At 42.4% G+C, this 137,451-nt stretch overlaps 2 protein-coding genes across 10 annotated transcripts; one reads left to right on the top strand and one right to left on the bottom strand.

Moving 5' to 3' along the window:
* Positions 1-21,386: 21,386 nt before the first annotated feature.
* Positions 21,387-73,390, bottom strand: ALKBH8 (alkB homolog 8, tRNA methyltransferase). 5 transcript variants are annotated; one of them, XM_087759028.1, is made up of 12 exons: positions 73,355-73,390; positions 67,601-67,741; positions 63,566-63,806; positions 62,369-62,500; positions 61,397-61,492; positions 59,889-59,993; positions 56,693-56,763; positions 38,048-38,154; positions 33,739-33,893; positions 32,640-32,905; positions 23,074-23,223; positions 21,387-22,086 (listed from the first exon to the last, which is right to left on the bottom strand). In XM_087759028.1, exons 2-12 carry the CDS (start codon positions 67,730-67,732, stop codon positions 21,517-21,519), a joined length of 2,025 nt encoding a protein of 674 aa, XP_087615154.1. In that variant the 5' UTR covers positions 67,733-67,741; positions 73,355-73,390; the 3' UTR covers positions 21,387-21,516. The 5 variants fall into 5 exon arrangements, with proteins under 5 accessions (XP_087615154.1, XP_087615152.1, XP_087615153.1 ...); XM_087759026.1 differs by lacking the exon at positions 73,355-73,390 and adding an exon at positions 72,601-72,711; XM_087759027.1 differs by lacking the exon at positions 73,355-73,390 and adding an exon at positions 71,424-71,567.
* An 8,744-nt stretch (positions 73,391-82,134) lies between these two features.
* Positions 82,135-134,439, top strand: ELMOD1 (ELMO domain containing 1). Of its 5 annotated transcripts, none has more exons than XM_087758821.1 (12): positions 82,135-82,159; positions 100,880-100,974; positions 112,654-112,799; positions 112,952-112,980; positions 114,214-114,311; positions 118,591-118,720; positions 121,847-121,980; positions 123,190-123,258; positions 123,547-123,570; positions 125,757-125,807; positions 127,331-127,464; positions 133,047-134,439. In XM_087758821.1, the coding sequence occupies exons 2-12, from the start codon at positions 100,958-100,960 to the stop codon at positions 133,217-133,219; spliced, it is 1,005 nt and encodes a 334-aa protein (XP_087614947.1). In that variant the 5' UTR covers positions 82,135-82,159; positions 100,880-100,957; the 3' UTR covers positions 133,220-134,439. The 5 variants fall into 5 exon arrangements, with proteins under 5 accessions (XP_087614947.1, XP_087614949.1, XP_087614948.1 ...); XM_087758823.1 differs by lacking the exon at positions 82,135-82,159 and adding an exon at positions 84,378-84,519 and having other exon boundaries at positions 112,637-112,799; XM_087758822.1 differs by lacking the exon at positions 82,135-82,159 and adding an exon at positions 84,381-84,519.
* Positions 134,440-137,451: the final 3,012 nt, after the last annotated feature.

The raw sequence follows: 137,451 nt of genomic DNA, 5'->3' as shown, positions 1-137,451 counted from the left end.
TGCCTTATTATAATGCCTTTATGCCTTATAAAGCCAAGCACATATTAGACAGGGTAGCTGGGTGAGAAGTGATTTCTGCCCCTGTATCTTCCCCTGCCTGTTCCCCGAGGAGCCTGCCTGGCATGCCAGCCTGGCCAAGTGATTGACTCAACTGAGAGGATTATCTGGGAAGAGCAGACGTGAGGCAAGAGCCCTGGCCATCCTAACACCACTCCTACGAGGGATCCTGGTGTGATAAATGTACCTGTGGCCTGCAAGCTGGCTCCATGTCTCAGGTTTTGTAACATAAAATGAGAGAGAACAGGAATAGTGCCACAGATTGCCAGACTTTCTGTTTATTTAATCTGTGAGACATCAACAGAAAGAGGCAGACTAATCACAGTAATTCCTCTAACTCAAAGCATATAGATATGCCAAATCTTCATGATCAGCATTGCTTCATTAAAAGGAACCTGTACAAATGTGTTTCACTGCAGATCACCTTCTCATTTACATCCTTGCCACATACAGCCTGACACCCAAGAAATGTGCATGATAAACAAACATGCTTTTTTTACTACCTTCTTAATAGCACTGCCTCAGAAAGAAAGGTTAGAGATCTTTTACAGTAAAAACAAGAAACAAAACTCAAGCCCCTATTCAAAAATGTGCCTCCTATACGCTGACACAGGAACCATTCATGCGAGGAAAGGTTCAGCTTTAATGAATGGCGTGGTAAATCGCTGCTTTCACTGAGCATGTTTGCAATGCAGAATGAGGTGGTATGGGCTAGAGGTATCTTAGTATGCATTTCAGTCTCTTCTCATTTAATTTGAATTGAATACAGGCAATGTGATGCTCTGACTCCCTTAGAAACTTCGTTTCTTTGTCTGAGGCTTAAGTTAATCTAGATGAGAAGACCTTGTTGCTTTGTGAGGAAGCAGAGGGGACAGTACTGTAAGAGAAGTTTTCCTCTGGTCTTCGTAACCATGAAACCCAGTCGAGCCCAGGGACAGGACTCCTGCATCCCTCTCCAATCTTAGGTACCACCAGAAGTGCTGGCTGCACTTAGCCAGAAGCAGTAGCCATTTGCTTTCTGACAGGAGCCTCACACGGTGACCAGGCTTCCTCTGGCCTCCACTGTGGAGCCTTGAAATAGGCACTGCCTTTAGGCCCACATGCAGTGTTAAAAGTTGCAGGTGACAGCCCTGTCTTGCCAGTGCCATAGAAGGTCTTAAACCAAATCACCTACCAGAACCAGACGCCTTTTAATGCCCCATCGGAGGTGCTCTCTGCAAATCCCAGTTCACACAGGCCAGAGTAGAGAGCTCTGATGCTAAAGGAGAGTGAAATTCATTTCTTTTTAATTTAAAAATATACTAGACTGGTTGGAGGACTCAAAAATATTTCTTATGCTCTGAATATGGATGCGAGTTTCCAGTGTCTTTGAGTAATTTAACTTCAAGGCAATTTGAGAGGAAGCAATCTGAAGGAAGATGGGGAACCAAACAATTGGGCCAGATGAAATATATTCTCTCAGTCTGGTGGCCTGGTGAGAGGCAGTGATGAACTCTAAATAAAACATCTTCTGATCCTTCCTCAGAATATGGGATGCAGCGTGAGGGGAGTGAGATGTGAAGTGAGTACACGCAGCAGAAATCATTAGAGTAGCAGTAAAAAAATGAGGTAGGAAGCATTCCTCAAAGAAACCATGCTCTCTTGAAGGGCATAACCCTTCAAGAAAAGGGTCATGCTAGAAACTGGTTCTTATTGTAAATTAAAAACAGCATCAGGCTAGTTACCAGACAGGCTATTTACTAAAGGGCTTTATGTCCAAGTTTCCCAGCCTCAGATCCCTAAAAAGAATCTATTTTTCAGGAACCAAAAATTGCTCTCTGAAAATTCATGTAGACCTAAAGCTTAATCGTTAAATTCTACGAGTAATTCCTTTAAGCTCTGTGGAAGTCAGGTCTTTGGTCATGCTCGCTCCTCTGTGGATACCTAAGACAGAGAGAGAGTTCACAGACTCATGCAAAAAGTGAGCAGCATTTGGCCAGTGTTGAGGCTTGTGAGTAATCCACGCTCCGGAGGAGTGCAGACCTGATGATGAGGTGGCCTCTTCTTTGGGGCTGGAAGGTTCACATCCCTCAGAATTCCTTCACATGCAGCCCTCCCCAGGATGGCCAATATCCATTTCAAAGCCAGCAGTTGTTTAAAAAAGAGCCATAAAAGGAGGTGGTTAGAAGTACAAAAATGCAGATATGCGAAAGATTGCATAATGTCCTGCAGTGAGGAGCAAGTAGACTGAGAACAGTATTTGAATGGGAAATATAAAGTATCAGGATTTTCAAGGGACTCGGTCATGGCATTACTTGTGAGTCAAGGGATTATTTCACTATTGGTGTATTAGGAAATCTGATGTGGGTGAGAGTTTGGAGGCTGTAAGGCCAGAGAGAGGAAATGTATACATTAATGAACATGAAAAGATGGACAGCACACACAAACAAGGCCTCAGAAAGGGAGGTTGTGCACAGAAGATTGATTTGGAAAGGAAGAAAAAGGGAAAGAAAACCAGCAGATTTGTGTTGCTAGATTTAGAGAGAACAAAAGAATGCATTGAGACTATATACTGTGCAAATCACTTTTGGAAACTAAGCAAGAGGCAAGGAGAAAAAAAGAACAATCAATCTCTTCTCTGTTTCTCATCCTTGCCGTCTTTAACTAGAAGAATAAGGCAGTCTGAAAAGCTGGGGAGCTTTGAAAATGGAAAACTGAAAGCAGGATTTGCCTTCCAATAGGAGGAGTGCAGGATTCACTGTAATTGTTCTAACAGAGCTTTAGATATTGTCAGATTGCAACTGGAATGATTGCTGAGGAGAGCTGCAGGATACTGTAAAGGACTCTGCCGCCCTGAGATGAATGCTTTAGCAGTTCCTTGGTTGCAAGTTTATACTTTGAACTCATCCAAGGGTATGAGAAGTCTGACATTAAGGACTGATGTGTGTTTGAGCAGTGGAATGTGATGAGAAATGTGCTTCTCCATCTTCTGCTCTGCACAAGGCATCAAAGATGGACAAGCTGAGGAGACGCGATGGCTCAGCAACAGAATATGAGCTTTTTTAAATGTTAATAATTTCTAAACTCTGTCTAGGCCTTGGAATCACTATTTCAGTTTTGATCTAGATTCTGAACAAGGCGTCACATGAAGAAGCACAAATTCATTTATATATTTCATATATATAAATATGTTATTAAAATATGTATTTCGCAGTAATTTATTCTACGGTCTTATGCTTTGGCTCAGTAGTTTTCCTTTTAATTTAAATTTCAGTAGGATTATAAGACAAAGACATAGCTAAGAATAAATACATCGATATCATTGATTGTTGTGATAGAAGATTGATTTTCTTTTTATTTTTTTAGATAAAGGGCATTAGTTTTACAACAAAGGTAGGCTTGCCATCATGTTAGAATGACAATACGGAGCATTTCTGCACTGGAAGGAGAAATCTAATTACTAATATTGCAACAACACATCTCTCTACCTTATTTGCTTGTGAACTGGAAATTTCTTGCCTTTGCTTTTGTAAAATCAAAGGAAAAACTACTGCTGTCATTGGGGTTGCTGTTTTGTAATGGTAAAGCATAGACATAGCCTGCTTAAGGGGGAGAGAAAGTTTCGTGTCAGAGAGCTGTCTCTGCGTCCCCGATCCAGTCAGTGCCCCAACGTATCTCCATGAAGCTGCCGATATGGAGGGGCTGCCTGCAGGGAGGTCCTGATGCCCTCAGGCCTAGGAGAACTCCACTCCTCTCCCATGCTACATCAGACCTGGCGCCTCCAGCCCTGCTGGCTAAGCCACCTTCCCCAGAGCCTGATCCAGGCTCGCACAAGTCAAGGCAACTCTCCATCAATTCCCAGGAGGCTTTAGATAAAGCCCTAAAATAAAATGGTTAGACCACCTTATTTACTGGAAGTAAAGGGAAGAAGTAACAGACAGGACAAGAAATCCCACTGGATTGTCTCTAGCTTCCTCCTTGTGTTATCCTTGGCTCTTCAAAGCCACAGCTATTGTTGACAAGAAAAATGTCTAGTTTTGAGAGTCAACTCACACAATACCAGGTATTTGATATTATGACAAAGTCACAGGTTAGACTAATTTAAACAAGGCTACCTGTAAAATAGCTTAAAATCATTGCAAAGTTTCTAATAATTTTACAGTATTTACACTCCAGTAACGGCTTGCTGCAAGTGCAGAAGTACAACAGGGATACTGCAACCTTAAACCCCCTCTTCCTTTGGACAAATAAAAAACAAATGATGTTTTGTGAAAGGTCTTAGTCTTCCTTGCAGCTCATGATTTTACTTATGACTCTTATCCCTGGTTACATTAGCTCAGGTATGTACTAACCACAGCAACCCACCTGCGTGCAAAAACTTCCCATTAAAATAAAAGCAAACAACAAATCCAGGGTTTCAGTGACCAAATGCATTGACACGAATGACTACAATCTGTGCAACTCGCTGGAGTAAGAGAACTGGGGTTTAGATGACCCATACAGAAATTATATTGATATTTCACTGTAGCTCAGACATCATCTAACCTAGTTAGGCCCACACATTCATACTACTCACATACAGGTTGGGTAGTCTGGTGAATCAAGATGACCACAGGGCAAGTTGCTTATTTCACAGTTAAAAACTAGGCTTTTCTTTCCCCCCAATTTCAACCCAGAAAGGAGTAACACTGATGCAAGGGTGGCTCTTACCTTGGGAACAGTGGGCTCTATCTCCACCAGAACTTCACAGCCATCAGTAAAACCTTTCGGAGTCTTATTTACCTCTTGTACCAAGCGCAGATAGTGCACACGTGAGCGCCAGGCCGAGCAGCACAGCACCCTGAACTGATGCCTGCTGCCCCCACACAGGAGCCCTTAGCGGCGGGAGGTCCCTGCCAGCTCTAAAGCACGAGAGCTGCTTCTGCACGACTGGGTGCATCAGAGCTCTGAAAGTTAAGAGTAGAGTGCTCTCCCCCTTTACTGGGAAAGCAAGTGAGATAGGGGCATCTTCTCAGTGTAAGAGCAGCTCCTGAGAAGGTGTGAAGGAAGAAGCTCAAGGAGAGTGGTACTGAAGGGTTCCCTCAGTGCCCAAAAAAGGACGAGGACATAAGAAGTGGTCTGAAGTACAGCAGCGATCAGATGAGCCTGGAGGAGCCTGTCACTCTCATCTATGGTCCTGCACCCACAGACACCCACCCACACCCACACACTGGGCAAGAACAGGAGTCCCCCTGGAAGCCTTAGACACAGAAAGCTGGTATTGCTGGCCGTTGCATCACATACACTATTTTTCATTTCCAGGACTTCTTATGACCTCCTTTATCTTTCACTTAACGTTGGTTCACGATCCATCCCAAAGACCTTGAAAACAATGGAAAACAGGATGTGACAGAGAGAGGGTCGGTAGCGGAGCGTAAAGCGAGTGGCAAGGCAGTCAAAGTGGGAAGCTGGGAAGAGAACCTCTGCAGTAGCACAGTGGAGAGAGGTATCTAACTAGATATAAATGTGGTAAGATTACATTGCTGAGGCCAAAGGAAAATAAACGTTGCAGCAAGCAAGCCATAAAAACCTACAGCTAGAGAAAGGCTAACAAACATCGTTTTAGCCACAGTGAGTTGTGTCTGCCAGGTAGCCACGGGAAAGAACCATGATTTTAATCTTTCATAAGGAAACACGGCTGAAATGGAGACTTTGACTTGCAGCTTGTCTACATACAAATGATAACTAATTTTGTATTTGTGGATGAGACTACCTCAAGATAAGGAGAAGAGAGGAACAAGGGCAGAGCCTTATGGATTCTACCGGGAGGAAGGGTGGGAGGAAGGAAGGAAGGCAGGAGGGCAGGAAGGAAAACTCAAGGACCTACACAAAGTTATTAGAAATGGAGGAAACTCAGGAGGGAAAAGCATCACAGGAGCAAGGGGAGGACAAGATTTCAAAAGAAGAACAGCTGGCATTCTCAAAGGTAAAATGAAAGTCAGTGAAGACGAGGCTTCAAAATCTTGGCTAAGAAAAAGTCTTAATTTTGTAACCATCTGGCAGGAGACGTATTGAATATTTTGTACAAAATGAAGTCAGTCAGATAAATAACACAATAAAGTCCCTATTTGTCTCTGATAACTATTCAGAGAGTTTTGCTCTTGACCTGAGACGTAGGCATCAACATCGATGTCTTTTAAAGTTAGGTGAGGTGGCTCAGCCTAGAAACCCGTATCTAGCTTGTGGGCGAGAGCACCATCAGGCACAGGAACAAGCTGCCTGCATTCAACAGGCATCCCTGTGGCAAATACCTGATGAGGAGGCAAGCAAGAGAAGGAAAAGGACTCGTTTGTGTCAAGTAGGGGCTTTCAGAGCAGTTTGGACAAAGCCATGCAATTCTGATTCTGCCCCAGGAGGACACATATTAGTTAATGCAGGGCAAGTTATTTGCATAATAAATGAGGGGCCAAACGCGGCTGTTGTCAGTGTAATGACTTCATATAAAACGCATTAACGCACATAAAAGAGATTTGCCATGATGAATGAAATGTCTTTCCCTCTTTTCTCCCCAATACATTATAGAAAACCATAGTGACACACAGAAAGTGATAATGACAAGAAATTCTTAATTGTAGCAGCAGGAAGAATACACAAAACAAAGTACACTAGAGACAGTAACTATTAATCTTCTTTAGTATTTCTAGACAAATCTTTACCATTTTCCCTTTGCAAATGGAAACTGTTTCTGTGATATTTACAGGTATAACATATCTGAACTGGAATTCTGAGACTAAAACTCATCCAGACTCTGGTAAATCTGAAAATATTGTAATGTATGGAAAATGTTATCACTCTAAATCGCTCATAATGTAAGTGTTCGGGATAGCTCCCCATCCGCTCAGTACTTCCCGTACTGTCCGGGGGACACTTTGTCCAATTCAGAACATTTGCTGTATGCAGTGACAGCTGCATGACATTCATTTCTGGCACAGGGTTCTCCAAACGTGCTCATTGCCGTTCCCTTCCTACGGAGCATGTCTGAGCTCTGCTTGGGAGAGACTTACCTACACAGCTGACTTTATCATTTTCAGAAGTTCTCTTCATCCTGTATGCACGCCAGCAGCTTGCTATCACTCAGACTGATTGCTGTTTTTCTAGCCTGTGTTTAATATCTCTGATAGACGTTTACTTTAATTGTTCCCACTAAGATCATGCCATTTAACTGATCACTATTAGTCTCCACTGTCTGCTGTCATGCTCTATTGATATTAAGTTGTAGTTTCTATTCACCAAGCTCTGCCCTGTAACCTGTTCTTATAATCTCTCTGCTTTTCCATCTCTTAGTGCGTTAAAGCAACTTCCTGACTTCCTACACTGCCTTATACTTCTTAAAGACTGAAATGTCAGTTAGTTACCTTATATCCAGTATCAACATGGATGTGATGGAAATCAACTCTCTCGGTCAAAAGCCAGTAGCAAGATGAGCACTTTAATCTTATTTGTACATATGAAGCATATCTATATTTGTATTTATATGGACTAGAAGGTTCAGCACATGTAAAAGTTTCATATTCATAATGGTTCTGTCACTGGAAGGAGATGCCTAGTCCTGGCATAAGAACAGGACATTGCCATTTCCCAAGGGGGTCGGCCTCTTCTCCCTAGTAACAAGCAATAGGACGAGAGGAAATGGCCTCAAGCTGCACCAGGGGAAGTTTAGGTTGGATATTAGGAAAAACTTCTTCACCAAAAGGGTAGTCAGGCACTGGAACAGGCTGCCCAGGAAAGTGGTTGAGTCTCCATCCCTGGAGGTATTTAAAAGAAGGGTAGACGTGGTGCTCAAGGACATGGTATAGCGGTGGACTTGGTAGTACTAGGTTAACGGTTGGATTCAATGATCTTAAGGGTCTTTTCCAACCTTAATGATTCTATGGTTCTATGATTTTATTCTATGAAAGACAGAGGAACAAATATTAAAAGTCAGGGAAATCAAAAGGTAAAAGTCCAGTGAGTAAAGGGAGGGAGATTACTTCAATGAAGACCAAAGCAAGTCCCAAATAAGATTTGGGGCATAGAAGTTAGCACTGTTCTTCATGGTTCTTTCCTCAAAAGGAAAACTCAGAACTCAAGTGGTCCATGGCCGCATGGGTGAGGTAAACACTTCTAAGAGAAGAGGACAGAAATCTTTCAGGTTTGAATTTGGGAAAGTACATCAAATATGGTTTCTTCCTTCTGGCATTAACACCTTCGTTGTTTAGATTTTATAAATAAACACTTAACATTTGTTTTTCCCTTAATGCTGTTTGAGTTAAGGGTGACTTCAATGTAGATAGCTAACACCAAGTTATTACACTCCATTCAAGTCTTCAGACAAGGGAGCAGGAACATTTTCACAACACCCATCACTAGCCACCCTTTAGGATATAGAGCAACGTAACAGAATGTGCATCCTCTGAGCTGCATGGATTACTTCAGGAACTGGTAATACAAAGGCCTCCATGGAAGAAGTTTTTTACTGATAGTCAGCACTAGCAAAAAGACCTCCTTGGCCTGCATCAAGGTTAGTGGAGAAATACCCACAGAAGTTATGGTATCACAACTTTTGAAAAAAATCTTTGAAAAAAAAAAAAAAGTAAGTTATTTGGACAAAGCCCTGAGCATCTTGCTCTAACTTTGAATTTAAGCATGGTTTGAGCAGTAGGTTGGACTACATGGTTCTGGAGGTCCCTTCCAGCCTGATTCTTTCTATGCTCCTATGCCGGACCCTCAGGCACTTTGTAACCCCCCCATCAGCCATTTGAATTGTTTTGCTATTTCTACTTTCCCAGCTACACAAGTTGCATTCCTGGCTCTGACTCAGAGTTTTCATCTCCACCTCCTTTTCGACCCCTACCTCCCCCTCTTTGTTACACCATCTTGGGCAAGAAGAGCCTGGTAACCTATGTTCAGCGTTGCTCTTCATGCCCTGACCACCTGCTTTCTCCTTTCTAATCTCTAATGTGCAGTTTTTCGAGCACAAAGTGCCCACCATGCTTAGGATCACATTTTGAATCTTTCCACCTCGGTGGCTCCATTGCTCATCAATTTTTGAGGGAGCCTCTGCAGCTACCTTCTTTAAACACACTTGCCTACTCGTAACCTTCTTCTTGTCATCATTCCTCCTACCCTGGCCTATTTTTCTCTTTCATATTCTCCCAGCACAGGAAGCTCACTACTACCAGCATATGAAACAATTTCTCCCCTAGTTTCTCTTCCAAATTATTTTTTTCCATGGAGTCTATCAACCAGTGCCCCGCTTCCCCACCTTCCTTTGCTTCCTCTAGGGTCCCCCATAGACAGCTGATCAAGCAACACCCAATCTTTAGAAGTTTACCGTATTGTATAGGAAACAGCCTGAACTGGGCATGCCTTCCAACATACCAGGGATCTCAGGGGAGGGTCAGCTGCGAGGGATATTGCTACATCATCTACTATTGTCAAGCTGCTGAAAAGAAATCTCTTTTTTGACCAGAAGAACCATGATTTCTCTACACCCAGCTGTCCAGGCAGGTGGGAGAGGTGCCGGTGGTGGACACACTCTTAGCCTATGCTCTGGACAGCATCAGGACACATCACTGGTGGAAAGACATAGGCTTTTCGGTGTCAAGTGGCAGAGATCTCTGACTCCCACTGAATCTGTATTGAAGCGTTCGGTATTGAGAGATCCCAAAACCTGACTGCATAAATAGTCCAGAGTTTAAGCAGAAGAGGAAAATCCTTGGCTATCCTATCGGTTTCCGTAGGGCAGGGATGTGGGAGAGTTCAGAGGGGCAGGCTGCACATTTGCATTACCAAAACTCCTGCTCACCAGCCCAGTTCAGCACTGACTCCCCCCCGCTGGGGCTGTGCAGGCAGAACAGGCCGGCCACAGGATCGTGCAGACCAGTTTGCAGGCACAAAACCCCATGGTCGCTGCAGTCCAAGCTGGACAGGGAGGAAAAGCAAAGTACAGTATTGCCTGCAACAAATCACTTAGTCATTTTTCCAGCCCATAAGACAGTGACATTTGGAGATCGTGGCTTTGTAGCAACCGTGTAGTTATGTGATTAAAATAGCCCTTTAAGAACAAAGAAAGGGGGGTGGGAAGGGCAGAAGAGTAATATGGCATAAAACTGTGTTCTCTTTCCTCTTTCACCCTCAATTTGCGGCAACACAATCCTCTACTGCATTTCAGAAACTAAAACTAAGTCAAAACTAGCAGAATCTTTCCCCATTCCTTATTCTCCCAGTCTCTATTCAAAGACATCTTTAAAAAATAAAACATCCTCCCAGTGAGGATTAGTCCAAGAAAGTGAGCAGCAGCAGCCTGAAGAATTTTAAAAAAGGGTCTACAACCACATGCCTAAGTCAAAACCTGAACATGTAGTTGAGCTGTTTCATTTGGTTTGTGAATCCCCCTGAAACTGCACTGAGACCCGGGGCACCGCTGAAGCATGCAGCCACAATGCAAAGTGCTAAATCTAGTTCGGTTGACAGCATCCAGATGTAGCGGTAACTTTCGACGTAGCATCTTGCAAACGCATCTGGTAAGAGTTGCCAGGGACGTTTTCTCTAACCACTTAAGAAAAAGATGCACACAAACACCCACTGAAACTTTGTTTTTACCTTAGTCTGCAAAACCACAGTCCGTATTAGACGAGGTAAACGCCGAGTTCTTTGCTGTCTTCTCATTTTTTCTGGTCACAGCAGGAAGGGTCTGGGGAACACGACACCATACAGATTCTAAACTCTTTTTATAAACTGTATCTCCAACCATTGTCCTGGTGGCTTTACTCTTTAGGCAAAGCAGCACCACTGTGTCTGTTTAAAGGAGGCAGTAAGTGATGGCCATCAGCTGGCTCACGGACCAGACCCGGACAAATGGGATGAAACGAAGGGAAAGCCATTTTGTGCCAGCTTTCCTGCAGTGGGACAGGAACACTACACTTACCTCAGGAGCAAAGCAAGGAATCAAGTCATAATGGGAGAATCTGTAATCATAGAAAGGCTGGGGTTGGAAGGGACCTTCAAAGATCATCTGGTCCAACCCCCTGCCATGGGCAGGGACATCTTTCCCAGAATCAGGTGGCTCAAAGCCCCTTCCGACCTGGCCTTGAACACAATTCCATCTCAGATCAGGAACAGGGAATGAGGGGAATGTGTTTGTCCAGCACAGCAGGCTGGGTTTGTCTGCACAGTAACGTACGTGTTTCTGTAGAGCAGAAAACCACGCAAACTTTTCCTGCCGGATGACGGTTTGGAGGACTTTGCCCTAAATTCTGAAAACATGCTATAGCAGTGAAAGGATCTGTTGCCAAGAAAAAGGATTCTATTTTTCCTTCTACTTCTCAGATAATTCAATGAAATATGGGTGTCAAGAAACCCTTGCAAAGTCTGTGGCTCCATTATCTGAACTACCACATGTCCCTGCAGAAATACAAACTGTGAAGACCAGGTCCTCAACCAGCCAGCCCCAGAGATGCAGCACAACCCTGGTGGCCCATGGCAAATGGCCACGCTTCCTAAAGAGACATCAGACGGCTAAAGTCAGCTGGTGTCTTGACCCTGCGCTTGGGAGACACAGACATCTAACTTAATGCCATACGGGACATCTCTCTCCCTGTGGGATTTTCAGCCATTTTCCCTCTCCTAGGGTTAAATCAGGCAGAAGGGGCAGAAGGTGGTGCCAGGCTGGGTCTCAAACCTACCTGCCTGATTTTCCCCAAGGATTATAGTGTGGCAGCTGCCTGGCTGGGGAAGATCCTGCGCTTTCCCGGGAAGCTGGGCCACCTGGTGTACGTGCTGGCTGCGCTAACACAGGGCTGCTTCATGGCTTGGTGATTTTAAGGCCAGCGGAAGGCTTGCTCACAGCCCCACCACAAATCAACCTCCTCAGCCTAGGAGGAACGCGGAGGCACACAGGTCCAGCCCGGTGGCATCCAAGCCGACCCTAAGCACTTAGACAAAGTACTGGGTGAAATTCCCCGCACCAAGGGCTATCATGGGTATTTACACCCATAGGAAATTAGAAAGAGCCAGGTAAAACCAGAGGTTGCTGGCTTTATCCTTGTGAATTGATGTCAGAGAAAGATGCATTTAGCAATATTAGAAGCGGCCATTTCTTTCTACAGTTTTTAAGTCTGGATATCTTCACATGAGAGAAGTGCAAAGATGAGGGGCAGGATGAAACTGCAGTAAGCTGCACTGCTTCGCACAGTATGTGCCACCCGTGCCGGCCTGTTCCAGAGGCTTGGGATGTGACAGCAGGTGACAATAAGGGGAGAGAAGCAGACAGAGGAGGTGTCACCTCTTCCCTCCCACTACTCCATGATATTTCTCTTCCTTGACTTCAGAACAATCCCCTTCAAACCCTGGCCCTGGGCCAGCCTGCCAGCACCTGTCCCCTGCAGCAGGGAAGGACCTTTGCAGGGAATCAGACCACGAGCAGCACGGGAAGCTCTTGGCCCCATTCTGCTGCTCCCTGCGCTGTCCCCTCCCTGCTGCAGCAAACAGCCATGCCGGCAGCACGGACACTGGAAGAACATCAGCCTGAAGCACGGGAAATAGAGACACAGAGGGAGCAGTGAGGGAACCACACGGGTGAGCAATTTGCTGACAAGGGTCAGAGAAAAAATGACAAGAAAAAATTGGAGGTTAGGTGTGGTCAGAGAGTCACAGAACAATTTGGGTTGGAAGGGGCCTCAGGAGCTCATGCAGTCCTAGTACACTCAAAGTGGAACAAATTTCAAAGTCCAACCAAGTGGCTCAGGCCTTTGCCCAGCTGAATTTTCAAAATCTCTAAGGACAGAGATTGCACAAGCTCTCTGGACCGCGGCCCAGGGCTGACACGGGTGCAGCTTGTTGCCAACCAGGAACCCAGCTTCTTTTCTGCAGAAATGCCACCTAGCCAGTCAGTCCCTTGCCTGTGCCGATGCATGGGGTTATTCTGCCCCATGGAACTGGAGTTTGCTAAACTTGACCAGTTCCTGTTGAGCACATCTGTTCATGACCCCTTAACACCAGGGAACAAAGTAACTCAAGTACTGAAGTCAGGCGACCTAGCAGTAGCAAGGGTTGTCTTTCCAAATTCCACTACTCTCAAAGTAATTTTCCTTCCACACCTGAAGGTAAGTCCTCCCCTTCCCAAATGTGAAAAGGATTCCCACTGATAGCATCACACCACTTCCCCAACCATCTCTCTTGGACAGCTAGGCTGCCAGCTCAGCCTTTAAAATAGGAAAATCAAAGATGCAATCCTGCAGGAAGTCCTTCTGCCTCAGAGCCGCTCTCTTTCAGACCACTGAGCTAACAGACCCTGCTGGGAGCCCCTCTCTACAAGCTGCTTCATTTTCAGGCAGTCCTGCCCTTTCTGTCCTATTGCATCCCTGCACAGCTAGAAAGCGAGCAAACGTCCCTCTCAACCACCTGACTTCGAGCAGAGACAGAAGCATCGCAAGAGTAACGACGGTGTTTCTGTATCTCCGTCTGCGCACACACCGGCACCGTGACCTTCCCCACGGCACCCCTGCTCAAAAGAGCGCAGCTCTCCATGCGCGTTCCTGCAGGTCCACCCCTCGTCGGTGCTTAAACAGAAAACATCAAAGCAACTCCACAGAGCCCTCATACATGTCCTTTCCTTCTGTCAGTTTTGAAATATGATGTACTCTTTCTTCTAAAGCCTTTATTCCACAGCCACTCCAGAGCCCAAATGTGCTTCCTGGAGCCTTTTTTCTTGACCACCTCTGACTGACACAAAACGCAAGCTGGTCCCAGGACACCTGAACCCGAAAGGAACGAGCTGTCCTGTCAGCAAGCACCTGTTGCACCTTCATTCCTAGCAACATGGAGATAGGGAAGATGGAGACAGATCCAAGATAATGCACATCTAAAATTGCAATGAGAAAATTTCCCATACAATAGCTTTGTAGGCCTGAGCATTTGCACGAGGTACTTGCAGTTCTGGTCTGTGCATTCCCATCACTAAGCAGCTCTTCACCTACCTCCTATGTTTCAAAGCTGTGCCCGAGCCGCAGGAGGTGGCCCTTTCTCAAGGCATCCTCATCACAGCTCCACGGGACTAAGCCCCTCCTGCCAAGCATGGTCCACTTCTCTCTTCACCATGTGAGATGCTGTAGAAATACATGCTAGGAGACAGGAGACCAAGCTCCTATGCCAAGAACTTCTCAGAGCTCTTGACCCCACTCACTCATCTTCATCTAGAAGTACACTGCCTGTTTACTGCCCCTTGTGTTGAAACCATGCCTCTGAGTCGGAGGGAGCACAGAAGGATATGTGGGACTGAAAATTCTGCTCTTGAGCTCAGCGACCTACAAGTTTGGCACAGAAGAGTTTTACTTCACATGATTCTCCTGAGCCACAGAGAGCTGAGGCCATGGCTGTCCCCATAAGAACTCATAACCCGACAGCAAAGCAGGTGTCCTCAGCCTCCTTGAAGCTCAGAGATACCTTGAGCTTTTCTGGGTCAAATCATGAATCGGTCATAGCATGAACAGACGCGAGAGACCTGGCCCTCTTCAGGCTGGAGAGATGCACCCATCAGCGGCCAGGCCTGATTTGGACCCATCACGCAGGTGCAGTATAAATAGCGTCATCCTGCCCAGGAGATCCTTTATTTTCAACATGAACTACCGCTGCCTTCTCTCTGCATTGGCATCGGACTACCGTGCTGTTTGTCAAACCCTCACTAAAATACTGCCCCTTTGAACAAGTCTGCGATGTGTCTGAGACAAGATGAATTATCCTCAGTTCCAGACATTTTGTTCCTGTACCTCTCGAACCACTCTGCGTACATAAATTGTGAGAAAAGACCTTGACCTAGTATCTGCATCCCTTGTACAGATTAATTGCTTTGTCTGCTGAGAGCAGACTGACGGTCTGCAGGATTAAAGGCTGAATACCTGGCAGATTCGCCTGAAGTGCACATCTTCCTAAGCCCTCACCCTGCTTCATCATTTCCTATCATGCAATAGCTTTTCCAGAAGACTGGAATGCTGTTTGCTAACACAACAATGTGTGGATTTTGTATCGTGTTGGTTTGTAATTCAGCTGTCCCTTTTTGAATAAGCTTATTATAAACATCCCAATATACTTCTAAAAAAAAAAAAAAGAGAGATAGGCAAAGCAAAAACTTGGGAGCGGGTGAAATACTATCTCCTGCCATCTGGACCCTCAGTACAGATCTGCATGGGTCCACAGAAGAACCTTGAGCGGGGGCAATCTCATCTGTCTCAGGCCTCTTTCCTCCTACAAATCATGTACCTCATGTGGTTCTTCTCTGTGCAGCCATCTCAAACAGAGTTTTCAGCATAGCTGAGGGATGGGGTCTGCAGCTGAAGAGAGGACACGTCTCCGTCTGCCTTTGCTGGTGAGGAATGTGCCTGTGGAACCAAACCCTATGTGAAATACAGCTGCAGAGAAGGAGCCAGCTGCACTCACACTACACAAACACAAAGAGCACATGCCTCAGAGAATGTACAAAATAAGGCAGAAGGAAACAGGGATACAGACAACGGGAGCACGGAGTCACCCGGCTGTGGGACAGGCAGTAGCTATTGATAGCGCACTGCTCCAGTATTTTCTAGGCATCACTGCAAAGGAGAGAAATAAGGAGGCAAGATAGTACATACTATTAACTACACAGAAGGCAAGGCAGAAAAGCTAACCAAACCCCAATTTTGGAATGTGCAGAAATATGGACCCCAGTAACAAGGGAAATTTGGGGGCTGCACATTGAGACCCCTCTCAGATTCACATAAAATGGGAAAAGAGACTAACCAGCCAGTCCAATGGCTGAAGCGTGGCTTGCCACAGGCGGGAGTACTTGGGATTCTTCTGTATCGGCTTTTTATTTTCATGTTTGATAAACAAGGAATTTACTTAAAATCAAAGGGTTTTGTATTGTTTCTTGCATGTGGAAATGGCATTTTTTTCGCACACGCAGAACTTCTCTAAACACATCTACAAATGTTTCATCGCAGATTTCAATAAAATCATGTTGGAAATTGTTGTGCAAACAAAAATAAAGATCTTGACAAACTCCACTAAAAATAGAGAAGCAGTTCTGAAAAAACAAACAAACACCAAGCAGAAAAAAAAACATGCAAGTAGCAAACTTGAGACTTCTATTGCTCAGTAACAACCTAAATATTCTCTTAGAACAATCATTTGGAAGCTTCACCAGAAATAGGTTCTCAAGTAGATTTTGATGCTTTGATCAAGGACTGACATATAAATCTATCAAGAATTCTTCCATCACATTGAAATTGTTGGAGAAGTTCCAAAACAGGGAAATTTGCCTTTCCCACTGCATTCTCCTCTATGCCGAGTTCACATAGCCTTGAGAAGCAGTGTAAGAGCTCATCTTCTGCTCACTCTGCCGAGGCCAGTCCTTCAAGCTCTCTGAAGAGAAACTGTGGTCCCCATGCAGCTTTTCAGGGCTCTCAGTCAGCAAAGCAACACAGTCAGCATGTTGTCCCTTGCCATCTGCTGTCCTAAGCTTCTTTGCACTAAGGTTAAGTTGAGCACTTCCAGGGAAATCCAGCCTCTCTGAGGTCTGGGGGAGTTTTGCCACTGGCATCGCTGCACCAGGATATCAGTCTGAAGGACCTCTATGAAGTTAAGAGAAGTCCTCAGTGCTTTCCAGGTTTCATTTTTTTGTCTGTCCCGGGAAAACAAATCACACGATTTGTGTACGTAGCTTTAAGCATGCAAATGCTCTGAAGCACTTGTTTTGTCAGGGCAGGACAGTGCAACACATCAGCGGACAGGTCTGTCTGATGTAGGGTCAGGTGGGGTGGCCTGGGGGTGCCTGGAACAGGAGGCTGGGAACAAGGGGGACAGTGACCCCCAAAACAAACAGCCCCCTCTGGTCACACCACCAGACATTTGCCTGCAGACGCCCAGGGCTAAACTAACAGTTGGATTTGGGCCAGAGCAGGAATTGCCACCTCCCTACTCCTGGGTGCACTGAGGCAGTTTGAGGATGACTGGGACACGGGGGAGGGCTGCTGCAGGACAGGCATCGGCATTCACAGCACAGGTCATACCCACATGGAGCTCTGCTTTCCCTTTATCTTCTAGACTGCAAATGAATAACCATTTAAGCACATTTGTTATTTAAATAAGGCCCAAAAAGGAACATAATTATTATGAAAACCACTGCACTGTGAAACCTGTAACATTTAAATCGAACTGTTGACCTTAAAGAGTTTCAGCTCATCACACTTCCAGGAGGTAAAATGGGGCAAGCGAGTACTGCAGAGGGCAGCTGTGGTGGCACGTAATTCTGTGTTGTAATGAGCTCCTCCAGAAACCTCTGCAATACATTCTGTTAACATCTACCTGCCGTCCTGCCTTGTCATTTTCTCCTTCACCCCTTGATTCCTCTCCGAGCATCTGAAGAGACTGCCTGACTTTGATCAAAGAAATATTTCATAACGTTTCCAGGTCTCGGAGGATGTCAGAGTTCTTTCAGCTCTTCTAATGTCTTTCAAGAGCTGACGTGCTCCTGGGACCAAGCCTCCAGCTCACAGCCCTTGAGAATGCCGGGAAAACCCCCGTTGGTAACGAGTTATGTAGTGCACATTCAACCCACACATCAGCATTGCCCAAGCCAGTGTTCTCCACGCCAGAAGCCCCTTCCAGAACAAGGACCAGCTGAGACCCATCACCGCCAGCCTGCCTGGGACAGGGAGAGCAACTTTCTACTCTGGGGCAGGGTGAAACGGATGGGAAATGCTGCTGTGACTTAGCTAAAAGCAGTTGGCTGAAAGGAGTACCTCGCAGCAGGAATACCGATGGTCTTCAAAGGCTGATAGCAAAGTCTGACCCTTCCTCAGATATCCCAGGTGCTTCACCGTAGAACTGGTGAACTGGAATCTGACTTCTTCATTTATGCAGCAGTCAAGAAATGATGTTAATCAGCCTTGGCAGTCAAGAAATGCTTAGTGCCACACCAGACACTGCCTAATGCTGCCTCTGCCGGGGAAGCGGAGGGAAGCAGCAGAGCTCTGGGGGAGCCACAGGGCCTGAGAAAAAATAGATCACTTTGTTACATGAAGCCCACATTCGACTGTTCAGGGTTTATGTCTACTTGGTGCATTCGCACCCTAGGTTAGAACAGCACTTAACCCCATGCCCAGCTCAGAGCCAGCGGTTAATGCAGAGGCAGCACCTCTGTGCTCTCCCCGGTCAGAACAAGAGTGCGTTGAGTAATCGAGCACTACCACAGACCCGATTCCTAATTTGTCACGCAAGGTCAAGACAGGCCAGCACTTTGGACTGTTTCAAGCAGTGCTTGCGTTTCTTGCCAGCACACTGTATATCCTTACGGAAAATGCACCAACAGGCAAATGGAACAGCGGCTGCTGTCTGCTCAGCAGGAATCCAGGCACTGACAAACACATGGCCATGCAGATAAAGAGCTTAAGAAGTGTGGTCCTCCTACTTTCTTCTACGTGAATGCAATCCATAGTAATCAGAAATAACAGGCAGCCCCATATAGTGAGTTAGTCACTGCACAGACACCCAACAGAGGCTGTCCCTGCCCCGTGTCACCAGTGACACACTGACGCCGTGTGGCACTGCGCCAGGGAGCCGTCCCGGCTAGCTCCGGTCCCACAGCCCACCTGGGAACTGGGGGCACGGCCTCCCAGTACTGAAGCCAGCTCAGAGGCCTCAATGCAAAACTGCATCATGCAGGGCCTTTCTGAAAACCAGCCTCCAGTGGGAAATGCAACTTTCTGGGAAGTATCCCAGAGGGAAGAGAGCATGCTGGGACACCCCTGCACAACACGATGCAGTCCTAGTAACCGGTAGGCAGGTTTCTCAGCAGTATGTAATGCCAAGTAAAAGTAAACTAACAACCCAGGTCTCACAGCTGATTTTCCACATTTCCTTAAGTCTTCTTAGCTTGAATATATATTACTCAGTGTTGCCATTTACTCATGGTAACTATCAGCATAGCACCCTCCTGCATGTCTTCCCAGGGCCACCCTCTGCCCACAGCACGTCAGCTGGGAGCAGAAGCAAGGACAAGCGAGTTCCCCTCTAGGTCAAAGGAAGAGGAGGTAAATAGGAAACAGCAGAACCAAGGATTAGTAAGAGGCAAACAAGGGGCAAAGGAGGAGCAAAAAGCCAAGCCAGAGAATAGGTACCAGCCCTATTGAATATCAAACACATGCGATCACTGCCCACGAGGTGTATGAGAACTTCAGTGTGTGAGAACCTCCATGCTGACTGCAAGAGCCATGATTAGCGCCTCTCACTCCGACAGTGTGGGGAAGCCCCGCTGCACGCAAGGGTGGGGAGCAGGCAGTTGTCTGGAGTTGGGAAATGAACAGTTTGCTATGCTGTAAACGTGTTAAGATTAGAGGGGTAGCCTGGTCCTGCAATGCAGTCAGGGAATGAATCACATTTCTATCTCTGCCAGAGAGATGGCATCAACCAGTTTATTTCACTCGTTGGACTCGGTTTCTACTTCCCGTCTTGGACTTTCTTGCTTAAATCAAGGCTTGGAGTAACACCTGCCTTCTCCTGCACACCTGCACACCCAGAGCACTGTTCAAACAGTGAGTTGCTCCCATGATAGAAACTGCACGATCGATAGTTAGTTCCCAGCACTACGACAGCAGGGCCTGCTCACATCACAAGGTCTTGATGAGCGATGCCCAACAGCCCGACCACAGATATTATCAAGGAGAAAGGAAGGCTCCTCCTGCATAAACTCACCAGCTGTGCCGCATACCAGAAGAGCACACATATGGGAGGTCCAACATTTCCCAGCTATGTGGCGTTTATTGAATGTGTGCAAACCAACTCCTGAATATGCCCAAGGCGGCTCATCTGCCATGGACATGCCCCTCTGCCTCCCTGTGGCCCAAAGAAACCAGCTAGGACAGGGCTGCTGCTACATGGACAACACATGCAGCTGAGGAAGGAGATCTCCTTCCCCAAGGGCAGATAGCGAGCAACGCACAGGCCAGATGAACTGTGGTGACAGCAAGCTCCTCTCTTACCACTGCCAGATTTTCTCCATTATATGATGGGGGGAAAATGGCAGAGCCTAGGAGAAATGGTAACTGGGAGCAAGCTGCCAGCACAGCAACCCCTTTAACCTCCAAGTCTGAGGCAGGCAGGAGTAAGCCAAGGGCACATAGCTGTCCTCCAAGTCCCCATGATTCAGGATGGGCACCTCAGTTTAGATGCCATTACAGCAGCAATGACCTGCCTATACCATGGGTCTCGCTACAACTACAGGTGATGAATCAATAAAAAGGGCAATGAGAGCATAGCTGAGCAGTACTGGTTTTCAGAGGCACCAATAGCCATTCATCGTGCAAAAGCCAGTCCATTACATTTTAATTCTGGAAATGCATTGCAGGTGGCATGCTCCTTTGATAGCACAAGAGCTGTATTAAATAAGTTGTGCTAGTCGTTGCAGGCAACAGCAGCAGTGGCTGTCAGCCAGCCCAGCATCCATTCCCCTCTACTCCAGTTCTTTGTTCTTCTGAAGTACAATAAATAACAATTGTTCCACTGCCAACATTTAGGGGTTGAAACTACCCTGAAGAAAATTTGCACCAATATTGCTCTCACTTTAATCTTTTTCCTGCTTTTTTCCAGGGGTGTCTGAGCTGGCACCGCTCCAGGAGCCCTGGTGCCGCAGGCACAGAGCCCTGCGCTCACAGGAAGGCAGGCGATGAGCAGAGCTGGCCAGGATATTCCAGCTGGGCGACCTCACACCTCAGAGGAGCTTTCAAACAACACTAGACCAATCTGGGGAGCGACAGCATGAGTTGTGGGTGCTTGAGGGTCAAGGAAGAGAGAAAGGGCTGTGGTATCCCACTAGCTTTCCAGTTCCCCTTGAGGAAATCATTAGTGCCATGACCAAGAAAAGAGAGTAAATTCCAAGCTGAAAAAGAGCCGTGACCCCTGACAGACACCAAAACAGGCAGGACCCTCTACTGAACTTTAGGCAATGTTTCGACTCTTCAGCTGACCTGCTTCACATGCCACTCATTCCCTCCTCTCTGAGCCACAGTTTCATGCAGCAAACAGCTTTACCTGTCCTGCCCAGAGCTCCATTCCAATTAGCTGTGGGCTGTAGGGAGGCCACTACAGCTACACCAGCATAAACTGGTGTAAGAAAAGGGAGAACCAGGCCCTTTGTCTTTAAAAACTCAACACTGCCCTTACTGATTTCCATGGCCAATATTTTCCCACTTAATCCTCTTCGCTGTAATTCACAAAAGTAAAATAAATGCTCTGCAGAGGTAGTATCTGAGTTTGGCCATTATTTTGTCAACATATGCACACAGTGCTAGTTATTGTTATTAACTCAATAAACAATCTTTATTCTGCTACTTTAAAAGAGGTAATAGCTGCAACCTGCATTAAAAATACCTTTCACACTGTAAAAAACAAACAAAAAACCCACCAGAGGTAGTGGAGGAAACACCACAACTACAACTTTTCCAGAACCACACACCAGTTTCCCTGATCATAGTAACTCTTTTGAACCCTCACACAATCCAGGGATCTGCATGCTGCTTCCAGTTCCCCTTCACGGAACACATGGTAGTAACGGTGGAAAACAGGGCTGAGTTCTCGCAATTCCTTAGAGCCAGCTGGAAGCGACGCTGTATCAACACTTTCTCCTTTCTTTTTAGGGTCACCTTTCAGGTGCCAGGGAACCAGCAAATCTTGAGCGTGAAAGGAGGTTCGGTTAGTGTGGACAGGCAGCCTGGAGTCTGCGACTGGCTTTGCATCACAGCCTTCGTCCTTCGAGTCATTAAGGAGTCGGCCAGAACATGCTGAGTCTTGGCTGCTGCTACCAGGCATTTGATCACTAAGCGGTCTCTGGGCCGTGCCAGTATTGATTTCCTCCTTCTTGTCTTTACCACCGTTCTTTTCCTTAAGGTATTTAGACTTCTGTTTTTTGTATTCTTGTTCCATTGCCCAGACATAAATGAGTGCCGTTCCACCAGGTCTCAGAAGCCGAACTAGTTCACGGATAGTAGCCAGTCTCCTCTCCTATAAAGGAAAAATGAAAGTGTGAAGCTAGTACATAAACAGAAAGACAGGAGAGTGGAATGGCAGCAATTCCTCCTTACTGTCCCCCCCCCCCAGATACAATAAAAAACAGAGGAATTTTTTCCACTATTCGTTTTCATTGATAATATAGCCCATCACTATAAGCAAGCCAAGACATTTTCCTGAACACAATTCTCTTTTCATTTGAAAACAGCCCTGGGCTGAGTGGGATTTCTTGGACATATCAGCCCAACTGGAAATGACACACACCTCTTCAAAAAGGTTATTCACTATCTAAAATCCCAGATTCAGCTCTACTGTACCTGATGATACACATCCTAAGTTTGCAGCTAAAGGAGTCAGATTTATGGCTTAAACACAGGTCTTCTGACCAACCAACCAAAGACACGTCAGCCTTCTTCAAAACAGACTTCTTCCTACTTTTTACATTGCATTTGGAAACATTCCCTTAGGCCCCACCTCAGAGTATGGCTTCATGGTCTAAAAGCTTGTTACAATCGTACAGTTCCTGCCAGAAGAAGCTTACACAGCCTGGAGATACAGCGGACTAATGAGTAGTGTCCCTGTCGTTCTTTGCAGATGGACAATGAAGGCACAGAGGAAAAAAACATGAGATCTGCTTATGATCTGAGCCGGGAAATAACATATCTCTTGAGTCCCGAAGCAGAGCCCCCTTCTCCAGTGTCATTAATTGTAAGCAGACAAAAATGAAACACAAAAACCTAGATCAAAGTGCCAGGAGGAGCCAGGGCATCTGACAAGCAGAGGGAGAACGTGAAGAGAAAGTTTAAGCAGCAGCAGCCCAACAGCTTAACTCTGCTCTGAGAACTGCTTACACCAAGGCCAAACCTTCCATTTCCCCCCATTTTGTTCTTCCCTTTTGCTTCCATGAGCCCAAACTAGCAGATTTGTGAATATTAGCAGCTCTGCAGAGCAGTACAGTGGAGCCAGGGAGGGGTGGCTTACCGCTGTTGAGAAGTGGTGGATTACAGCAATAGAGATGCAGGCGTCGCAAGAACCGCTGCGGATTGGCACTGACAGGGCATCACAGACAAAAGCCTGGAGATTTTTTTCTCCACAAATATCCACCAGGTTTTTGCTGCGATCACAGCCAACCTGTAACAGAAAGTGTTTCATTAATCATAAGAGGATAACTACAAGACTGGAAAATGATTTTCACTTGATGCTTACGGTAATAAGAGTCATCACAGTCTCCTACTGAGGTAACACAGTTTAGTTTAAAATAAAAACGAGAGCGAGTGTGAGAAAATAGCCTTAAGTAAGAGGAATATATGGTTCCCAGGTATAGACAAAAAGAAAAAAAAACCTGATGCTTACTTAAAACAAAGATGGCAGACTGGATATCAGACAGCTCATTATAGCACCCTGATTTTGAACCAGCTTAAGACAGAACAAGTTTCAACCTAACTTTTCCTCAAAACTGGCTCTTAAGGTATCTTGAAACCAGCAAAACAAGAGGTGACCTAACCTCAGTATTTTCTTTTCCTTTCAATTGCCATTTGTAACCTGACAACATTTGAAGCAGCCAAATACTGAACTTGCAAAAGCTGAATCTGTGAGTGTGAACAACGATCTGGTGACCTTGGTGGCACCACTGAAGTATGTCGCCCAGCTTCACTGATCACCCAGGTTTCGCCATTTCAGTGGAAGTGCGGATGTGCTCAGGTACAGTCCTCTTCACCCTCAGTATCGCAATCCACAAAAATTTAAGCACAACATAATTTTCCAAGGTTCTGTGCAGTCCAAATGAAGTAAACCCTAAGAACCATTTCAGGACACCTCATAAAATGTTTCTTTTTTTCCCCCCTTTGAAGTTTGCCCAGTGTCCAGGTCAGAGATGGTAAGAAAAAGCACCTAGAAGAGGTTTTTTACGTGCTTCCATAAAACCAATAAATCCAAACTGATCAAGACCCTTCTGAAAGAACAAATAGAGCGAGGCAGGCACCACCCTCATTTTCATGTCTGCCACGCACACTGAATGCTCAAACCAAAGCCTTGCCACCAAGTCGTATATCAAACTCAGCTTGCATGAGAATATTATTTTTGTTTTCAATGATCAGCAACAAGTAGACAGCAGAGAAGAGATTCAGAATCCTTAATAATTATTGCTGACAGCATTTATTGCATTTGACACAGAAAGAACACTAAACCATCCTTGCTGCAAGAAGAATAGCAAACAACTTGCTCTGGTTAATCAACCCAGCAGAGACAACAGTACTGCTAAAATTAAAAATCTCTTTTGCAACGATTAATGAAAATATATTTATTTTCCATCACAACTTTTCATTTTATCGGTTCAAATCATTTTAGCTTTCAGTCTACCACCACAGTTCTGAAGAAATCCAGGATTCTGTTCCCGTCACATGTCCTGAAAGCTTCCAGGTGAGCTGCTTTCTAGTCAGGTCCCCGACTTTTGGTCCAAAGTAAATGAAATGGTTGTGAAAATGCCACCCTGATAACCCAAGATAATCCTCCACAAAAACAGTACTATGAACATGTACGTATTGTCCTGCCAGTTAGCTCTAAACAGATCTGAAAAGATCAGTCCTAGCGTTGCTTTCTTCCCATTTATTCCTTGGCCTCATCTCTGCGTTTACTGAAGCACGGAGTGGATAGTGTTATCTATGAATAAAAAAAGGAAACTCCTGTTTACTTGGAAGTAAACATAAATCCCCATCATTTCACACTGGAAGCCAACTGAAGTGTCTTTAAATTACTCTCATCATGGAATGGATTTAGCTGACAACCTGCATGTTAGGGATTCCACGCCTCATTACCGGTGCCTTCAACTACTTTTGCAATTAAGACATTAGCATGCAGTATTTAATAAAACTCAAAGGACCGAATTCGCTGCTGGCAGAAGGAGGGGGAAGAACACTTGCAACTTCCACTGACAACAAGCTTTCCCAGAAAGAATTGCTTTGGCCCTGTGCATCTATAGTAAAAACGGGCTGGATGATGGAACTCAATCCTCCCTCCCAAAATGACCTTGAAAAGGACTACGCTGTATGTTGATGAAATCCAATGAACTGAGAATGAGAACAAAGGCATGACTGCCAGAATGTGAAGTCCTCATTTGCATCTAAATTATATCAAATAATTACAAAGTCAGGCTTACTCGTATTGTCATAGTTATTAAAGTGAATCTACATCCAAAGCAAAAAGATTCTGGTTCGCAATGAAAATGGAGACCTTGAAATGGATCACTCTGAATGCACAGCTGCTCTAAACCAGGTATATTAGGCTAAAACTTTAAGTTGTCTTAAATGTAAACATTGTAATAGGTGCTACCTATACATGCATAAATGCTGAACACAGGGAGTCACCACAGATATGCCTGGTGCCGGAGCTTAGCAAATTTAGCATCCTTACTAGAATTATCTCTGCATGATATTTTAAAAGAATTACAATCACCACATTACTGCATTTGCTAGCTTATAAGAAACATGCATTCATTAAAAACCAAAATACATTGGTTTCGGTCTCTTAGAAAACAGTAAGCTAGCAAAAAGCAGCTAACTTCAGTGGTGCAATGCCAGCTGACAGCTGGAAAATGAGCCTATCTTATGATTTTTATGAGTACAGAAAACATTTACAGCAAGGGGCAGAGACCCCAAACTCAACTTTTCCCAATTCTGTTACTGATTTCTACATCCTGAAGCACGTGGGAGCTTTGATGTGATGAAGCTTCATTTACAGAAAACAGTTCAAAGGAATGTTTTAATTTAGAACAGGTTTATTTTTCTCTCTCTAATTAAACATGTAATCAAAATATTTTTTTAAAATTCTCAAAATTTAACTGGAATGCTTTAATTTTTGCCAGTTCATGTCTCTAATTTTGATGCTCAGCACATGATACTGTCCTTGCTGACATCTCTTTTAGAAGAGTGGAGAACAGTAGATCAATTACCATTAGTTCAGTGTCCAAAACCAACAGAATCTAGTACATCTCTTGGTGAGCCAAGTTGTATGCATTTTTTAAGGTTCTCCATTTCTTATTACTGTGAGTCTTCTCAATCATTTATCTGTTTTCCCAGTTTTCCAAATCAAATTCCTTGCTCAACCCCCCCAATTTCTCATATATATCTCAAATAGCATACCTGACTATTGAGCTGAATCCACCTCTCAGCAAGTTGCTCTACACCTTTCAGTATTTCCCCAAAGGAGACTGGCTTCTCAGGTGTTACTCCAGACAGCCATTCCCACCTCCCTGCCTTTTGGGTAGGTACCCCCACCTCTCTCTTCACTGCTTTTTGTGATGTGGACAACGGCTCACAGGAGCTCCAGGGCGGCCACTGACACCTATGTACTGGGGCTCAGAATCCACTTACATTTTTAGCAGGGATTTCCAGCACTGATTTTCATTGTATCTGGATAAACACTAACTGCATCCAACTCTTCCTTTAAGCCAAAAATTCTGTATTAGTATGGAGGCCTGTAACTCTGCAACTAGAACCCCAGCAAGCACAAAACTTAGGAAAGAGGCAAAAGCGTGTCGTCATTCTGGCATACAGCACCTTCTCTTTAGGGCACACTGGGTAACGCAAACCTTTAGACTAATGGAAACATCAAAAAAGACTAAGATAAAAGAGGATAAGGGAAGGGAGAAACTAATGTAACACCTGTGATTTGTCTGAGTTTGCAGCAGCTCTGTACTGGCTTCCTGGGAACGGGATAACACAGGCAGATATCCCATCCCGCTCCTTTGCATTCCCAGTCACCTTCACCTCCACTGTTTCAGCCAGGAGTCGCTAAACTAAGTTTTATAAAATCTACTTAATGCAGTGGTTTAGAATAGATCATTAGGGGGCAAAAGACACTAAATAAATAGCTTGCTTCATAATGGTGCTGAAATCTGCAAGAAATAAATCCTCTTGCAAGCTTAAATAAAGACAGGGAAAGACAGGCCGATGTTGCCCACCATTATATATTTTCTTTCTATGTTATCTCATTATAACTAATTCTATCTGGTCGAATTAGTTCATTTAGGTATCTGGAAACCTGATTGATTCAGCACATTAGAAAGTGATGAAGAAAACGACATCTAATTCTGAAATCCAGCCGCCAAATGGAATTATGTCGCTCCCCGGAGAAACACCTCAGCTATAACTGATAGCATGAGAGCCTCAAGGAAGCAAATTACATTCCAGCAAACACACATATACGTAGGAAAAGAGACACCAGCACAGCCACAGCAAGACAGACAAATTTCCTTGCTCCAGTTGGTCTGAGTCAGGCCTTTAGCATTCCTCTCATGTAGTGTTTTGGTTTTCCATTGCGTACAGTCAGGGTGTCTGTGGAAACAAAGCACTATGTCTAAAACATTGTCCTGGCTTCGGCTGGGAAAGAGTTAATTTTCTTTCTAGTAGCTGGTAGAGAGCTGTGTTTTGGATTTAGCATGAGAATAATGTTGTAAACACACTGATGGTTTAGTTGTTGCTAAGTAGTGCTTACACCAGTCAAGGACTTTTCAGCTTCCCATGCTCTGCCAGGTGCACAAGAAGCTGGGAGGGGGCACAGCCAGACTGGCCAAAGGGCTGTTCCATACCCTACAACGCCATGCTCAGTATATAAACTGGGGAGAGTTGGCCTGGGGGCAGCAATCACTGCTCGGGGACAGGCTGAGCATCGGTCAGCGGGTGGTGAGCCGTTGCATCACTTGTTTTTCCTGGGTTTCGTTTCTCTCTGTCTCTCTGTTTTCATTTTCATTATAATTTATTATTTTTATTTTGGTTCAATTATTAAACTGTTCTTATCTCAACCCAGGAGTTTTCGTACTTTTGCTCTTCAGATTCTCTCCCCCATCCCACCGGGACCAGGGCTAAACCACGACCAGCGTGAAGTTCATTTCTCAATGACAAAGCATCAGAACCAAGTTAAGCAGTTCAGCGCTCATTCTGGTTTTGTGCCACTGTTGCCCAGTTCCTTCTGAGCTCTCTTCATCTCAGATCTCCCATCATTTTTAATGATTCCTACTCATTGAGAGAAAGGGGCAGGAAAGGTTCCTCTGCCTCGCCCTCCAATCACAAAAATACAATGAACTGGCTCCAAATATACTATTGCAAGTTAGTTTTGTCCTTCCTGCTTTTACCCACTCTTAAGTCCTTCAGATAGGAATCTGTTCTCAATCAACATGGACCCAGTGTAACTAAAACCCACCCACCACTATGCAACCACACCACAGCAAATCTTCACCCTCTCTCTTCGCCACACCCTGGCAAAATCCAACTTTTACGCAGTTCCAGCAGATCCCAGTTTGGGACGGTAATGCAGAAAACAGAGATGCACATCTTGCAGCAAAAGGGTGTCTTACAAGGTCATGTGAAATACAAGCAACATTACTGATTACCTCTGAATGACAGGCACTACAGAAATAGGAATGTCTATATTAGAGCAAAGCGTTTGGGCTCCTACATTGCCATGATTTTTCTTCCTAGCACCAGTATTCTGGAAAGGAGAGTAATTTCTTTATATATAAAGAAAAAAATACCTACCCAATGGCATTTTCAGTTGTTTGTTACTGTATTTCCCACCATTTTATCAGTTCAATTAAAACTGTAAACCACAAAATTGAAAGGCTTCAATGTCTTTCACTCACACCCTAGCCCTGTGAGGATGCTGAACAGTCCTGTGGGGAACTGGGAGACAGAGCTAAAGCTCATAAAAATTGATGAGATACATTGCAATGATGTCCGCTGTCTCTGGAATGAAACCCTCGTGGTGATGGGGGGATGGGTAAGGCTGAAACGTAGCATTCTGTAAAAATAAAAGCCCAGCTTACAGATATGAGTATTAAGCTTGAAAGCACTTAAATATAAACTGGTGGGGAGGGGATTGTGAAAAGAAAAAAAAAAAAACCAACACAAAACCACAAAACCCACAAACTTAAAGCCATTTCTCTCTTTTGCATCCATTCAAACAATAAAAAAGCTGGGTGAGAAAAAGAAAAAGTAATCAGAAACTTTATTAAATTCAATCTTTCTCCAGTCTTTGTCCTAACTACATCAGACTTGGATTCCATCTCTTGCTCAAACATTCTTAATCTGAATTTGTTTGTCATGAAATTGCTGCTCTTTCACTGTGTCAGAATAATGCAGCCATTACAGCACTGTCATTTTCGTTGCGCGTAGCTGGACTCATGCATTTCACTGTCACACAACCATACTCGAGTAGATAAGACTGTATGTAATCATCCAAAAGAAACGGAGGCAAATACAATAGCACAGGCCACAGTGGAGATATTTTCAGACAGCGCCTGAAGATTAAAACCATCAAGAGGGCTACCTTAGCTTTGATCTACCATTAGCACTGCTACTTTAGATAGAAGTATCCTGTCTAAAAACGTACAGTAACCTTTATAGCACATCGCTTGCTCTCAGAAAGTGCTTGCCTCAGGTTTTCAGTATTTCTGAGTCAAAACACACCAAGCTACATGGCTGTACTGACAGTGCTCTACTCAACCCCTAAATATCTCCTAATTTCACAGCACTGCTTTATTGCTTCTTTCCCAACAGGACCTAGGCTAAGAGCTCCAGTGCAGTCTGTGTAAAAACCTTACCAAGAGCCACAGCAATTGCTGTGAAGGAAAGGCTGCAGCAATTTATTAAGTTTCTGCCTGGATTTTATGCCCCCAAGTCAAGAGGAGTAAATGAGGGAGGAAACTGATGCGCTGCATCTAGAGAGCACTCTCCCTATCCTGACAATGCACCTGATACACAAAGAGTATTATTTAACACCTCACCCTTGGATCCATGCGGTAAATGGAAGTAACGCAACATGAGAACAGCCCTGTACAATCAGACCTTTCTGTTGAGCCCAAATAACAACCCAGGAGGACAACAAAAAGTGGAAAAGACAGCTCTTGTCTCCCTCAGATAAAAAGAACAGTTGAACAGGCTAACTCATCCAACCCAGGCACCATACCAAGGAGATGGGCTACCAGTAATAATACTGATACGTCACTAACACTTGTTCTGCAGTACTTCCTATAGAACAGTACAGCTAGGGAATAGAGGTAAAAATCCCATTCAGGAATATATGAGTACTGATTTCCCACAGATCAGAGTCCACAAAATAAAGAACTGACAGCAGTCACTTCCACAGTCACAGAAATAGCAAAATATTTAAAGTAGTACCTTGCTTCAAATAACAGCCATTACCAGTTGCTTTAGAGGAAGATGAATAAAAAAATCATGACGACAGTTCACTCTCTAAAAAGCTGACCATAAGAAAAGTGTCTTGCTAAGTCCTGTCTACTGGCACTTTCCATCAAGTCAAAGAACAAGGGTTTGTATTACCTGTGAACAACATGATCTTATGTCTCTTGGAAGAATTTGACCCAATCCCTATGGCTGCTGCTCAGTGCTTGGCTTTCTGGCATTTTGTGACGGTGAGTTGCATCCAATAAATGGCACCAAATGTGCCCAAAGTATTTTTTCTTCTCAGCAGAAAATGGATTGCTGCAGGTTAACCTGCTCCCAAACCATCAGGTCCCCTTGGATCACCTCACTGTCCTCACTAGCAGCAACTACTCATATCCATGGGAGGCGATCTAAGTGGCACCCACTGATAACCCTTCATCAGTACAGAATGCCATCCAACAGACCTACCTTCCTTTGTCTCCAAACCAGTGTAACACCACACCGTTCCTTTCACCTACGATAATTTAGTTCTCAGTCTTTTTGAGGTACCTTGTCAAAAGGTTAAAAAAAATCTGTAAACATGATATACACCAGTTTTTCTTTAACCACACTTTGGCTGATGTATAAAAATAAATATAGTAGAAAGAAACAGTCACATCCATCCTCCTGAGACTCTGTGCTAGCTTGCAGATGAAAATAAACAAATGCAAAGTCTAGAGTCTAGCTCCAACCAAGGAGAACTAGTTGTCACCAGTAGAAATTAAAACGTGAAGGTAGGCCAACTGAATGAAGTAATTCCCAGATTCTGTTTTTCAGCTGTCTCAACTGCTTCTTTAAAAATTTCCTCCCTTTCACTGTTACTTTTCATGTTTTGGATTTCTCCTGCAGGCACATATGAAATGAGGCAACTCCTAAAGTAACAGAGGAGAGGGGCTGGCTTTCATTTGACTGCCAGTAGGTATGTGATCTCTCTTTCCCTTAGCTGCTTAACTGTGAGCTGCAGAAAGCAGACTGGTGCTGGCAATTTCTCAACATAGCATCTTGCAGAGATTTCACCTTAAAAGCCTTCCACAAACCTAGACAACAGCAATTTACCAAATTCATTCTAGGACCAGGTGACCTTCACGGTACCCTGACAAACTTTTCTCCTTTCTAGTTAGGTTTGCTGATTGTTCTCACAGGAGTCAGGAGTGGAAGACTGAAATGTACTGAACATGAGTAATTATTTTCAGGCTACAGCAGTCAGGCATAAACATGGCTACTTACAAACCAGTTGATTTTGTTCTAGCTTATAAGAACAGTAATGCAAATAAATCCATTACAAATACAGACAAGGCTGTAAATATCAACTTATGTTTTACAGCTGAATATAAATAGCAGGACAGAAACTCCTGAAACAGACAAACAAGTGTGACTTTTATTATTAATAATGAATGTTTTGCCTTACATAGAAGTTTTCAAGCCTGATGGATTTAGGAGTGTTTCACAGTACAAGCACATGAAAGAATCAAACAATTCTGGAAGAGGGGAGAGCAGATAGCATAATGTACACCTCAGAAAGATTTCTTTTGGGTAAAAACAACAGGAAGTTTGACCCTTGCAAGAAAGTCTTTGAAATGTTTGCAATAAAAACTACCTCTTGGTTCACATTTCTATGTGCTTCCTGTCTCCCTGATAGGAAGGGAGAGAAGTAAAACCAGGCTACATACAGACTGTGAGATGGGGAAGGTGATGAGAACATCAGGAAGAATGTCAGAACTGTCTAAAAGTGAAGAGAAAGGAGCGAGAGAGAGGCCAGAAATCTGTGCTGAAGTTGAGACTCCCCCATGAATTTTATGCTGGCGTATTTACTGGGCCTATGCACAGAGTCAGAGGTGGGACAGCCAAACATGACATCATTCACAAATGAGCCATGCCACCAGGCCAAAGGGAAGTGAAACGGATATACGAAAAGTAGCACTGCCCGTGAAAATTTCAGGGACATGTACATTGCATTCCCCACCCATCAGCCAAGTGAAAAACTTGTTGGAAGCATTCAAATTGCCCAACCGTTTTCCCTTTTATTAAGCTTATTCAACAACAAAAGAGGCTAGAGCATCCGTTACAATTTTTCAATCTGCTGCACCCATTACTATTTTTTTGATTAACATATTTTGACTTGCAAAGCAAAAGTGGCTTTGAAGAAAGAAAAGGGTAATGCACATAGTGAATGGATGTGGAAACCTAACACAACTGGTAATTGATCTTGGATCAGGAAACAGCCTTCTGTTCTTGGCACTCTTCCCACAACTGAAGCTCCAACATGCTACAGCTGCATGACGGAATAAACACTTGCACCAATGAAAACAAATGACAGTAGCTACTACTTACCATGTACAAATCCTCGTTGATGCCTAGATATTTCCCATTACCACAACCAACGTCAGCCACTATTGACCCTTGTGGTAGAGACCTGAGAAACTCTACAATTCGGGGCCACGGGCTATGCCTGGTACTGCTGAAGTGTGTGGCAATCTCTTCGTACACCTTGTGTACATATTCTTGCTCCAGCTTTGAGGCCTCCATCTCATTGTGGGGAAATGAAGGTTGTACCTGCCTTTGCTGTCCTTTCTGGCTGTCACAGACAGATGGGTAAACTAGATACAGCAGCAGATAAACAAAAAATAAACTTTTAAAAAGTCATTCCTTGTTGGTTAAACTTATTTAGCAAAATAAAATTAAAAGTGAAATATTAAAATGCAAAAAATGCTTTGTTCCTCCTTTACCTTTTAAAAACTGAAATGCAGGTCAAACTGCAGAAGTGTTTGATGACCTTAAAACAAGCAACCTGCCCACATGTACCAGAGGCTGTCTGCAGTGATCGTTCATCCTGCTATATTAACGAGGTTTATGTTTTCAAAACTGAGACAGTGCCCCTAATATCAAAGATCATGACATCACTGTAATTCAGCCTCTGAAATTCTGTTCTGAGGCCACAAATGGACTTCAATTCCATGTAATTGTTGAGCCACCTATCTATTATTATCTGTACTGCTCTAAGGCACTGACATGGCTCTATCACTGCAGATTTGACTGCTTCTCCTTCTCTCATGTACTTATTTTCAGAAAATTACAGTCCCCTTCAAATTAAAAACAACAAAAACTGATGGGAACCTGAAGAATAGTAGCTACTTCTATTGTGGTACATTATTCCAGCACTTGAGGTCCCAATGAAATGCAAGATTCCAGATTACCTGCCTGGCTCTAGAGCAAGCCAAATGCCTTCCTGTACAGAGAAATTACAAATGGATGCAACCAATTGAAGCCATATAGTATGTCTAACCCTGAGCCATTCAGGAATGGCTACCAGGACTGCCAAAACTATCCAAAGGGATAAACTAGTTTGCTCAAAAAAAAGAAAAAAAAAAAAAAAAAAAGCTTACATATTGGTGATAAATAACAGTTTTGACTTGAAGATCACCTCACTTACTGCAATTGCAAGGGCTTCTCCTCACTTTCCTGAATGTAAATGATGTCCTTGTTTCCCTTCGATTTAGTGTTAAATCTCCAACATCAGCAGTGATTGTTCCAACTTTCTGCCCAAGCTCAGATGCTTGAATGACATCATATTTTCGGGGTGTAATCCTAAAACAAAGCAACACAAAATAAAAGAATAATTTGCATCAGAAAAAAACCAATCCATCATTATAAGAATGCACTCCTTAAATACTGTGACAAGTGTGATTACAACCTGCTATTTAATGTACCGCTGCTGCTCAGTTTTCGACTTACTCAATTTCAGAGAAAAAAAAAGGTGCTGACACATAAACTAATGACATTAATTAAAGCGTTATTTAATTGCAAGTAATTACATTTCCCTTTCCTCCCTTCCTTTCCTTCCAAAAAGTTGGACTGTTTATTTTTCTAGGACTTTATCTGAGATAGTTGTTAAAGATAAAATACACTAGTAAAAGTGGTGGCTACAGGCATAAAAGCATAGCATTGGCTGAGCTCTACATTAGCAGATTGAAGTTTCTTGTTACAAACGGGCCTCTCCAATGAATTCTGCTTCGCAACAGAATTACTTCTCCATTTATTGACAACAGAAGATGCAAAGAAGTAGCACTTGGGAGATTTGCTAAAATGCCTAAAGGGAGAAACTCCGCTGTAGATCTTTCTTGACCAAAATCTATCTATCAATCAAGCAAACTGGGACCAGAGCTTCTTAAGCTACTTCTGGATTTGGCACTGATCTTAATGGAAAACAAAAACATTTTTGCAAGGACAAAATTCACAAAATCAAAGTGATTTGGAATGTTTTTGGGGTGACAAAAGTTTCAAATAATTTTATGAAGAGATTTACATGATGAAAAAGTACCAAACCCAAGAATTTTAACAGCTCTACCAATGGATCTCTCTTAAAGTTCAGAAGAGGAAAATGAGAAAGTAACATGAGAAACACGAGAGAAGAGAAACAGCTGCACCCACATGTGGTTTCCCATCACTTGCACATGGGAAAAAGTAGATACTCTTGGAACAAAATGGAAACTACTCAGGGAAATAGCTTAGCACTTCAAAGCTGTTACTGTCACACTGAAATGCTTCTTGAACTTAGTCATCAAGGAGATTAATGCAGAAATTTCCTCAAGAAAAAAAAACATCATCTCTAAGGAATTGGCCTCTCAGTGAAGCCCCTTCAGAGCTGCTGACTTCAAAGTACTTGACTCCCAGCAGGACAAACTTTCAGTGTAAAACTGACTTCCGTATTGGTTAGCTGAGTTTAACCCTCATCGGTTGAGCCAAAAGGGGGAAAAAAGTGTCTTACATCTTCTAATAAAGCAGAGCGCCCAGTCTCATCTCAAATTTCTATTGGAACTTTTTTGCAGGTCACGTGAAACCACGGACCAGTGCCTGTACTTAACCAAGAAGAATGATCCAAATGCTGAGAAGGCGGCCTGCAGCCCGATCAGCATTCCCGTACTTTGCTGTACGCCATCTTTCCTACCACAGGGAAGCTGCTCTCTAATCAAGTCACAGGGAAAAAGAGTGCAGGTCTTTTCTGTCTGGAAATCAGGAAGCAGCACATTGATGCTCCATCTAGATGTTGCAAAAAGGAGACACGGAGCAGCCCCAAGAATGGAAATATCCCAAAGACAGCCATGGAAAGGACGGGATCTAATAAAGAACTGTCTTGTTCATGGCAGATAATGAAGCTATGATGAAATCATCAGCTGAGGATGCCCAAGACTCCCTGGACAGGAGAACTTCAAATCCCAAGTCTGCAGATTTTCTATTTGATTTTCTTTTGTACCTGCAGCAATAAGCTAAGCATAGCAGCTAATATTTTCAGAAATAAGTCTTCTTTTTCAAGGTTCTAGTTTCAACCTACATAATTTCCTTTTGCCTATACTACAAGCAAGAACTCCAGACAAAGGCTGGGCTAAAAACAGGCTTCCCAACATCAAAAATAAAATGCTGCATGCTGTCTTGCTTGGCACAGAGTTGTATTACTATTGCAGTGTCAGGAACGGTGTTTTGCCAGGTTACCCAACCAATAACGAACCTCATCAGAAAAAACATCACAAGTGAACCTCACCAGAAAAACCGTAATCTTACTTTCACCTATGAGACAAAAAGAGCACATATCTTTTGCTCTCCTTGATGACACTGTATAGCTTATTTCTTAACCATATGTTTCTCTTTCAGACAGAACAGAACAAAAAGCCTTTTCCTGTGCATTTATTAACAGGGTCAAAATGAAGTCACTCATTCCCCTGGCATCCAAATATACACATTGAAAGCACTTCCAGAATAATTCCAAAACTGAACCTTTTGCTCTCTAATTTGACATCTGAGGAGTAGATAAAAGGCATCGCAAATGATCTTAAATACATCCTGACGTTATGTATGCAAGTGAATTAACTACACTTGCTTGCTGGATGATTAGTCGTATTGATTACAATAGTATGCTTCACTAGCATGTTGCAAAGCTTACTCCAGTTGAGTATCTTGACCCACTACTGCTTTTAAAAAAATACAGAACTATTTTTAGGAAAGGTGGACAAGCACTGGGACTGGAATAACTTATACATGAGTAGAAAGATCTGGGATCTTCATTTTACATGTAGTTTATGTGACTGGTTCTCAAAAGACAACCATCACTTGAACGTACAAGTGAGTTAAGTAACTATCTCATTCCAGTTCTCAGCAGGCAGGTACACTGCCCCAACTTGAATGCCTGCTGGCAAGTACTGCAAGTGCCCTGCATGCATCCTTCCCCCTGCTGGGAGTTTGGCTGCCTAGGGCCAGCTTGGAAAGAGCAGAGCTGGTGGCCTTGGAGAAAGCTGCCATGAAGACAGGCAGAAGCCTCAGCAAGGGCTGCCCCTCCTTCCCCTGGGAGCTGCTTTTAAACAGAGGCTGTCTCACTGGGCCTTGCCCCAGCTACAGCCCCAGAGGATCCCCAGCTGTGTCTGTGCACAGCCACTGCCCCGCTGATCCGGGCCCCGACCCCCAGGGCTGACGTCCCAAGCTGGCCTCAGCCCAGTCCCACGGAGGTGCCTGATGCCCAGGGCTGGGGGCTGCCCCCTGGCTCCCCAGGCCAGCAACATCACCGACATGGAAACTGTACTATGTTCTCAGAGTTGTAGATAACCTTTCTAAAAGATGACTGACAGTATCTGGCAGGACAGAATAAGCAGCTTATAATGCTGGTATCAGTGTTCAGTCTTGTATACCAAAAAACAAAGGACTTCGCTGCCCTGGGCTTCTATAGTGATGCACGTCAGGAGTACCAGCTGCTTTTTACAACTATTTAATTTAATGAGGGAATATACAAGTGGTATAAGCGCTCTGTAAAAATGAACAACGTAAAGGTCATTGGGGAGTTCACGTTCACCCTTCTTCATAATATAAATTAACTAGTAAAATTAAAAGGCAGAAAATCTTCTGCCAATAAAAGGATTTGATGTTTAATTTATACAGAATGTAATTAGTGTCTCCAATTGACTGCTGTAACCAGTGATGGCTTGGATCAAACAAAGGAAGAAGCATTTACCATGGGCATTTCTGTCCAATATGAACGTTTCCACATTCTCCTGAAGTGCACTACTGTCACTCTCAGAGCTTGCCAAGGTTTTAGCCTTTTTGCCAATTTCAGCACTCCTATTGTAAGTATCTCCCAGTGGTGCATGATTTAAAAAGCATGTATTTAAACTCTACAATAAGCAAAGCCTCAAGACATATTTCAAGAAATCTCTTTTCCAGGATCCCAAACCTGCTCAGTACAATGCAGCCTTATCAGCAGTTACACTGCCCCTAAAGCAGCTGGGAAGAGCTCAGCAAGACTCCCCTTTGTCACCCTCATGCCCTCTGTGCCGGGGAAGTCACTCTCTTAAACCAGCCCTTCTCTAAAGCGTTTGGCATATGTGATCCAATGGGAAAAGCTGTGGGCTGAAAAAGAGAAAAAAGAAATGGGGAAGCTAATTGCACTACAATCAATTCTTTGCCAGCTCAGAGTCACTGAGGACTTTCACACTGCAGACGTAAGTGAGAGCAATTTCCGAGCGAAACTTCACTTGTGACAGCAGCAGGAAACTGCAGCTCAGGGACTGGCAATTAGCTTCCTAAAATCCCCATTTTTTTCAATTTAAGCTGAGCAGAGGACTGAATTTGTACATTAATTATAAAACTTGCTGTGATTTCTTTCAGAGCTATTTTAAATACAGAATGTCATTAACAAAGCAAACAAACAACACACATTATTCTTCTATTATCAGCAATGCAGGGACTCTTACACATACCCATGTGTCCACAGGTATCTGGATTCTCCAGTCATCACCAGTAAACTGCATCGGGGCAGCATAATTGCCACTGTATGGCCATCAGGGTGTTTAAAATCCATCACAATCTAAAAAGAAACAAAACCAGCCACCACAAATGAGCATGATTTACAGAGCTTCATATACATGCCAGGCATTCTTAAGTCCTTGCTTTGTTTGCCTCTTCAATGTGTTCATCAGAATATTGCCATGAAACAGCTACGACTTCCTAGGGATGCAAAAGCCTCTACGTTTCTGCCCTTAAGATTTCTCCCTTTCAGCACTGTGTTCAAAAATCTGAGGCACTCACAAATATATGTGCATATACAGATTATTAAAATACTAAAAAATATATATATAAAAATATATATAAATATATATATGTGTGTGTATTTTCTTTTCTTTTCATAGTAATAGTTTTCTTTGTGAGAACACGGTAGCACCGTTTAATCTCTGTGTGTACCTGTGAGGCAGGAAAGGATTACTACCCCTCAATCAAAGGCAACTGCGTAAGAGGAAGAGAGGGCTCATTTGCTGTAACTCAGGCATCTGAAAGTTAGGTACCTGGGCTAAGGCAGTCAGCTACTGTCTTTTTGTGAAGTCTATGCAGAGACACAAGTATCTCCACAGAGTGATTCATCCTAGTCTAAAATGTAGAGCTAGGTGATGTGGAATGACCCTATGCCCTCTGGAAATGCCTATCCATTCACAGCAGATTGAGCTGAGACAATTAACTCAGAGTTGGATACATAACATTTAGATAACCAGTATTAGGTGAGAAAAATAATTTCCAACCGGCCCACATTCTTGGAGGTTTACAGCACAACAAGCACATGCAGTCTCCCAAGATCCTGACTAACATGCCAACTACCCGACCATCCTTTTATTATTTGCCACCTGGCTTCTAGCCATGGCAATATATTGAGGTAACGCTTTCAGCTTTATTCCAATTTCACAGCCCAGATGGCAGTGCTACATTTTGCTTCTGCTTGGGCTAGGAATGTTATCCTTTTACATTTCCCAAATGAGAGAAACTCTTGCTGTGGAAAATAAGGAGCAAGTCGTTTAAGCAAGCCAAACGAGTTACAGAAGACTTACCAAAAAAGAAAAGTGGTCAAAAACTATTCAAGTCAGTGGTTCCAGCTACGCTGGAGAATTAGCACCATGAAAGTGCTGCCACCTGATTTGTAACCTACTAAGTATACAATTTAAAAGCAGACTTACTACAGTATGCCAGATTGAAACAAATTAAGCAGTTCTGCTTCTGCATACAGATGCGTTTAACGAAGAGAAAACAGTGGTGCAATGATCAGTCATTCAGCACAAAAAAAATGGCAAGACAGAGACTGAATAAGCAAGACTTTTAAACACTACAAATTACCACTCAGAACATTTACTATGTAATGCTGTGCACACTGAAGCAAACTACAATGGCATTTACATTTCTAGGGAAAAAATTATTTACGCTGTAGTACCACCCACATAGAGTGACACAGCTTCTCCTGTCGAGCTATCTAAATTTAAGGCAAGAAATGACGAAGGTGACAAACAGTGGGGCTGAAAGGAGAAGAGAAATATGGGGGAACAGGAATAAAGCCTACCTATAAGCTCAGATTAATGATTATGAAACACTTCAATAGCTACACAAATAGATGAATGGCAGCCACTTGCTAATATACTCCTTCCCTTGCACTTAGCAATTTCTTCAAAGAAGCATGGGGTGAAGGAGAAAACACAGTGGCTTCACAGATCTGATGGTGAGGCCGTCCCATAAAGCACGACTAGGTGCAAGCCTCTGTAAAAAGATGTAGCATCTGGCAAGGCAAAGAAACCAGAGGATGACTAATCAGGACCAGCAAGTAAGCAAAGGAAAAGCACAAAAAGAAAAGAAGTGGGAAGTGATGTGGTTGGATGAAATGGGTGAGATGATATTTCAGTCTGTCTTTTTCCATCTGGCTCACTGCTGTCGGGGGACAGGTGTGAGGGGACAAGACAGAGACGGGGTTCTTCAGAAGTATGGCAGAATAAACTGATCATGAGACTGTCCAGATACCTTCCTGGAGGCTCAGTTACCCCGCTGTCCCTCTTTCTGTATCAGTAATAGCTACAAAGCCCCATTCTTGGAGCTGATGTTCAAGAACAGCACTTTCTCAAAGAGTCAATGATTGCCAGCTCTCTGGGGGCTCCTACACTTCCAGTTCCCATCTCGCTCCTGGCCCTGGAAGAGGACCTCATTCCCTTTCACTTCTCTGCACGCCAAGCTGGGGGACTCTGTATGAAGCAGTGGGAAACAGTTCCTCCAGCCCCCTGCCTTCTCCGCTGCTTTACCTCGTTCATCTCCAGTTCCTTCTCCCGCACCAACTGTGTGGCTCCCCAGAGTCTCTTAGCAGAAGATGCTCTGCAAACGCTGTCCTGTTAACAACTGTGCATCCGAAATAGCAGAGGTTCAGAGCACTCTGTAACAGATAGCACACTGGGAATGAGAGGCCACAAAACTATCCCTGGTAGCTGGATTTTCAGGCAGAAGTAGCAGGAAAATAGCAGACAGTAGAAGAAGAGAGCATGTCCTCCTGGCTGAATTTCAGCTACGCTAAGCCAACAAGAAATATGACAAACAAATTTCTGATGGTGCAGAATTTGAGGCTGAAAAGCAGGAGATTACCTATTGTACGTAACATCTGGCAAGTCTAGTCCTCACCAGCACAGGATCCCAGCTCTGTCCCTGCTCCCTACTTTTCTGTGGAGGAAAAACTTCTGCATTATCATCTCACACTGTGTGGCTGCTCCCCTTCTAAATGAATATCATCCTTATAACAAGCAGAGATGATTTGGGGACGAAAATATAAATAAAGGATTCATTTACTTGCAAATGGGCGATGACATTAAGTAATGAGCAGTAACTGAAAGAGTCAAAAATCCAAATCCAAAACTGACTTTTGCTTATGAAGCAGAGATCCTCAGCTAGAATATATTAAAGTTTTGCACTGTTTCTATTAACAACAAATTTGACATTGCAATGCAGACAAAGAATCAAATTTAAGGAACCCACTGTGAACATCTGAAGAAAATTTGTGCAATTCCTATGCTTCATTCGTTTATCTAGAATAACTGCACCTGAACACTTAAAAAACCAAGCAACAGTATTTCTTCTATTCTTTGTCTACAGTACAGTAAAGAATATTTGACCCAGAAGGGTTTTTGAAGAACTCTGTTCTTATCTCTGAAAAGCCTATTACTGACTGAAGTAGATAACATTCCCACACTGCTATATGTGTCTTTATCCTGGCAGAACATACTAAATTGTCACTGTCACACACACACACACGCACACAAAAGATTAACGCATTTGGTCCTCTTTTTAATTTACTAAGGACTCACAATCAATAAAGCAACTCTGCCACTGCTGAATCAATCTGCTTCATGACAGCTTTGCTCCACAGGAGCTATTTCCAATTACTATTTTCGGTTTTACCTCTTTTCTTTTTTCTCTTAGGTGGCAGAGTCAATAAAGATCAAATTTCCAGCTAGCCCATGGTGCATCATCCAGGCATTACATTCAAAAATAAAAATAGCAGATGCTTTGATCTTATACAACTTTTACCTTCTTTCTTTGCACTATGGAAAAAGTGTGTTTCTACATATACAGCAAAAATCTTGGAAGAAACAAACAGCTAGTAATACCTACTTGTGGATTTAAATATCTTGTCAGGATGCCAGGTTATTTAAGAGAGAGTGCTCATGACAAAGGAGCACATGAAGCATAAACAGCTTTCAAGGATGGCTAAACATCAAAGCAAAGTGACACCCACATCACGAACATTGTTCCTGTGGCACAAAATACAGCAAAATGCAAAAACCAGAAAAGAATCCAGCTTAAAAGAAGAAGGGAAGAAAGTATGGGTTTTTTTAATTCCTCAGGGAGTGAGAAGTCTGCACCGCCTTCCAGTGCAGTGGTACTGAACCTCATGAAAGAGCAGGAGGATGGAGGTGAATGACTGGTCTATCAAATAAGTAAGGATCCAAAGACGAAACAGAAATAATGCAACAGGGCTATAAGGACAATGTCGATAAGGATTTCACAGGTACAGTGTGGAACGGCAACACTGTTTTTCTAAGCTTTGTCTCCGAGGCAATTTGTATTTGATGTTAATAGACTACCTTAGACAAAACATACTCTAAAGCTAAAAAAAGTACAACGTGGAATGTTTCTCAAGTCTCTGACGTTATTTACTGAATTTTCAGAGAGCAAAGACACATTATCAGCCTACATAGCAGTTTCCCACATGTAAAACAGATGAAAAAGAATGTCTACTTCAAAGACAGCTGAGAGGTTTAAAGCCCACACATGGAGCTTGAACAACACAGTGGGGCTCTATGCAGAGACAAGAGCCTGCTGGCTTACACAGAACTGAGGCAATCAATCAGTAATACACAGTGCCTTTCACTGCAAAAACCATGCTAAATTCCAAAATTTGGAATTCAGAAAAATGCTGAATTTCATGGGGAAAGAGAATGGGATTATCTTCTCCAAATAAACCATGTCACAGGAAATTTATCTTATGTAACCTATGCTGATATTTACATCCTGTATCATGGTCTCTAGTCATACTTCAGAAAATGAGTGCAACGCTGACAATCATGACAATGAAATATTTCAGTACTGTCTATCTCAAAAATCTCTCAACACACGCACAGGCCTAGCCCATATCAGATTTATGCCAAAGCATACCATCCCTTGCTAAGCCTGCGTATCTACTGAGGCACTATGGTGATACTAGTCAGATGCTTAATATACTTACTAGGTTTTCTTTCTTCAAAAATTGTATTCAATTTTCCATCCATGCAATGCATTACTATCTCCCTGAATTTTCTGTGTCATTTTAAGTATCTATATATTTCTTCCTCTTAATTGACGTCTAGCATATGAATGTTTAAAAACTATTTCAATATACAGACAACTTCATTCTTTTCTCTCTGAGGTCTCACCTTGTTGTGATTTTCTTGATGGGAGGAGAGTGTATCCACTGAACAGCATACCAGTAGCTCTCCTAGCTATTACATATGCCATTGACTCTATGATACAAATTCTCTTCTTGTCTGTACTGTTTACAAGATTCAGGTAGTGCACAAGAAGAGGAAAACTACTGCAATTTCCAAGCTAACTCCTGTTGGATGGAGGAGTTTCCAATCCTTTGCAGGCCTTGTCAAGCTAGCTGGAATATACACCACGCTCCTTTTGTGCCTGTGAATGCATCTCTTGAGGTTCACCAACTCAGAGATATTAGAAGAGTTTCAACCAGTACAACACTGACCAGTAGAGCCAAGATATGCCATTAACTCCTCTACCATGCCTCATCACTGATCATTGCCACTGAAGAATAACTGCAGTGCTGAAATTTAGCCACTCTGGGTACACCTACATTTCTAAACAAAAGATGATACAAAATGTTAATAAACATCTACAAATTTCAAAATAGCCTTCATAACTAATCGCCCAAAGCTCTAATCCCACAACATGCAGTTATGTGCATACCACCTCCTCAGAGGGCACGTGGGCCACCAGCACTCACCCCTCTCCTGGCAATGGGGGCACCCCTGCTCTCACACATGCCCTGTGAGATGTGGGTGCTCCCCATGCACACACCAGTGACAAAGGCCCCCCAGGCTCACACACAGGCACCCCAGGTGTGGGTCCCCACTGCAGCACCCCGTGCTGTCACCCCACCAGCTGGATGCCGGCTCCTCGTGGTGTCCAATGGAGTGGCTGCTCTGCCCAGCCTCAGCAGAGGCTGGGATGCTGGAGGTACTTCTGGCAGCGTCACACCAACTTTTGACCACTGCTGTTCCCACCCTATGGTCTCTCCCTGCTGCTACAAATTTTTATGCTTCACTCATATGTCTTCTCAGGCTGACCCTTCTTTGTTTCAAAAGCCTCTTTGTAAATCCAAGGTTACTGTTCAATCTTGCTGATTGAACAGACAGACTAAAAGAAGAACACAACAAACCTAATCTATTAAAGACTACCCATCAAATATGCCAGTTCCTACTTACTCTAAAAGTATCAACTTTCTTTTGTATGTCAGGCCATTACCTGTGGCCTTTGCACCTTCCCAGATCATTACCTCTGTTAAAACTCAATGTTGAATATCAGACTCTTACATAAAAGATTTTCAATCCCTACAGTAAAAAGCAATAGTTGCATTACCACTGCTTCTGTCACCACACGTATAAATTTCTCCTTTCCAGAAAAAGCTATCTAACTCCAGCATATGACCTTGATGCCCTTCTGTGAATCCAGAGACAAAGACTCAAGCAAGTTCTCAACAACATCCAACTCATTCAATTTCGCTAACATTCTATTTTCATCCTTTAATAAATAGCCTCCCTAGCTCTTAGCTTAAACTCTTTTATGACACAGAAAGCAAGAAGCTAATGCTGTTAGTCTTCATTTAATTTCTTTTATTGACTTAGGCTTCTCTGCAATATTTTCCATTCTTTCAGTCATATGTCTTCTCTCACATCCATGTGTGCTACTACACTGACATACAGGGAATTGCATCTACCTACACCAGGGCAGAATGTGCCCCAAGTGTACGAAATCACTCATTTTCCTTTTCGAAGGAAAGGAAATTTCCAAGATTTTGTATCACTTGCTCTCTAATGGAGTACAGTTCAATGGAAGAGAACAAGAGGACTCCTATACATCCTGATGCTAGTGGTCTCCAGAGGGCTCAATCCGTTCAAGATATAATGCCCAGACACAACAAGAAAGCAGTTCTGCATCGTCAAATACATCTCCTCAGACTTGCACTTAATGTATTACTGAATGTAATGTTCATTCATACTGAATGTATGTTCTGAAAAAGCAAATGTAAAAATGTATGTTCTGAAAGCAAATAATCCTTATTTACATGTTCAATGCTGTACCAAACGTCTACCAAGAAACCACAGTACAAGTCCTTACAACACAGATGCAGCTATTCTGTAATGAGTACAACTTTATATGCAAGCATGACGACATTTACAGGAGTCTGGTGTGCACATCTGTGTATGTGGTGCTGTGGCATATCTGTAATTCTTTCACACATTAAAAACTTGCAAGTTCTCAAGAGATTTTCAGTATCTAAGTAGAAAAGGAAACACTTCAGGGCTCAAAGAGAGCATATCACCTTTGTAAAACACTGATCATTTACGAATGTCTGTGGAAACACACTATAATCAGCAATTTCCATGTTACCACAGTTGCAAATACATGTAGCAGGACTCTCTTCACCCATAATTTTATTCCCATGCCACCCTACCTGTACATTTATCATCTTGTCATCGATCCTTATAACCTTCAACTGCAAGTTTTCTACAAAAGAAGCAGTGTAAGGGACTGTGAACAGGGCCTCCACATAACATAAATAATAACTGATACAGGACAAACCAGGCCTTGGCTCAGTAATACTGCCAAACGTGGAAGAAGAAACAGCTACGGTAACGAGAGAGTCATTTCCAGGAAAGAGGACCTGAAACACTTACATTCAGGGTGGTACATTCATACCATGTACTAGTGTGCCTCCGCTGATGTATAATAGTCCAAGTCCTTACAGGTTCAGGGTATTTCAACGCATGGGTAAAACAAGCTGCACGTTTACCATCTGTATAGTGGAAAACCGTCTTCCCTCACTCTCCACAAACATCAGGGTTGTTCATCAGACCTTACTCTCCTCTGCAGGTCTCAGCTTTCTGCTTGTAATGCCATAGTACAAGAATCCAAGCTAACTATAAGTCATAGGGTGAAACAGTCATTCAGTTCAAGATTAAGACATCTATATTTAGGCATAGATTTTTAAAAATCCTACTAGGGAACTGAAGCCTATGAAACCAGACACTAGATGTCTAGTTCAGCATGAGCTGAATCACCCCTTAGGCTGGACTGACTCAATCCCCATTGATTACAGAGGAGCTCAGGCATGCAGTGCACACGTACACACCTACTTGTAAACACTAAAATCTAAGTGTCTGAATCCTGGGCTGAATACCACTGACAACAAGTTATTTAATAAGGCACCCAAGTGTGGATTCAGCAGATGCCTCAACGCTGTTTAAAACAGTCCTGCCCTAATTAAAACCTCTATTACCATTATAATCTTGCCCCCTACATACTGAGAAAGTAGTATGGAAATAGTCCAGTGCTGAGTATCTGCAATTCAAAAGGATGAAATGATGAGTTTACTCAGCCTGAGTTTGAAACAAAGGTCAACTAGCCCTTCTCACAACTCCATCTAATAACTGTCCCAGAGACCATTAAAATAGCAGAGAATTGCCAGAATACAAGACATGCAAACTGTGCCTTCCCAAACTAATTCTTGCATCATACCTCACAAGAGCTGACAAGACATAGTTTTTAATCTATTGCTATAGAAACTACCATACGGCCTGTTTCTTAATCCTCTACATCTTCACTGTAAAAGGGAAATCTACCAAGGAACAAAGATCTGGCCATGAATTTACAGAAGTGGCTTAAAGACATAAAGAAAAGTCATTCCTTAGTAGTCAAAAGCATGTAACTCTCAAAAAAAAAAAAAAGTCATCTTCTTGGTTAATGATGTCTCCTAGGGCCATAAAGTATAATTCAAAACACAGCATGACATAGAAAGACTTCTTTAAAATCATTTGAAGAAAACTGTTTTATCAATTCACACAATTGCTATGTTTCACCCCACGGAAATATCACACATCTGAAATATACATATTGTTTTAAAGCAGGTAAAACAATCAAAAGGGAAAAAACACATTTTGATGCTTACATAGGCGGTATTCCAACACTGCTGATTTTCATCACAAGCACCGTGATCTCCTTCTTCTCTCATTCCCTTCATCTGCTTCGTTAGCCCAACTAGTGTCTTCACATAATGCAGCCAAAAGTTATACAAAAGGACTCTACCAGGGCCTCAGCATCTGGCCCTGAATGTACAATGGTTTGCATGAACATGCACTGCAGAGAGATGTATGCAGTAACAGAGGAAGAGGAGAAGGAGGAACAAGAACACCTCACAGGGAACCGTGAGGTGTCCAGTTTTCCCTGCTTTCAGCTGCACCATCAACCTTGGTTCCTTCCAACCATTACTCTGCTGCCCCAGCAAACAGACCAGAGCTTCACCCGCACTGCCCCTGCACTGCACCAAGAGGCTGCCTGCCTACTTTCTTCTCTGGTAAGAGCACACACCTCTCCCTTCCTTGATTCAGAATTTTTCTGTCAAGTGTATCAGCCTCACAGGTTTGGCAGCTCTGGCTCCAGCACACTTTTAACCACTGTCAATTGCCAGTTCCTCAATGAAAATTTCCAGAGTCAACTCTACTGAAACAAGAGCTCTGTAGAGAAATTCCTCCTGAAACACTCAACACAGCTGGAAAGAAAAACAGAAACAGAACATTGCAGTACGCAAAATGCTCAGTTTGTAACGATAGTATAAATGCAGACAGACTTCAAACCCCATTTGCTACACTTACTGGTATTCTAAAAGTCCAGTTCAAAGCCAAGAGAGACAACACACCACAGCAGGAGCTTAACTTGTTAAGCTTGTTTCTTTGCTTATAGACTATTTGTGATTATTATTATTGACTGACTGCTTGTCATTTCTACATGAAATTTGCCACAGTCTTAAAATAGGCTCCCATGCCAATAGGGATGACATCACTGGCTAATGAAATTAGATTTCTTTATTGAATTCCAGAACTGAAGTACGGCTGAAATGCAACAGCTAAAGATAACGACTTTTTAATGCCCTAGAGTTCAGCCTGTTTGCTGTTAATTTGTGGCAGACACCAGGATTCCATTTCATGCATCAAGTACTGATCTTCTAAAAATAACGTGGGGAATAGAAATAACTTCCACCGATAAACCTCTCGCAGAAATTAAAAATTATTTTAAAAAATAAAGAAATTAGTAACTACTCGAACAACAGTACAGAGGTTTCTATAAAAAAATACTGAACTATACTTCAAGAATGACAATCCAAAACCTGACTCAAAAATAATTTCAGCTGTAAAAATATTAATTGAAATGTAAATTTAAATGCTCTTAGTTTTCTTCTATTACAATGACTACATTTTTCACAGGAATAAATACCAACTTCATATTTAGACAGTTAATTCATCCCACCACCACTGAAAAGTAGTTCATGTATCATAGTGAAGGGTACATGGGGGGAGTGAAGTGGAACAAGAGGAAAAAAAAAAAAAAGGTTTAGTTTAAAAAGAGCAATATCATGCATCATAATTAATTTTTTTCAAGATTTTTATCTATCTACATATTTCCTACCACATGAAAACAAATTAGAAATCTCTAGCAATAGCAAGACACTTTTTAGACAGTACACTTGTTTCCACTGAAAAATTCAATATCTGTATTTGTGTGTCACAGTAAAGCTGTAACAGCCAGACGTCTGAGAATTGGAAATGAAATGATGCTACCTCAGCATACAAAATAAGCACACTACAGAAACAGCAAATAGCCTGGAGACAACAGGTTCTGTTAAAACAGAATCAAGTTGGTAAAGGAATTATGCAGAAGTTTTCATTCATTATTTAGCAGCTGTGACCACAGTCAGAAAATTGTAAGACCTACTGCAGACTTCAAACATTTTAGAAGGTGTTTCACTCACAGTAAGGTTTTGGTGTGACTGTGAGAAAACTAACTAGAACCATATAGTAGTAGTGACTATAGGTAGTCAGGCACTGGAACAGGCTGCCCAGGGAAGTGGTTGAGCCCCCATCCCTGGAGGTTATTTAAAAAACTGGTAGATGTGGTGCTTAGGGACATGGTTTAGTGGTGGACTAACAGCTTTATGGAAAGGCATGGTAGATGACAAGTTTCCTTCTTCTGTGGAGAGGAAGGAAGGCTGGTATGAATCCAACAAAAGAGAGACAGGAGACAAAACTCTGCAGAGCTATTTGCCCAGTATTGGCCCACCAGTAGTAAATGCCAGACCTCAGAGACTCACCACAGGGACAACTCATAGAAAGAGGCACCTGGAGACTGTAACGTCTCACCAAGATGAAAGGGGAGGAGGAAGGGGAAAAAAAAAAAAAAAGAATATTTTTACATACAAAACGTTAAAATACAGGCTCTGTCATAGCTTAGCTTTGATTTTGTTCCTCCCAAGTAGCTGAAGAGAAGGTAAAATCTCCATGCTGCTGTCTTGTTTCTGAAGAAATTACTGCCACACAGCTTCTAGAGAAATAATGCAAGTATCATTGTTCTGGGGGCAATTCTGTCCTAATGCTCTTCTTGTAGCATCTCAGCACAAATCAAGATTGGTTAGCAGATTCCTACAGTACCTGAGAAACAAATGCTTGTCTGCATTAGTTATTATTACGTATTGCAGGACAGGTTCCCTGTGAACAATCTACATGAAAGCTGGGCTTTCAAGATCCTTACAAAGGTTAAAATAATTCATCAGGTGGAAACATCAGCAGATACAACACATTGATATCTGTGAACAGAATCCTGTATGCAAATGGGGAAGAGACATCCAGCACAGAAATAAAAACTCAGAACAGTATGTTTACTGAATATTCACCTTTCCCAAAAAAGACAGTAAGATTATTATAAATATTCCCATGGAGGACTGCAGGCTTTATTGCTTATTTCAGGGGGCACAATTCTACGTTCAATTACTTCAACAGAAAGTTCTCCCTTGATTTTGATGGGTCTTTTATCTGATCCAAGCTCAAGTACATTATGGTATGACATGGACAGAAAGAAACACACAGGGCATATTTATACAGTGTAAATGCAAACAGGAGAGACAGGTTTATAAAGCCTGATGCATTTAACTTGTGGTGCTCAGGACACCTTTCACATGGAGAAGCTCTTCAGTAGTTTTCAAAAAATGAAACACTACTTTAAATGGAAAAACCCAACTAAATTTGGCATACAATTATAAATACAGTCCCTCTGGGTTTCCAGCTAAATGATACAGAAGCCACTGCAAATCACTATTCTTCAAGAACTGATAAAATCCATGACTATAAGAAGGGTACAGCTCAAGAAACCTGTCTTACAGATCTGAAAAGCACACTGTTGAGCTTCAGGAATCCCACCAGACTCACTGGAACAAACTTCTGAACTCAGCATTAGGTTGCAGTGATTAAAATTCTTCCATTTGGGTCAAGAGACATTTTGGTTCTGCCAATCCAATCTCTTTAAATATTGATCACTATTACTACTATTTCACCTACTACAATCATGCTGCTCTCATGGACAGAGGAAAACCGTTGGTATAGTCACTACCAGAATAATTCCTTAAAAAGGTAAGATGCTTTCTCCCTTCCCTTAAAAGAAAAATAAAGCAATGCAAATGTAAACAGTAAATTAAACTGAATCAGCAACTAACCAAGATAAGCAAAATAAGACTGGGACCACAAAGTTAACACAACAATATCCAGTGCCCGCCTACCTTGTTAAAGCTCGTACAAGACATAACACAGGTGCTAATGGTCAAAGGCTGGGTACAATCTAGACTTCCTAAAGGCTTCGGATAAAATCTCTCAAGCAGTTATTACAGAAACAGCTGCTGCTATAGCAGCTACAGATTTCTGTTTGTTAACCAAGACAGCTTAGAAATAGACCAACAGATAAGAAGCAAAAGTGCAGGAAAAAATGGTCAATTATCAGCCTAAGAGATGAGTAATAGCAGCGTACCTCATTCTATGAGCTCTAGGATGACCATCGGTCATACACCTTTCAAAAGATCTGATGGAGTTTTTCTTTGTAACATTGCTCTGCTTTCAAGGCTTAATAGAGTCACAGCTTTTCTTTACAGATCAAAGCACGTAATATCTGCAGGCTGACATGATGAATATGTGTTCAGATGAACAGAAGTTAGGCAGAGGTCAAGGATGATCCACACACAGCCCCACTGTTTAACCTTGAGCCACAAATCTGACTCAAAACCCTGAAGCTTCCTTGTCGCAGACATTAGGTCAGGAGCCTAACCAGATCATCACACAGCTGTTTATACCAGCCTTCTGCTGGGCCAAAGCACAGGGGTAGGAAGCAGAGTAAGGTACTCAAGGAGGGAAAGCAGAAGCTGAGGAGAAGAGAATGACAAGCCTGGGGCTTCCACATCAGGGCTGGATATTAAGAAAATGGAACAGAACAACATAAATCATAGTATGGTGCCAACACAACACAACCTTCAGGAAAATTATGATTGCGCTTCATCCTCTGGCATGGGGCAGTGGGTGCCCCACAGCAGTCTTGGACAGACCGGGGCAGAGCTGATGAGGAGGGACTGCAGGTGTCACTAGCTGTTTACTACGGGTAAGATCTGCAGCCAGGAAGGGAAAATTCTATTACGGGTTGGATACTCTCACAGCACTACTTAACTCATTATAGAAGTGCGACCTCCGTATTTCTAAAATTCTAATGAATCAAGGCTTACATGACAGTGTGTAAAATGGCAAATTAGGAAAAGTGGAAAAACAGAAATCTCAATATTGATCAAGCTCCTGCTGCAAACCTGCAAAAGAAAATTTGACACAGGCTTTAACTAGGATTTTTTTGAGACAGCTGCAAACCTGGCCAGGCTCCTAAGATGAAACGCTGTAAAATTATGTATCTTTAGAGACACCAAATGGAGGCACTGAAAATAACACCTAACTCAAGTAAATACAGAAAATTTTCAACAGAAAGGACTGTTCCCTGTTTTGCATAATTCATTCAAATTCATGGACACAGGACATATGGTTTGCCATTAACCTTAATAAAAATCACTCTGAACTAGATTTACCCCACTGCCTTTCTTCTCCTACTATGACAACTTCTGAATTAAAGTTTTATTCAATGAGACAACACTGAAACTGATATTCATTAATATTTTCAGTGTATCAGTTCCTGTAAGGAAAGGGTGAATGTTTTGACTTATAAAATGCCATTACAAGCCCACAGGACATTCTGGAAGTCTCACTTTATTCTGCAGTTTCACAGGAGATGCCAAAGAAACGGGTCAAAAACAGAGAAGTGATTAGCCTGAGACCCTCACTTTTCCTGGAGTATAATGGGACAAGGCACATCACATGTCTCACTGCTTTGCCCTCAAACTATTCAGTGCTTTTTATAAGCAAAGCAGAAGTACAAAGTAATAATGAGATTTTTCTCCTTCAATTTAAGTTTAATCTGTCTTGTAAACTCTCCCAAACACAACGTATTGCACCACCTAGAACAAAATGGAGCCACTTGGTTTCTCCGTGCCTCCTGACAAAGCTGTTTCATGTGACTGACATAGGAAAGAGAATCTCACACCTACATTTCTGCCTCATTGCAGGCAAGCTTAAGAACTTGGATTGCTGTAGGTTATCTGATGCAAGACAAATGCAGTGTTGTGAAGAACCATGCCCGTATTTTCTTCTCAAGATTGCTTGTTCCTATTTACAATTAACATATGCACCACATGCCAATAACTATTCCTTTTTCAACATAAATCAAGTTTGCAGAAACAAATTAGACTTAAAATGATTCCCCTAACGAAATATTACAAAGTGCTTTGTTACTGGGTAAACTCATTCGCCACTGACGAAAAGACTGATTCTCAATCATCTGATTTAGGCTGCAAGGTACGACTGAAGATGGCAGTGGCACAAAGTGCATTTGGAGACATGTCACTAGTGGTGTACCCTAGGGGTTGATACTGGGGCTCACACTGTTTAACATCTTCATTAATGACCTGGATGATGGGGCAGAGCGCACCCTCAGCAAGTTTACAGACAATACAGAAGGGGAGGAGCAGCTGATACACCAGACAGTTGTGCTGCCATTCACAGGGAACTGGACAGGCTGGAGAACTGGTGCCAACAGGAACCTCATGAAGTTCAACAAAGGGAAGTGCAAAGTCCTGCACCTGGTCAGGAATAACCCCATGCATCACTACATGCTGGGGGCTGATCAGCTAGAAAGCATCTTTGCCAAAAACGACCTCGAGGTCCTGCTGGACACGAAGCTGAACATAAGCCAGTAATGTACTCTTGCAGAAGAAGAGGCCGAGAGCCTCCTGGGTTACACTACGAAGAGCACTGACAGCAGGTCAAGGGAGGTGATCCTTCCTCTCTACTCAGCACTGGTGAGGATGCATCTAGAGTACTGTGTCCAGTACTGGGACTGGACTTCCCACTACAAGAAATATATGGAAAGATATGTGCAAGTCCAGCAAGGGTCATGAAGATGATTAAGGAATATCTCTATATGAGGAGACGCTGAGAGAGCTGGGACTGATCAGCTTGGAGAAGAGATGGCTCAGGCTCATATAAGATGGCTTGTCAATGTGTATAAATACTTGATGGGAGGGAATGAAGAAGAGGGAGCCAGACTCTTCCTAGTAGTGTCCACCAACAGGACAAGAGACAATGGGCACAATTTAAAACCCATGCGATTCTATCTGAACACAAGAAAACAGTTTGTTTTTTTTTTTTTTACTGTGAGGGAGGTCTAACACTGGAACAGGTTGCCCAGAGAGGTTCTGGAGTCTCCATCTGCAGAGATATTGGAAACACAACTGGACAAAGTCTTGGACAAACTGCTTTAGCTGACCCTGCTTGAGCAGGGGCCTTGGACTACATGACCTCAAGAGGTCCCTTCCAACCTAAACAATTCTATGGTTCTGCAAAGATGATACACGAAGTTTGAGAACCTATGCTGATAGCTGAGGCACTAGGCTAGGAAGGCACTTGTGTTTAGTTCCCTGCTCTGCCACAGACTTCTTTTTCATAAGCCAAAACATTACTAGTTACTAGAACCTGCCTAACTCAGATCCTGGAAGGACAAGCATACAAACAATCAAAAGAAAAGCTCCTTCCATGACTTAGTATAAGAATAAACCATATGAGGCATTCTGCTTTCCTTTCTTCCTCTGAAGTGTCTGGTTAGCCAACTTCCAAAATAGGATACAGAACTAGTTGGGCTGCAAGATTATCTCCTTACGGCACTTTTTATTTAAATGTGTGCATTTACTGTTGAGAAGAATAAAGAAAAGACATACGACTTCGTTTATGTATGTTTTCCATTATGTAATTTGTTCAGGTGAAAAAAAAATAGTCACACTACAGAGAGAAGAATAGAGAAGAGACAGATACCAAAATTTGCTGCTGTATATGCAACTCCAATTAATTATCAGAGTGTGTAAATTTTGTACATGGTAAGCTTTAATAGGAACAGAGTAGGGGGCTTCACTCCTAAAATAGCTAACTCACATATCACTACAACTGATACTTACATTTTAAAATCAGATGAAGAGCTAAGTGCACAAAAACACATTAAAGAAATCATAAAAACTTATAAAAGTACCAAAAAGAAAAGCCATTAAATAATGCAGGATTTCATGGGCCACTGGCTTGTATTGCTACATGTGTGCGTTGATTGCCTGCACCTGAAAAGTGCATTAATGGCTCATTAGGAAAAGGCACTGAAACTTGGGAGCTATCTAACAGACCGCATCCAATGCCTATGCCTGAAATATCTGGGAATGGCCCAAGTCTGGCTGTTTCCCTGATTGAAATGTACACATTCCAATTTTTAACTGCATCATAATGCTCCAGGCAGTCCACTTCCCAGAAAGGTTTGTATTTCTCAGGTGATTAAAATCACTCTGGCTTTTGGTCATCTCCGAGACCATCACAAAGGTGTGCTGTAATATGATCATCCAGAAATGCACTGCCTCTGGTGCCTCATCAATGAGATAACAGAGCATCTGTGCCAGAGTCGGCCTTTTAATTGAAATGGAAAGGGTAAGAAGGCATGGGGCTGCAGACTGAGGCAGAACATTTGAAATTACAGCACCAATATAGTTTTTATAAAATAACTTTTTTTTTATTTACAAGATCAGAATAGGAACAGCTGTAAGTTGGGGTCATCTACTGTTGCTGTGGTGCCCTGAATACTCACCATGTATTAGAAAAATAAAACTTAGGATGGATGAACTGCACAGAAGATCAGTTAGAGCCCTTCTCCTAGAGAAACTGCATGAAAGAAATGGACATTCTCATGGGCTACCTAGCATGGAGGTGTTGGCACTGTTAAAGACAACATTGCAGCTGAACAGAGGAGAACACACTATCTCTGAGACAAGGCTAAGTGCAGAAGCCACATGAGGAAGTAGCCCCTAGATTGGGAGATTCCAAAACAAAAGTAGTAAGAACGCTACTGCCACTGTGCATGCCACCCTCACAACTAATCCCAGACATTCCTGCTCCAGTGGATGCTTTTGTGAGTGGTGGACAAATACATCCATGGTCAGGCTGAGAGGACTGGCAACACTGATACCCCCTTTTCAAGCGACCAAGAACACAGATGTGCCACTGCCACAGATGCTAATGAAAAAGCTGTCCTTCCTTAGACTCACACTTAGTCCCAGGAGCTCCACATGCACTACACAACTTGCAAGAAAAGGAAGTCGATGCCAGAGCACAGACTAAAGATTCAAAAAATGTGAGTGCTCAGAATATCCAGCCATGCTCCTCTCTCTGCCTAAAGAGTAAGACAAACTGAGAGCAATAATCAAAGTTGTTTTGTAACAGAAGAACGCTACCGGTAATACAGGTACAACTCTATAACCACACACATCTGTGTCATCTACATGCCACTGCCAGAAAAAACAAGTAGAAGATTAGATCATTCTCATACACCATTCATAGCTTTTCAACAGAAAGATTCAAAAGTCAAACCTTTATTACCGATTGCAATAACTTGTCCTTAGCCTTGTTCAGCTTCTAGTTATCGACTACCATGGGAATACACAGCAATAGATGTAACTCTTCTGTCACAAAAAGCCCAAGACAGCAATGGAAGCAGGCCTTGCAGATGTGTAGAATACAATCTCAAGAAATGTGTAGGAAGATGGGAAGGCCAGGTAGCAACGACTCGCTGCAGTAGTGCTTAAGGCAGAGAAAGTAACACTAAATTTGTAAAACATGGATGGGCACAGATGCAGCAGATAAATCCAAATAGAGTAAAAGTAAAGACACTAATCAGAGCACTGAGACTAGATGATATGGACTGTTTTCAGCCCTACTCTTGATATGTTACGTGACTTTGTGCCAGTCCACTGTTCTTCCATTTCCCTTCCCACTCTTTGTCTACATCATCTGCATATGTTGGAAGCTCGTGAGATCAGAGTCTACCCCTGCCTGCACCACAACTAGGTCAGTAGGGTTCAGACTCTGAGTGGACCTTCTACAGGTAATACATCTACATTAGCCTACTGTAAATGTACTGAATATAAAAATAAAGGGAGGCTTATGAGAACCAGAGGGAACAGGGGATGACACAGGAAAAAATGGAAATAGAAACATAAGCAGGAGTGATATGCTTTCTAAGATTAACACGAAAAGAAGGAAGGTCGATGGAGAACTGGATGCTAAGATTTAAAAACAGGGTATCACTGATATCACTGGCAAATCTTCCAGTGACAACATCACATCGCAGTTACTTATTTAATTAGTATATCACATTACCTTACATGCTTGGTATTAAACTCAAAAGTGTGAGCAGTCAGAATGGAAAATCAAAGTAACTTGTATTAAACAATAGAAAAATGAAAGCTCCCGGTAAAGCATTAACAAAACACATACAAACATTAAGTTTACCTCAGCTCCTAAACTGAGAGAGATTATTTCATCCTCAAAAGCAGAATGCGTATCAATATGAGGAGGAATTCCTGCATAAGAAAAAAACCAAAAAAGTCAGTATAATAATAATAGAGTGGTATCTCTGTTAGCAAGCTATATTTCCATGGACGTCCATATAGAAAACTGGGATGTATGGTTGAACAAACAAAACTTATGATAAAGGAGGGAGTTACCTTCCAAAAAAATTCAGGACAATTGTCTGATTTACATGCCCAGATTAGATGCACACAGTTAACACAAGTATCCTGTATAATCAGTGGCAATATCTAGAAGACAGTTCAGAGCACCCAAAGGCCTCGCTTACCCTCTGAAGACTCCACATGCTCTCCTTGCTGCAGAGAGCACCTGAAATCACTATGCTCTCCCCTTAGGCAGCTTAGCACTTAGCACTAACAGTTACGCTATCTTAGGCGATTCTGGGCCTTAGTTCATCCATGATCATGCATTTCTCCCTCTCTTTATTCCCAGAGAAGGAGTCATCCCAAATACTCCTTCCATTGCTAAGCAAATGACTGCGCTAAGGGTCTCAGCCTCAGAATTAGGACCTACCACCACAAATGCAGACACTGTCAGGGTCAAACCCTGCCTCTGCTTTGCAGGTCCCAGGAGAACTCCACATACTAGGCTAACCCCTGGGTACTATATCGGTTGGTGTGAGGATTAGTAACCACACGTAGTTGAGAATTGCCAAAGGGACAGCAATTTTTTTATTAATTTTTCTTTCAGATCTGCTAATTGGAAAGAAACTGCCATTCCGCACAGCTCATGCCATGCATTTCAACACCAAGTGCTGAAACAGCAGTGGGCATGCCACAGCAAGATCTCACCGCATGGTGGGGAACTGTAGCCAGCAATGGAGCAAGGCCAGCAGACAGCTCGGGAGAACTGCAACTATGCCTTCCTTTGGCACCAGAGCAGGCCCAGACAGATAGAGTAACTCCTATGTGATCCACACCAAAACAGTTATGTTTGCTATTAAAAGCTCTACCCACATTCATTTTGGACACCATCAAATTTCTGAGCTGAAAACATTTTTTTCCTAAGAGTGACAGTCAGCCCTATAACGTATCCTTATTATACGCCAGATTTTACGTCCAGATGTAAATATTCTGAATTCCATTAGTTTCAGTGAAAGCAATACAAGTGTTCTATGATGCCAATATTTAATGATAGAAAATCAGCGAGACTTGAAAACCAAAGACATATCTGTGTTTGCTCATAACTTTGCCTTAGTACCAAGCACCGAAACTCTGCCTTCAGATGCGCACTGAAGTGAGTGCAATTCACTACGCAACAGGAGAACATCAACTGCTCTCTTCCGCATCACCCAGACAATTCAATCAAGACCACAGTGACCTACCCACCTGCTGTTCATACTCCATATATGCAGCACATAGTACAAGATCTAAGCATTCAAAAGTGGATGGGAACTTTCAAGTATAAATCTACAACTTTAAATATTATTAGGACCCTGAATGAAAAAAGTGCTCTCAAAAAGGAATTAATTTAATGTGTCTTAAGTGTGGCCCCTACAGCTTAGATACCCAAAGTCATCAGTCACTTTTTAAAGTCTCAAGTGTAATTTCCAGTGACAATCTGGCTTGGAACACAGATACTGAAGGTATTAATCTGACGGCACTCTCCGCTCATTCAGATCCTAACAATTTGCACTTAAGAAAAGGTATTTTGCTTTGGGGTTGTTTTTTTTTTGTTTTTTTTTTTTTAAAAACTGCTTCTATTCTTGACAGACATCTACAATCGTAACTAATCTCCTCTGATGTCCCAGCCAGAAGTACATGACTGTATCAATTTAACAGGTTGTCAGATACATAAACAAATAGGATCAGCTTTTCAGACCCCTGTTTGGCAGACACTGTATTAGCTGTCAGACATTAATTCTGAAAGGAAAGCTGTTGTCCTTTCTTCCTAAGGACAAATGAAATATCTACTCTAGAAAGGAAGACAGATACTTAGCCTTGATGACTGACCTTAGCAAAAAGCACAGCATGTGATTTATTCTTTAGAGGTGTGATTAGAAGCAAATTTCTCTTTGTATGTCTCCAGTTTGGGAAAGATAGAAACAGAAATAGAAATAGAATAATTTCTTATTCCTCAGATAAGGGAACACTGCTTGCATCATACTTAAGAGTCCATATATCACATATAGTAACATTATATCATATAATATATATATTTTTCTATTATATATATATATAATATAACAGCAAGAGCCATTTCCTGGAGACTGTATGCACAGTACAGAGAGCAAGAAGAGTCTGGAGTGAAAGAATGCACTGAGTACAAAACCAAATATGACCATTTATTCCTGTATCTTTTTATGTTTAGTTTCCATGTTATGGCCTTGGACTTTGAAACACCATCAATTTCCATAACAGTAGTATCAAGAAATGTACTTCTAAACACAAGCTCCGGGGTTCACAAACCAGTATGAAGACTTCAGTTTTGATTCAAAGCATTCCTGGTCACAGAGGAAATAAGCTAAGCAGGTGCTTAAATCCTGTCCCTACACCATGTCACATTTAGATGCTATTTCCTTCTGGTTTTCAGTTAAGTTGCACTGGTTTGGCTGGGATAGAGTTAATTTTTTCCACCGTAGCTTGCATGGTGTTACGTTTTGGATTTGTGATGAAAAGAGTGTTGAGAACACAGGGATGTTTTAGTTATTGCTGAGCAGTGCTTACACAGCATCCAGGTCCTTTCTTGCCAGGGGTACACAAGAAGTTGGGAGGGGACACAGCTGGGACAGCTGACCCTAGCTGACCAAAGGGATATTCCATACCATATGACATCATGCTCAGCAATAAAACTAGGGGGGAGGTTTACCAGGGATGCCATTGTCCAGGGACTGGCTGGGCATCCATCAGCTGGTAGTGAGCAATTGTCTGGGTTTTTTTTTTTTTGCATCACTTGTTTTTCTCCTTTTTGCTTACCTTTTCTTTCCTTTTTTTTTTTAAACTTATTAAAAAGTCTTTATCTCAACCCACAAGTTTTCTCACTTTTATCCTTCCCATTTTCTCCCCTATCTCAATGAGGGGGAGTGAGCAAGTGGCTGTGTGGTGCTTAGTTGCTTATCAGGGTTAAATCACAACATAAGCTAAAGAGCTCAAAATTTTTGAAGGACAAATAAACTTACCTTGTCCAGGTTCATACTGATTTACAGTCAGTTGATCAGGTTTATGTTTGATATATCCCTGCTTCAAGCACTTCTCCAAGAACAGGTCACAAATTTCAGGAAGACCTAGTTATAGAAACAAAACTGTAAGCAAAACAGGATAGCTTTTGATATTTTTATCCTTTCTTTTTACAATAAATATAATAACTGGACAAAATACACAGAAACAGCTTCATAGATACATAAGTCCACCGTCAATAATGATCACTCTGCATTTGCTGTAACACATACAGCTGGGGGCCTGATCTGAAAGTCCAATATATTTATAACATCTCATAATTAGAAAGCCCATTCCTCCAAAGCCTCTGCATTCAGAAGCAGATCAGGTCCACTCCTTACAAATGCAGACTGCACTATCTGCACATAATTAAAGCATATCAAATCAGAGGCAAAGTTTCCACCAACTACAGTAAAAAAGTTGCAGTCAAGAAGCAAAATTATGCAGAAAGTCAGAAGTTGTGCAGAGAGCTCTCTAAAAAAATTTAGCCCCTAAAAACCTGTTACTGAGTTAGATTAAATATCACCAAAAAAATCTGCTGAAGGTAAAGTGGTTTTGAAACAGGCATGAAATTTACAGTCCTTCACTGAATCTTTGGTTTGCTATTTTTACCTGAGGACTTCACTGTAAAATTCTGTTGGAGGTAATACACACAAACATGTTAGTAACAGCCCTTTCATGAAACTATTGATTTTTATTTTTCAATTTTTCTCCCCCAATGAAGTGTTTATGCTTTTCTCACACATAAAATATTCTAGCTGTGAGACCAGAAAACATCTCAAATACCAATGCTTTTATGATTATATAGCTTCACTGCTAAAACCACAACATAACCAGAATCCTCCTGTTGGAAGCCGCATCCACCCTAGTACACATGCACCACCTTAAACACCTTCAAGTTTTACAGGAATTTAACTCCTCTATTTTACTATTTTTAAATCTAAGACTATAAGATGACTCACTTTGCTCTGACTCACAGCTCTCAACTCCAAATAAGAGTTATTCAAACCTTTTCAAAATTGCTTTCACTCCAAAGGGAATTTTATTCTGGTGTGCATCCAGCAAGCTTCAAGCTAGTCAAGATAAATATACACAGCAATATACGTCACAATCCCCAAACAAATGAACACATAATTTGTAACACATAATTGTTTTATGAAACAAAGCTAAAAAAGAATGACAATTACAATCACAAAAGTCTTATTTGACTGGACCTCAACAAAGGGCAGCAATCCCTGGCTGCAAGTGATTGGAAAGCAAGCTTCAAGCACTCACAGTAATTTGGAATAAATCCCATTCAGAAGCACTGTTTGGTGTGTGCTTAAGATACAGTGAAGGCTCTCCTCTTACTAGAATCTCACCTCTCCTTTAATTAGAATCTCACATCCATATCTCAGTGAGGCTTAAAGGCTTTATATAATGGTTCAAACATCAGTGAGAAATAAGTATGATTTAATAGGGAAGTTCTCACCTCCAGGTAAAGGTTTGTCTTTATCAACATTGTTGTTATCATAGCAAAACTCATATCCAAAATGTTTTACTCTTCTATGCTTTAAAGTCTTCTGGGCTGTAAAAACACGCAAGTTGAAAGTAAGACTAGACTACATAAAACAGTATAGGCAATTTGCTATGCTTCCCTATTCCATCTGACCTGTTAAATCTAAACATTCTTTAATTAACAGTGGAAACAATGTGTGCAACCCTTATTCTTCATGGCACATGCTTCTGCCTTATTACCTTTTGTATTTGCATCAAGCATCACATTCACGGCTGTATGAAGTCAAGCTGATGGTTTTTGTACATGAAAGAAGTAGAGAGTACCAATTTTCTTGAGCCATGTTTAATGCATCTTTATTCTTGCCCTGATCTCTGAACTTCCACTTGATTAATATCCTATGAATACAGCAGGATCCTTCACTTTCACCAATTACCAAGTTACATGTTAGCTAAGGTCAATATAACCCTTTGTGTTCTTCCAAGGAACAAAATTTACACAGAAACCTTGAAGTGAATTCCAAGAGCAATTAATTTGTTAAGAGATTTAACTCCACAAAGCTCAAGTGAAAGCACAAAAGCATCCAGAACGTGTCTCTCACTGACTTCTTTTTGATTTAAGAGAAGACACGGCTCCTCAGTTGGACATCAAATTACAAGAGTAACCTTCACAGAACAGTCTTGTGCTTGGCATAAGACACGTAAAAAAGACTTTAGTTGTTCCTGGATGCAGGAGTATTATTCAAGTAAATCCATACCAGAATATCAATTCAGACCACTTGCCCCCAGGCATTTATCACTTGCAATATAAGACCCAATTTCTCAAATACTAAGTACACAATGATTTCAAACAATGCATTTACCAAGATGTAGACTTCTTGTAAACTGAAACTGTAGGAAAAAACAGCATAAAAGTATGGAAGGTCTGGATTTCTATGGTATTGCCCACCATTTTGAGTATCTTCATCTCCTGTCCAGTCAATACTTTCCAACATTCTCTTTTCTTCCTCTGGAGAAATAATCTTTTCAATGACCATTAGGCCTGGAGGCAAGCTTGGAGGAACAGCATTCTTCCAGAAAACTAGGGTGTATGGAAAAAGTGAATATTGTCACTGTTCAGAGAAAATAAAACCATGTGTTCCCTATGGGGATATTTACTATGTATGAGAATATAGTACAGCTGTAGAAATATTTACTTTCATGATACAATGGAGCCCTCATTGGGGTCTTATTTGGTGAATGAATGATCCCTTTTTGGCATGACAAAACAGGATAAGGCCCAAGTTTTGCATCATGCAAAGCATTTTCTAAAAATTTTACTGCATAAGACCAACAAGATTCCACATTATTCAAACGCAAAACCACTTGTGATTTTCCTGTCAAAATAACAGTAACAAGAATTTCCCAATCACTTCAGGATTCTACCTGCATTTCATTTTAATTTTCTATAACTTTGATGATTTACCAAATCATCAGATTACTCTCTCTGTCCAAAGAAGCAGTCTGTAATCAAATATCAAGGAGCATAATGCAATACCTAGGTGAACACAAAATGTTGGTGATGTAGGGACATTCAGCTGGCTGTCCTTACAGCTTAGAAAAGCTATTCGCTGGCAGAATGTACAGACCAACACCAGGAACCCATTCCACTAGACACTGTAAAAGCTCATAGAAAGAGCAACAGTTCTTGTACTAAAGAGCTTATAGTCAGCCATAAAAAAAGCCTGGAGAGAAGGGGGAAAAAAGCCAGAAATCTTATTGTGCCTATTTTACTTCTTGGAGTTGAGACAGAGATCGCAAGACTAAGGTCACACAAGAAATCCAATGAAATGTCCAGAGATCTCCTGGGTCCCAATTTAGCTCCTTAATCACAAAACCTTCATGTGCAGTATTGAATGGTCTAGAAACTACCTAAATCCTTTTTTCCTTTTGCCTCCAAGTAAAGGAGTTCAAATTAGAGTACCTTACCATGAAATACAAGGAACAAAGATTATTTTATGTCCTGAATTTTAGATTCTGGCTTTCATTCTCTGTGTCTACTTACGAAGACTAATGTGCTTTTAGCTATATTTACAACCTAGGAAGTAAAAGCAAAGGGAAGCAGTATGCAGGAAGTTGGATATATGGGAGAGCAGAAAAATTATACCTTTTTCTACAAAATTAATATAGAGAACAATGTTTTGGCCAAAGTCTTCCAGTGTCACTTCTTTTCCATTAAGGGCATCAAAGGCTTTCTTGGCTTCTTCTGTTGTCCCATATTTCACAAATGAATATGGTTTATTCGGTGGCATTAAGAGTGTTTCTACCAATCCATATTCTTCTACTATCCTGAGCAGTTGGTGTCTACTCATCCCATTACCGAGACCAGCATTGGCAATAACCAGGCTCTAATTGAAGAGGAATTTAAAAAAAGGACAATTAGTGATTACTGTTCGTTCATTTAAAACTAACACTCTACCAAGAGAGCAGCTCTATAAAGAAAACTAAGTAAGCCCATGAGTACTTTTTTATGTATTCCACACAAAATATTTACATTTCAATGAGCTTGGTATATGAGGCTAAAGGAACCTTTGTTTGCCCAGCACATATATTCTGGCAGAAAAGCTTGCAACCTCTATCAGAGATACCTCCTAAATTAATGTGTGTAGTTACTATTAAAAGAGCACTTGAGCTTTGAATCAGTATGTGTGCGTCAAGTGTACTGCAGGCAAACAGTGACACTGGCACACATAATTTTGGAGGTTTCTAAAATGGTATTTTTCCAGAGACCTGTTACCAGTAACAAAAATAAACAGAAAAAAACTTTGAAGACTGTGATTCTTTTTTTAAAAAAGGTTTTCTCATCTTTGCCAAGCAGTCTCTCCAAGCAGAGAGATTGATATTCCCAGTCCCACCTCATGTCTTCCATACACAAGGTTCACCAAAAAAAGCAGCAGCCTCTAGAAACAGAGCATCTAGTTCTGCTCCAGCACTCTTATCTGAAAATTCTCCCTCTTGTTTTTATAAACAAAAGAGATTTATGTCCTATCCTTAGTTAACACAGCTTACTTCATACGCAATGCCTAACTGCTTCATTTGACGCTTTCATAGTGATTTATGTCCAAAATTATCAAGGAGTATGCAGTCTGTGAGGACTGTTGCTGGTTTGCCAAATATTAGAAGAAACAGCAAAACAGAACTTTTCAAAGGACTATTATTCAAGAAATACCCTTTGAAAATACATAGGCCTTTTCAAAATAAATTAACAAGTTCTTTTGACATCTAGCTATATGCCATAACTGGATGTTCAATCTAATCATGGTGGTTGAAAGAAGTTTAAGTCCTTTTTTAAGACCAAATGAGGATGCAGCCTTGAAGCTTTGATTGAGCCCTGGTGACTCCAAACAGCTAGCAACAATTTATTCAGATCAACTCCATGTAATACCTTTTCAGAAAGCTTTCAATCTTTTCTCTAAAGTCTATGAATGTTCTATGACCTTTTCTGAAGGCAGCTGGTAAAGTGTTCAATTGTTTCAAATGATACCACTTAACTTCTCTAAAAGACAGAAAATTAGGTTTAAAAAGGAAGACAAGGATTATTTTTAAAAAAAAAAATATATATATATATAGTGAGCACGCCTGAGGTACTGCTGTGATCATGCCTATTGCAATGGCTCTGTTAACACTTGTTCTTAGCACTGCATCAGGCTGTCCATTACTGATCACATTTTTCAAAGGGACCATATTATTAATTACTGTTATTTTCTGGAATGTTATTAATTATAGAATCATTTAGGTTGGAAAAGACCTTGAAGATAATCAAGTCCAACTGTAAGCCTAACACTGCCAAGTCCACCACTAAACCATGTCCCTAAGCACCACGTCTACCCATCTGTCAAATACCTCCAGGGATGGAGACTCAACCACTTCCCTGGGTAGCCTGGTCCAATGCTTGACAACAATTTCAGTGAAGAAATTCTTCCTAATATCCAATCTAAACCTTCCCTGGCTCAACTTGAGGCCATCTCTTGCCCTATCACTTGTTACTTGGGAGGAGAGACCAACCCTCACCTCGCTACAACCTCCTTTCAGGTAGTTGTAAAGAGCGATAAGGTCTCCCCTCAGCCTCCTCTTCTCCAAACTAAACAACCCCAACTCCCTCAGCCGCTCCTCATAAGACTTGTGCTCTAGACCCTTCATCAGCTTCGTTGCCCTTCTTTGGACACGCTCCAGCACCTCAATGTCCTTCTTGTGGTGAGGGGCCCAAAACTGAACACACTACTCGAGGTGTGGTCTTACCAGTGCCGAGCACAGGGGGACGATCACCTCCCTGGTCCTGCTGGCCACACTATTCCTGATACAAGCCAGGATCCCATTGGCTGCCTTGGCCACCTGGGCACACTGCTGGCTCATATTCAGCCGGCTGTTGACCAACACTCCCAGGTCCTTTTCTGCCAGGCAGCTCTCCAGCCACTCCTCCCCAAGCCTGTAGCATTGCATGGGGTTGTTGTGACCCAAGTGCAGGACCCGGCACTGAGCTGTGTTGAACATCACACAGTTGGCCCTGGCCCAACGATCCAGACTGGCCAGATCCCTCTGTAGGGCCTTCCTACCCTCCAGCAGACCAACACTCCCACCCACCTTGGTGTTGTAAGCAAACTTACTGAGGGTGCACTCGATCCCCTCATCCAGATCACTGATAAAGATATTAAACAGAACTGGCCCCAGTACTGAGCCCTGGGGAACACCACTTGTGACTGGCCGCCAACTGGATTTAACTCCATTCACCACAATGATGGAGAAGCCCATGCGTGTAGAGGAAACGCAGAGACTCAAACCAGTGCTTTCACTGGTGGCAGGCTCTTCATCTACAAAGACGGTGACTACACAACACCACCATGTACAGCAACTGATCATGTTCTCCTGACTGAGCAATTTCAATATAATGAGACTCTTGCACAAAGCCTGAAAGCATTTTCTGTATTCTTGACACAAGTTTATCACTAGTACTATGATTTTATTTCGTACAACACTTATTCAAATGTTCTATCATCGATGAGGATCTTGCTGGACCCAAAAATTACTCTATGGTTAGATTAGATGGATAATTTGGTATCTGGGGCAGTGTCGAAGGGAATAAGTCCCAGATTACAGATCCATTTCCAAGAATACTAGAAAAACACAGTCCCTGCTCCAAAGAGCTTACAATATACAAAAGATTGCTGGGTCATTTTAGCATACGCCCACGTGGTGTGAAATCTGAGTGAATAATAAGCCCGTTTTTGTTACAAAATAAGTATAAAGATCTAACTGATGTTTCCATATTTGAATGGGGAGAATTGGCAGGATGAAGATGAACAAGGCTAGAGTAAACGATACTGCTCTATAGTGTTTCAAGCTATTAGCAGCTCCCCACAACTGACGGAGGGAAATTATAAACTCACTAACTTCTTCCCTTTCTATCTGCAAGGTCCTATCACTTTTTGCTACACCAGTATCTATGAGATCACCATCTGATCTGCCGTAACTCTCTACTGTGGCAGAAAACTACAGATCAAAAAGCTGAGTAGTTTTCTGTTAGGTTAGGGAATAAAGTGGCTTAAGGTAAAGTTCATTGAGCATTCTAAGAAAGCAGAATTCCCTCCTATCTTGTCACCCTTGTGCAAGGGAAGAGGAAGTTGTCCCCTTTTCAACAGCTGCAAGTCAATCAGTTCAACTCCCACAGAACTACAGCCTAAATCAATTTAGGTGAATAAAACAATGTGGAAAAGATTTCTAAGACAGACATGTTTTTAACAGGGAGTTTAAACGAGACAAATCATACTTGTTAGAGAAGTACAGGGGAAAGAAAGATACAAAAGCTAAAAGCCAGAGAAGAAAAGAAATCACACACAGAGAGAGAAGTTTATCTACTTCAACAAGGTAACATTTCCCATGCTTCCTGCTCCTCCCCACCCCAAGCAACTACTATTTCAGATAAAAAAAAAAAAAAGAACAAAATTTATCCAAAGACCATCAAAGTCTCTCCACTGACATTAAACTGGTGAAGTACAGTTCTGCTTTGAAATCAAAGAGGCACAGAAAACCCTCAATCTCAGGCAGTGCATTTTGGAGAACTGCATTTTAGACAAAGCCTATGTGAGACCAGAACACAGATAAGCAGCATTTTCACACCACCACCAAGATCAGAACTGCCAGTCACCTGTGTAGCATGGGAGATGCACTCAATGCCCTCATGTCTCATCAATGTGTGCTGAGCTCTGACCTGCTTCCTCAATACCTTCTTCTTCATTTTATGGACTTTCAAATGATCTTCGCTGGTTTTAACTTCCATGCTGGTGATCTGGGAAGCAGAAGTAACAACAGATAGTAAGTGTCCTGCTTGAAAAATTAAATACTTTAGTCTGCTCTAGAGAGATAGCCTCCCCAACTCATATGTCAGCACTAGGATAGAATATAGGACTTCCAATAATCCAGATTTTATTATTTGGGGCTGACAAAACTGAGTCTGCAAAGTACGTTCTTCCTCAGTCAATAGCACAGTTTTCCCCATCTCTGGTTTTGTTACTAAACTCTCTTTTATTAGGAGGATCCCTCCCCAAAATAAAGCCTTATAAAGTCTGCCATGATGCTAGATTTCATTTTCCAGTTTTTCTCTTCCTCTTCACTCCTTTATTCACAATATGACTACATCCATTTGCAGTTTTTAACCTGGCTGCCCCTCCTGTTTTCACATAGTAGTTTCAGTTAATTTCCTTCTCTCTACAGTCTCTCCAGAGCAGAACAAGAGAAAAAATGTATGTGGAGCTGCCATGAGATTTGTATCATGCTAGATTCTAAGTTATTCATGCCTCACCGAATGCTTGAGTTGGAGATGAACTGTCCCCATTCGGCTCCTTTTTCCTAATTGCCACTTTCAAGTGAGGATGTCATTTGGCAAAAATTGCTTTTTTTGAGAGTAGAAAAGTGTGTTCAATACTTAGACGTCCAAGAACTAGTGACCAGGATGCTCCACACCTTATTTAGCACATCTCCCAAGGCCAAGCTTCACGCAAATGACATTCCTCTCATGAGAAGGAATGGAAAACTGTGTATGTATATTAACTGTTGAATTTAGTGGCAACGCAGCATTTACCTACCAGTGAGTTACTTAAGGGTCACTGGCCTTCTCCAGGTTTTGTTGCATCTTTTGCCACTTCTGGTCTACCACTATACTGAGATCATACCTTACCTTCCTACATCCCTCCAAGCCTACCTTCTTTTCCTTTCTCCCTTCCCCCTTCCTTCAAACCCAAAGGAAGAGTCCAGACCTCACCTGAGACTATGACAAAGCTCTCAGACATTGATGTGGCTAGACTTTGCCCTTCTCTTTTTCTCTCCCTATAGCATAATCCCTTACTCATATTTTAGGGGTTTCTTCTCTCCCAGAAATCCTCCTAACAGTACAGGTAGACAATTCAACTGCAGTTGTCTGTCCTTTTCCATTCTTTTATTACCATTGATCTGATAACAATCCTTTCACCTCATCTTCTCTTCACCTCAAAAAATGTTTTTGTTTCTGTTTAAGAAAAAAAAAAACAACACAACAACTATGCCAATCACCACTATATTTACTTATTTAAATGTGTCAACTGCTTCAACAGTCAATCATCCACTTCCATACCTTCTGGCTTGCAAGACTGCATAGCTGCCTCCCAATACCTAAACTGCAGACACAATCATGATAATATTACAAAACACAGGAAAATTGCAAAGGTAAAAAAAAAAAAAAAATCATATTAGTATTTGATGCAACTATGTATTGAATGACTTAGCAAATATTTTCTTTTAAACAAATGCAAATATTCTAGTAAAATTGTTATAAAAATATTAAAGAGTTGCATAGGAGCTCTAAGTATGTATTCCCTGTGACTGCTGCAGCATTAACATCATCAACATGCAAAACCATTAAGTGCACTGAAAGAGAAAAATCTTTAAAGTGAATCAGAATGGCAAAAGTACCCAGTGGAAATAACAGTTTCTAATCCTCCAAAAAGGAGCAGAGTAAATACTCAGTCTTTTGCCACTCCTCACCATTTGTTGGTTCTTCCTACTACCCTTGGTCTTTCACTCCCAAACCTGGTTTTACAGCAGCCTCAAATGAATTAAAACACTTGTCAAAGAAAATGAATTGGCAACAACAAATTCAAGCAAGCCTAGCAAGTTACTGGCATAGTAGGCTCCAACAATTCTATCCTGAAACAGGCTCAGATGCCTGCTATCAAGTTTGAGATAGCGCATGCATGGCCGTAACAGTTTGAACCCCGAGCTCCTAGCCAAACAGCATTATTCAATTTTTTTTACACTGACCTGACCAATTTTTTTTACACTGACTATCCTAACCACACAAAAATCACGTTAACATCTGAGCCTGATGAAAAAACCTAATAAATTACTCAGCACCAAGATCCATCCTACCACCACTAGACTCTTGCCCTTTCCTAGGGGCTCTTACTCAGAGCTAATTCAAGCATAACCATGCTAACATGCAACTGAGGCAACATAAATGAGAAGGCAATCTCACTAGTGACAAAACTCTTAACAGGACAGTTTCAGAAAAAGGAGGAGACTACTGAAATAATTATTTCACAAGACTTCAGAAACATAAAGTGTAGAGGCTGAAAAGATCAATGGGTTATAAAGGAATCTTCCTTTCCGTAAAATTATTTTTTATTACAGATTTCTTAGCAACTGTCTCCCACTTCCCTTCAAAGCCATACCAATCGCTAAGGGCTTTTTGCATATTTTATACTCTGCTTTTCACCCTTCCCTTCCTGAATCTCTTGGTACCTTCTTAAATAATCATTTTCCCTTCTTGATGGCAGACCTACACACAGTCCACAGTTCATTCTTTGACAAAACCACACTTGCTTCTAAAGACAAACAGTTCAAAATAGTTTTCTTATTGAGGATTCTTCACTTAATCTCCAACTAGGGTTAAACGCACAGAGGGCAACAGTCTCCTTAACCTTCATTAGTTAAATAATGATCAAGAAATCTCAAACTTGCTTAGACCAAAAAAGTGCAGCAAGACACAAAAAAAACCAACAAAAGATAAATGGAAGGGAGCGGGGGGAGTCTCCTGAAAAGAGGCATGAAAAGTTTACATCAAGTACATTCCCCTAAGTGCATCTAATGGGTTATCCTTACCATGATTCATCTGATTTGCAGGCTTGTTCAGCAAGCTTACCATGACCAACCTGTCCAGTTAACAGATTTGGTCCAAAAGGCTTGGCCTGCCCAACTTTATTTGCCATACACAGGAGAACAGAGGCCAATAGCTTTACAGACCACCCATGTGCAGGTCCTCATCTTCTGGGGAGGGGGACAAATGGTCTCAAACTACTTCACAGGAAAGTACAGGAGAGACACATCTTTGATTTGGTGAGGTGGGGTTACAGAAAGAGAATAAAAGTATGGGATGGGTTTTCTCTTTGGAACCATGCAAATCTGGTTCAGACGGAAAAGCATGGAGGCTATGTACACCACCCACACCAGTCAGACCACTGTCATGCAGCCTCTGCAGAACAGGCCCAGCCAGAAGAAATGGGTATTGAACTGAAAGGCTCAGGCCTCTCCCGTAACACCTACACCTCTGCACACTGGAAGACTCCGTCTGATTCAGGGTAAAGCAGCTCCGAGTTTAGTCAGGCCTTTAGTCAGGTCCTCATAAACTCCCACATTCTCCAGGCAAAAGCCAAGAAGTCACGGCCCAATATTAGGCAAATGAGCACAGAAATTGAAGTTGAAAGACTACTTTCCATCCTTTCATAACCTCTGAACTAAACAACAGAGCAAGGGGCAGACCAGGTGTGACTCAGCTGCCTAACCAGTAGCATTTAAAACTGGCAGAGATGCCCTACACCACACTGCCTGGCCTTCCACCTGCTGCTCAAGAAGCTTAGGACCTTCTCTACATTCTGTGTCATGCTTGCCAACATCACCCAGATGCCTCTGGCCTCTGAAGGCATCTTGAACAGCATTACCTGCATTGCTGAAGCAGCAGGACCTTCCCTTGGTCTCTGTCTGAGCTGGGCTAAACCCTCTGCCTTGTCTGTTGCACCATTATCCAAGGTTCAATTCTGCAGGCACGGAAACCATCAGCCTGCCTCGATTTCCGAGTTAAAGAATCACACTCAACTGTAGAGAAGTGGAAAACTTTATTTGGTAGCATCTCACACCCCCTTTACAAAGGCCAACATGACTATAGAAGAAAAAGCATGCAGGAGTGCATTATTCGTTGCTGTTATCACCTCCTTTCACGAGTATTAAAAAAAAAGTAGCTCCTGAAAATACCCTAAACAGTCTCCCCTCGCAAGGCTAGCTCATCACTCAACTGGCCTGACATTACTACAAAGGTTAATGTAAAGCTTTAATGTAATGGGGGAACCTTATCTGCTGTAGAAGCCACTTCTGAAAATTAAAGTGCATCGTTTCTGAAGTGGAGCAAAACGGCAGCGCTCAGCAGAGGGAGCACCACGCTCAGTTACGAACTTTGGCAGTTCGTTATTCAGTTTCGGCTTGGTTTTGTGCCGCAGACACGTAAACATATATGTATACAGACGCTGCATACACACAGACATCAAAACTCGTGGAAAAAATTAAAATTCAGGAGTTTTGGTGGGGAGATTTAGGAGTTCCAGCACTGGCCAAACAGGCCTGAAGGCGCCGGTACCTCCCTGGGGTTATCGCCACCGCACCTCTGCCAGTGACGGCCAGCACCTAAACCTCCCACCGACGCCCCTCAGATTCATGAGCTCCGGGCACTCGTTAAAAATAATAACGATAACAGGAGTAACAACAGGTATGTCCGCATGCTGTTCCGCCATGAATAAAGACGAGGCGGGTGCGTGCAAAAGCTGTGAGGCAGACGCAGGGTTTGACTTGGCCTTGCCCCCCCCCCTTCACACCACCTCGCCCTAACAGGGCCAGGGCCAGGGCCAGGGCCAGGGCCAGGGCCAGGGCCAGGGCCAGGGCCAGGCCGCCGCGGGCTCGGCTCCCCCGCACACGGCGGCGCGGCGGGGAGGGAAGCCCGCGGCAGGGGCCGGCCGCGCTCCGACACCTCCGCGGGGCCCCACCCGCTCTCTCTCCCTCCCCCAGCCGGGAGCCGGGTGGGACGGGACGGGCGCTGCAGCCCCGGGACCCGCCGACGCGGCACGTTACCTGGCTGGAGGCGGCCATGTTGGGGCGGGCGGGCAGCCTGCCACCGCCTCCCCGTCATGGCGGCGCCCCGCCCCGGGCGGGTGGGCCCTCGCTGCCGGCCGGGCGGCAAATCACCTGCAGGTCTTTTCCGAGGCAAAACATCTGCGCGGTTATCACGGGGTGGAGGAGGGGAGGCCTGTCCGTCACGAACCGCGGTTCTGCGCCAGGTTTTCCTGAGCGCCGGCGAGGGTCCCGGGGCCGCGGTCAGGCGGTGCCTCAGAGGAGGCCGGTCCGTGCCCGGGTGGGCCCGGGCCTGTGCTCGCCGCGCTGAGGGGAACTTGCGGTGTAACGAGGGGGAGAAAGCGGCCTTCTTCAGCCTCCCACCTTGGACGCACGCTTATTGCAACTGTTCCATATCCTCATTTCTGCTCACCCAAATGCCACCCGGCTTCACTTGCCTGCAGGCCCTCCCCTTGCCGTCGTTTATCTCCGGGTAGAGCCTGCTCCTTGTCATCCTCCTTACCATCAATAAAGTCTTCTTCCAAATCCGCAACAGAAGTAAAGCGACGTTTGAGCCCCCACCTCAGCCCCACGCCTGGCTCTGCTCTTTCACTGAGGGCAATTCAGGGCAGAGCCTTCTCCAGCACAGGGGATCCCAAAACGGCCACATCCACACGGCAGATTAAAGGCACCTTCCCCCAGGCCGAGGCGCTCAACCCAAGAGATCGTCCATCACCTAGACAGGCCACCACCACAGCAGCACTGGTCACATTACCTTTGGCACACCCTGCACTAGGGGCAGAGGAAGGTAAAACCATGCCAATGCAGCCAAGGCCACGTGAAGACCAGCCCTCTTGGTCGTAGGTACGTATTTCCTCACGCCACTCTTCAGCTCGCTAGCAACCCTGCTGAGGCTGCTTAGTAAACCTGTGCTGTTAAGCAACCTGCGCCTCCCTGAAAGGAAGCATCTCCGCAGCTTGCTGGCTCCCTGCATGAGAAAGTGATCCCATAAATCAGAGATGGAGCATGTAAGTCTCTTTCCCCGTCATTTTTCTCTGCCACTATAGACTAATCAAGCTTCATACTATGCCCCTAAACGAACACAGCCCTTTCCCCCTTCTTTATCCAAAATACTGAAGTTCAGCATTACCTACTTTTTCTGCCTTTACCTGACAAATAAGCTGTAGCTTATCACCTAAAAACTATCTTTTTTTCTCTCTCTATTTAAATACCAAGCTGATTTTTTTTTCCTCCCTCTACCTCCTGTGGGTTTTTAACATTTCTCAAGATCAATTAGGAATGGGATTCCCACGTGGGTGGTATGAAAGGTGACTGATGAGCCTGTAAACCTGCAGTCAGAACCCAGCTCCTCAGCTTTGTCCCAGATTCACACTCTGGAGGAGTCTACCCATGCTGTTAGGTAGGGCTGTGCTTGCCCAGAAAAAAAAATGTTTTTCTCTTTCCCTTGGATCATGTACCATGCCCTGAGCCAGGGACACAGCTGTCCCATGTGCCAGAGGTACGAGGATGTGAGGCTGGTGGGGCACATCCACCAGCTTGTGAAGGTAGTTAGAAAGGTGGTCCCACTTCTGTCCTTCCACCGCAGTTTGTGGCATTACATCACTCTACGTCTTTGACCTACACAGTGGGTAGCAAGGTATTGTGATAGCACAAATCTTTTGCTTAAGTGTTCTCATACGTACAGTGTGCATATTAACTGCCTACCTAGTAAGTGTATAGCAGGAAGCTTGTTAACCTTTGTGAACACTAAACATTAGCATCATCTGGTCTTTTCGTAAGTCAGAATGAATGAGGGGAAAGAACAACCAGGCAACATCAACAACTCCTGTCTCTGTTAAAATATTCTCTGAGGCCCTCAGCCCTGGAAACCACCAAACCTGAATGCTACTGAAAGGATGATTCTAATGAAATCAGTGTGTAGTTCATTACCAGTTTGTTCTGACAAGAGAAATAAGTCCTCATTCATAGCCTAATCCATTAGCACTAGATTACTCACTTGGCTGTTTCCACATGCTCTTGACAGCCCTTTCTTTCTCTGACATGTCTTCACCATTGACTGACCCTGTTCCTGTCCTAAATATCCGCTCTGCTCTTGGATTGACTTCTCTTAACTGCTTACTAACAGCGCACTCTTGGACACATCAGCATAGACATGAAGACCTCTCAGCTGATTCACTGCCCCCAGTTACAGGCCACCAGGAAGGGAAGCCAGAGCCAGAGGATGTAGGAGGATTGGGCTTTTCGAGCAGGGCAGCTGTGGGTGACATTGTGGGCACCCAGCTCATGGTAGGGGGGATGGAGAGGGGTGAGAAAAACATAGACTGGCAGGATGTTGTTTTCCTTTTGGCAGGAAAATACTTGCCCAAAAGTTGTTTCTGTTAAGTGCCCATGTTCTAGTTCAAAGCCCTGATTATGTGGGCTCTCCATTCTTCTACTTGGCTGTCCATGTGTGGTTTATCCCACTGGGATGCATCATTGGTAGGTAAGCAGTAGAACATAGGCTTAGTGGAATGTTACATCTCAGAGCACAAACCAACAGGTCCTGGCAGCTGCCTGACCCTGTGTTCGCCAGTCACCGTTTGGGTTTATTCTGCTTTATTATATTGAAAATTGCTTTCTGGAGGAGAACAGACTCACTGTGTATTTTTTTCTTGAAATATCTCTGTATGATTAGTCTTGGTCAAAAATTTGTGATGCATATTGCAATAACATTGCCTTTGTAAATGAATAAAGATTTTACTTCCATAAACAACATTCACCAGTTAAAAGGAAAACAGTTAAAGGCTGATTATGGGGGTTTTAATACAACCTTATTTTGGTCAAATCAGAACTGTTATTCCCTTTATAATTTAAGCCTTGAAGCACTGTGCAGTCCCTTCTCATGCTAGATAACACGGGTACAGACTCCTCCTACAGCTACCACAGTGCTTATTGACCACAAATAAAAATACATCTCTTATGGTTAACAACATTGGCACTGACTAATCCACAAGATAGTTCACAGAAGTGGGGATTCAAATACATTTACATTTGATGTTAATATAATCTCTGATTAAAAGCGCTTTGGGAGAAAATATTTCTAAAAAAAAAAATCCAGTTTTTATAATGACAGTATTTGGGGTTTAAAATTCAGCAAATATTCTAGTTTGAAATTAAGTTTTCATAATTTTCTTAAGCAAAAAAAATGTTTATATCAGAAAACCTTGGCTCTGGCTCTATTTTTTTTTTAATTGAGAACCAGGAAACATGTCTTCTAAAGCAGAATATCATGCTCCCGTTTACTCGTGGGTGAGAAATAAAATGCTGCTGACTTTTCCTGGGAGCAAGTTACAATACTCACTATGCTGTTAGCTATGTTATCTTTGCCACATTCCAAGGGAGAGTCAAGGCGTTTGTCTGTTCCTTCTAATTCCCCATCCATTTCATATGATAGTAAGTGAACACTTCTGTTTCCTTCAGCAAACTAGAGGTTACTGGTCCGTACATGGAAAGACAATCTTAATCCTTTTTATGCCAATACAAACCAGGCCGGGCTTTAGCCTAATGTGATCACACTGGATTTCCATCACTTTCAAACCCAATTAAAAGAAAATCGCAGGAAGATAGTAGGATTTGCTGTATCAAATCTCTTGATTTAAGAAGCTGCAGTTTAAGAATCATGACAAATAGGATATGTTTCAGGATAGCAGTTTGTTACAGAAATAAGAAGAAACCTGTCAGCATAAAATCCAGCTCAAAATCACCCATGACTAGTACTGTAGAGGAGTACCGTAGTAAATGATGAGGCACAAGATGAATTGTTTTAGGATAGCATTCATGTAATGGTTAAGGACTTTGACAAATATCTGTTGACCTAAATTCAAAATGTGCTACTGCTGCTACTTGCAATAGTAAAATTCTCCAAAACAAACCCCTGCAATGCCAAAGGCTTATATTTTTCCAGAAGATAGCAAGGCTGGCTCTTTGCTGCATGTCATTTTCATTCTGCATTTGTGCTGTTCAAGGCTAGATTTCACATTTTTTTCTAAAAAAGAAAAACAGCCAAAAAACAACTTTAAGAATTTTTTAGCAATTGCATAAGACCAAAAAGAGATGTGAAAAATCTAGGCCCTGGTAAAATCAATGGGAGTTGTGCCAGTTATCATAATGAAGTCAGGTTTTATCCTTATTTTCAAATACTAGCAAACAAAAATCTTTTATTCTCAAGAGACTTAAAACATCAAGTAATATCAGTATGCTTTCTGATGTCTAAGCTTTAGGCTCCACTCTCTTCATACTTGCAAGCTTTTTTCCACAAACATAAGACTTTGGAGTATGGTTTTTTTTTTCTTTCCTTTCATGAAAGCTGAAATTTTCCTGAAATCACTAGACTCAGGGTATTGGAACTTTAAGAAAAACATTAAGTATTGTAAATTTCATGATAAAATTGTAAGATTTGGCAACACTGGTTTTGTGGCACACATGCATGGTTATTGGCAGGTTCACTTCCATCGTTACAAGGTACTATCCTCTTGTGAACAAAGTTTCTTTGGCACAACAACACAACTTTTTCTGAGCAGGTCGATTTCAGTTTTGTGCTGGGACAGCTGCAGACCTTGTCATCCAGAGAACCGAACTGGTCAGTGACTGTGTAGGATTGGGCAGAGGTTAGCTAAATTGAGCACTTCTGCTATGCCATGAGATTGCATTAATGCAATACAAGCATGTGTTATCAGAAGGGGAAGGAACAGTTTTAACTTCTGTTGTCAGATACGCTGCAAAGGTGCGCCTGCATTGTGGGATCGCCATTAATATCTCACTAGAACTGGGAGCACAATTCAGTAGGCTGCGATAAACAGTAAATCTTTGATCCCTTCCTGGAGAGTCCTCAGAAAATTCCTGTGAACTCTCAGGCACAAGGCAGAAGTATTACAGTATGTAGTTATGATGTGCATGCCACACATCTGAAGACCTTTCGTTATCGGTACTGCCAGTCCAAAGCTCCAGCTCTTGCAAGGTTCCTACAACATGGCCACACAGATGTCAACAAACAATTTCTTCATTTGACTAAGGAAGAATCTAAGATGTGTAAATTCCCTAGGCACAATTACTGGAAAGCATAATATCCATGAATATTAACTAAAAGCTCCCAGTGCAGCTCCTGATATGCTGTCTCCTGCCAGCTTTTTCTGCTTACGTAAAACCTGTCAGTGAATGGTCTCCAGCCTTCAAAGTCCCACATGCACCAATACTAAGCAAATCATACATTGCAGGCAATCATTTTGCCCTCAGTTTTAATTTTCTAAATTTTCTCTGGCCATAAGCAATCTTGGAGACTTAGGGCTTTAAATCTTTCCAAAGCTTTCTCTGCTCTAAGAATACTACTGATATTTCCACTTTCTAGAACAGGGGGCCTCCTGCAGTTTGGAGCAATGGGCCACTGTCAGGTTCTCATTAGGCTCTCTGCACCTCTATCATGACACTTTTATTCGAAAGTACTATAAAACTACAATATTACATGATAGGTCCACAGACCACAGGCTTGGAGATTATTAAATCCATAAATCACTGCTGGGAACACTTCTCCAAAAAATTCCTGAATCCTCTGCTGGTTCTCTTCTGAACAGGAACTGCTGCTTTCACTGCCCAGGTGGCTCTTTCTCTGCAATTCAGGCAAAGTCTAGGGAAGATCTTCTTGTGCCAGTCTAGTACACTTTCCAGGGTGTCAGAAAAGTAATACAAAGTACTGAAAGAACCATACAAAATACTGATTTCCCTCCAAATCACTGAACCCATCAACACATGGTTTAGTTTAGTCTTGAAAGCAACTTGTTAGAGAGATTCAGACAAAATGTTTCTGTTTCCTCTGGCATGAAGGCTGAAAATTATCATCTCTTCTTCAAAGCCTGTACATACTTCACATTCACTTCTTGCTCTTTATGTCTGTTTTCCATGACGAGGCAGGAAATATTATTTTTTGGAATTACTGATTGAATTATATTGTTCTCTTCTGGCCCTGCAGTCAAAATCTTACACTAACCTGGCAAAACCCACTTCTGTCACAAGCAATTAGGATTTGGTAGGCATTTAAAAGCAATGCGACCCTACCCAGGGATCCTCCCTGATATCTACACTAGGCAGGCAGTCTGCTTTCCTACATATCCTTGGAAACCATCATTTCTCACGGTTATCCTTCAGGACATAAATGTATCACAAGGACAATCATGGAATATCAGGCAGTGAATTTGCCTACTTCATCAATTAAGGATACAGTGCTTGCAATCCAGACACAATCTGCAAAGTTCATTTTTAAAGGCATAGTGTTGTTTACATACAGAGAACTAAATAGTGCATTTCCATCATAAGTTAGATCCTTGGCGCCTCCAGTGAGACTGGTGCGAACATTGCAATGTGTTCCTTAGACTGAGACTCTATCCTCTCAGCTCGTTTCAGGCATCATCTCAGGAGGTCTCATTAGCTGTTGCTCATGCCATCGATTCACCTTCTTTGGAAGAAGAATAGCTGTCCAACTACAAGTTAAAATTTTCTACACAAAAACATGGTCAGTTTCTTGGGTCACCCCACTTGCTCCTCTTGTAATCCAGTTTTCATTGACTGCTCTGGATCTGTACACATACTCAACACATCTGAAAAATAGAAGTTGTAAGTTTTTCAACTGAATAGGCCAAAAAAAAATGCATCCAAACTTAGCAGAATTTTTTTTTACAAACACCACTTCTCTGTGACTCAGTTTGCCAATCTGTATGACATTTACATAAATATTTACCCAACTCACCAAGGGTTGTGAATCTTTATGAATCATTGTTTGTGTAACACTTTGTAATCCTTGAATGAAACGTAGCATATGCATTCAGAGTATGGATCTGATTAATGGCAGAGGATAAATGAAAAGAATAGATCAAAAAATTATCCCATCACTTTTTTTTCCCTTGTTCAAAATTGGTTTCAAAGAAATTCTCTATTACAAATGCAAATCTTTCTTTTTCACACAGACATAATATGGTTGGTACACATCTTAGTGAAGAAGATTAGGACACAGTCTGATGTTAATCAGTATATTCAAGTTTGTTCACTTTTATTAAGATAAAAAAGCAGGCGTTGTTAGCATATAGTATTTGAAATTTGTGTCTACATCACTTGATTTTACTCTTTCTATATAGAAATATCAAACAGAATTGTTTAAATTAAAACATTATAACATTAAATGCTTTTAATTCATACGTAGACAAAGTCCTTTCTGGCAAAATTCTTTGCTTCAAGAGACGGGTAACTAAATGAGCATACTGGCTGCTTCACTTAGCTGTCATCTCTCTAAAGGCTATATGAGTAAGCCTGACACACTTCATCTCTCACGTTATCATCATCTACGTGCTTTTGTTATTGTCTCCCCTGTTAAACTTTACAGCATCTTCAGTCAAAGGAATACAAGTGAAACGAGGTGTGGCACTGTAAATGAACAAAATAACTAGGAGAGAGGTTTAAGAAATCATCATAAAAGTTGTGTGCAGACTGCTTTAGTTGCTGTAATATCAGTGCACGAGAGCCATGTAATAAATCCTCTCAGGACAATGCTGTATTTGATGCTTGTCCTGAGCTAGGCACAAAGAATTGCAAGCTGTTCAATATTTCAAAGTAGAGTGTTGACACGGATTTGGATTACGAAATCATTGTGATACTTGAAATAGATACTCAGACATAGCAAGAAAAGAGTTTTTAATTTGGGGAACCAGATTTCTTAAGCAAACAAAATTATAAAAGTTAGAGGTTAGAAATAGGTTTTGTCACCCCATTCCTTCACTGCAGCAGGATGGTTCTTAATAACACACTGCTATAGTGTTCTGCAGCTCAATTGTAGGAATGCCTTTTGTGGGGGAGGATATCTGCAGGCAAGTCACCGTAAACCTGTCAACCATGCAGGACACTGTCCTAGGAATGGAATCAGCACCTACATGAACGTACATGGAAACTAAACAGGGGAATCCCTGGCTGTATCACATAGTTCAGGATCATGCTCACTACCGGAGCGCTGCTTGGAATGGGGAGGAATGAGCTCAAACCCCAGATCCCATCTAGTAAATCCCAGCATGGATATACACGATTATGTAGAGTAGAAACAAAAGGCTCAGACATATGTTGTGCAGTATCAAACATAAAACAGAGACGCTAACTCATGCTAACACACGAGTATCCTCAAATGAAAGGCTCCAAAAGTGTGATAATTCTTACATATAAGGAAATCTACAGATGTTCAGGACTCTGTTTCTAGACTGTCGTGGATCCCCAAGAGGGCCTGTTTCCATATCTTTTATATATTTTATTTATTTATTTGTTAGAAGTAAACTATAAAGCTCCAGGCAAATATGTAAAAGTTTCTGGCTATGCTGACGTGGGAGTAAGAACTGCATTGGGAGCACCTGTCCAGCTGCATACATAGTACTGTCCAGCAGCTGGAAATCGATTTACTGTAGACGCCTTTCACTACAGAGCTCACAATAGTTAACATACCTGTCACATGATTCCTGCTCCAGATTCCTCCCCTGCAATGATCCTTATGGAAATTTTTTTTCAGCAAGTAACTTACACCCCAAATGCATGTGTGCAGAAGGGTGACAAGCTGTGCTCCGACAAATGTTGTCCTCCCGTCTGCACTTTTACCTGAGTGTCCTGTTCACCTGGACCATATAACACCTCCCAGAAGATACAGCCGGATGTTTGCTTGATGACATCCTACACCTAAAGTAATCTGAGCTTGGTTCTTCTCTGGACATCTTGACAAAAGCTGTAGTTGGTATCAGACTCACTAATTACAGCATTCTTTTGTCATCTGCTTGCTACTGGCTTTGGAAAGGCTCCGTTTCACCACATATCAGTGTTTGGTCATTTCTTACAGAGGTCTAACACCAAGGTCCCATACAGTTTCATATAAACATATGGGTTTCCAAATGACAAGAGGTGTGATGCCTTTTCCTATGGAGTGAGGGGAAAAAGCTGTTTAAACTAAAATCAGGCTTCATGTGTTCCAGTAGGCGAGAGTACTAGGAGAAAGGTATAACCTTTTTAATGCAAAGCTTTTCCCCACAAGCAAAAAAGTTTGATCAGCTCAGTCAAAGTAATAAAGAAACTCAGCAGCTGGTCTTGCAGTACTTAATCCACTATTGTTCCTTTGCTATCACAGGTATCGTTATACTTAGCAGTATGTTTCCATTACAGCAATTTTCTTTTAAAAGCACAGCACTGTCACCAGTTGCCTAATGTATTATGGTCTCTTAAATCACGCCTGGGTTAATAGAGCGAGAAGATCAAACACTAAGGAACAAAAAATAAAACTTCTGGCTGATCCACAGATCTCAGAAAAAGCACTAGCAGCCTGAAGACAAGGGTGTGGTTTATCACACCCTGATAATGCCCAGCTGACAAAAAGGTCCCTTGTTGCCCGGGGCAGGTGAGGATGATTGAAAGTAGCCTGAGAAGGTTTTGTTTTATGCTGAGAGTAGCTTGTCTTATCTTGAGTAAAACTTAAACAGACTCATAATTTGGGCTGTAGATTTTGAAAACTGAGGTAAGATGGTTCTTTATGTAAACGGGGAGTGGGGTGGTTTTATTCCTTCTGTATCTTTCCTTATTACAACTTGTAAGACTATTCTGGGAGTATTAGGATTGTTAGGTAAAATATATTCTTTCTCTTGTCTGTTTTAAGTAAAAGAATACAAGTATAGCTGAAGTATTTCTGTCACCATCTGTGTTGTCACAAAATGAAAAATGTTATTTGTTAAAAAGAAAACAAAATAATATTATGAAAGCATTAACTAAAACATGACTCCTTATGATGCATTTAATAATGCTTGGGTGGCATGTCTTCTGAGACAAGTGCTCGATGGTGTCAAAACACATTAGGTTCTTCACAAGGGCATAGCATGTGTACTCTTTATCAATCTTGTCTTTATCAGTAAATTGTGCAACAACAAGAGCTTCCATCCAAAATAATGAGGGACTTGAGCTTTTGATTTTTCACCAATATCTGAGCTAGGTATGTTGCTATCTGTTTTTTTGCTGCTTCTGTCACCTTCTTTCCAATGCTAAATTAATCATGCAGGTGACCTTGCTGGTTTTTATTACGCACAGCAGGCTGTATGAGCTATTGCTGGAAAAGTGTGACATTGCTCAACTAGTGGGGTCCTGTATCTATTTTTTCTAATAATTTTTTCACTGACACTTCTAAACACAGGCTATATTTCTGCTGTAATGCACAGTTTCTTTCATTTGCCATAAATCAAAAATAATTACGCGGTCAGAAGGCAAGTACAGCATAGTAAAATGTTGTCTAACCGCTTATAAGCGAAAGAGCTGAGGGCTTTTTAATCCAGGCCCCTGTTATCTTTAAAATGCTGGTTTGCCTCAACTTTCCATGAGAACAGTGATGCTGAACATAAGAGGCCTAGTAATCCGGGTAACTTCCATCCCAAGACACTGAGTGAATGGGTGCATCGAACTGCAATTTGATAACAAGGGACTCGTAAAAATCCAGTCAAGTCTGAAATGGCACTACGTGACTACAGCGTAGCTATGTACTACTACTCAAGTCCAGAGAATGGGCAGGAGGCCATCTGGAAGCTCCAAATCTGTTGGTCTGATCCCCGAAATTTGCCATAACAGTAAGGGACTAGAGTCAGTGAGCCTTTCTAGCTTATTATTTTTTTAAATTCCTCCTCATTTGTGGACAGGAATATGGCATCTGGGAAGGTAAGGCTACTTCTGTAGCATGGATCCGGCTTTTCATACTCATGATGCATCTTGCATAATTATGAATGAATTGTCTCACAAAGCTCTGTCCCCAAATGTATTTTGGGAAGCACAATTGAACTCTGCTACTGAAACTCCTGAAAAGTTCCCCAATACTGGGTTTACTCTGTTCAGAGATGTGGTGACCTGCAGTGGTTCCTCCAACCTAGTGACAGAGCAGTCCCGACAGGCTCAGGGACTGAGAGCAAGCATCTGTGTGTGTGTGACCGGGGAGAATTCACCGGGACGTAGGAATTAGAAACACCGTCGTAATGCAGGTGGCAGGAGAAAGAACTAGTTTTCTAGTTGCAGCAATGCATAGAATTAAGCTTGGAACCTTACTTCGGTGTGCAAAACATGAGGCAAATAAGAGATGAGGTAGTAAACCCCTCATTTAGTGGGTTCCTTTGAGCGTTGGAGCTGGGCCGTAGCAGAGGCTGCTGAGCCCCGTCCCTGCCGTTCGGTCAGCTCCGCAGATCGCGGCATCTGCCAGCCAGGCGCATCGGGCATGCTGATGGCAAGAAGTGGAAGGGGGACTACCGAGCTCTAGCCAGGAGGAGGATGAAGTAGCAGTCTGCTTTGCCTTGAGCGTAAGACATGAAAGGCATTTCCTAGTCATTAAATGTTTAACTTAGTGACCTGAGCGTTTTCACCATACTTCTTGAATGTGACAGTTGATTATGGGATCAAAATGACTGAAAAAGGAGAATTTTCAGAAGTAATTAAATCATGTCTCTTTAACAGGCATGCAGAAAGCTATTTTCAGGTTAGGCATAGAAAACACTTTGAAAAAGAGGTTAATTAGCATTTTCAAAGGACATCTAAAACCCAAGACTATTGGACAGTGTAGGGATGCCAGTGTGGCCTGACAGCCTGCCTACAGCTTCAAAGGAACATCTGGACAGATGCACGCAGCAGTAAGGACGAGCAGAAACACAGCCTGTTTGCCCGCTGGCAGTAGGTATAGCACTGGGCAACTTTAAATGGTTCTGTGGGTGCTTCAGGCAACAGTCATTATGCTCTTGGAGGGGAGAGCCACATAAATCGACCGGCACGCCTGCCATCCCGCTTAGCAGATTTTAAACTTGGAAGATCAAAAGCCTTCGGGATATACGGCTGGGGAAGAAAGGGCCTTGACAGGTGGGTGGGTGGGGTATGGAGGAACGGTCTCGGGAATCCAGCTTCATTTGGGGACCGGGGACCGCTGGCAGCCGGCGCCCGGGGAGCCCCTGGGGCGCGTTGTCCCCCGGGGCGCCGGCTGCCAGCGATCCCCGGCCCCTTCCCCTCCCCGCGGGGCGGGCTCGGGCCCCGCCGCAGCCTCCCCCCGCCTTCGCCGGTAGGCGGCACCGCCACCCGCCTTCCTCCTCCTCCTCCTCCTCCTCCTCCTCCTCCTCACCTTCGCCGGCTGACCCAGATCGCGGCGGCGAGGAAGGACGGCCCGGGACGGCGGCCGCGGTTCGCCGCGCCGCGGGGATGCGGCGGCGCGGAGCGGTGAGTGCGCGGCGGCGGCGGCGGGCCCCGGCGGCGGCCCCGCGGGTCGCCTGGCGGCGGGAGGCGGCTCCGGCCGCGCAGCGCAGCGCAGCGCAGCGCGGCCCCCTGCGCCGCCCGCCCCGGCGGTGGCAGCGAAGTTTTGCCCCTCCGAGTGCGGGACTCGCCCTAGGAAGACCTTGCGGCGTAAGGCAACTGGGAGGACGCTGGGTGGTTTGCGCATTTGGGGGTTGTTTTTAATATTTTTATTCTTTCTAGCGTCTCCATCCTTTGTAACGCGGAGGCGGGCGGCGCTGGGCGGCAGCCAGGCGCACGGCTCTGCGGCTCCGCAGTGGGCTCCGCGCCCTGCCCCGGCAGCCGCCCTGCGCCGGGGGCCGCCCGCCTTGCCCCGCCGCCGCCCGGGGGTCTGTGCACTCCAGTTGCACCGGCATGTGGACACGATAATGATGATTTTTTTCCTTATTTTTTTTCATGGCACTCTCTTCTTCCCTGCCTCCCCTTCATCCCCCCGCATGGTCATTGTGTATTGAAGTTACACTTGCTCCTGAGTTAACTCTAGGATTGATGTCTGTAGTCTTTTATGTTTCTCTTTGTCCTCACCGCTTCTGCTTTTCTTACCGTTTCCATGAAAATGGATAAAAGAGAGTAGCTAAAGTGTATGCCAGAATGGGGGTGGGGTGGGGGGAGAACAACACCTTTGTCCCAATTCAGTCAAACCAACAGTCAGATCACAACAAGCTGTTTTTTATGATAAAGGCGTTTGAAACAAAGGAGCCATTTTAGAAACTGAAATAAATTTATTTTGTGGCTTGCATGCTTTAGTAAATCAAGGTTTTCATTCTTCTCTTTCTTGCCCCTGCCCCCCGCTATCCTAATTTATCCTAAAATGAAGTAGAATAGAAGAAATGGCATCTCAAATCCCGCATCACCCCTATGCACTACAGCAAGCTTACTGTTTGCCTTCCGTTTCAAATATTTCGTTATGCATTTTTAAGGAACATTGTTTTGTACCGGTGTATCCTTGAACAGTTGAAGTAGTTGAGTGTGCTTGTGATAAGAACATCTCGTCTCCTTAAGATGAGAACAGCAAAAGACTCATTATGTGCAGTAATTTGGTAGGTGTTGCATACTTATATCTAGCATATTTAGCAAAGCACAAATACAGAGGAGACTTACTGGTTCTAAGAAGAGCCTGCTTTTCTCTGACTTTCTTAAAAAATGCGGACCACTGCATTCCCAAGCTGAACAGGTGGAGTTACATCTAGAAATATCTTTTCACTTGTTCAGTTCTTGTAATTTGGATATCATTTTAAGCAGTATTTCAGCTAAAACTAACGCAAAACCACATTGCTGTAGCAATTGGCTTATCACCAAGCCTAATAGAAGCTCGGAGACGGGAAGCCTATGATTTTCAGGAGTGAAATCACGTGACAGCATCAGATGCTGTGTGTATCACTCTAGACAGAAAACCGACAGAAAATACTTCCAGGAAAGCACTAAAACAACGGAAAAATCAGGTAACAGAATACACTTGTTAACTTCCCTGCTGGGTTACTGATATACAGTAAAGCATGCTCTGCTAGTGTAAAAACCTGGTAGGGCTAAGCATATAACAAACGCGTCTACGAATCCTTTGCCTGCTCAGCTCTTGAGACAGGGCTTTATCAGCCGTGGGACAGCATCACATTAGCTGCACTGACACTTGTGAACCCAAGAATTTCCTCTGATCAAACATCCTTCTTTCACTCTTGCCTGGGGAATTACAGCCCCTTGAGCTAAACTATATTTAAGCGGGAAACTTCAGGGCTGTGTTGCATTACGTGGTTATTTTGTTATCTATCATCTCCCCTGCACAAACAGAGCCTTGCTGCCACTTGCAGTGCTGGAAGCAGAGAAAATGCTGTTGCACAAATGCTGGTGTGTGTAGGGCTGCTGCTAGTATTTAAACCATCTTGTATTTTAAAGCTGTCCGGAAAACTTGTACTTACAGTTAAGCTGTGATCAGCTGTAACCAATGTTAACAAAAATTCTGTTTAGTTGTACAGACAGGGCATAAGTGCTATACAGAGCTAGGCAAGCTTTATTTTTCCCAAGGGGTCATTTGAAGTGATAGCACAAAATTGCAAGAAGAGCAAGCTTAGGCTGCCTGGAGGTCAAATCTTGTTGGATTTAATGCTCTCTGGATCATAAGACTCTATTTTTGTGTTTTTTTTTTTTTATGAACATCTGCTCAGCCTTCTTGATTGGAAAGCTTATTTTATTTGACATTTGTTTGAGATCTTTTGCTTGGTGATGTAGGCCAAAAGACTGCATGAAATGTGTTACCCTCCTTGAATGCAAGCTTTGGGAAGGAGGCAAGAGGAGTAAACTCCGGGTAGGGTTTGCTGGAATACTGGGAAGGAAGCCAGGTGGTGAGATTCCACTCAGAAAAGAAGGATAAAGTAAGGAGAAATAAAATGAGAGATGAAACTGATGCAAAGAGATGTGGAGGATGGTTGTGGTAGTGCAGGACTGAGGCTATGGTTCAGGCTTAGCATCCTCATCATCCATGTAATACGACATGGGCTCAGCCACATAACTGAGCTCGAGTGCTGAGCTGTGCTGCACCGTGGGATTTGCCAAGCCTGAGCCCGAGGTGGAAACGCTGCCTGTTCCTGCCAGGCGGTGGAAAGAGCGGTCCGACAGCAGAGGCTGCCGGAGCAGCTTCCTGAGTCGCTTCTCCGTGGTACTGCGTGAGCACTCCTTTTCAAGGCAAAGCAAGCATTTTAGTGGTAAACTGACCTGTTTGACTTTGCCTTGAAACAAATTATGGATGTGTTTACAGTAGCGATTTGGCTTGCATCCAGCTTGAGTATCTGACACATCCTCTGGAGACCTTCTCCAGTTGCCTTGTGGTGGTTCAGATCTCAGAGCAGTCTCGCTACAAGAGACCTGAACTCTCCCAATGAAACTAAACCAAAAGTCCTGCTCTGGGAGCACTCCCAGTCAATTACTGAGTCTTGCGTGAAAAATACTGGTTTCTTAAAAGTACCTCTCAGCTGTAATCAAGTGAGCAGTTCTCATCCACTTTAGCATAAAACCAATGAAGACCCCCACACCAGGTTTTTTAGCTTCAAACATTTCTGGCAGTTCGTTCTGGAGTGCTATGTTCCACTCCCCTGCAAAATGTGAGCAAACACTCCTCAGCTTTCTGTTACAGCTGAAAGGCCCTTCAAGAAGATAGTTTCCAGCACTTATAGCAGGTATAGTACCTGAGTGGAACCAAGTGGTTGGCCGTGATGTTTTTAACATGTCCTAATCTGTCTGCGGATCCTCAGGCTGGTTCAGCCAGCTACAGTCACAGACGTACAAAGGAGCCTGGAGAACAGGAGAAATATAGGAGGTGCAAAGACTGGAATTGAAAATAGTCAGCAGATTGAGCAGGTGAAATTGCAACTTGTTAGAGCAGATTTGGGAGGTACAGGATACTGTGGTCCTCATGACTGTGTCTATAGGAAACTGCGTACCTGTGAGCTCTCCCCTCTCTGGTGATATTGTACCTAGAATTACTTCACAGGCCTTTTTAGTCTTAATATACGTATCTACACGAATGTTTTAGCTGAGGTAGAGAGTGTGTTTTTGAAGCAAATGTTCCGGTTGTCCCTGCCTTTTTGTTCTTCACCTCGCTTTGTGGACTAGTCTTGTAGCACCTGAGAATAAATGGGAGGAACTGTTTTGGGAGCACACCAGCTGCAACCTGGCATTCAGTCCCGGGGACCAGGTTGGAGCTACTTCAGCATCCGTATTGGGTGTTTTGTTTAAAAACAAACAGCCTTTCCCCCATCTATATAGTTTCAATTTCAAATGCTTGGCACCGTTTTTTTTCCTTGGCAGAGCCACTTTTGTTGGTCTGTGCTACGCACTGATGTAGCTGTAGCTCCTGCAGTGGGTACGTATTTTGCTTCTCCAGGGAAGGATGCTGAGATAGAGAGATTAAGGGACAGGACCAAACCCAAGAAAATTAGTTATACAAGGTCCTGTCTCCACAGCTCCCTGTATCATGCTGCTAATCCACTCACAGTTAACAGGTGTCTTCTGAAGGTGCATAAGGAAGAAAGGCTGTTTCTGTAAAGAATGCTTATTTAGAACTGTGTACAACTGGCTATCAATTTCACAAGCATAGGAGCTATTCCTTAGCGTATACACCATCTGCCACACAAGCCCATATTGTGTTCCTGTGTCTGAATCTGCCAAAAGTGAACTGATAAGTTTCCTGGGACCCCAAAATTGTGATGCTACCGGGATCAGTGTATTGAGCAACAGCTCCTGTGGCCAATTCCAGGCTGCACTAACAAACTGAAGTTTTACCACTGATGTTTTTTTCTTTTTTTAGTAGTCTTATTTATATATTTAAAAGCAAAAATAAATCCCTACCTTTCATTGCCCTCCAGGATGCTTTGGGTACTGAGACTTGTCCGTGGTGTAGCAACAATTTGTTACTGCTCCGATAATACTTGCACAATTGGGTGGCCGTGCAGGTGATAGGAATTGGGCACCTTAGCACAAAGCAGTCGTGTGGCCATGGAAACTGTAGTCCTCTTCCATAGCTCTGGCAGGCAGTTATAAGAGCAAATCTCTTATTCCCTCTCCCACTCTGCTTTCACAAAGCCACATCCATATCAACATTGGCTTGGATGCGTGCCATCAAACAGGTTGTGCCTCTGAAACACTAAGATCAATGTGGGGTTTGTTAAATTTGGGCTTGCTAGGCCTTCACGCTGTCAGTGTTAAGGCAGTCGGAGGAGAACAGATGGATTGAAGGAGGAAAAGAGGAGTTCTTGCTGAACCATTTGAGGAAGGGAAAGGAGTGAGGAAGGGAGAGGAGTGATGGTGCTCCCAGAGGAAGATATGGAAAACTGGACATACCCTGAGCACAAACTAAGAAAAGGCCATGCAATCTGCCCCAACTATTTGGTGGGGGACCACAAGAGTATCTCCAAGGATCTGAGATAGTCATGTTCTTCTTTGAACCTTTCTTGTCCTGACCACCTACATTACAAGTGTTTTGAGTCAGGGCTTGTTGATTTTATACACACCTCTGGAGTCTTTAGGTACCTGAATGCAAATGAGATGCCCCTGAAGTGCTGGATTGGGGTTTCCCTTTGGAAGGGGAAAAATGTTTCAGCATTTTTTTTTTTTTAAATACTATAGGCTGTTTTTATCTGGAGCGGCTTTTCTTCATCACCACCCCCACCCCCCCTGCCTTATTTATCATGTTGTAGGGATTATTTGAAACTCTGGGGTATATTTTTCTTCCAGAGGGGGAGTTGAGTGGTGCAGCATGAGCAAGGGAGTGCTCTTGCTCTTCTGCATCTTGAACATCCAGTTACCATCATAGGCAAACCAAGCAATTTGGGACTAGATCTGAAGCATGAAAGATGAGATTGTGGTCACCATTCAGTCCAAAAACCAATGAAAACAACCAACCCACTGAATCTGGAGAAAATCTTGGTCTGCACATTGTGCTATATCATACAGGTTAACATCTCAAGGATGAGACAGTTCATGTTACTGAATTATTATGGGTGTATCTGCTGCAAGTGTTCTGGAAACTTGTTTTATTTATTTTCTTTTAGAAGTTTTTCTAACTATCACTTTACATTTATGAGGTAAAGGGTAGGACTGTAAAAATGTATGCCCCACTATTCTAAGTAGAAAGAGATGCTGAAGGAAGACGACTTTTACTTTTGCATTGTGTTAAGAATAAGTGTGTTATGGCAATGCTGTCAATCATCCTGTCCTAGTTTGTATTCTTCCTGGCTCTGCTTTGTTCTTCTTCCCCCTCAGTAATGATGTTGCAGGAACAGTTTCCAATGGTCTTCATGTGCTTCTCCCTCTCCCTCTTCTCTTGCCATGTTGTCTTCTCTCCTCTTCTCTTGCCATGTTGTCTTCTCTCCTCTTCTCTTCCCTTGTTGTCTTCTCTCCTCTTTCCAATTTTCTGCTATCAAATCTTTGCCAGCATCCTTTTCTATCTGAGACTGGGCACCTGAAAGAAAGCAAACACCTGGTAGGACCGAGCAGGAAGCGGCAGAGGGAAGGAGAGCACCATGGCACCTCATGCTTCCCTTGCCACTGACTTTTTTTCCTACTTGGTTGAGAAAGGACACCTTGTGCAGTTACCACATAAGGATGGTTCCTGGGCCATGCCTGAAAGTGTGTTTCATAAGTCTTGCTTACTAGCTGGTATAACTTTATTGACATCCAAACTATTCTTTCCATCTTTACCTTTTGCAGATCATCACCTTTTCCTTTTGCTTCGTCATGTTAGAGGGGTGTTTGTGCTACTGTATCCCTCCTTGCTATGAATGTTCCTATCACCAAACTCCATCCTAGCTTTCTTTCTCCATTACTTATAGAAGCAGTGCTTAATTTTAGTGCTGCTTGGAGTTAGCTTAAGCTATAGAAGGGTGAAGTGAGTCTTAATACAGTCACTTTTACAGTTGTTCACAACCCTTGTTAATGGAAACTAAAATTTGGCAAGATACTTGCGACTCTTCCAAGCTGAAGAGTCAACTGGTAGCTGCTGGTGCATAGGCCTGTCTGAACAACAGATTTGGGAAGATGCCCCTAAAGTGATTTTTTTGACCATGTTGCCATTCAAAACTTTTCTCGAAAGAAGGGCTTAAACCTGTTTCAACCAAAGCATGGAGTTTGCAATATTTATTTCAGAAACTTAAGAAAACTTTCTGGTTTCCATGAGCAAATAGATGATTTCTTCTGCTTCTCGTCACCCCAGACATTGGTAAAACCAGAGCAATCTATGCTGCACATGTTCTTCTGGGCAGCAAGTGTGTAACCAGGGCTTCTAGCAAGGTCATGTACTTGGAGCTGTCCTGGTTTCCTGCCTCCTGGGATGCAGAACATCTCACTGAGCAGCAAACAGGAGATGAAATAGTAGGCCATGAAGTTTGCAAAAAAAAAAACTGCAGTGGGATTTTTAGTCCACTTGTCTGCAGATTAAGCATGTTGCTCATTTATTGTGGTCCCTCTGTAGATTGCAGGACCATGAGCAGCTAACAGCTGGTGCATAACACTTGCTATAGGATGCTCACAGTTTCACAAATGTGGTGCTTCATGACATCATCTAACTGACTTACTGCATGGGAGGTCATTATTCTTGAATCCTGTCTTAGGGAACAGTGCGTCTGTAAAATTACAGAAGGACATGGAGAAACTCGCGTGTACCCTACTCTGTCTCAGAGAGCTCTCTGGAAAAGTTGCCACTTGCATGCCAAAGTAATCTAGATGCAGTGGTGGGAAAACTGGGCACCACACGGAGCAATTTTCTGTTGGATCAGTATGAATTGTGTCTGACCTTCACCAGGTTCCTGGGTAAATAAGTTGCTTTATGCTTCTCTAACCTGAAAGCTTTGCCTGGCCTTTGTCCTGACACCTCTGGTGTCCTTATCTTAATTTTTTTTTTTTCTCAGTTAACAAAATAAATATGAAAGTCCTTAGTACTACATGCTTTCAGGCTGATGCTTGGTGTGAGGTTGTATTGATCTGATGGCTGAATTAACTCTACCTGGTCCAAGCAAATATAACAGATGTTGGAAAGGTAGGGGAAAGGATAGAGCAAGCATTTCTGGTGTAATCCTGTTGATATTGCAGATCTGCATGTGACCCATTCATAGTATGATGTTTCTTCCCCACAAATTACTGCATGTTAGAAATTGGTAGGGCTCTAAAGCAAATCTAGACTTCAGTTAATTTTGGTGGCAAGTAAATACTTCATCTTTGCCTTTTACCTTGTACCCTCCTCTCATCTAGGCAATGAGGTGGAAGGCAAAAGCCCATCCATCATTCACTTTTGGAAACAGTTGTTTTGGTTTTTTTTTCCCCATGGAGCTTCTGCAGTAATTAGTCTGCAAGCTAACCAGGCAGCCTCTTTGGATTTTATGCATCCAGACTTGTAGGATTTATTCTAAACTCAAAGGAATGTTGCTACAAAGTGCGATGTTCTATTTAGAACAGACTTCCTCGCAGTACAAGCTGTTGTACGGTGTGTCTGGAAACAGAGCAAGTAGGCTAGAAACACTGCACTGCAAACCATGTAGGCACACACGAGCCACCCAGATGCTACTGCTGTTCTCCTGGGTGAACTCATCAGTGGTCAAGTGAAAGTTCACGAGAAGTGGCTAAAAATGATGCCTTTTTGTAGTGCGTGAAGGGGTGGGGGGAAGTTGCTGTAGGTTCAAGGCTCTTTTCAAGCATGAGATTTCATTTTTAGCTGATATATCATCTACTCAGGCTTCTTCTGGATAAAATACACTTTCCTGAATAAGGAAAGTAAGCTTGTTAAGGATGGAAACATTATAGACAGAGGCAACACTTGGATACTTTAATTCCTGTTGAAGTTAAGTATCTGATAACATTTCTAGAAGTGTACTGTACTCTGGGGTATGTTCCTCTGCTTTTAAACTTCATATTTAGTATTAGAAATAGAATGTACCCAGTGAAGACTTCACCAGTGACCTGAAGTGACTTCATATAATTTTGTCCTCAGCATCTTTCAACATTGTAATAGAGGAGAGCTAATAGGAATTGGTAAAAGTAGATTATTGCCACAGTTCTGCAGGCAAAATATATTTGTATACATGTACATTCCTTTGTTGAATTTTGGGGATTTAGTTTGCTTTAAGAAGTCAGGTGCAGAACCATAGCCTTTTCCTTTTAAAGGACAGAGATCAGCAATGAACTGTGGAGATGCTGCTACAATGCTGAGTTTTGGTTTGATGTGGGTTATCACTGAGCAAAAATCTGCTGAGGAACTGCAGTGTGTAGGCTGAACTGGATGGTGTTAGAGGTAACTGGCCATGTGAGATTTGACGAGTAAGTTTTCTTGAACCCAAATGCAGTCCTGTGTGCCTGTCTCTTACAGGTATTGTACGACCCTCTTGATGTTTCCTTGTTTCTGTCTTATATCTGTGACACTATTTACCACTTTAAAGAGGCAGTAATCAACTGACGTGAAGCGCTAAGTTAGGACTACAGAATTAGAGACTTTCAAAGCTCTGTTCTGTTTTTTGTGCTCTCCCACCCCCCAACTCTGCTGTGATTTTAAGCTTTTATTCAGGGCTCTTTCCCTGTATTGCTTAATTGTGTTGTATGTGCTCATGCTCACGGGCTCTTTTAGACATGACTAAAATTCAGTGAATTTTGACTTCATGTCTAGCCGTTCCCTCACTCTCCTAGTGAAATATAGAAACATAAAATGTCAATGTGTGATGGAGATTAGGAGAGGAAAAAATCTTATTACCTGTGACAGTGTGACTGAAGTCAAGTCTTGCTTATTAGCTTCATCAATCAAGTGTGACATTTTGTTCCAAGACTTTCTTCTAAAGAACATGAAGTTGAATACAGCCTCGTCTTGGGTACATGGAAATGAAAATACCCTTCTGTACTGAGATGGGAAACTGAGCTCACACAAAACAGGCATCCACTGTTGATCTTTGAGGTGGGTCCCACCAGTGGCTGCGTCTGTTGGTGTCGGGCAAAGCCACTTCTGAGCCAACACAAAGTGCTTTTGAACTCCATGGAACTGGGGTTTGAGGCGACCTGTTCCTGAGAGCCTTTTCAGCAATAGAGCCTTTTCCCAGGATGTGTTCTGAGTTCGAGAGGTCTATGCACTATTCTTGCTGTAACATTCAATGACCTATAAATGACTATGCTGCAATTGAGATGGTCAAAGATCCTCTGTTTTTACTGGGTTTTTAAATATATTTTTAAGTGACTTTTATTCCACCTTTGGGCATGAATGCAAGTTGGAAGGTGCAAGTAGGTATGTATCTATTCCATGGGACAGCCTGATAAACAATACTTGCTGAGAATTAGCATGGCTTGACCAAACTGGGGTCCTAGAGTCATTGGGGTTTTATTTGTATTTGGAGTTTTTGTGTGTTATATTGATACTGGCAGGACTCTTGTAGACCCTTATTCTTGACTTGTAGGTCCCTTAAAATGACTTGTTTATGGTGAAATTGAGTGGTGGAGGCTTTTGGGTGGGAGTGGTGGGGAGCGATGAGGTAGAGGGAATAATCTCGTTTCATCCTCAAGCTAAGCTTGTTTTGTGGGAAACACTGCAAATTGGACGGGATTTTAGTGAGGAGTTGGTAGCTCTTAAACTAATAAAATAGCAGGGAATTGGGCACCCTGTCTGTTGTAGAGAGGACTTGGGTATAACTCAGGATAGCTGAGATCTCCCCATGAGAGTGGCTGTGGGGGAAGCAGAGAATCAAAGGCCAGAAGGGACCTCAGAAGGCCTCCAGCCCAACCTCCTGCTCACAGCAAGGTCAGCTCTGACGTCAGGCTTCTCAGGCCTTCGTTCAGTTGGGGCTTGAAACCTCAAAGGATGGAGACTGCACAGCCTCTCTGGGCAACCTGTGCCACTTCCTCACTCTCCTCTTGGGGAAAAATTTTCACCTTATATCCAGGCTGAACCTCTCCTGTTTAAGTTTGTGGCTGTTGTTTTTCATCTTCCTGCCCTGCACTGCTGTGAAGAGTCCATCTAAGACTTCTAAATGACTTCCCCGCAGGCACTGGAGGTGCTGTTAGAGACCCCCCAAAGCTGCCTCTGCCCCGGGCTGAATAAGCCCATCTTCCCCAGCCTCTCCCCCATCATCTCAGTGGCCTCTGCTTAACTCTCCCCAGTTTATTGGTGTCTTTTGTGTATTGCTGGGGCCCAAAACTAGACAGTGTCTAAATGTGGCCCAAAGAGTGCTGAGGAAGATAATCCCTTCCCTCAATCTACTTACTGACTCTGTTTGTGTTCATGCAGCCCAGAGTGCTGTTGTCTGTCTTTGCATACTGCTGGCTCGTGGCCAGCTTGCTATCCACCAGGACCTCAAGGGACATTTCATAACGTATATCAGCTATTCTTCTCCTTTCTAATTCTAGTTATTGCACATTGGTGTTCAGGATAGAGAAGCACTAGCGTTCCCATCAGAAAAAAAAAATAAAAGGAATAAACAGTAGCAAAACACTTTTGGTGACATAAGGTTCAAGACTGTTGTCTTTCACAAATAAATACATGTAGGCTTTTGAGGTGAATGAGGGATAGGTGGCAACCCAGGATGCTCCTGGTAAGAAATGTTGCAACCTGAAATGAACATCATGATGGTAGTTGGTGGCATTCAGCTCAGAAGAACCTACTTTGAAATTGAAATTGTAACAACTAAACCTAAAAACACATGAATATTTTTTTTTTTCTCTGCACTCAAGATGACTGATGCAATTACTGCTTTCTATTTCAAACACGTTTTTTTTTTTTTTTCTTTTTTGTGAGGATGAACTGTAATCTAATGATCCACATAAACAAAGTCTATATTCAGCCTGCTCATCTTAATGGTTCTGATGATTTGTCTCTTCAGCACAGTTATTCCTTCTTTATAATTAGAATATAAACCTTCTAAAAATGTTTGCAATATGCCACGTGAGTCATTAGCTTGCAAGACAAACATTGTGAAGAAAGCTACCTTGGTTTTATATTTTGGTCTGCAAATATGGTGACTTATATTTAATAATACAACTTTTTCCTTCAGCTGTATCTGCAGCTTTCTTGAAGACGCACAAAGCAAACCCTCAGCTTCAGATAAAGAAGTGACTTTTAAGGCTTACTCTTGACTTCTTACAGCCTCCAGCAACTGTTAACCTTTCAGATTGGTGCATGTTTTGCTATATTACTTGAAAGACCATAAAGAGCCACAAGAATCCAAACAGTTACTGTTTATTTAAGGAAAGCTTCATTTATATTTCGAGACAAATCTTGCAATAGTATCACTGTTCTACGTGTCTGTAGTAGTACTGCTTCTCTTCCAAGAAAAGCTGCAGCTAGTTTTAGGAGGGGAAACTCCTGTCTGGTTTAAGATAAACTGGATGAAACAATTGGCAGTGAATGGGTACGTGGGCATGTTGTGGGAGGGAGGAGGAGGCTGATTTGTGGAAGTGATGTGGTATAGGATAAAATCCTGCAAGCTGAGAAACTTGAGCATATGGGAGATCCAAACTGTGTCCTTGCTCCGTCATCCTCAATCTAGAGCCTTAGAACATGAGTCTCTTCTTGCCAAAGAGCAAACTTTAAACATTGGGCCAAGAGGTTTTCAGTGGTGGATCTGTGTTGTTGGTGTAAGCTGTTTCTAGGGAATTAATGAAAGATAGCTAACAAAGTCAAACCTACTTGCCTTTAGGCTTACTTCAGCTGCGTGACTTAAAATTAGAAAAGGCTGAAAAGCTGCCTGCAAAAGGAAAAGAGGGGAAGTATCTTCCAGGTTCCTCAGTGAGAAAATGTGAGTTTGTATAGCTTAAAGCTGGAACATTTTCTTAGGCTGCAGAAAAACAGCTGCAAGTTCACGAGTGAAACCATGTAAAAGCACAAACTCAGTCTCCCGGAGCGATGGGTGGGTAACGTGGCCAACGGGCTTTTCCCCACTGGGTACCTGCTGGCTCTGGGCGTCCTGCTATGAGTCTGGTGCTTTCTGAAGTGATGTTTCAAAAATGCAGGAAGTTGAGTCTTCAGAAACTTGTATTTCAGTGTCCCCAAATCCATAACTGCTGTCAACTTCTCAACTAAATTGTATAATTGTTGTGCTCTGTCTTTCAACAAGCTCACAAACGTTCATTACCCTGATTATCTGTCACTTGTAGAAATCTTTTTCTCATACGTGTCTTCCTTTCCTATAAGTGGACCCTGAAAACCTTCCTGATCTGCAGACATTCAACTTGCTGAGGAATCTCTTTCCGTAAGAAAACAGAAGGCTGGAAGTCAAGTCCCTCTCCCTGACCACAAATGCTTTTTTGTCCTAAGCACACCTAATGGCAATTGACTGAAACTTTTCAGGCAAAATCTGAAGTGGTGTAAATGTCGTCCAAAGCTATCTATAGCTGCTGCTCTTGTTCACTGAGATGTGGTAACAACTTTACTGGAAATAAAATAGAGTACTAGTTCATTTTGTAGGGAACTTCTTTTTTTTTTTTTTTTTTTTTTTTTTTTGCTTAAAAGAAATATATTACATTTTGAGAGGAAAAGAGGTTGGCAGAAATTAGGTCTTGTGGCTCTGCAGGTTTATGAATAGGTCAACTTACTCAGCTGTGAATTGTAACAATCTTTTTAAAGAGTTTAAATGCTGGTTTTTTCATAGAAAATCTTTATTGAACTCCTTTAGAGGATCACTTATGGAGGTGTATGGAAACGGGGAATGCTGCCCTCCAGTCCTACTGGTTTGAAGATGACTGTAAATTCTCACCTCCTGATGTGGCTTCCCAGCCTAGCCTGGATGTCAATAGCTTAATGCCATGTGTATGTGTGTGTCCACATAAGTGAATTTTTGCAAGAATTGGAGAGCATGACATTAATTCTATCCCTGTACTTAGCAGATGACAGCATTTACAAAGTCTGTCCGACAGACGTTAAAGTAAACTTTTTACCTTATGAACCAAGACAGCAGTATAGACTCTCTGTACTTTTGTTTGTGCTGGAAGTCTTGCCTCTACGTCTTGAAAACCTTCTTGGTAGAGTCAGGTGGAACTTGATTGCTTTGTGCTCCAGTGGAGGAGATTGCTTTTGAGGCCATAGCCTTTCTATTAACCTGGTTATGGGCTGGGTCTGTGCTGTAGGGGACTAGCTGTTGAAGCCTGCAGGGTGAACTGTTCCTCTCCAAGCTGGAGGGCTTTGATGTTGACTTTTGTGGCATCAGGACTTCAGCTGTAAAGTTCCTTTTTGGTGACTTCTCCCCCTGCCCCCTTTTAATTAAAAGGGAGAGAGCAAGAGGAATTACTCTTGTAATTCCAAGGGTGGGCTTTTAAAGACATCAAATATTGTCACTTTTAACCACCTGTCATGCCTGTTGTGTCACTTAGTTATGCTTTTTCTTTGCAACCAGTGGCCTTCCTCTGAGTTTAGGTTTCTCGGTAGAAGGCAGGGGTTTATGAGCAGCAATGTTGACTTCTTAAAACACAGTTTTTTGAAACAGTCTAATTTTTAATGAGCATTCAAAATGAATTTGTAATTGGCTGTAGCTGGTAACTGTTCTTGAAGGGAGAGTATCTTGAAGCTCCTACCACGCCACACTTGGATGAGCCCATTCTTCTCTTGTCTTGTTCAGACAAGAGGAACTTCTCTTCCCTTTAAAGCAGTAGTAAAGCAGCAGCATCATTTTCAGCGAGAACCTTGATCAGAATCAAGAAGGAGCTGACCTCAGAGGCTGAGGCCAGCACGCACTTTTAGAGGGGGTTGATTTGACGTCTCCTGGCACTTCTGGCATGTTCCTTACACTGCCGCCCTTACGGGTCAAATATTGTGGTGAAGCTTCCTTTGTTCAAGTTGATGCTAAAAAGCTGAGACTCAGCTGTGAGAATCTTTCACAAACTGTATCTTTTAAACAGCAAATTATTAGACTGGAGAAGGGGAGCAGGTTACATCCCTTCCAGTTTTTGCCTGTCTCCTGTGCTCCCTGCGCTTGCTGTCGTCAAAGACCTATCAAAAGCTGTAGCAGGAAGTGTTGGGAGCCTGCCTACTGTGTTCATTAAGGAACCGGAGTCTGGTGTTGGCATCTCTCTGCCCTTGCAAGCAGGTGTCACTGCAGCCAGCGACAATTACAGCTGTATTCAGGGGACAGCAACATGATTCAGCCAGTCAAAAACAATATAAATGAATTGAAGCTTTCACAGTTCAGGGATTATATATTTTTAGCAAGCTGTATGTGATGTAATCCAACCAGATAGCTGCATTTTTCTGAACTTAAGCGCTTGTTCTGTTCCTGTCAGCAGGCAACAGCATAATGTAAAACTTGCAAGTTACAAAAGGGAAAGAATATGAAAACAAGGTAGGGTAAGAAGATTTTTATCCCATCAGTGCTGTTAGGTCCTGCAAAAGAAAATAGATTTGAGATTCTCTAGATTTATAACTTTGTGACAAAAGAGGGCCGGACTTTGAAGGCCTGCAGGTACTTTTCAGCACGCTGCATGCAGTGCTAATGAAAAATAGGCTCTTAAATGATTTCTTAACGGCACAGCTTTCATTCAGGCCTTCCTTTGTGTGTGGTTTGTACTAGTACCGAGCTTGAAAGTGTGGTCTTGTTCCCTTTAAGTCTTGGATTAAGCTGTCCCAGTAGCAGACGTGTAACAGTACTCTCTTTTCTGGCAGCAAGTAAAGATGTTTTATTGCCTTTTACAGGATATGAAGTACAGTAATCTGAGAAGTCTGCATCTCGTAGTCAAATATTGCTTGTATATAAATACTCCTTTTTAGAAACCTGAAGTAAAGAGGTGGTGACGGGGGAGAGTCTGCACTGCATGGGCAGCATTATATTTATGACATTTCTTCCTGAATTCTTCCTGTTCCTCTCCTCTACTGGAACTAAATGGTAACCATAATAAAAATTAACTGTAGGACACCAAATCTCAGAATGGATGGGCAACATGGTCAACTGTATCTAAGACGTCATATGTATCATTTAATAAAGTTGGTCACCAGGGAAGTTGATTACCTGACATCTCCTGTAGTGAATTAAATCAGGACCCAGTAGCAGCTCTTTGCTTACGTGCTAGTTTTGCCCAAGGTCTCCGAGTGATGTTGCAAATTCTGGGGAACAGAGGGCTTTTAACAGCAGAGCGAGCCAAGTGTCTCTTGAAACTGCCACTTGGAAGCTGCTGTGAACCAGACAGGTGGTTGAAGAACACAGGAAGTGTTTGAAATGGTCTAGATTTTTCTTCAAGCTTTCTCACTTAATTCTGTACTCTTATTCAAATTTTTTACCTTCTGAAAAGAGATGTGAATAGTATAGTCTGGTCAAAGTATGTGCTCAGGCTGCGGAGTGTGAACAAATTATGATTTTTTCATTTTGTTTTTATTGACATGAGATTTCTTAACATCTTTCCCATGTATTTTCATAGATGTTTGTTTCAAGAGCAATTTAGAAAACTGAAGTACTGCTTCTTTTTCTCTGTTAGTAAATACATGTCAATTTTATTTCTACAGCACTGATATCACCTGCAAAGAAGAGGTCATCAGTGATCAATAGATTACGGCTCCAGCAACACAGACCAAACCGTCACCATGAAACACTTCCTGAGGTAACTGTTCTGTATTTTTTCAAGTGTTAAATTATTCTAATTACTTCTGTGCTGCAGTGAGTTAAGTGTTTTAGCTGTTACCAGTAGTACGGAAGGTGTAAACTAGTTTATACTAGATTGCTGCTTTCTGTTCACCTAGATTTCACTATTTAATTAAAGCTGTTTTTAATTTAAAATTTCCTTTCCAGTTCTTTATAGAAGCAAAGCATGTGGGAACTGTCTTACGGGATTGGAGCAGTGATGCATCAAATCAGTAGTGCCTAATATGTCAAGGGAAAATAGGAGAAACAGTAGCATAGAACAGTGTTTGAAGAATGCTGGGTTTTTTCATTCCCATTCTTGTCTGCTGTCTGAATTTTTGGAGTGTTAGTTGTGAAAGTGGAGAAGGGGAGATGCTTGGTGAAGATGTGCAACTGTTTTTGAAGCCTATTGTGCTCAATTTGGGGAGAAATATCTATTACTTGCTCCTATGTATGACTTGCAGTTGTTTCTCTGTAAACCAGGGGTAGTACGGGGGACTTGCAAACACCAGCCGCAGGTGCAGAAAGCCCACGTTGTCTCTGTTCTGTATTCAGTGGAGAGAGTTGAGCGCTCCTAGAAACTAATACAGATCAAGAGCTTAATTTGTGTATAAACCAAAGAAATCATATTCTGTCATGATGGGAAAAACCTTTTCAAGAGGGCTGAAACATATGCTTCTGTATAGAGCATCTGTCACTGTATTTTCCTGTCTTTTTAGACTGTTTATAGCAAAGAATCTTACACACTATGAATATCAGCATCATTACCTCCAGGCTAATGATTTTGCTGCCAAGTCAGCCTTGGCTTAAGCATTTCTGTGGAATGTTTGGGTCAGTTTCCTGGGGTATCTTGAGCCAGCTGCAAAAGGACCCTGTAAGCAGGACATACACAGGTTAAAAGTATAAAGCAATTATTTATTTGCTAACACCCACAAAAGACAGCTAAGATTTAATGAGCCATCAGGCTAAGCATTAGTGTGCTCACCACCCTGACAGGCACCAGTCAGGAGGGAAAGCATTGGCCCCTGCAGCTCCGTGGCACTGATCCTGGGTAGATCCAAGTCTTCCACCAACTCCATTGATACTGGTCCAGTGACCTGATGGTTAACAACTAGCCTGGCTAATGTCCCTGCAGTGCTTTTTCCTTGTACAATTTTATAACATCCCATGTTAGAGCCTTCCTTCTTGGATCCTGCTAATGATTTCCATCTCAGCAGTCCTACCTCTATAATTTTTACCTTTCTTTCTCCACAAGACTTGCTTAGCAGCCTGGCCCAAGGTCACACAATGGTGCCATATGGGATCTGGGCCATGAATCCTGCATAAATGGGACTCTACCATCCTGTGGCTGGGGTGGGAGCCTCCAACTGGGGTCACAGAGGGTGTAGTGGCTTGCCCCCTTAATGGCCTGGTATCTTTTGAGCATAACGTAATTTTGCTCCCTCCTGATGGAGAAGCTGAGCTGCTGACAAGTTCTAAGCTGCCAGCTCTTCCCTGACTACAGTAAACACTTTGCTTCTCCCTTTAAACTGCCTCTTCTGCCTTCCTTTGGCTGTCCTGGCCCCTTGGTGTTTTTTCCTTGTTGGAGAATGCGCTCTGTTTTGAATATTTGTGTTCCTGAAGTTGTCTTGAGGAAACTACCTCCTACTTCTTTTCATGGTATTTCTAAAGTCAGTGACTCCTAAAAGATTTGAGAAGTCTTGATGGTGTTAGCTTCTCTTAGGTAGCCAAGGTAGATCTTCTGAAAAGCAATTGCTTGTCTAAATAGCACAGTTCAGGACTTCATTATGGAAAGTCCAGTATTCCAAATGCTGAACAGAAAGTCGGATTAAAGAGGGGTGGGGGAATACAGAATGCCTTGAATAGGAAAACACTGTTAAAATAGGAAAGCTATTCTGTTTACTTACAAGCATCTGGATTTTCATGTTTTCTGTTAATCCTTTGACATGAACTGATATGATATGAGTACTATACTCCTCATATTTTATAAATATAGAAGAAATATGGGGAGATTATGAAATAAACTGGGGTTATCCTCCAAGAAAAGCACTTACTGGGGATAGTGAGTCCTGTTGTATGTGTTGTGGCTGCAGGTTTGTGTGATAGGGAATAAGCTTGGAGCTTCAGGGAGATCTATGTGCAAGACAAGGATATTACGCCTTCCAGCTTGGAAATCAGCTGGAAAATAAACAAGTTAACATATATTGTGTCCCCTAGTGTTTGTCCGTTACCAGTAGCAGCAGCCGCCCAGGAGCTTGCTAAAAGCATCCTTAACGGTTTGAAGATCAAATGCAGGGCTGAATGTGGTGTACTGATGGCAAGGACTACTCAGTGGCACACTGTTTTCCTTGTTGCACAACATGGAGCAGGCACTGGACCGATGCTGATGGCATAGATTATCTCTGTGTTTGAAACCAATGAGTTTAGTTAAGTCTACACAAACTGCAACTCATGTTGTTGACTGCAACATAGAAAATGCCATAAAACAGATGGAGAGAGGAGCAGGGCTTTCATCTGTAGAGTTAAGATAACCTGTCACTGCTCAGAGAGAGCAGTTGAGTAGTTTACCTGCAGCAACTTCATGCAGCAGATACTCACTGGAGACCCAAGGAGCACTTTCAACAGTGGCTTTCAAATCCAGCTTGTTGTAATGGAAGACTCTCACCTGTAGGCAGATGCCACTCAGCTCTGACTTAGGTTTGTGTACGGGAGGCACACTGTAGTCTCTGCTGCTACTATCAAAGGGCAAGTCTGCATATGCCGCATCAGGGGTCTCTGCTACTGGAGTTTGTCTTCTAAACAAAGTATTTCAGATGTGAGTACAGATAATGAGGAATTAGTGTAACTTGCATGCTACTTTTGCTGTGCCTACTATTCATCTGTTGGACCATTGACATGGCTTTTTATAATCAGGTTGACATTTTCTGTCTCTCTTTTGACATACTGATACAAAATAGACTGAATTGTCTTTTTTTCCTCAGACTTCTCCATTTAAGATGCCCTATTTAGTCTTCAACTATTCTGTGATTCTGTGGTTAGTGAGGTTGAAAGACAGTTCTGGAAATCATCAAGTCCAACCCCCTTGATCAAAGCAGGGTCAGCTACAGCAGGTTGCTTAGGGCTGTGTCCTGTCACATTTTGAACATCTCCAAGGACAGAGACTCTGCAGTTTCTCTGAACAACCTGTTCCGATTGTTTGATGACCCTTACAATTTAAAAACGGTAACAAAACTAAAACAACACCCTTACGTTTAAATGCAATTCCTGCATTTCTGTCTGTGCTCATTGCCTCTTGTCCTGTCAGTGGGCACCACTAAGAAGAGTCTGGTTTAGTCTTCTTTACTACTCCCATCAGGTATTACCCCCTCAGGACAGGAAAGTCTTGGACCTGTTGGAGCGGGTCCGGAGGAGGGCCACAAAAAAGAGCAGAGGTGCTCCAGCCCTCTGATATGGAGGCAGGCTGAGAGAGCTGGGGTTGTTCAGCCTGGAGAACACAAGGCTGCGGGGAGACCTTATTGCAGCCTGTCAGTAAAGGGGGCTTATAAGAAAGATGGGGACAAACTTTTTAGCAGGACCCGTTGAGATAGGACAAGGGGTAATGGTTTTAAACTAAAAGTGGGTAGATTTAGACTAGGTGTAAGGAAGAAATTTTTTACAATGAGGGTGGTGAAACACTGGAATGGTTTGCCCAGAGAGGTGGTAGATGCCCCATCCCTGGAAACATTCGAGGTCAGGTTGGACAGGGCTCTGAGCAGCCTGATCTAGTTGAAGATGTCCCTGCTCATTGCAGGGGGGATGGACTAGATGACCTTTAAGGATCCCTTCCAACCCAAACCATTCTATGATTTATGCACATAGATAAGATCCCCCTGAGCCCCTAGCTCTCATCCTGTCCTTCTAATCACCTTAATCACCTTCTACAACAGATGTCCTTAATCACCTTCATGGCACTTTGTTGAACTCTCTCCAGTATGTCCATGTCTCTCTAGTGCTGGGGAGCCCAGCGCTGAACACAGCACTTCAGATGTGTCTCACCAGGGCTGAGTATAGAATACGATCAGTGTGATCCACAAATACATGGAGATTTAAGGGCCTCACATGAAAGGCAATGGAAAAGGTAAAACTTTGAACGTTGACTGCTCTTCCACAATTGAAGCAATTGCTTAGTTTTGTACAAGTAACACTTGTACATCCTCATATTTAAAGGAAGTAAAAAGATGTTTGCTTCATGCCATTGACAACACTGGCTAAACTGTTTTACGTGAAGGTGTTGAATTTTTTCCTACCAATATTTAAAACAATAGACAAGTATGCAATATCCCTTTAAAAACTTATAGCATAATGTTTTATTGTTCTTGAGGTGTGGGGTGGGCAGTTTGGTTTTGGGTTTTGTTTGTTTGTATGTGGTTTTTCTCTTTAAGACATACTTTGAAAGGTAGTCTTTACCTATTGCAAAATGGCTCGACTCTGAAGTTACCTATCTTTGCTAACAGTCTCTACTTTAACTGGAAAGTGAAATTGTCAATGTAAAAGTAACTTAACAAAAAAGTATCTCAGTACATTTCTAACACAAAGTTCAGCCATTGAATGGACGATAATTAAAAAGATAGGAGAAGATACGTGTTGTGATGCCATGTAGTAAAGACTGCTTTTAATAAACTGAAGTCCTACAGCATTTGAACAATTGCAAAACTTCAAAATAAGTCCTAAATTGAATCGGTTGCTTGTGCAGTCTCATTTCTCAATCTGAAATACTTCCCCTATTCCTGCCTTTCCCAGGACTGTATTGCACATCTGAATAGCGAAGAAAGGGGCTGTGCTTACACTAACAGTGGCTACATTGACATATAGATCTTTTATAAGAATATAATTTTTTAGACTAGTGGATCCTTAATGTAACAGAAGTTCATCTCTAGCTTTTCATCTACCTGTTTTCAACAGCTGTTGCTTTCCAGTGGAAGGAGAAGGGTTTTTTTAAACAGACAGTCCAACCCTCGGAGTAACTGCAAACCCCTAAATTTAAGGGAGTGCTGTTGGCTGGTAAACTACAGGACTGTTATGCTCATATCTAATTCAAGGCAATGTCTAAATGAAAATAGCTATTCTAAGTTTCTTTTCTTTCTCAGCTTGCTCTGATAGGAATTATTCCTAAAGTCTGAAATATTACTTATGAAATAATAAAACTGTTTCTCAGTGAAATACTTAATCTTTCAGTGCTTTCTTTTTTCATAAAGGGGTTTTGAGGAGTCTGTCAGTGACACTTCCACTTTGACTCTAACTGATCTTAAACATCTGAAATAGTAACAACTTGGAGAACCAACTGTAGCAGACACTTAAGGTTTTTCAATAAATCCTAGAAACTTGACACCTGCTCTTGATCTGCTGCAAAACAGTCTGTAAGCACTAGCAGATTTTAAGCGTAAGTTCTGTCTTACTGGAGTCACATCAGATAAAATGAAAATCAAGTCAGCAAAAAGCAAGAGCAGGAAAAGTGTGGAAAGCTGCTGTTAAAAACTACTCATGTCTTAGTTGCCACAGTGACTTGCTTTCATGTCTAAATGGAGAGAGAAGGTGGATTTCAGTTGTCAAGTTTGCAAAGGCACGGACTGAAAAAAATTTCTTGTGTTTTAAAGGAGCTAATAGCAGGTTTGCCTATGGCAGAAATGGTGATTGGTACATTACTTCTTGGTTGGCCTTGTATACAAACCGTAAGTTATACAAATAAACCGAAGTTAGTCAAGTTAATTAGCTCCTAACAGGGTAGTATCACTTGCTTGCTGACCTATTTGGACAGCTTGTCATCCACAACTAACTCGTGTGTCCTTGACTTCTCAAGCCGTAATTGGAATTCTCAGGAAGGAAATGTTGATGTGTAATGCTTTCTTCTCTGAGCTGAGTATGTCCTTCAGGAAAAATAGTTGTGTAAGAGTCTTTCCTATCCATAGGACCTAAAACAGGACACACAGGAAAGAAAATTATGTATAAGTAGATTCAGTGACTTTTATTTCATTCTTTTGAACTAGTGGGGTTGGGGTGGGGGGAGAAGGGGGTTGTTGGGTTTTGGTTTTTGCTTGCTTTTTTTCCCCCCTGATTTTAAGTCCAGCCACTAGCATTGGGTATCTAGTTGACGTTTTCATTTCACCCAAAGTAGTTGTTTTGTTTGTTACTAGCTCTGAAAATACTAAGGTTCTGAAATTACCAGGGGGAGGGAATAAGCACCTTCTATTTTATGAGTTTCAAAAGTGTTGCATAGTAATTAATCTCTACTTCCCTTCATGTCAGCGAAATACCGCATGTTGCATTATACATATATCTTTCTACTTAGGCAAACATACTTCACATAGGAAAGAGCTCCATAGAAATATTAGACAGCTTTGGAAACCTTTGCTCAGTTTTGCTCCTGCCTGTTTATCATGGAGAAGGCTGGCTAACACCAGTCACCTTTAAATAAAAAGACAGATTTCATGAAAATATGTCATACTGTCATTGGAGAGAGATGTAAATTCTAATAACCATTATGTGTGGCATTCTCATCATGCTGACCCACATCAGCTGAGCTAGTCGAGGCCAAACCTTGAGACTCCTTGTTGAGAAGCACTTCTGTCCTTCCCTTTGCAATGCCAGGGTGTGAAACAGCATGCTCAGTTCTCTCTTTCTTGCTGCCATGTGCTTTCTTACCCCAGACAGAGCAGCATGCGCTGTGGAGAATAGAAGTGCTGTGACTGCAGCAGTGTTACTCTTACTTTGTGCTCTTTTTGGCTCTAAATTTCTGTGTCTTGCAAGGATCCTAGCAATTGTAGAACTCCCTTTCTTCATCCTCTCCCTTGTCGAAGAGAGCTCTCCAGAATCTCTGCCGAGCCCCGTTATTGCTGATATAGATTGGTTGCTTGCCTGGTTTTGCAGCATTCCTGATAGTCCTTGCAAGGTACTGACTGCCTAAGTCTTTTTTTGGTTGAAGCTATTCTCGGCAGAAAATTAGAGCTGGGAAGCAGAGTGACATACAGCAGGGAAGATATGAAAGAGTTAAAAGTAGAAAAGCAAGAAGAAGGAGAGGTTAAATAGATGCATATACCAGCCCTTAACTGATGTTTCCTAATTATACAGAAGAAAACTTTACATTTCTGTGGCACTTCAGGCTATTGTGGTGGTAACTTTAAGCACTGGGTAGTATTCAATAAGTCTCTTCCAGACATGCAAGAGAATACTTACGCATTTCAGAATGTTTTGTTGTTTTGACTTTTTTGTTGTTGTTGTTCTTGCAACCCAAGTAACAAGTATATTTTTCTGTAATAATGACTTCAGAATTTAGTGACCTTTTCTGTGAGCCAAGTTGGCAGAACTGTGCGGAGTTGCGTTGGTATTGCTCAGGAGCTAACAGGTAGCTTCTGATGTTGAAGTGATTGGCATCGACGACTGGGAACTGTAACCCTGACTCCTCATGGGAGGATGGCTGCATGTGCTTCCACTCATACAGCACCCTTGGCAAGGGAACTGCCCATTCATTGGGCCTGTGTGCATCAGCATCTTATTATGCAGATTTTTCTTTGTTTTACCTGAGTAAATGTTTGTATGAACTCTTGTAATGCACTTTGCATGTATAAACACAAACCTGTAGGTCTGTACAGCTGCATGTCATGCAGGAGGAGGACAAGGAGCTTGTATCAGGATGAGGAAGAGTAGAGTGCAAGTCTCTGAGGAACACCTTCATTTCTGTAATACTTCTGTTCTTAAAGCTCACCTCAGGATCTGAAGTATCACTGTACATGACTACACAAACTGCTAGTGAAGCACACTATTTTCTGTACTGACAAAACCTTCAAAGGCAAGCAGGGAAAAAAAAAAAACAAACGTGGAAGAGATTGAGTGGAGAGGAGGTTTGGAATCAGACTCTAAAACAAACCAGAAGCTAATGCCACTGTGCCATAGACACGTGGCTCATGCTACACTTCCAAGTGGGTTCTTGTTCATGTTTTGTTTTATAGCTGCCGGTGTCTCCACTGTGCTTACACGAACTGAAGTGCACAGCAGCTAAAATAAAACCTGTCCTATTTAATCACTAGTGTGCTTTTATTACAGGACTTCTGCAAGCAATAATTCCCTTTTATAAAGAACAACCCCTTGAAACCAAACTTGTATTACGTTTTATGCCGTTCATGTTACAAACAGAAGATTTCAACTGTTGTAAGCTTGAGATGACTGAGTAGCAGAAAATTGAAGGTATCCACAAAGGCTAACTTTCTTCTATAAGCTACCTAGTCAAAACTAGTGTTTGTCTGCTTTATTAGTAATAGCTGCTAAGTATATTTTAGTGAATCACAGATACAGTGTTCACGTGCTATAGTGGCATTTTTTTTAGTAGATGCATTTTTATTAGTTAATGTTTGTGCAAACCATAGCTAAAACAAAACTTCAGTGGGGAAGGTGGTTGCAACCATGGAAGATCACAGCTCTGTCCCTTTTAGACTTTTTCCTTTGATTTGCAGATCTGTCATTGAGCCTAAAGGCAGCAACATATAACTCAAATGTACCTAACAACTTTTTTTTTTCTACTTTTTTTTTTCCCCCTTGGAAATTTATCCACATCACACAATACAGTAAAAAACAAGGTTTTTAATTAATGAAATGAGTTGTGATGTTTCAGCCCTGGAGACAATTAAGTGCAGGCATGAACTTTCTTAAAGGAGCTGTGGTTTTTGTGGGAGCTGCCTTGCTCATTAGCAGGAAATCTTCTCACATGGGCTGTTAACATGAAGTTAAGTGAGTCTTTCCTCCCTTCTTTCCATACAAATTAGCTCTCTAGGTAGTGAGTTGTTCTAATAGAGACTTAACCTTTAGAAACAAAGCAGGCCAAAAGAAAGCAAGTTTAACTTCTACTGCAAATGTATGGTGAAAACCCAGAACTTTGTTATACTACACTCCACCTTCCAGTTTGGCATTAATCTCTTGTATTCGTTTCTCTGGACCTTCAGCCTGAGTACAGAGCTGGGCTATGCTGAGGAGGCTGAGGGCGGGCTGTAGGTTGTGTTTGGATTCTTCAGGGATGGTGGACTAGTCAAAACTGTGAAGGTTGATATGAAATGTCTGCTGGAAAACCAACATGCCCAGTGTTAGCCTGTGAGTTTTTTTCAAGCAACTAGCAAAGATTGAGGTTGAAGGCATTAGTTGACTTTGTGTGAGATGGACTCTTTAACTGACTTACACTTATGACTGTTGGAAACTTAAAGAATGGCTGCTGGGCTGGTGATGGACTTGCCTCCTGGTGACTGGTCTTGTTCTTAATACTGAAGGTGATCATCTGCTGTGAAGCACATATGAACTCCTCAAAGTAGTGTGTTCTGGCATGTCTTGGGGGGAGACGACACCCAAATATTTCAGTGTCAGCATCTGAAACTTTTTTGCTTGTCTAAAACTTGATTCCAGCACGGGAGTGATTCCTCATTCTTTAGGTTTCACTTTGTATCTAAAATAGAGGCTTCCTGTTGCATAAAGACAAGGGAGTTGCCTGCATGCAGGCAGTGTTAAATGAATTAACTAAAAGTGTGAAGATAAAGTGGATGCTTTTAAAGCATGTTAAATACTTGTGTGGATGCCCTCCATTTAGACATAAAATGGCTTCAGTTCCCTTAGCTTAATCCTCCTTCAAAGGGGATTAAGCTAAAGTGAACATAAAGTAGATTAAAGTTCTGTGTGGACATTAACATGAGTTAATTTATCTTCCCTTCCCTGAATGTCCTTCTACACCACGCCCTTCAGGATGTTTTAGGAAGTGATGGAGCTCTTCAAGCTTTATTAAAGCTATAACTGATTTGAGTATCTGGAATTCAGTATTTCAGAATAACCAGTGCACTCCATTAAAAAGGATAATACAGAGTCTCCTAACAAATAACTGTCCTTTGAAAGCATGTGGAGGAGATAATGGGTTAATGATGAATACACTACACACAGGCTTAGAACATAATGGACCGATTATTTTTGACCATTTAATGGCAAGCTAGCCTATCAAAGCTGTATCGATGTTTTTCCATAATATAATCACAGAGAGGTTGAGGTTGGAAGGGACCTCTGGAGGTCATCTAGTCCGCCCCCCCGACTCTAGCAGGGCCACCTAGAGCCAGTTGCCCAGGACCACGTCCAGATGACAATGTTCCTGTTGTCAGGTCTTTGCAATTTACTTTTTCTGAGGTGTGCTTCTGAACCCAAGGGCCCTGGGGGGATCCTGCCCCACCTCAAATCCTGGTGCACCCTGTGGGGGTTGACAGTTGGGTAACTTGGCAGGATCTGTGCCTTCATAGCCATAGAAACAAGAGAGCTAAATTGTGTCCAAATAAGTTGTAGCCCATGAAATCTGTTTTTGGTGTGTGTTATGTAATTGTGGTAGTGGTATGTGGGCTTTGGTAGCAGCTGCCATGCTAACAAACTTTAAAATAGAGCATTTCTCATGTACACAGCCTTTTTCAGGCTTTCCTAGGATCACAGGATAGTTGAGGCCGGGAGGGACCTCAGCAGGTCTCTGGTCCAACCTCCTGCTCACAGCAGGTCAGCTCTGAGGTCAGACCAGGCTGCTTGGGGCTTCTTCCAGTCAGGGCTTAAAAAACTCTGGGGAAGGAGACTGCACAGCCTCTCTGGGCAACCTGTGCCACTACTGACTGTCCTCATGGGGAAAAAGCTTCTCCTTATACCTAGGACCTCTTATGTTTCAGCTTATGACTGTTGTCCCTTGTCTTCCTGCCCTGCACCACTGTGAAGAGCCCGGCTCTGTCTCCTCCGTGATCTTCCCACAGGCACTGAGGGCTGCTGTTAGGTCCCCCTGAAGCCATCTCTGCTCCAGGTTGAACAAGCGTGGCCCTCCCAGCCTTTCCTCGCAGGGTCTGTGCTCCAGCCCTACCATCTCGGGGGGCTTCCAGTGAAATCCATCCAGTTTGTCAAAGTCTGTTTTGTATTGCTGGGGCTCAAAACTGGATGCAATATCTAAACAAGGGCTTTCTTGGCTTACTGTCAGTTCTGTGCTTTGACAAATTGCACAGCATCAGTGCTGTGTAACAGCTGATCTTGGGAAGAACTGGCAGTCCTCAGGACAAGTTCTTCAACACCTTTTCTCCTGAAAGGGGGGAAGCTTTAGTTTCCTTAATTGTTGCTCTTTACTCTTAGAGACCTGACATGAGTGTTGATTCACGTTTGTCAGGATAACCGGCCACTCTGCTTGGAGCAGCTGGATGCAGAGGCAAAGCTAAGCCAGGGTGTAGTAGCTCCCTGGATCCTCAGCAGCCATCGTGACAGGGTGAGCTGTGCCCCCTTCTCATGTAGTCCTGTTTCCCCAAAGCATTAGTAGGAACTATATGACCTTTTATTTTAAGGGGACAAACAGTTTTCTAGAAATACTCTTTTGAGAACTCCTAGAGTTGACTTATTCTGTGCTTCCAGTTCTGGTGCTTTGTGCGTGGTTTTGGGGTTTTTTTGTTGTTGTTGTTGTTGCCCGAGACTAAAAAGCATGGTTTAACACTTACCAGGATAAATGTTTGCAGTGTGAATGCTGGTTTTGCTTTAAAGGTGCCCTTAAGCAACGGGAATTTGGGGTGAGGAATACCTTCTGTTTGGGTGGTCACATTGTTGAAACAAACTCTGCTCAAGACTCTTATTTTCAGGCTTCTTCTTTTGCCAGGATGTTTGTCCAGGTATGCCTGTACTTCTATTGCAAATGTTTGTGGCGCTGCCTGAAATTCGTGGTCAGGAAACTAACGGGTCGATGTGAATTGCAAAGGATCTGTTACAATACCAAACCTGGAGCTGCCAGAACTATGAAAATAGGTAACTGCAAAATACTTAGTTCTGCATGCCTTTGTGCCTTTCTGCATGTGCTAAAAATAGCATGACTTCATTCTTATAAATAAATAGTTAAATGAATCCAATATAAACTTAGCTTGTCTGACATGATGCTTTCAAATACTGTTCTCTTACAGAGGCATCACTGAAAGGTTCAAAAAGTAAGGTGAGTGAAAGAACCCATCATTCACCTTTTCTATTGTGTCCTGTACAGTTGGTTTGTTCAGTCTGCTGTTTGCTCACCCCAAAAAAATCACTGTAAGGTTTGGTATGATTTTACATTAAAACCATCTTCTACTGAAGAAGGTCTTGTGTCTGCAATAGCAGATCTTGCAAAGTCAGGGAGAGTGTCCTGGGCCCCAGGGACAGGCATGCTGTGGCACTGATGGAATCACGGGGGCAACAGGCCATGGTGGAAACGATAAGGGTGATGTGTTGTCATTTAGGGTTTCTTGGCTTGATTCCTCATCCTGTCTTAGAATTTCTGTAATCTGCAGTCAGTCACTTACTTTACGCCTCAGGTTTTTTGTCTGGAAAGCAGGGGTAAAAGGGGCTGAAGGCAGCAGTACCTAGATAGCCAAGACAACTTTGTTCTCTCCTTTCCTTTTAAATACATTAATGGAGAAGAGCCTCTGTCACTTCATCCTAGCACACTGCTTGTGCTAACCTAAATTCTTCTCACAAAGCATTTGTGTATATGTTAAATAGCATCATTCAGCTGTTCATTTCTCTTTGGCATGAGAATCACTGATGTTGAAAAGCTTACCTCAGTGTTAGCAAAAATGATGTCACATAGCTCATAGTGCAACATGGTGCTTCCAGATGTACTTCTAGCACAAACAGAAAGGCAGAATCTTATTTAAAAGCCTGCATTTAAGCAATTGTGTAGTTTTGAGACAAAGCACCAGAAAGTTCAATTTTTTGGAAGGCATGTTGATTTTTGAATACTGAACTTCCAGGGGCATCTTTACAAAGTGCAATGACATGCAAGAGAAAGGAAAAATGTTTTACTGTCTTGCTACAACATGTTGGGAGAGGGGGTGTCAAATGAAGGCTAGCAATTCCAGTGTAATTAGGCAGATGGTCTGAAGCTGCTTCTTGATCAAAGGCTTCAGTGCAGATGATCTTCACTGGCAGCTGCCGCAGAAATGTGATAGACTGACTACAAGGCCATGGCAAAGCGATTCGAGTTCTTACAGGGCTACTGCTCTGAAACCAGTCAGTAGGGTTTAGTAGTCTATTCAGTAGTGAATAGACTGGAAAGGTGTGTGTATATATGTTGAGTTGGGTCTTCTAGGCTCTTCATCTAGAAGCTTTTGGGTATCAAATTTACCATTGTTAACTTCTATTGAATAATAGCTTCTATAAGAATTAATATGTATTTAAAACCTCTTTTTAGCGGCTGCAAACTTCAGTAAGTGTTCACCCTGATGCTATTGAAAAAACTATAGATGACATCATGGAGCTGAAAAGGATTAATCCAGATATAAATCCACAGTAAGTTCATGCTTTCCTTACAAAACAAATGGGAATTATTGATTTCTTCAGTGCCTAGGTCCATGGAGAGCTAGTTCTCCCTAGCTATTGTGGCACACAATTTGAAGATGAATTCTGTCTCTCAGCATAAAACTCCAGCTTAAGCTTTGCTGTCAAAAAGCTGATGGAAAAATGAATGATCTTTTATGGTGACTGTAATAGGCAAGTCCTGAGTCTCTTTAGCTGCTTCCTGAATCGTGCTGTCCTAGTATGTTGTTGATGCATTGATTTATGGGGGCCACTTCCCAGGGATAAAATACCACCAAGGCAGGTGGTCCTGGCAGTGACAGTGATGGCTTCTTAGCAAGGCTGCATGCAGTCTCTTGAGTAGGGCAGAAATCATCCTGTTGTAAGAGATATAAACGGTACACTGGTTTACATTTTAAAACTGCCTTTAATTATCCAAACACAAATTTTAATGACACAAAATAGCTGATACTCTTTTAATGCTACAAGATGTTAATGGTAAGAAGAGATAGACAACAAACCATTAAATTTGCAAGCGTGTATTTCAAGAGTAAGTGATAACGCTTTTGTGTTTGCCTTACCTCTCAGCCCCTGCCTTAAGGCACAAGATGGTCTAGGTCAGGAATCGGTGGGAGAAATGTTGAGGGTTGTATTATTCAGGTGATCAGTCTGAGGTTCACTCCTCTTCCCAAACTTGAAACTGATGTACATAATCCAAAATGGGCATCTATAAATTGATAGCTGCTTTTCTTTAAGTGGTCAGCAGCATCAACAGGTAAGGTGGTCCCAAGGTCTTGCTGCAACAACAAAACCCAAAAGCTCAGTTGGAAAAATATATATATATATATATTTTTTTTTTTTTGTCTCATTACAGAATGACCCCCCAGCCCTGCCCCCCAGTGAAAAGGACAGTAACCGGGTAGTCTTAAAATGAGGCTTCACTGATCATAAAGGAAATAGAGCACACTGGGTGTCTCTCTAATTTAAGAGACAGCTGTTCTGGATGTGACCATTGTCCACCTGGATTGAAAAAACAGTGGCCCAACCATTAAAGAAGGGAAGAAAATAAGAGAAACAAAACAAAGAAAACACCTTATTCTCATAGATGAGAAGCCCTGTGAAATTTTTCTGGAAATGGGCCCAGAGCTTTTCCAGGGGTGTCACTTCTCAGGACCTTGCCCACATGACCTTCAAAGGGAGGGTGATGAAAGAGCAGCTGCTTCAAGTGGATGTGAGGCCACCCTGAGAGGCTGCCCATCTGAGGAGGGTGTCACAGCTCTGGTACTCTTGTGTTGCACAGGACGCTGATAGCTGAAATTCAGAAAAAAATCTGTAATGGCAAAATTAGTGAAGGTGACATGTGAGGAAAAACTGCAGGATGTAAATGTGCACAGCTCAGAGCCTGGCCTGTGGACGTCAGCAACTGCAGCGTTGGCAATCAGGCTGATTCAAGCACTCACTTCTCAGTGTTGGACCCTTGGGTAACTGGGTGGAATAATTACAAGAAAAAACAAGGATTTCATTAAAATAGTATTTTGTATGACACTGGAGATCACTATCTGATTCTCCTCATGGCATTGCCTTTGGCCTCTGAAGAAATGCTGTCTTCCAGAAGAGAGAGAGCGCAGAGGTGCAGATGACTTCTGTTTGCTTGAATCAGGCCCCTGAACCTTAAGTTACATTTTAAGTGATCTGGTCCTAATATCTGAAAAAAAAACCCCAACCAACCAAACAAAATAACAACCAACCTAAACTATTTCTTGTTTAATCCAGGTAGTGTTCGTATGCTTAGCACAGAACAAATGATTGTTTTTGGACTAGAACCCATGCACTCAACATTTTACAGGACTGAGTCTTTCATACCACACACCCCCAGTTTGGTGAAATACCTCTTTAAAACAGTGAGAAATACTGGCCTGGGATGTGCAAGGTGGTGCCACATACATAGAAACACACCCTGATGCTAAATTGCTCCTTATATTAAATTAATCATAGTTCTGCTAAACTTTAAGCATCTGCACTGAAGTTTTACATGTGAGCCATTTATTTTATAGTAAATGTTGCTGGAGAAACTTCAGCAAAAGCAGGTCAGCTATTTCTTTAGACAGGATTAAGGAAAACTCTTTGCCTTGCCTAATCTTGAACACAAAGAAACCTGCATCCAAACTGTCTTGTTCAGAAGCTCTGACCTTCCCTTGCATTGTAGAGACTTGAAATCTCCTGGGGTAAGGACAAGGGGCCATGTGTCATACTATATCTGTTTCTGCAAATCTGTATGCAGTCATTTTTGTTACTGTAGCATCTTTGCAGAGCTGAACTGGCATCCCAGGGATGTTCGCACTGAGCTGTTCTTGGATGCTCCAGGCTGCCATGACCTGAAGAGAGGGAGGCACTTTATCAATAAGATACTGAGATAACAGTGCGTATGTTTAGCGGTGGGAGCAAGTAGATTGAATAACCAGATGGTGACACATGGAGTCTACACTAACTACAGTAAGAGTCCATGGAATACTCCCAGTTTTGGACTCGACTCCATCTCGTGGAGCGCCTGGAGCTGAGGAGGTGGGGGTGCAAGGCCAGGCAGGTTGCTGCTGTGCTCTGAGAGCTGCCACCACCAGCACAGGGGTGGCAGGGAGGAGGTGTGGGGTGTCAGCAGCTCACCCGTGTCCTCTACTTTGTGCTGCTGGGGCAAGCAGGAGAGCGAAAGCTTAATGGAGAGTGGCGAGAGTAGTTCCCCCCACCCCCCAAATAACATTGCACAGAGCGTTTGACTGGATTTAGACAAAGTGCAAACATGGCTTGCTTTGTATATGTTGTGCAACTTGGAACTTTAAAATACATTTATTTTTTTAATATAAAATTGCTCTGCTTTGCCACTGCCTGTGGTGTTCTGCTCTAAACTATTCTGAGGTTATTGAGTAGTTAAAGACATTATGGCTGTGGTTTAGTGATGCGCTACAGCAATTCACATGCAGTCTTGTCAGGCTTTTCAGCTTTCTTTGAAATGCAGCCTTTCTGTAAAACTGTAGGGTATAGCCAGTGAAGCATGTTAAAAAAAAAAAAAATCCAAAACCAACAAAAAACAAAAACCAAGCCAAAACAAAACAAAAAAACACCAAAAAACAAACAGCAAAGGAGGGAAAACACTGCACAGGTTATTCCAAAAGGGTTATAGCCACAAATAACGTGAAATTGCAGCAAGAGAAATGGCCTAATGACATCTCTGGTTCTGTAGATTAATCTCAAAAGATAAGCAGTGAAAATCCTTCTGCTCAGAAAATTTAACAGTATTATGGAATAAACAAAATGTTTCAGCATATGAAACAAGACAGATGAGGAACCTGTGCAGCTTAATATCAGTGCAGTCTGTTCCACAGAGGAATGAGGATATGACTCTGTGACCTCCAAATTCATACTAGACGTTCAGATAATTTCAGACAGTATTAAAAATTAAAGGATTTATTCCCATATATAATTAAACATTCTTATGAGCGTGGCAGTTGTGTACTGCATAACTTGTATTTAATATTATAAAATCTTAACCTAAAACTAAATAAGTTTTTGTAATTTAAAGCCTTGGAAGCCACATGTTTGGTGGGGGTTTGGGGGTTTTTTTGGTTTGGTTTTTCGGGTTGTTTTTTTATTTTGTTTGTTTTTAACGCTGCATCAGGAAATGTAAAAAGGAAACATAAAATCTGCACTATAATGAAAAGAGAGCCATTATTGTGATTCTTAACATGAGACTGAAAAAAATACTGCCTAGAGGCAGATCTTTGAACTATATTATTTGGGGTTTTGGGCTGCTTTATGCGAGCTTTTGTGGCACGGAATCAAGATGAATATTTTTAGCTTTTTGCCGAGTTCCCCCCCTCACCCTTTTTTAAGTTCACATCTCTGGTCTCAGGGCATTGTTTGAGAGGCTGCCATTTGAATGAGGGGAAAGATTCAGTGATGTGCTTGTAGCAGGCATTCAATGCTACTGTGTGTAGTTACAATGAGATTTCAATGTGTGAAAATTCACTGTTCAAAGATCTAAAAAAATCCCAAATTTTATTATCTAAGGAAGGCACTAAATAAGACTATGCATTTTACAAGGCCTTGTTTAATGTAATATTGATCTCTTGGAAATTCTTCCATTGTAATTAAAGTGTTAGACTATAAATCCATTGATGTAACATTATTCATGTGAATTAAACGAGAGTGTACACGGCAGTGCTGTTTCATCTCTACATATGATTCAGTTGGATTATATTGCTCCTTTCCCCCCACTCAGGTTGGGAGTATCTCTTCAGGCATGCCTGCTGCAGATTGTGGGGTACAGAAATCTGATTGTAGAGGTTGAAAAGCTGCGCAGAGAGCCATATGATTCAGAGAATCTGCAACATGAGGAAATGCTTCTGAAGGTAGGTGCTTAAGAGATACTTAGAGGGCATCCTTTATTCGTCAGCTCCAAACAGCCTGGTTTATAAATACCTTTAAAACATCAAGAGGTGTTGTCACCTTCCTCCATTGTGTGCCTGTTGTAAGATAAGGCTATACAGCATATTAATCTAGTCTGGGTGTAACACCTGCCAAGCAAGCAGCTCATTCCCTGGTTGGTGAATGCGTGTCCCTTGGCTGGACTATGTCTAGGCACTGGATACCCAGCTATTACTGCAGATAACAGCTCTGTGCTATGAGCTCTAGAAAAATAGCTGTATGTCCTACTTCAGTACACCTCTCTCCAATATGAGAAGGGTATTCTTCTCTCTTAACCAGAACTGACTTTTTTTTTCTTCAATTTCTTGTATTTTTGAAGACACTGTCTATGTATCCCAGTGGCAAACCTCTAGCTTTCATTGTGTGGGATGGAAGGGTGGGAGATGATGACTTGCACATTTATATTTACCAAATATATTTTCAAATGAAAACAAATTAAAGCTATTCTTTAGATAATACATGCCTAGTGACGAAAACCATACCCATTGGGTTTCACATACTTCAGGAAAGTCTTGCACTGGAGCAGATAATGAAAGTATTTTTTCAGGAAGATGATCTTGAAGCCATAAACAGAGGGAGAGCTACAGAGCTCTTATATTGGAAAGGAATTGAGGAGAGAATAAAGGGGGTGGAAAATAGTCTAATAGCAAGTCCCAGTATTTCTTCTGATCCTATTTCTGACCATAGCTAGTGCTAGATGCTTCAGAGAAATGGCAGGAAACATTGAATAGTGATAATGAGCTTATCTACAAGCAAAATGCCTTCTTACAGAATTCTCAGATGTCTTATAAAAACATACCACCTGTTTGTTTTTTTATTATTTTAAACAAAAATATTGAAAACTTAAACACTTCCTTTGCTTCTGTCCCCATCCACCTTTGTTGGGATTTTTACAGCACATGATGATGAAGCTGTCTTCCACGCTGCAGTTTGCAGTATAATGCCTTACACAAGTTACAGTGGGAGCTTCTGGAAGTGTTACCTTAGTTACTTGGGCTTCCAGGCACTTCCAAAAATCCCAGTAGGCATCTTATATAAGCATTTAAGGATGCAAATAACTATTTCTAAAAAATGCTTCAAATGGTCAGAGAGTTCCTGTAGGTGTCTAGAAGGCTATCTTTAAGGTTGGCTCCTTGCTGGGACGTGGGAGTCTCACTGAGGAGGAGTCAAACCAGGTAGGATGGGGCAGATGGACTCCAAGTCCTGCCCCTGTGCAGCCAAAACCACAAATTTCTTGGGGGTAGAGTGGGCTTTAATTAAAAGGACACACCAGTTTACCCAGTGAGGAAGCCTGTGTCTTGGAGGTGGGAGATCCAGGTGCCAGCCTACAATGTTGGTCCCTGAAAATACCAGATACCTGGCTGCAGATTTAACGAGGGCCTTTGGCTCTAGGAAAGCATTCCTAAATACATTGGGCATCTACACTGCCCAGAGAGCAAGAAGTTGGGTCTGAGGATGGGATCACAGGTGAGAAGCACCGAGGAGCTGGTTGTGGTCTGCTTCCTGGCCGCCCAGCCTGTGAGGGCCAGGTCCTGGTTCTTAGATGCTCCTGAGAATCATATCAGCAATGATGTGTAGTCACATAAGTGCTTTAAAAACATAACTACAGAAGAATAAAAGCAGAATGGAAACTGAGCGTTTGTCTGAGGGGAGATTAAACAGCGCAGCTTATGCTGTAAAATTTATAGTGTTGAAGAAAGTATCAGTTTCACCATCTGCTTCCAGTGTAACCTGTGTATTAGCACTTGTTTACAGCAGGCATTTTTCTTTTGCGAATTCTCATGTCAAATGGAAGTATGTCCAATGGTTTAATTTGGTTTCCAACCCACGCTGGGAAGAGTAGGCCAGTTGGTTTTCATCCCTTCTAGATATTCTTGTAAGTGATCTCTGCAGTGGGTAATTTGAGTTCCTAATGTCTATCATGTGTTCATGTTTACCAGGAGTGCACTTTATGAATGAGAGAAAGATTAAGTTAATGTGATTGAACTAATGAATAATATTGTATTTACTGTCAATGGATGAACAAGAAAGCAAATATGATTTAAACAATGATGCTTTATGCAGTCATACAAAGTGAAATAATTAAAATTTTAACCTTCCTAAGGCACCTCATTTTAAATGCAGCTAGAATTGCTAAAATTAGTAAGTTTTCTGGGTTGTTTATTTGGGAAATGTGCATACAGCTCTTTCCCTTGGGTAGGCTTTGTCTAAGTGTGTTTCTTGAGGCCCTACTCACCAACTCATGGTTTATGGAGAACACCTGATTTCTTAATACACTTTGGAAAGGGTGAGTTTGTGATATGGCACATGAAGTGTGTGGAAAAGTATGTATTTGTCAGACATGTCAATTTAGGCTGCTTTTAGGTGCCTAGCAACGTGATATTTAGGCACTAAAGTCACTGGACCAGTGCAGCTAAGGGGATTTATTCCAGCTGAGGATCTGGCTTGTTAAATCATTGTCCTTTTTTTTTTATGTGAGATCAATGAATGATTCACCCCTTAGTTAAATATGAAGGTGGCACACGCTATTCTTGTATAGATTTTTTTTTTTTTTTTTATGTTCTCCAATTTGCTTTTCAGCACTGTGGTAGCCAAGTCAGCACTCTTGATTTATAACCCTTCCAGAGACTTGCAAAAGATGCTGGAGAAAAGATTGCTGCAGAGCCTCAGGGACCTGAGGGCTGATTGCCTGCCTCTCTGTCAGTGATTTACAACCAAATTCCAGCCCGTTCCTGTCTCTGTGCTTATGGAGGCAGATGCTAGTTTGATGCACAAAGCATGAACAAAACAAGTCCTTGTGCGAGACGTTACAGCAGCTGCCAATAATGTCGGAAGGGCCTTGTAGGTCTGAAATGTCTGCAGTACTTAAGAGTGGTTTGGGATTTCCCCACCCACCCTCCTCACCCCCAAGAATTTAATTTGATTTTATGTTTGGGCTGCTGGGATAGTGATGCAGTGATGTAACATCAGAACCTAGCTTGACTTAAAAAGAAGAAAAAGCCATACTAATGTGTGGAAGTTTAATTATGTTTTACCTGTAATCTTCCTAGTTGTGGAAATGCTTGAAGCCCAATTCGCCACTGAAAGCTCGGATTTCGAAGCAGTGGTGTGAAATTGGTTTCCAAGGTGACGATCCTAAAACAGACTTTAGAGGAATGGGTCTCCTGGGCTTATATAACTTGGTGTAAGTATGTTCCTCTGTAGATGGGTTTATGAGTGCTGAAGCACGAAAGCAGCATTACTTGCAGATTTTTAGCAAGTCTATGGGAATGACTTATGAAAGTGTTAGGGACTCCATATAAAAAACTGAAAGAATTTATTTGCTAGCCCCAATTTCGGAGGGTTTCTCTTCTCAAAGGGGTCTCCTTTCTTTCAGTGTTCCTAATTCAACTCAGTAATACCGGCTGCTAAGCCCTTTTTTTAGTTTCTGTGTGACACAGTAAGTTAGCACTCTCTCTTCCCACAAGAAAGAAATTGTAAAGTATATTTTCACCAATATCTAGATCTCCTTAAACAAAATGCCCTGAAAGTGGGTAGGTGGGAGGGTTATGTTACTGCTCAGCTTCCTTGTTTGGGAATTTCACGCTGAATTCTTAGGCAAAACACTTGAAATGCAGCCACTGATGGCAGATTTCTGTAGTTGGACTACTTTTTCAATTTCTGTCAATACTCAAAATTAAGCAGTGAGTTTACATCACTTTTCCCTTCTGCCGCATGCACACCAGGTGTTGGTACCATATCTGTGGTTGGTAATTTGGGAGTTGATCAATGCCTGTTATTTCCTCCAGCCCTTGTATCTACTGCAGGTAGTTACATAACTTAGAAACATTCAGTAAAATAACCTCTCCCTATGAGGGGAAGAAGAAATATTTTCTGCTTTTACAGATTGAAGGACATAAATCATCCACTGTCCCTATGTTGTTCTCTAGCAAAGCTCAGTTGAGGATCTGGACTCTTGACTCTGGCTTTGAACTTCCATTGGAGATGAATCCCTACCATGTATTTCATTTCTTAGTCTCCTGTGATGACTCTTATCTTGCTTAATGAATCTGCCAGATCAAAAAGCCTGAACTGCTTTCTCTTGAGCTCAGCAGCTAACACGCTCTAGTAATAAGCAACTGATTTTCTGTAGGGTGGGTAGAAAGGGGACTCTGGTAATGCACGTTCACTAAGCGCTTATAGGATTGCACTTGTAATTTGAGGCTGCTTTTATCTTCCATTTTGGGGCTCTGAGTTGGTAGCTTAATGAATTTAACATGTTAAATGCTACTCAAACTGCATAACACATGTAGTGACCTTTAAAAGGGTGTGTATGAACAGCTCAGTATGACTTAAGATGCTTTTTTTTGGTTGTGTTTCTTTAACAATTGTCCCTGAACATATATATCTGCAGGTATTTTGCCGAATGGGACACTGAGATAGCTCAGCAAGTTCTCTCCGATTCTCTTCAGCCTAAATACAGGTAATGCTTGAGACCAGAAAAAATAACTTGAGAGTGTGCTGTGCTGGCTGATGTTTGGGGGAGGGGGCTTTTTTCTTTTTGTTGGGCATATGCTTGGGTATTGCCACATGCAATCTGTTTTCAAGTACTGATCCTGAAAACTGATCAAGTCCAAGAGGCAAACTTGTATACTGAATTTTAGAAATAGTTAAACTTAGCGTTAAGTGTTTTCATTTATACTTCTAATTTCAAGTGATTTTGTATTTTTATTTACCTTTCTTTTAATTCTTTTGTCTTTTCATAATGAAGGGAAGTCACTAAGAAGGAAATAAGGTATTTTTTTTCTTTTCTCTTAGTTTTATGAGACCCTACATGTAAATAAAGATCAAACCATACTGCAGTTTGGTGTGTTATAAACTGAAAGTCTTTGTTGCGACACCAAGAGATCCATGTTCCTTTCTCTAAAGTTAACTCAAACGTAGCTGATGGTGCAACACTGAGTAGATCTGAGCATGCTTATATATAAAAACTGAAATCAACCTTGCTTGATGTAGCTAAAGTACTGTATTTTAGACCTATTTAGGACCAGGCTTAATGAAAAAAATTTGAGCGACTTTGACCTGTAGGAAAAAAGTCTAAGCAGTGCCACTATAGTCACAACAGCTGTGACTGACTTGATAATCAAAAGTAGCCTAGGCCAAGTACTTGTTAGCACAGCTGAAGAGGCCCTTTATAGTGACATACTCTGTCTGCCTTCACTAATGATGGGTCTAATCTCTCAACAGTCAAGGCAATGGACTAGCCAGATCAGGTGCCTTCAAGTGGCAAAAATTTTGTGTTGTGAATGATTTGTGACTAGATCTATTCCATAATTGGGGGGGGGGGGGGGGGGGGAGATGCCTCTTAGCCAGTTACATAGTAATCAGTTGCCTTAAAAGACATTTTTCTTCTGCCAATAATGTTAGATATCCATACAGCAGGTCCACATCTGAATCCTGTGAAGCTTTTGATCTCCTCAGTATTTTGTGATTGAGTTCCCAATAGTAATTCTGTGACACAAAGCACTTGGAACACATGAGTGTTCTTCATTTACATGTTTGATTACCAACAACCATCTTGGAGTGCTGTATGAGCATGTGCAATTTCTATCCCTTGAAAGAGCATTCAGTAGAAGATAGATGCTGCTGGTGGTGCCCATGGTGTTCTTCCTGGTGTGGTTGCTTAGCAGCCGTGCTGGTTTCTGATGTGATCATGATCAATGTAATTTCTATTTCTGTTGAACTGTATTGCTTGTCCACATCCTACATGTGCCACCCTTATTCAGTGTTTGCTTGGGGGTTTTTAACTGATGCTATGCCACAGCCTACAAAGATGGTTAAGATTTTAGAGAATGAGTGAAGACTGATGTATTCCTGTACGCTAAGCCATTTAGGAGCTGAAGTTTTGTCCTCATGCGTGCCACCCGGTAACACTCAGGTCAGGATGGGTATGAACCTGTTAGCATCTTTAATACTTAACGGCAACAATTTTTACACACTATATTTACATGAAGCTCAGGGGATTGTTTTTAGTGTAATATATATTGTGGTTCAAGTAAAGTCCAACAACAATGCTTTCACACATGGCTGTCTGTAATTTGGAATCTAAAGCTTGCAAACTCTGATCTGCGTTACCAGGGCAAAACTCCCACAGGCATGTCTAAATTGTAGCCCACTGGTTAGGGTCGGTTCTGTGCCTGCTTTTAGCTGGTGATAAATGCAGGCAATGATTTCTGCTAAACTTGCTTCATTTGAGTAGGTTAAAACCTGGTTAGTGGGTTGTCAGCTGACTCATTGCATCACACAGCTCTTTTAAATGAAAATGTTGTTGAACAGCAGAAATTTCGTCTAAAATCAATCTGTTCCCTAACTAATTTTGTTTTAAGGGAGGGATCTTCTGTGTCCATGAAAAGCTCTGCATTATATTATTGTGCCAAATAATAGGAAATACTGTTCCTTATTTTTGATTGTTGAGTGGTTTCTAATTTGGCTGGACATAAAAACTTTGTCAGAGGAGTATTTTTCATGTTTGCTGCCTCAGGTGAATTATGCCTTCCAGTGATGAGTGTCATGTATATCTTTGAAAACACAAAAGGCTAAAACCATCTTTGATTAGTTAAAAGAAATGTAATATTATCAACTTTTTGTATAGCTCAGACTTAATTGAAGTGGATCATCTTTGTGGTCAATATAGAAAATAACTGGCTTTTACCGAGAGCATTGATGTAGACGAACGCTTTGTAATAATGAGACAAGTTTATCAACAATGCTATAAAGCCAGTTACCCATTTCAAATCCATCCAATCCATTTTATACCAATCTATTCAGTCAGAAGCAGAGTTAAATTTGATTAGCTATATCAATGGAGGTAAAATACTGTGTTCAGTCAATGTTATAATATCAAAGAAATTGAAAGAAAATATTTGTTAGTTAGTAATGCATGGCAATATCTGGATTTTAATTTTTTTTTTTTCCCCTTAGCCAATTCAGCAAAACAGAATGGGAGAAGAAAAAGTTTGATAAGGCAATTGGGTAAGTTCAGAAATCATTTTAAAGTTGCCACAAGCACAACAGTTAACAATAATGCCGTACATTTGAGGGGAAAAAGGTGTTTCCTGGTTACTTTTTATAAAGGAAATTTCAGTGTACATACTAACATTTATTGTCTTAACCACACCTTGATTTTGATCAAAGACTACAGGAAAAACAGTTTGAAGTAAGAATTACGAAAAATAACCCAAAAATGATGCCGCAAGGAGAAGCTTTCTCTGTATGCTATGAATAGTGCAGTGATGAATATCTATTTAATTCTTCTTAACACATAATGTGATCGAGTCTTACTTCTTACTGTCAGAATCAGGTTCTGATCTGCTTTCAGGGAAGTATAATAGGGGAATATAAAAGGGAAGAAATTGTAGTGAGGTTTTTGTCTTGTTAAGCAGTGGGTTTGATATAGCTGCATTATTCATGAGTATGGAACTGGATGTTCCTTCTGAGTGTATCTGAAAATCTGTAATACAACATTTTAATGCCCATATTTCACTTCTCTGTGAAACTTGCCATTAGGCCTCACATTGCAGTTAACTTCGGGACTTTTATTTATTATTTTTTCCTCCTGAAAGATCTCAAAGGTTAAAGAAAAGGGAAGTATTTTGGTTTGCTTGATAGAGATAATTGAAAAAACACCCAGGACAGTCTACAGAAGACAGCTGTGTTCAGAGGACAAAAAAAAAAATCACTGAATAACTAAACAAGTTTGCTTTTATCACTAAATGCCAGTGTGGGACATCATATGTTTTCTTGGGAAATGGTCACTGCCAGAAATGTCAAGTTCTTTAGGCAACAGGCTCACAAATTAAGAAATAACTTCCAATTTCTGAGTTCTGTTGTGCCTAAATATACTTTCCTTGTTGATAGCTCTTAGCAGGGCAGGGGGTTGCTTCATGAATCTGATTTTTGTTATTTCTGTTTCCAGCATGCTCTGATTTAGGTTTTTGCCTGTTTTCTGGCCTGTGTATCTCGTTCTCTGTTAGGAAGAAATTGGAGGTGACTCAGCTAGATCTTTTTCACAGGCTTTTTAGCCATATGAATGTCTTTATAGGACTGATTGTTGAAACCTGATGTTCCTAACTGTGGGTAATGAATTCCAGTGGGGCAGATGGGTTAAAATAGCAAATGATGGGTCACCCTGCAGACAGCCACCGTGTGGAGTGCTTGCCCTGTGTCAGAGGCGAGCACAGGGATGCCCGGGCTTGTTCTTATTCCATAGGAGTGAATCTGTGCTGCTCCACTGAAAATGCTGGCACAGTGATGAAACTTCTGTTTTCACTGTGACCATATGTTTCACAAGGGAAGCATTGCTATTAGAGTGTATCAAGCAGGCAGGATAAATGTTTTTCTTGTTTTCTACCCCCCACCTTAGAAGCTCACAAAGGAGAGAATTAATACACCTCAGTAGCACGCAAAATCCACAGTGTCAGTGTCATCAGTGTTTCTTATTGTGTGCTGAAAGAAAACAAACTCCCCACAAATGTTGCTGCTTCTTTTTCTTACAGCTATTCTTTTGCTATCGTGGGCATTAACATAACAGACCTTGCATACAACCTACTTGTGAGTGGAGCTCTGAAGACCCATTTCTACAATGTTGCTCCAGAAGCACCAACACTAACTCACTTTCAGCAGACGTTCTGTAAGTGGTGATGGGGCTGGGAAATACATACTTTGTACTCCTGCTAACACTTTTGTACTACCCATACTTTAAAAAAAAAAAAAAAAAATCTGCTGACACAGCACAGAGACTATCATGGTAGTCCTGCTCTCCTGCCTTTAGGATGCTTGGATTCAATTCTTAGTTGTGATGGATGCCACTACCAAACCAAGGGGTAAAACAATCCAACCAAAACAAAACAAAAACCCAAATAAACCCAAACAAAAAAACTCACCAAGTGTCTGAACAAGTGACCTTCCTATCTTCTTAAACTGGTTTTAAATAATAACAAGAAGAACCTAAAGGTACTTTAAAGAGCTTCTGGAGATTGCTTCCCCATAAATCCAACTGTCTTAAGATATTTGCATCTACACTCAAGTGTTACCCTCCACCCTTCAGTAGAGTTGCCCTCCCTCAAAATAGTGCTTTCCCAGCCCTTTCCCTTGTATTCGAGCAGCCCTTCTACAGCATAGACCTGCTGTGCATCCTTGCACAGTGGGAGCAACACTTCTAATATTTGCCAGTGTATAGGCAAGAAACTGATAACAAGAAGTCAAGATGCACTGTTTTCCACATTTATCACAATTGCAAAGCTTTCATTCTTTTTTTTTTTTAAGTTTGGCTATTTAGGTAATAGATTTTTTTGTTTTGCAGCTATAATATTTTCTTATTGCTTAACTGGATAAATGGCAAATATTAGTGTCCTGTGCATATTTTTCATTAAACAGTATAGGCTTTTCAGAACAAGGATGCTATTTAATGAGACTCATTCACCCAAAGTCTTATGTGGGCAGATACTGTAGCAGGGCTCTCCCTTTTGCAATGGTTTCTGGGCAGTTTAGCTGCTAGGCTTTTATCTTTGGGGGAGGTTGGCTTGATAAATAAAAAAAGACAGATAAGTATCTACCTAAATATCCACTTACGCATCTTCAGGTCATCTCTTCCTTAGAAGGGTTACTCTGTGTTTTTGACACGTTCCTGACGTGCCCATGGCCTCATGAATGGATGTGTCTAGTATGATTGGTTTGGCTCCCATATCTCACAGTCACTAGTCCTTGTTCTCATGGGGGGCTTCAACTTACCAGGTGTGTACTGGAAATACAATACAACGGAGAGGAAACAGTCCAGGATGTTCTTGGACTGTGTGAAAGATAACTACTTGACACAGCTGGTGAGTGAGCCAACGAGGGAAGGTGCCCCACTGGACCTCTTGTTTGTGAACAGAGAAGGACTGGTGGGTGATGTGATGGTTGGAGGCCATCTTGGGCATAGTGATCATGAAATGATGGAGTTTTTGATTCTTGGAGAAGTAAGGAGGGGGGTCACCAGAACTGCTGCCTTGGACTTCTGGAGGGCAGACTGTGGCCTGTTTAGGAGCCTGGTTGACAGAGTCCCTTGGGAGGCAGTCCTGAAGGGCAGAGGAGTCCAGGAAGGCTGGACATTCTTCAAGAAGGAAATCTTAAAGGCGCAGGAGCAGGCCCTCCCCATGTGCCAAAAGATGAGCCGGCAGGGGACAAGACCGGCCTGGCCGAACAGAGAGCTTTGGCTGGAATTCAGGAAAAAAAGGAGAGTTTATGACCTTTGGAAGAAGGGTCAGGCCACTCAGGAGGACTACAAGGATGTCGTGAGGTTGTGCAGGGAGAAAATTAGAAGGGCCAAAGTCCAACTAGAACTTAATCTGGCTACTGCCATAAAGGACAATAAAAAATGTTTCTATAAATACATTAGCCACAAAAGGAGGGCTAGGAGACGCTACAGCCTTTATTGGATGCAGGGGCAAACATAGTGACAAAGGATGAGAAAAAGGCTGAGGTACTTAATGCCTTCTTTGCCTCAGCCTTTAATAGTCAGACCAGTTGTTCTCTGGGTACCCAGCCCCCTGAGCTGGAAGACAGGGAGAGGGAGCAGAATGAAGCCCCCATAATCCAAGGGGAAATGGTTAGCGACCTGCTACACCACTTAGACACACACAAGTCTCTGGGGCTGGATGGGATCCACCCAAGGGCACTGAGGGGGCTGATGGAAGTGCTCACCAAGCCACTTTCCACCATTTCTCAGCAGTCCTGGCTAACCAGGGAGGTCCCAGTTGACTGGAGGTCAGCAAGTGTGACCTCCATCTACAAGAAGGGCCAGAAGGAGGATCTGGGGAACCACAGGCCTGTCAGCCTGAACTTGGTGCCAGGAAAGGTCATGGAGCAGATCATCTTGAGTGCCATCACACAGCACATACAGGACAACTGAGGGATCAGGCCCAGCCAGCGTGGGTTTATGAAAGGCAGGTCCTGCTTGACTAACCTGATCTCCTTCTATGACAAGGTGACCCGCTCAGTGGATGAGGGGAAAGCTGTGGATGTTGTCTACCTGGACTTTAGTAAGGCCTTTGACACCATTTCCTGCAGCATTCTCCTGGAGAAACTGGCTGCTTATGGGTTGGACAGGCGTACTCTTTGCTGGATAAAAAAACTGGCTGGATGGCCAGGCCCAAAGATTTGTGGTGAATGGAGTTAAATCCAGTTGGCAGCTGGTCACAAGTGGTGTTCCCCAGGGCTCAATATTGGGGCCAGTTCTGTTTAATATCTTTATCAATGATCTGGACGAGGGGATTGAGTGCCCCCTCAGTACATTTGCAGATGACACCATGTCGGGTGGAACTGTTGATCTGCTGGAGGGTAGGAAGGCCTGGACAGGCTGGATCGATGGGCTGAGGCCAACTGTATGAGGTTCAACAAGGCTCAGTGCTGGGTCCTGCACTTGGGTCACAACAACCCCATGCAACGCTACAGGCTTGGGGAGGAGTGGCTGGAGAGCTGCCTGGGGGAAAAGGACCTGGGAGTGTTTGTCAACAGCTGCCTGAACATGAGCCAGCAGTGTGCTCAGGTGGCCAAGAAGGCCAATGGCATCCTGGCTTGTATCAGGAACAGTGTGGCCAGCAGGACCAGGGCGGTGATAGTGCCCCTGTGCTTGGCACTGGTGAGGCCGCACCTCGAGTACTGTGTTCAGTTTTGGGCCCCTCACTCCCAGAAGGACATGGAGGTGCTGGAGCGTGTCCAGAGAAGGGCAACGAAGCTGATGAAGGGCCTAGAGCACAAGTGTTATGAGGGGCGGCTGAGGGAGCTGGGGTTGTTTAGCCTGGAGAAAAGGAGGCTGAGGGGGGGCCTTATTTCTCTGTACAACTGCCTGAAAGGAGGTTGTAGCGAGGTGGGGGTTGGTCTCTTCTCCCAAGTAGCAAATGATAGGATGAGTGGAAAGGGCCTCAAGTTGAGCCAGGGAAGGTTTAGACTGGATATTAGGAAGAATTTCTTCACCGAAAGGGTTGCCAAGCATTGGAACAGGCTGCCCAGGGAAGTGGCTGAGTCTCCATCCCTGGAGATATTTAAAAGACATGTAGTTGTGGTGCTTAGGGATATGGGTTAGTGGGACCTGGCAATGGTAGGTTCACGGTTGGACTCGCTCTTAAGGGTCTTTTCCAACTTAAACAATTCTATGATTCTATATTCTATTCTTGCTTCTGGTTTCTTGCCACATCTAAAATTCCCCACCACTGAATTTGGGGGAGGAAGAGACATGTTTTAGTACCTTTACAGTGTCTTCTTGCCACTGCCAAACTCGTGGCTGCAGTGACTGTTCTGCTGACTAAGCCTGGGGCTGTGCCCCAGGACCACTGTGTCTGCTGACCAGCATGGCCAGTCCCTCATGACAACGCTGGAGGGAGAACTGATTTTGACAGCTCTTCCCTCTGCAGCCCATGCATGTATGAGTTATGAAGCGGGATAAAACTTTCACAGCTCTCCGGTGTAGTAATGGGCCAGTAAAGTGGATGGATATTCCTACATACTCTGCCTGCGATCCTAGAAAAAACTTGAGGTTATCCTAGGAAAAGCTTGAAGCTATCAAATGGACTTTATGGTAGAGAAAGCATCAACAGACAAACTTTCCTGGAGCAAGGACAATTCATCCAGAGATTATCTATTTGAGTCTGACAAATCCCTGCTCTTAAGCTCTTGCAGTTTCTCTCCTCTCCCTACTGCAGTCATCCTAGGTTTCCTTCAAATTTCCTTCAAACCCAGACACCATTAGACTGCATTAAATGCCTACAGGCTGCCTCACTGAACTGGAAAGTCAAAATTACATTGCCCAGCCAGCAGCCTTGCTGGTAGAACAACACAATGGTTGTACTGCATGGACCTCCTAAATGCTGATCCACCACGCCACCTCATCTGCAGCCTTCTGCTCCCTCAGGCCGTGGGGACGCACACGAAGCTAAGGATTGCATTTGGCGCACTGCTTTTGGACTCCGTTGCCTTCTCTGATTGTACAAGCAATGCATGAAACTGCATTGCTGAATGGCATGCTCAACACAGTCACTGCTGAAGTACAGAAGGTACCTCTTGGAAATCTAGATTTTGGAGGGTGAAGATCTAACAATGTTTTACATTATATATATATATAGTGATTTTTTTTTTTTTTTTAAAGGGGTTTTACTGAGCTTTTCTTTGAAAGTTACATCTCCTGGAATGAAACAGCCTGTGGCTTTTGGAATATATGGAAGAGAAGTGAAGATGTACTTGAAGTACCTTTTGAATGAAGTTTCTCAAATTGATGATGGGGAAAAAAAATGACTATGCAAATATACCTTGACATTTAAGTTAGAAGTATGTGTGTTGTAATTGTCATGCAATAGAAATAAATGGATAGAAGCAAGTCAGCCTTTTTTAGAACAAATGCCCTCACTTTCTGGAATACAGAAAATGTACTTGCACATTTTGCTGTGTGGGGATGTAAGATTATACTTCTTCAATGGTTCATCTGCTGTGGAAGTTGGGATCAAGAGATTGGGTACAGTTCATTGAAGTCCTAGTGCTGGATGTAACATTTCTCTTGTCAGTGAAACTCTTTGAGTCCAAGGATGGCACAGAACTGAGAGGGTAAAGGCCTTAATCAGAGCCTGTATATTAAGCTTACTTTGGAATCAAGTTTCTTCCTATAACAGGGATGTCGTACCAAAGCTAGCGGTTCTGTGTGTCGCCTTATCGTTCATCTTTTCAGGATCATAGGCATAAGTGTTAAACAACATTTCAAGCAAGGTCATGCACACACAAGGTAAAATTGTGCATGAAGAGGAAGCGTTAGTACAGAAAGACATGATGGTAACTGTTACGTTACCTACAAGCGTGCTCTTTTTTAGTGGAGAGTAAGCAATGTTCCCATGAGGAAATACCTGTGAGGCAGAACTTGGATATAAACAACAGGCTGGTGGAGCAGCAACAGCAGCATCTTCCCCTGCTTTTATACTCATTAATTTAATGTTTTAGTTCATGTATCGCTATGTCAAGATGAGTGACTTCTTGTATTTATTGTGAGAAGTTCTGCCAATGTATAACATTCATCAAATTTTGGGTTTATCCAAAATGGGTTTAGTCTTGTCCCTGCATGGTGCTGTGAGATTGTCAGACCTCCATGACCAGGATTCTCTGTATAAATCTTAATTGTTAATTGCAGGTTTCTTTCTAATTTTGTGTGTGATCTTTACATACTGTCTCTTCCCCTTTCTTATTACTTTGTAGGTTACTTAATGCATGAATTCCACAAATTCTGGATTGAAGAGGATCCGCTGGACATAATGGAGTTCAATCGTGTCAGAGAGAAATTTCACAAGCGAATCTTGAAACAGCTCCAGAACCCAGAGATGGCTCTGTGCCCTCATTTTGCTGCATCAGAAAGTTTAATTAATATGTAGTTACTCACTTGATTTTATTTGGAAACACTGTCTCACCCTTGTGTTAGACCGCTGTTTAGACCATCACTAGCATACTGAATGACCATGGCGATTGTGTGCATGTTTTTGGTGCAGTATTCATCTATTTTTGTCACACATACTAGATCCCCTTATGCTTCTCTTGTTGGGGATTTCTCATTTTAAATGCGTGCTCATATTGTGGCATTATGCAGTGTTACATTTTGAATCGATGTCCAGGTATCAGAGTTTTTCTATTTTTTTAGACTTTCCTCATAATTCAGCATTGACAATTGAATTGTATTTCTCTAGCTGTGTTTTTGTATATGTGGAATAAGTAGCTGGATCTTGTATTGTGAAAGCTTTTTAACTTCTTGGTATATTTTAAGATAACTACTGGCATTTCAAGCGAAATGTATGTTTGGACCTCATCTAGAAGATAATGCGTGTAATTTAATCTGATGCAGGCAAACACATTAAAGTCCAATTTTCTTCATGCAGCCATATAGGCTTAATGCAGAATTAATGAGGCTTATGAGGTACAAGTTTCAGTGAGAAGAGTTTATGCAGAATTACAATCAGACTCCACAGCTGCATGAATACCAAATGGTCTGGTGATGCTAATACATTCACAGTGAACTGCAAACACACTCACAGCTACTGCATACTGGCAGGGGCCAAAAGTTATATCAGCAGGCCATTGTCACCAACACCACCATGCTGAAGCACGGTCTAAATTCCTGCACATTCCTTTGAATATACAGGGGTTACTATTTCGTGTTGCACGTTGGAAGGCAACATGATTTGGTCACATTGTGCTTGGTGAATTCAGGGGAGCACAAATTTTTTTTTTTTTTTTTTTTAACTACTGAAAATGTTGCTTTGGTTGTCAACTCAGTTCCTAAGAACTGGGAGAAATAATTGATTGGAAGGTTTAGAGCAAAACCACTTGAGTTTCCCAGACTACTTACAAAAAAAAAAAATTAAAAATGGCAAACTGCCTTTTTTCTAAAAACATAAATGAGTAAAAGTGTCTGACACTAAGATTGTGTAGTATATTGAACAGCATCTACCATGGCATTTCATACCCATGGTATTTTTTACCTTCTAAGCAATCAATTTTAGTATTATATGTGTAAATCACTTGCATATGGAGATTAAATTGAGTAGTGTCCAACTACTTGTGAATTATATGAATAAATTATATGTCATTCTAAACTGAAGCACTGTGGGTTTTATTTTTGAGATATGCAGTAATACAGATGAAAGCTATTTTACTTTAATGGATCAGGTAAAAGGGGATGCAACAGCTTTGTGGTATTTCCCTAGTCTGAAGAGTGATCTGAACTTCCTCAAATCGGGTTCTTTATACCATTTCCAGCTACAGCTTGGGCTATCATTTCATAAGTAGAAGATAAAGCAATGGGAGTGGTTAAAGTTCTTGGGAAACTCCTTCGATTTAAGCCCTCTCATTTCTTTGCTAAAATGTAAGATGGGGATCAGGACTTCTCTGCAGGGCTGGAAACTTCCACTCACTGCAGAGTTAATCAGCAAAACTTTATGGGTTTTGGGATAATTAGTCTTCTCCAATGAATTTGGAAATATGGAACTGGAAGCATTAACTATTGCCTATTTTGCATGAAAATAAAGGAATAAAAGCTGTGTATGTTTAACTTAACTACCATTGATTTTCGGAAAGTGGTTATTTATAACCATTAGATGTCGAGGACTTCTTTGCGTCACTCTTGAAGCTTCTAAAATAAGTTTCTAGCAGCAGTTTTTGTTGTTTCAAATCTTAGACTCTCGCTTTCTTTCCCTGCCCCACTCTGACTTAAATACCTTCTGCAATTTGTTAGGCTATGCTGGTTTATTTTTAATACTCTGCACTGGAGTTCATGGAGTTGGGGGGGGAGGGAGGCACGAAGGTCCCTGCTACCTTCTTACTGGGGCGACCTTCTCAGTTGTTATGCCTTGTTTCAAGGTGTCAACTTCAAATAGAATCAGAAAATGTCATCTGGCTCCCTATCAGGCTGTGTCGCTGTAATCTAGCTGCTTGGGCGGTGGTTTTTCCTGTCTTGCAGGGAGATGGATTTAACGAAGCTGAGCGTGAAACTCCTCCTCCTGTGGAGCCCCTGCATGCTGGTGCCTACAGATCTTACCGTCCTGCCCACTCGTGCTTCAGCGTTGGCCTGTGACATCCTTGCTCTCAAAATGCCTTTCAAACCCAGGGTAGAGAACGTCCCTGGTGCCTGCCAAGCTGGCTGTGCGCTGCTGAGGGAGGGTGTCCATCTGTCCAGGAATGACCTCTCACCACAATGCAAACCTGAACTTTTCTTTAAAAAATCAGAATTTACTCTATCACTGACGCGTCTCCAAAAATGACCTGTGAGGAACTGGATGCTGCTTTCTTTAGGGAGGAGAAAATGAAAGAACCAGCAAAAAAAGTAGTATAAAAAGTTGTTTCAAGAAAGTAGAACCAATATTGATACTCAGCGCAGGGTGCAGATTTTGGTTTAATTAAGAGTAGGGAAAATTTAGGTTGTATCTTTTGAAAAACTTTCCACAGCCTCATGGTTGCTGCACTTCACCTGACATCTCCTCTCCTGGAGGCTCCCTTGAAGCCGACCGAACGCTTGCTGCTGGGAAAACACCATCCCTGGCCCTGTGTGGCAGGGGCAGCTTGGGCAGCAGGTGCTGCCTGCCCAGCCTGTAAAGCTATTTGGCACCTTTCTTTTTTAACAGGTATTTTTCTCAGGCAAATAATTTCCATTGCCATCGCCATGCAACCCAGGTGTTTTAAAAAGGCACAGCCTAAGCTGCTAATTGACTTTATAAAATACAAGATAGCGTACTGATGCTGTACAGAATATGTCTTGCTTTGGGTGGGCAGATGAAAATATAATTGATGAAAATGTGATATTGGCAGGTTGTATGTGATTTAAAATGCAGAAATATTTACCTTGATCTGCTTAAAGCCAGAAAAAAGGGCCATGTAGTGTTGTGGTTCTTTAATTCTGTGTGAGAAATTATACAAGGGTGGTCTCTATTTCTCTATGTTACAGGTTCGGCCACTTCCCTTAGCACAGCACTTCCTTATCCCAGCTAACGTGAATGTCAGTTGTTGCCAAGGCTCCTTCAGCAACATAGGTGGGCACCGATTTGTCTTCAGCAACCTCAGTGCTCCACCAGCACCGGTGGAGCTGGGGCTGTGAGCGCCGGTAGGGTCCGTGCTCGGGGTTTTGATTACAGCCGGGAGGAGAGTGAGCGCTGCTCCAGCTTCCTGTCGCTTCTTGGCTTGTACCTTTTTGCTTCCTTTGGGGAAGGGAGAATTAGTTCTGCTGAGGTTCTTATTGGCTCTTTTGGAAGGTACTTTTTCAAATACTGGTGCTGGTGGTTTCTATATACTATTTTTAGACGCAAATAAACTGTCTTATCTCTACAGTTTGTCTTGGAGAATTGTATCTCCTGGCTGTTTCCCAGAGCAGCACTGAAGCTGGATGGAAAATTTCCTGTCGTGTAAAGAGGATTAATCCATCGTCCTGGTTAATGGAAGAGCAATCTTTAAAAGCACCTGTACCTGCTGTGTGGTCTGTGCTGTGTGCCCTGTGGGGCACAGCTGGGGGGATGGCTTAGCTGGCTGAAGCACTTTGCTGCAAAGGGAGAATTTTCAGCGTGTTCCCAGTTGCAGTAAGTGCTGTTAGGTGGAGCAGGATGTATGTGCACAGAATGCTGATGCTCAGGTTAATGAACCCAGATCTGCCGCTGCTGACCCAAAGAACCAGTGGTAGCATCATGCACACGTTGGTTTCCTTTACGCAGCTGATACCATCGTTTCCTTCTTAATCCTGCCCTTCCTGGGCCGTGGTTAGCTTTTCACGTTCCATTTGTTGACCTGTCCGTTTTTGTCATAATGTGACCTGTGGTTTTTGACCCTTCCACAGGGGCGACCAGCATTGCTGGGTTGTCCACTAGTGGGGTCTTGCAGATTGGAGTCCTTCCTGCATGAGCTCTAGAGAAAACCTCAACCCGCAGCTCTGCCACGTGGATGGATTTGACTGAGGTAGGAATCAGTTACAGCCTGAAGCCATAACCATGTGCAATTCCATAAATGTTCGTGTGTTTGGGCAGGACTGCTGGGAAATAGGGGAACTCTGTATATGCTTCCCTCTGTTCCCCAGCTGGCTCTTGACAAGCTTGCCATCGTCAGCAGATGACCATTTTGGCATTATAGGAAG

The sequence above is a fragment of the Nipponia nippon genome, unplaced genomic scaffold (assembly GCF_047370975.1).
Source record: "Nipponia nippon isolate SJK-2023a ecotype South Korea unplaced genomic scaffold, ASM4737097v1 scaffold_2, whole genome shotgun sequence".
Taxonomy (NCBI): domain Eukaryota; kingdom Metazoa; phylum Chordata; class Aves; order Pelecaniformes; family Threskiornithidae; genus Nipponia; species Nipponia nippon.
The sequence above is the reverse complement of the archived record's forward strand: the minus strand, read 5'-3'. Positions and strand labels throughout refer to the sequence as shown.

What these genes read in the sequence shown, in the direction of transcription:
- ELMOD1 (XM_087758821.1), top strand. An exon ending in GTCACTAAGAAGGAAATAAG is followed by an intron (nt 123,571 to 125,756) that starts GTATTTTTTTTC and finishes TTTTCCCCTTAG; the next exon opens with CCAATTCAGCAAAACAGAAT. An exon ending in TCACTTTCAGCAGACGTTCT is followed by an intron (nt 127,465 to 133,046) that starts GTAAGTGGTGAT and finishes ATTACTTTGTAG; the next exon opens with GTTACTTAATGCATGAATTC.
- ALKBH8 (XM_087759025.1), bottom strand. Translation starts at nt 68,287, where the DNA reads ATGGGGACAGTTCATCTCCAACTCAAGCATTCG. An exon ending in TCAGTATGAACCTGGACAAG is followed by an intron (nt 56,764 to 59,888) that starts GTAAGTTTATTT and finishes TTTCTTATGCAG; the next exon opens with GAATTCCTCCTCATATTGAT. An exon ending in AGATACCTGTGGACACATGG is followed by an intron (nt 33,894 to 38,047) that starts GTATGTGTAAGA and finishes GCTTTGTTTTAG; the next exon opens with GATTACACCCCGAAAATATG.